General features: G+C 40.7%; 10 protein-coding genes and 1 non-coding gene across 18 annotated transcripts; 8 read left to right on the forward strand and 3 right to left on the reverse strand.

The window, feature by feature from the left end:
- Positions 1-3,756: 3,756 nt before the first annotated feature.
- Positions 3,757-53,848, forward strand: fam20cb (FAM20C golgi associated secretory pathway kinase b). Of its 3 annotated transcripts, none has more exons than XM_019258759.2 (12): positions 3,757-4,015; positions 4,125-5,198; positions 5,389-5,564; positions 9,484-9,562; positions 44,800-44,892; positions 48,856-48,971; positions 49,523-49,703; positions 50,494-50,603; positions 50,725-50,806; positions 51,249-51,308; positions 51,438-51,588; positions 51,964-52,101. In XM_019258759.2, the coding sequence occupies exons 2-12, from the start codon at positions 4,687-4,689 to the stop codon at positions 52,078-52,080; spliced, it is 1,677 nt and encodes a 558-aa protein (XP_019114304.1). In that variant the 5' UTR covers positions 3,757-4,015; positions 4,125-4,686; the 3' UTR covers positions 52,081-52,101. The 3 variants fall into 3 exon arrangements, with proteins under 3 accessions (XP_019114304.1, XP_019114305.1, XP_027145221.1); XM_019258760.2 differs by having other exon boundaries at positions 4,159-5,198; XM_027289420.1 differs by having other exon boundaries at positions 3,758-5,198; positions 51,964-53,848.
- Positions 47,633-47,705, forward strand: trnar-ccu (transfer RNA arginine (anticodon CCU)). Its single transcript has one exon. It is a non-coding gene; the product is annotated as a tRNA-Arg (tRNA).
- Positions 53,849-60,641: 6,793 nt separating the features above from the next.
- On the forward strand, positions 60,642-63,697 carry foxl3 (forkhead box L3). Its single transcript, XM_019258752.2, has 3 exons — positions 60,642-61,239; positions 62,315-62,483; positions 62,749-63,697. The coding sequence occupies exons 1-3, from the start codon at positions 61,133-61,135 to the stop codon at positions 63,220-63,222; spliced, it is 750 nt and encodes a 249-aa protein (XP_019114297.1). The 5' UTR covers positions 60,642-61,132; the 3' UTR covers positions 63,223-63,697.
- A 5,190-nt stretch (positions 63,698-68,887) lies between these two features.
- On the reverse strand, positions 68,888-81,204 carry tom1l2b (target of myb1 like 2 membrane trafficking protein b). Of its 3 annotated transcripts, XM_019258762.2 has the most exons (16): positions 81,081-81,204; positions 80,574-80,658; positions 79,763-79,841; positions 79,347-79,496; positions 78,096-78,230; positions 77,862-78,011; positions 77,150-77,266; positions 76,796-76,929; positions 76,599-76,650; positions 75,606-75,614; positions 74,585-74,753; positions 73,699-73,828; positions 73,511-73,586; positions 72,617-72,676; positions 71,722-71,758; positions 68,888-71,613 (listed from the first exon to the last, which is right to left on the reverse strand). In XM_019258762.2, exons 1-16 carry the CDS (start codon positions 81,130-81,132, stop codon positions 71,465-71,467), a joined length of 1,584 nt encoding a protein of 527 aa, XP_019114307.1. In that variant the 5' UTR covers positions 81,133-81,204; the 3' UTR covers positions 68,888-71,464. The 3 variants fall into 3 exon arrangements, with proteins under 3 accessions (XP_019114307.1, XP_010729112.2, XP_019114308.1); XM_010730810.3 differs by lacking the exon at positions 75,606-75,614; XM_019258763.2 differs by lacking the exon at positions 72,617-72,676.
- Positions 81,205-81,498: 294 nt separating this feature from the next.
- On the reverse strand, positions 81,499-85,420 carry atpaf2 (ATP synthase mitochondrial F1 complex assembly factor 2). Its single transcript, XM_019258748.2, has 8 exons — positions 85,020-85,420; positions 84,895-84,939; positions 84,604-84,752; positions 84,113-84,210; positions 83,177-83,257; positions 82,944-83,056; positions 82,719-82,834; positions 81,499-82,159 (listed from the first exon to the last, which is right to left on the reverse strand). Exons 1-8 carry the CDS (start codon positions 85,135-85,137, stop codon positions 82,022-82,024), a joined length of 858 nt encoding a protein of 285 aa, XP_019114293.1. The 5' UTR covers positions 85,138-85,420; the 3' UTR covers positions 81,499-82,021.
- Positions 85,421-85,529: 109 nt separating this feature from the next.
- On the forward strand, positions 85,530-91,177 carry LOC104918923 (glucose-induced degradation protein 4 homolog). Its single transcript, XM_010730809.3, has 6 exons — positions 85,530-85,984; positions 86,344-86,403; positions 87,010-87,117; positions 87,205-87,306; positions 87,407-87,537; positions 89,737-91,177. Exons 1-6 carry the CDS (start codon positions 85,793-85,795, stop codon positions 89,798-89,800), a joined length of 657 nt encoding a protein of 218 aa, XP_010729111.1. The 5' UTR covers positions 85,530-85,792; the 3' UTR covers positions 89,801-91,177.
- Positions 91,178-97,074: 5,897 nt separating this feature from the next.
- On the forward strand, positions 97,075-99,359 carry LOC109138503 (SUN domain-containing protein 1-like). Its single transcript, XM_027289184.1, has 7 exons — positions 97,075-97,205; positions 97,312-97,505; positions 97,616-97,726; positions 97,849-97,973; positions 98,111-98,284; positions 98,401-98,490; positions 98,625-99,359. The coding sequence occupies exons 1-7, from the start codon at positions 97,129-97,131 to the stop codon at positions 98,739-98,741; spliced, it is 888 nt and encodes a 295-aa protein (XP_027144985.1). The 5' UTR covers positions 97,075-97,128; the 3' UTR covers positions 98,742-99,359.
- A 5,406-nt stretch (positions 99,360-104,765) lies between these two features.
- On the forward strand, positions 104,766-108,128 carry noxo1b (NADPH oxidase organizer 1b). Its single transcript, XM_027289178.1, has 8 exons — positions 104,766-104,991; positions 105,121-105,201; positions 105,344-105,416; positions 105,542-105,725; positions 105,827-106,035; positions 106,141-106,248; positions 106,495-106,612; positions 106,746-108,128. The coding sequence occupies exons 1-8, from the start codon at positions 104,917-104,919 to the stop codon at positions 107,407-107,409; spliced, it is 1,512 nt and encodes a 503-aa protein (XP_027144979.1). The 5' UTR covers positions 104,766-104,916; the 3' UTR covers positions 107,410-108,128.
- Positions 108,129-116,143: 8,015 nt separating this feature from the next.
- Positions 116,144-130,128, reverse strand: tex2l (testis expressed 2, like). Of its 3 annotated transcripts, none has more exons than XM_019252862.2 (12): positions 130,027-130,128; positions 124,520-125,963; positions 122,908-123,108; positions 121,700-122,015; positions 120,188-120,456; positions 119,849-119,998; positions 119,665-119,764; positions 119,030-119,162; positions 117,880-118,017; positions 117,368-117,577; positions 116,973-117,093; positions 116,144-116,894 (listed from the first exon to the last, which is right to left on the reverse strand). In XM_019252862.2, exons 2-12 carry the CDS (start codon positions 125,930-125,932, stop codon positions 116,736-116,738), a joined length of 3,210 nt encoding a protein of 1,069 aa, XP_019108407.2. In that variant the 5' UTR covers positions 125,933-125,963; positions 130,027-130,128; the 3' UTR covers positions 116,144-116,735. The 3 variants fall into 3 exon arrangements, with proteins under 3 accessions (XP_019108407.2, XP_027144962.1, XP_019108408.2); XM_027289161.1 differs by lacking the exon at positions 130,027-130,128 and adding an exon at positions 127,032-127,139; XM_019252863.2 differs by lacking the exon at positions 130,027-130,128 and adding an exon at positions 126,641-126,660.
- Positions 130,129-133,939: 3,811 nt separating this feature from the next.
- On the forward strand, positions 133,940-135,656 carry neurl2 (neuralized E3 ubiquitin protein ligase 2). 2 transcript variants are annotated; one of them, XM_010730826.3, is made up of 2 exons: positions 133,940-134,973; positions 135,340-135,656. In XM_010730826.3, exons 1-2 carry the CDS (start codon positions 134,196-134,198, stop codon positions 135,453-135,455), a joined length of 894 nt encoding a protein of 297 aa, XP_010729128.1. In that variant the 5' UTR covers positions 133,940-134,195; the 3' UTR covers positions 135,456-135,656. The 2 variants fall into 2 exon arrangements, with proteins under 2 accessions (XP_010729128.1, XP_019108427.1); XM_019252882.2 differs by having other exon boundaries at positions 133,940-134,859.
- A 725-nt stretch (positions 135,657-136,381) lies between these two features.
- Positions 136,382-139,520, forward strand: msrb1b (methionine sulfoxide reductase B1b). The gene is made up of 4 exons (XM_010730807.3): positions 136,382-136,606; positions 137,568-137,710; positions 137,828-137,942; positions 138,659-139,520. The coding sequence occupies exons 1-4, from the start codon at positions 136,552-136,554 to the stop codon at positions 138,673-138,675; spliced, it is 330 nt and encodes a 109-aa protein (XP_010729109.3). The 5' UTR covers positions 136,382-136,551; the 3' UTR covers positions 138,676-139,520.
- The last annotated feature ends 2,499 nt before the right edge of the window (positions 139,521-142,019 follow it).

Here is a 142,019-nt window from a genome sequence, read left to right on the forward strand (position 1 = left end):
AAAGCGTGATAACAAATCACACTAAGATTCATGTTGTTATTAAATTACATCTGCATTAAAGGTGCAGTGTTGAGGTTTTATTGGCATCTCGCACTGGTGTATTGCAACCCCCTCGCCTCACTCTCTCCTTCCTAGTGTGAAGAAGAAACTACGGTGGCCACGAAACACACGATTCACTAGCTAGGACCACAACGACGAAAGATTGTGAGTGAAGCGTGAACTCATGTATTTCTTCGGTCTGTTGCTGCATTGTAGGGACGCTTCTGTGTGGAATCCACCGTAGCACCCGAGCATGACAGACCTCCCTCAGAATCCTATGGAGGGTAGGAAGAGAGGGAGAAATAGGGGAAAGAAATGGGGTGAGCGGGAAATGTGCAGAATATGACAGCGAAAAAAGACAAGAGGGTTTGGATGGTATTTTGGAATGTCCGAAGCGGCACTGTTGAGGTGTAGTTATGCTCCTAAAACTCAGCTAAAAAGCCTCAAAAGCTTGAAGAGGTCCTAACTAGAGCCGGTGTTTGGTCCATTCAGGGCAACTGTAGAAAAATGGCAGCTCAACATGGCAGGCTCTATGGAAGAGGACCCATGGTGTCTGTGAAACAGAGCATCTAGAACAGTGGTTCTTAACCTTGTTGGAGGTACCGAACCCCACCAGTTTCATATGCTCATTCACCGAACCCTTCTTTAGTAAAAAATAAAATATCATTTTTTTTACTGGTGCACAAAATGAACCGTGCATTAACATCACCTTGTTCAAATAACAAAACCAACACAGTGCATGAACTCACAACAACTTACCTCAGTGTGACTTCTGCTGTTGCCTTTGAGAGACCAGTTCAGATATGCGTGCCTTCACCTTGGCAAGTGCCAGTCTCATGTCATTTTCACAGCAAAGTCTGTTCCTTTTCTTAGTTTTTATGTCCAGCATCCCCAAAAACGATTACTCACAAAGATATGTTGTAACAAATGGTATAAAAAAATTCCAGGGCGGAGGCTCCACTGAACCCCTGAGACAGACTCACCGAACCCCTAGGGTTCGATCGAACCCAGGTTAAGAACCACTGATCTAGAACATTCGAAAGTAAAAAACAAAACAAAAAAAAACAGAATAAAATAATTATTATTTTCAGGTGATTATACAGGAATGATAATACAGTCTATTTCTGCCATATTCTTTAAATAGACCCCCCCCCCCTATATCTGACACACTGGACCTTTAAAACAAACGTGTGAGTTGCTGGTCCACTCCTGCTTGAAACCAAAAATTAAAATGAATCATAATCCACAGGGAGTCTTTCAAAAGTAAAAAAAAAAAAAGAAAAGATGCATTGTACTGTCACAATGACTTAATTCTTGTAAATGAATAAGCCCACACCACCATGATGCAACCAAACCTGTTTGTCATTCTTCTTTTCTTTTGTTGCACTAAACAGTGAAATGTCATGATAGGGAGTATCAGCTCACAAATATAAAAATGTCATTTTTCATTCTGACTCGAATCACCTCTTGCCTGAATCTATTTGGCAGACTTTGTACAGTGGCAAACCTCACCCTTCACTTTGATAGGGCAGATAGGAACACGGATAGTGCTATCTTGCTATCCCCCTGTGCTATCTCACTGAGAGACACTATGAGGTGTAGAGGACATAAATCTTGGGTATTTACGACCTGTGCTGTAGTCAGCTATCTGTTAGGATGCCTTACCCTCCTCCTCCTCCATCCACCCTACGCCTCCTCCTCCTGATCTTGTCTGTGCAAGGTCTGGCTGCTTTTAATACTGTTGTCACATGGGATATCGCAAGATGGTGTTTCTCAATCAGGCCTGTTATGTCACAGATTGTGATCAAAAGGAGCTCTGTTAAAAAAAAAAAACAGCTTGGTCATCGAAAATATACACGCTGTGGACAAAAAAAGGGAAAGGTGACACTGGAAATCCTAAAGTTGGATCCTTGTGCCCGTGGGTTTGTTGTTTTCTTGCACTGTCACGATAGCTTGCATTTCTGCCCAGTAATAGAGTGAGATTATTAATTTGGAGTTTGCAAATTGTCATCTCACAACAGCCCACTTCTATTACAAGATCTGAGGCGCTAATGTCATTTGACAGCACATAAAATGAGAGTTTAAAAAAAGAAGAAAGTGTGCTGATGTACCGGCACAACAACGAAAGAGAGGGACCAGGAGAGAGAGAGAGATAATCAAGCAGCCTGTCTGTTGATTCCTCGTGAAGAAGCTCGGCAACAATTACACAAGACAGGAGCCTTGTGAGGAACCATTGACCCATTGACTGCTGTGATCCATGTCTGACTGACATCAATACACATTCATCTGGGCTTGTTTCACCTCAGGCTAGTGGGCCACAGGCTACAGTGACTGGCGTGAGATTTGGACAGGCAACAGGCATCACTTTGTCTTCCACACTCGCACTATCACTGACATCAAACACCAGAGGAGGCGATCCGATGGTCCTTTTTTTGTTTTGTTGGGTATTAGTCTCTGTTAAAGGGCCTCAAATGTCAGTGGTCAGTTAATCTTATGAATAAACACCTGCTATTAGCTGGTAATTTAGAGTCATAGGGGAATACTTCCTGTATTGGAAATACAGCAATCTTTCCTTTTATGTCCAACACAACAGACAGTTGTGGTGGTTGCCAGAATTCATCGGTAGTCACCTGAAATCTGATGTTTCCTTCTGCAATAAACCAATCTGTTCCTGCTTGTTGTTGCAACACACACACACACACACACACACACACACACACACACACACACACACACACACTATTTACAGTTTCAGATTAGTTTAAAAAAAAACACGATGCTGCTGTTTTGATTTTGCCTCTACATCGTCTTCATTAACATTCACAATTAATGTTTTGTTCCACTGGGTAAATCCCCCCATAGATCCTATCTTAAGCCATCTCTACTCCTCTCTCTTATGAATCTATTCTGTGTTGGTGCAAGCGCCATCTCCCTCCCTCCTTCCCTTCTCTTCCCATCCCTTCCACTCTCTCTCTCTCTCTGGGCTCTTTTTAATTATAAACTAATCTAGGGAGGTAATCACAGACAGCATGATCAGTTACTCATGCATATATGCCATAGTATGAAATGCAAGCGGTTTATTACCCTGTCTCTCCTGCCTATTTACATCCACTAGGAAGCATGGATGCAGCCATAATGCTGTGCCAATTAGCCATAAAAAAAAAGGAAACATTAGTGCAGTGGACTGTTGTTTGGAGATTTGGTGTATTTGTGTTTGTGGTCATTGCTGCAGAAAAGTATCAAATCAGTTTATTTCTCTACTGCATAAGTCTTATTTTCTTCTTCTTCTTTAAAAATAGTGCAGCGCTGAAAGGTGCTTTGTGGTTTTCATTTCATGCAGCTTTTCAACATTATTGAAGATGTGATTGCGGCTGAGTGGCAGCAGTGCAGGATGGAAGTGGATCCTCAGACTGATGAGCGGTCTAATAGGCCTGTCTAATGTATCATCGATGGATTGACTGCCGTCTCGGAGGAGACATTTCTAAGGGATTCCAGCAGATGAATTTCAGAAGGGAGAAAAAAAAAAAAAACCTGAATGCTGCTGCTGAATGTTTGCCAGTGGAAAGACGCCCTCTTCTTGCGCAGCCGGGATGTGCAGGGAGGATTTATTCCAAGTGGAATACAGACGAGCAGTTATATGCTTCACATGGTTGCAGTGTCTCTCGCACTACCCCTCTCTCTCTCTCTTTCTCTCTCTCTCTCTCGCTCTCTCTCTCCGTTCAGCCAATCTGCGCACGGTGACGCTGCGCAAAGGCTGGATCTAGTCTTGGCTTCATCATCATATTTAACACACCCACCCAGATTCACACATGCTACAAGAAGTGCATTCTCTTATCCGGCTGTACTCTTAGTGGTTACCTGGCCCTGCGGGAGGATTCCTGTCTCCTGTTACCTGTGCAATTTATTCCGCTGGTTCGCCTCGGGTGATTACTCGAGGACTCAATGTGACAGAATTACGCACCGTGGATCGCTGAATGTGAGAACACGCTTCGACTACTTTTCGGGGACTTTCCCCCTAAAAAGAAAAAACACAAACATTTAAATGTGAAGAGCTCCACTTCTCGTGTGTTTTTTTTTTATTCCAGCTGATCCGCAGCAGCTCTTTCTCTCGCCGCACAGGATCGAGGCTGGCTGGCTGGATGGTGAGACCGATGCGCGCCGTCGAACCACTTGGACACGCACTTTTTACGGATCATTCTCCCCGCGTGTCACGGCAGCTTTTGGATCCTACTCACTCGTCTGTTGCTCTGTATTCTCTCTGAAATATTCTGTCGACAGGAGGAAAAAAGGGGGAGAGCGGCGGCGGCGGTGGCGGCAGCAGTGAGGAGGATGTGGCTTGCGCAAATCGACCGCTGGTCTGAGCCGACTCGACCTGCTTTACCTGGACGCTTGCGGATGATTTTGCGCTTCTGAAATCTCGCTTGGACACCGGCGCGAATAAAGCAGGACTCTGATGCTGAAAATACAAAAGGCTGAACACTGAATCCTTTACTCAAGACGGCAAGTGAAGATGGCTCTTATGTGTTTAATGTATATTTCATTAGATTGGCGTCCAGTCTAATAAACATCATCAGCGATGTAGTCAGCTTGTTCATCTGCGTGCTCATCATTTGCAGTAAATACTCACATCTGCTCAAAAGGGAGACCATGAAGATGATCCTCCTGCGCAAATTCCGTTTTTTGATCCTCATGGTGTTCCTTATTGCATGCTCCATGCACATAATGATAGACTTGTTACCGAAGCTGGAGAGGCACGGCAACAGCGGCTGTTCCTGCTCCCACACGCCGAGCGAGGAGCCTCAGAGCTGGGGGAAACAGGGCTGGCCTAACAAGCACACCCTGCGGATCCTCCAGGACTTCAGCAACGAGCCCAGCTCAAACGTGTCCTCCCACTCCCTGGAGAGGATCCCGGTTACAGGCGACAAAACGCAGGCGTTCAGGAGGCTTGAGCATCACGGACAACGTGGTGACAGGAAGAGGCAGTTCATCCAGGACGCCACGGTGACCAAGAACATGCCGGTTAAGGGTTCAAGGTTGTCGGCTCTCTATGAGCATCCTCTGTACAAAAGATCCGTGCCACCTCTGACAGATGAGGACACGCTGTTCAACGTCAACACGGACATCAGATTTGACCCCAAAGCAGCAGAGGATCAGGCATGGTAAAGTGTTCTGAAGCTATAAATAAACATATTATCATTTGTTAAAACGCATTAAAGGGCTCATAGTTTTAGTCCTGTGAAATCACATTATTGTAAGTCTGCAGGGGCTGCTGCTGTCACTCTTTACATTAAAACCTGACAATCCTGTCCCCTCTTCCCATTCACCCCCTCTCATCCTCCCCTCACCCAGGAATACTGAAGGCAACCTGGATGAGTTCAGCCCAACAGGGGAGCTGACAGCCGATTCCTACCCCAACTGGCTCCGCTTCCACATTGGGATTAATCGATACGAGCTGTACTCCAGACATAACCCGGTCATCGATGCTCTCCTGAAGGACCTGGTCACCCAGAGGATCACCAGCGTCGGTGAGTCATAACAAAGCAAAGGGATGGTAGCAGGAGGGCTTCAGTCAGAATTACACTTTACTCTGATGACACCAAGGCACCATCATGGCATGCATTTTGGGGTGTGTTGAGGTTTAGGGATGATAACACTTGTCATCATATTGCCATATGACACTAGTTAGATGTTTAATTGTTGACCCAGCTTTTTGGTATCAACACCACATGATTGGTGACCTATAATAAACTAGCAGGGAGTCCAGGGTCTTGATCAAGGACGCTGGGACAGGCCACTTGTCTGCTTGATTAAACATGTTCCATTTTGTCTCTGTGTGCTGTGCAGAGGGTCAAAGTTCAGCTTAAAAAGTCTCCCATGTGAAAAACAGTGACAAGCAGAGTTGCCAGATTTGACTGACACCAAGCAGCCCAATGATATTTCTTTAAATACATTTTAACATAAAGTAAACAACTGAATCAGGACAACAGTAAACCAGTGTACCTTGGTGAAAATGAACATTATAGGCGTTGTGCTGTGGTCAGATTCTGCCCGGTATGTTTTGTCTTCAGCAGCTGAATACAAGTAAAAAATACAAAAGTAAAGTGATGAGAAGAAGCAGAAGAATTTGGTGAACCCAAAGCCATTCTTACAATAATTCAAAACCATCACGGCGAGGTGGATAATGTTATATTATTAAATGTAAAAAGTCATCGCATATTTGAACAGACACAAGCGTTCACAAGTCTTCTATCACAGAATTATGCATTTGCAACAGAAAATGGTAATCACTACATGTTGAGCCCTGTCAGTCTCAATAACATGATCTTCTGACATCATAAGAAGCAGCTGATTGGACTGGATCTAGTTTTCTTGGTTACAAAAAGTAACCTAATCTCCCCAAAACAGGTTTTCTCACACATTCGTACAAGAGATAGGCAAATTATGTAGAAACAGACGTGTAAGTCTGTGGGGACTTTGCCTCTAATATAACTGGGTCTACTGGTTCAGAGTGAGGAGGATTTGCTGCTAAGTGATGGACAATGGCTTTCGCTGCCACAGGCACTGAACATGTGAACACGCACACACACACACAAGTTTGCACAGAGATGGAAGTCAGCTGTAGGCTATCGTGCGACTTTACAAGACCGAAGGAATAATAAAACAGCACAATCTCCTCTCATGTGTCCCCCACATGGCGTCACAGTAGAATACATTAAAGCCTGAGAGAACACTCGGGTCTCTGTGCTGCTGCACATCCAGAGTTTGATTCAAATCAAACGCTGTGGCTTTTTTATTTGATTGACAAGTGCACCGTAAAACTAGCTTTGCACAGAAAGCCATCGCTGCAAGTGCAAGCAGATACCTGAGAGAGGCGATAATCCATGCCGGGGCTGTTATATGGAATCTATTTCTGTTTTTTTTGTTTTTTTTCACCCCCTTTTTTGGGGAGATTGTCTTTCTTTTTGGCTCAGTCCAGCTCCCACATTCCAAGAGTGCTTGTCGGCTCAAGGTCGCCCATCTTGCACATGCTGTAAAAAGTGATTGCAGATTTCAGTGGCAAAACTGTAACTGGCACGACAGCAAAGATTAAATACTTATCTGAGAGTCGGATTAGCTGTTTATAAAACTAGCATCTCTGCCTGGTCACTAAAGGAAGGAATTTCCTTTCCTTCTTTCTTTCGTTTCTGCCTTTCTACTCCAGATGTTCTCTAATTTTCTCCGATTTTCTCCCTCATGCTTTCTGTCTCTCAGGCTGGGTGGATAGAGGAAGCAGTTCTCAGCGTCTCTAGCCAGCTAAATACATGGTGGCTCAGTAATTACAGAGCCTTAACACAGGCCTGGGGCAGAATACCAATAGAAGCCAATAGCAGTCGGTTATTATCTAAACTTAAGGATAGGAGTGTGTGGACGTATTATACACTATAGCCTCTTTTGAGCAGCATTCATCAATGAAGATACGGCTACAAAAGCAGCAGATACTGTATGATCATTGTTATTACAGATCATAGTGAAAGTATATCATTTTCATGGTTGAGGTGCACAGCTCAGAAAGAGACAGAAGTAAACAGTTTGACAACATGAAGTCTCAACAAATACAGTTTGCTCACTGTGAGTGAAAGCTGAAATGATATATTCATGGTCTCTGTATACAGTTGCTCCGCATGCATGAGTTCCTAGTAATTACAGTTAGATTTACCCTTACTGAAAATGTCTCCAGCATACGCTACCTCGCACAGCAGCAGGTGAGGTCAGGCAGACATTGATCTTTCACTTGTAATTCTTTTCTCTGTAAACATTAGCTTGTCCCTGTGATTCCCATATGTAAAAATAAATGAGAGCATTGATTGAGAAAGTTGGTCTCTGGCAAAAGGCCACCAAAACACAGTTTTCAATCGATCAGGAAAAAAAGAGACAGACACAGCAGCTGCTCTGCTCTTTTTTTTTTTTTTTGCTGTTGCTAATTTTGTTGCATTTTGGCCCTGTATACTCCTTGCACAAGCACCGAGCACAGTCCCATGAGTGCCTTTAGACGGCATTACCGCGTACAAAAAGGGAGAAAAACATGAAGGAGAGGAGGATGAATAGAAACACAAAGAGACAGCAAGAGAGAGAGAGATGGACCCTCCAGAGAATACACAGAGAGAGTAAACAGTGGAGGAACAGAGAGTGTCGGGCAAGCACTGGCTGTCCTTCAACCCCTCACTCTCCCATCTCATCAAACAAACACTGTGACATCAGCACTCAAAGCACAAACACACACATAAAAAAAGACTCACAAACACAGATCTACACACATTATGCAAGCTTACAATGGTGCATCTCACCAACCTGGCAGAGGAAATTGATGGTTCGGGCTTCAGGTGAACAAAGACACGTCTCTAAAATGTAAAATCAAATCAGTGTCAGTCAATATTACATTGACTGAGTATAGTCTTAATGTATCATGTCTATAGTGTCTTATCTATCACTGATTTGTACTTCTCCTTATGGGACTCACAGCCAAACAGTCGATATATAATGTGTTCGGTGCAAGTGAAATGATTGGTCACTTAATGAATTGATCAAAAGTCTTTATTGCAGTAGAGACATATTGGTAACTAACTGATAATTGGCCTCATTTAATTTAACTAATTTAGTTTAATTGTAGAATAATGGCTAATAACAGCCTACTCAGCACTTTCTTCTGGTTGGTCAACATGCTAAATATGATGATGCAAGTTGTGCAATAAAATGCACCGCTGTTTTTTATTTGTTCTCTGGACAAAGAAAGAAGAAATTATCCTAATTTTGTTTTTAAGTTCCAAAACACATGTGACCAAATGTGCTGTAGATCCACAGTGATCTGATCTAAGCACATGTAGCGAGAGCAGACTGGCTGAATGTGGAAAAATACTTATTTTTCTGAATACATCTCAGGCTGTTGGTCATCTGTTTTGCAAATGGATGGTTCATTTATCGTGAATGCTTTACTTGTACTTAATATCTCCATTTTCATTAGTTTCCAACTAATGTGTGTATCACCTCGTCAATTGGTTGCAGGCTAGAATTTTTCACATTTAAAAAAAAAATAAGTTATGAGCTATAGTACAGTTAAATGCTAATTGAGTTTGTTTTAAACTTAGTGGAGAAAAGTGTGGAGAAAAACAACAAGGATAATGACTAATATTATTCTCTTATTCAATGTGATGTTGGACAGTCAGCAGCAGACTTAATTGGCTTACCTGAAAATGGCTAGTCTGAATTTTGAAGTGGTAGGTAGGTAACATCACTAAACAATATCTAACTGGTCAAGTTGGGTATTTTTTGTGTAAGTAAAACTAAACTCTGGTGGTGCTGAATTTCTTGTGAACACAAAAGACTGTAAGTCAATTATTTCAGCTCATTTCAGTGTTCAAATATAGTTGCCTTAAGTTAATTGTATTGTTGTCTGTTTAATTTCAACAGCAATGAAGTCTGGAGGCACTCAGCTCAAGCTCATCATGACCTTCCAAAACTACGGCCAGGCTCTTTTTAAACCCATGAAGTAAGTTATTCCGTGTTTTTTCTGTGTTGTATGTGTTTAAAAAATAGTTCCCGCTCGCCCTCTTGTTCCTGTGGCTAAACTGCCCTTTCATTTCCCTTTGACTGTTCAGTGTCGGGTCCACTCTCTTTAAGAAAAAGCACTCTCTTTCATATCACGTTAAAGCTTGAGTGCCATTTCCACATAAAACACCAACTATGCAGCTTTTCTACTTCGACTGACTTCCTTTTCGCATCCAGCCACCTACTCATTCTCCTCACAACATCAATCTCATTTTCTCATTCTCCTCTCTGGCTATATCAAATTGCTTTCATTTCAGCACAACCTTGATATTCGATTGAAGGCCGACATCATTCTGCTGTGTCAGAGCCAAATGTTGAGTAGGCATTTCACCTCACAGGGCTGTCAGGTGACACAGCACATCCTTTAGTGGCCATGTTGGAGGTCCTAAGCCCTCAGGCAACACTGCTTCTGTCTTTTTATGACTGCTCTGATCAGTTTTCTGTTTTTTTAAATAATCTAGTCAGACTAAACCATCTAATCAGCTGAATTATCACTGCCTTGTTGTTAGCATGCGATTTGTGTACAGTGAAACTGTTTACTGTGGAACTTTTTAGCAGTATACTGGTGGTGTGGCTCAAGGGATATCAATGCTTTGGGAGGTTTTTAGGTTCTTGATCCACCATTTTGCTATATCCGCAACTATTGGATGTAAGAGGATGAATCCTAATGTTTTTGGTGACCCCTGCCTTGTAATGTAGCGTCACCATGAGGTTGACATTTGTGCTTTGAGTCTGGCATACAGTACACATTCATGTATCATCATAACTTCATAACTTTTCTGATCCACTGACTTTTTATGCAAAGCTAATTTCATTCCCAGCAGCCACAGCTGCAGACATTTGCATGCAAACACACGAAACTAAGATGGTGCACATGATAAATATACAGGTCTGCTAAACATTAGAATGTTAGCATTGTTTTTATTAACATCCACGAGCTGCCGTGCCTGAGTACGGCCTCACGGAGACTCTAGCATGACTACCTACTCTAGTCTTTTGATGTGAAACAGGCATTGTAGAGCTGAATTTGTCCTGTAATGGTTCCTGAAATATTGCAATAATGCATCAGTTTGTTTCTGTGTTATCATGCGGTTTGATGTGATTTAACAGTTTGTGGTATGTAAAGTCTTTTTGAATTGGTGCCCTGCCCTGCTGTGGTTTAAGGTAGCAGCCACTCAGGTGTTACTCTAGCTCACCTGGAGGCTACATATTGTGTCATTATTTTTCTTAGCCGACTCTCTATAATGGTGCCAGACATAATTGCTAGGAGCTTTGTGATCCAACCACCAAGGCTCTGTTCCTCGCTTCATCTCCTTCAGAATCCTCTTCCAGTGATATGAGAACATCCAAGCTATGAACTACAGCATATTATTAACGTCTCACATAAAGAGGTAAAGACGAGTGAAAGCAACACTTTCCTTTCCTTTTGAACCTAAGCTTACCTCTGCACGCCCCGTAGAACACGTTGGCTTAACTTGTAGACATGCTAAGTCTAACTGCAACTGCCCCCACTGATAGATACTGTGCAGTATTTAATTAATTCACATTTCCTTTATCCACGCTGTCATATTTAGACGATAAAGCATCCCAAGAGAAGTGCTCTTTGCTCCTAATCCCTCCTCGATTGGTGGATTTAAATGTCACCCGTCCTTTGTTATGGTGATTGTAATTTAATTGTGGGTTAATGGTTTTCTTCACAAAAAAAAAAAGAAAAAAAACTGTTGTCTGGCCCCTACATGTCAGCACAGAGAGCGGGGTTAAGCCTGCGGATGATAGGTAGCGAGGTTTTCTGTGGGAGGAAAAGCTATTCAGAGACTGTTGTAATTACTGCTTCAATCGTACCACACTAAGTCAGGCCAGACGCAACAAGCCTGAAATCATCCTGACAGGCCAGGAAGACGAGAGATGAGAAGGAGGTGAGAGGAGGGAAGGGATGAGAGATGAGAGGTGTAGAGTGCAAGATAGGAAAGGAAGAGAGGGGAAAAGGGGCAAGGACTAGAGGATACAGGGGGTGTATGGAGGAGACAGTTGAGGGCAGAGAGTGTTGTCAATACACGCACAGAGTCAAAATCCACAGATTATTTCGGTGCACTGCCTCGAATTTTAACCCAGACGGGAATGTGAAATGACATTTTTTGAAAAAAAGCATGGGCTGATGGGGTTGGATGTAAATCTGTTGCTTGACAGTTGTGGTTGTCGGAGCCGCAGTGATGTTTGATAATCCTTAAGAGTGAAGGGGGGGCTTTTTCATTCCCTCCTGCTTGAATGCACTTGACTTTAACAAAATAGGGCAACCCATGCTGGCATGTGTGCATGTTCTCATTTGGACTGCAATCAAGGTCTTGACAGATTTGCACAGTCATTCTTGCGATATACATCTTCTCCCTCGCAGAGATCACACATGCACACACGCCAGTATTCATAAACACACACACGCACACACACACACACACTCACACACAGATGCCGCACATCCATTTAACACCCAACATCATTTCCTAGTTCCCAAATCTGCTGGTGTGTTTCCACATGGTGCATCAAAGAGACAGAGGCTGAGAGATCAAAGACTTCTCCGGCTGTGCTCCTCTGCTCGGCTCCTCTCAACTCTAATGCAAATGTGTGCCAGGCAATCAGGCAGCGAAGGCAGGCAGGCATGCATGTGGTGTCTGGGTAACGATCGACCCTCCAACCATCCATATCTGTAGAAACCTGCTCTGCTCTCTGTGTTTATCAGCTCCTGTGTCTCTTTCACTCCTAGTATTCGCCATCGTTCTTTCCACCATCTCTGCAACTCTGCATACTGTTTGTTTTTTTTCTCTTGCTCGTTCCTTAATGAACGGCACAGATGAAGAAATCCATTAACAGGCTTGCCGTATTGATCCTGTAGGTATTCTCTTTTCTTTTTTTCCTCAGAGAGAAAGAGAGAGAGAGATCAGATGCTATGGTCAGCGCCTCTACTTTGTGGTGGCAGGGTTCCTCTTTATGTGTAGCTCAAGTAAAACACACTGTAGCATGATTTCACACATGACAGAGATTTAATGAGTGCGTTGAGACACAGTACCTCACAGTACCTGTCCACTATGATGTAACATAGATGAATCAGCCCACTGAACTGCTGTCTGCGGCACAGTTTTCCAGACATGGAATAAATCATCTCTTAACTAGTCTAATCTAACTTGAGGCCTGTTTTGCAATATTTGTTAAGACTACAGGTCTTGTGAGATCAGAGAGGCTTCATGGGATGACTCTAAAACCTCACAGCTGATCTCAGCCCTGTGTTTCTTAAGTAGACCGATGAAATCATCAAAGTTGTGCTCTCTGTCACAACTGCATAATAACCTGAACAAAGCTGAGGTTGATGACTAAGCTCAATCACCATCTTCGTCATCCTCTTTTATCCCCTATGGCCAGGACTGAAATAACCTTGATTTGCAGAATTTTGATAATTTCTGCTTTTGTTCACTTTATGCCGTCAGCTTGGGAGTGTCTGCCTAACATATGTGGGTAAAAACATGTCGATTTGTCATATAGCCCTCAAAATAAAAAAAATAAACAGCATATAGGCCCAGTTCTTCCAGTAGGTTTATCCTGTGGTGCAGCTGTACTGTAGGTTGTAGGCCCAGAAAGTGTTTTTTTCAAGTTAAATATGCAAGAATACTTCAAGAATTTTTGTATTTGTTAGTAAGCTGTCTACATTAGTATAAAGAAAGAGTACACTGATATCCCTCACTCGGAGCCAAAAGCAAAAATTGCAAAGCAATCTCAAAACATATGCAAAAACCTCACAAAGCACATGGTAACATAACTCAGGTCTGAGGTACAATGTTAACAACATATTGTAATGAAACTACTTACACAAGTCTAGCAAAACAAACAGAAATATGGCCCTAATTCCTGTATTATTAACACCACAGATGATGACAGAAAACTGAGAATCGCACCTGAATATTTGACATGTGGAATACTTTGCACCCTTGCTTCAAGCATGAGCATGAGAACAACAAATCTGCTAGCTAATGATGCAAGTGTGCACAAGTTGTTATAAATATGTCAGCTTGTACATAAATGACTGTGTCATCTGCATACATTGAGATATTAACTTCTGGACAGATAGGTGGTCATTTATATAAATGTTAAATCAAACAAGGACCTAAATTATAGCCTAAAGAGAGCACATAGAAAATGGTAATGTGTGCTGTGTAGTTCCCAGCTTTTCCTGTCAGCCTGTATATACCTCAAATTACCTCTAAGGTTAGGACAACTGATGTGTTGGCTGACAGGTGAAAATGGGCATTAATATTGCTGTGAGTACATTATTATTCTTTTCTCTTAGCTTTTTTTGATTGAAGTACTATTCAGTCACGACTCACATGATGCCAAAAGCGCCACCAATTGTGCCTGATTTTGGCCAGCCAAGAAAATAACTACAGCCGAAGACTGGCCTGCTAGCCAATGGCGGAGAAAAACAAAACAAAACATACTCTTTGAAAAGGTACTGTACAGTCCCTTTGGGAGGACAACGTAACATTTTGTACCTTCAAAAGCTTACCTTCAAGTTCAAATAATACTAATACATATAATGTGCCTTTTGCTGTCAGGAATGTCCATGTACCTTTTAGTGGAATAAAAAGGTATGCATGTAATACCTTAAGGAGCACCAGGGACCTTTGTTACAAGCACCTACAAAAAAGATCTGTGCCACTGGTGTGTTTGAGTCCCAGCTGTAGCATGGGACTCTACAGTACTTTCGAATCTTGGTGTAAGGGTAGAGAACGATTTGAGTGATTTTCTTTGTCTTTCTTTTTGTCTTTCTGTCTTTGGTTATCACTTTGTCATGAAATCAGGAGACATGATTGTAATATTTACAATGAAATCTCTCTCAGAGCACACAAAGCTCATTAGATCATGAGCGCAGATGATCGACAAAGGAAGGTGGGGGAAGGACTGATGATTGATATAATGATGGTCTTCCGTTCCTTCTCATTTCCACTTAATTGTATCACTTGTCAATCAGCTGAATGTTGGCTCAGTCACACACAAATCAATCCGAGTATTCCTAGAAGAGATATCTGCTCTTTTCCGCCGCTCCTCCCCACTGAGCGATCTATATCTGTGCTAAGTCGGGTCCATGAGTAATTTTTGATTGACACGTCGGGGAGACAAGAGACGGAAGCCACATAATGTCACCTCATTTGTGTCAATAAAGTATTGACAGGAGCACAAATAACAGCCTGGAGGAAATGTCTGTGTTAAATGTGAAATATTAGTAGGAAATTGGCTGCATATAAGAGTTGATGTTGCATAATCAAGCTGCATCAGCCGTGGGAGGTGAAAGAATAAGATTGAGGGAGCTTTGTCTGGAGATGGGGAGGGCATGTCTCAACAAAAGCCCTTATTATCCTCGCCTAAAGCTGCCCAGATTTGTCCTCAAACAAGGCAAAGACTGAACACTGAAAGGCTGATAAAACACAGCACAATTCAACGATTGTTCCTGTATGTTGCTGAACAAAAGCATGTCAAACAAACTTAGTTCTCCGTGGACCAGCCTTCAGTTTTTGCCTCTCGTTTTTTCCTATATATTTTGCCGGTTTGGTTGTTTGTTTGTCAGCGTGTGTGCATGTGCGCTTATTTACTGGGTGATATTGTATTCACAAGGTCTTCTGTGCCTGTGCTCTGACTTTGAGTCGGGAAATAAAGGGATGAACTGCCTCAGGACAAGTCATTCAGAACACAGATGATGAGCTCTGTTTGGAAATGGAGGAAATACGCCGTGGCATAGTGGCGACGCTCGGGCTGGAAGTTGAACGTTAACTCTCAGATTGCTGGCACACATATTTGGAAATGATGAAGCATACACTTCAGCAGCGCCATTGATCCATGACATAAAACCTAAAAAAATAAAGAAATAATACTCTACCAGCTCATGGCTGGTACAATAGGTAGAACATCAATGAAATCCACTGTGAATATATTTGCATCAATTACATGCTTTAGGTTAGGTTATATCTGATATAAGCAGTTTTTATGCATGCTCAAATTATAGCCACAATTACCCCCGCATGCACAAATAAACATCATATTCAGAATATAATGAAAAAGAATTAGCTGCTCTTGTATGTCTTTGTATCTCCCAGCTATCACATTCGAGTTTCTCATAATCAGAATACGAGTCTAGCTGGACTGCAAATGTAATACAGCCTGCACATGCTCCTCATCTTAAACAGAACACTCAGGGATCATGAATAATAGTCGAGTATTATAATGGCTTGTAAACGCACTGGCTGACCTCAGGAAATATAACCATTCTATTCATTTCTGCTGTATCACCGGTCCTGTTGCTAGAGAAAACAGTTGAATAATTAATCTAAAATTACAGTCACTGTGAGATGTGTGATTTTGCAGCACTTAAGGCTTTTGCACTGCTCCCTGCTTAATGTTTTGACTGTTCCCCCTATGTTATAATTGTTTCACCAGGGTATTATTGTGCGTTGTGCAGTTTGTGCTGAAGTAGAAATTTTAAGTGTTTATGGAGTAAGTGAAAAAACTGTGTGTTCAAGCGCTCGGTTTAAAAGAAATAAGTACAGTACACCCACACAAACACACACCCACACACCAGTCATCATATACAGTATACTAGATGAAATTTGCAGTACCTGAAGATATTTTTCAGCAGCCGAATGGTACACATGATCAAATGAAGCCCTCAGGCTTAGTAATATGACCCCCTTACTGTCTTCTCTGCAGAGACTGTGACACACTGCAGGCCATTGGTGCACAAGGTTCATGTGGCCGCACTGTGTTTTCCCCCATATGTGTGTGTTCTTAGCACATGTAGAGAGATAGCAGACCATCTTCTCCTTATGCAACAGATCATTAGAGATGTGATACTCATGCCACCTAAAAAACTTTTTATTTATTTGAGGACAGAATTAGATGAAGCTGCCATTTTAATTCACGTGTTTCAAAATGTGCTGAAAAAAAAATGAACCTGCTCATTTTTATTCTGTTCATTTTTGATAGAAATGATCAATATTGGACAAGGTAGTGCCATAGGGCATTGATGCATACTGTTTTATTCAGGGGTCTGGTTCCAATAAATCACTGCTTTTCATTCAACCAGATGGTTAAGACACAAAACAGGGTTGTGCATGTTCTCTATAAAAATATAAAGGGTGTTTTATGGATAGACTGTATGTATTCCAGTGCACTGAGATTGAACCCATAAATCTGACACTTAAATAATACGAAATTAACCACTTTTCCTGTTTCCTGTACGTGGTGAACCTATTTTTCAGGACAGAAATAACTCCCTCTAGCCTGATGTGTGAAGTGAATTGTATGTTCTGATGTAAAAGTGGTTGAGGATGTATTTGCCAAGCAGATCCAGCTATAAAACACCCTGTAATTTGTACCCTGTAAGATAAATGGTAAACTTGCTCACTCTAAGTTATTAATATGAAGCTGAAGTTGTCATGGTAATGCACAACAGGCAGTGCAGACCTATGACCCACTATATAGTAAAAAAAAAATACATGCCATGTGCTCAGGAACAGAAGCTTATGCAACTCATCTATGGTCTAGTGGGGATGAGGAAAAAGCTGCACATGAGCGAGTAGCCCTCTGTAATAATCTGTTAATGTACTGCTGGCGTTCTGCCATCTACAGTAATCAGCCATCATGATTTATGTAGAATGTAGATATTATTAAAGCAGCAATGTTTTCCCCAGTAATGTATTCCAACACACAGTGCCAGTTTTAATCACTGTCGTTGATTAGTATAATCTCTAACTTTGACATATCTGTTAGATGCACAAACGTACACTTCCTTTTACCCGAGTTTGCACCTTTTTGTCTGCGTCTTCTAAAAACACAACATCAGCATCCAGTCTTTGCACGGATTCCCCACTCTGTACAGTTGATATATCAGTGTGTGTGTGTGTGTGTGTGTGTTTGTATTTCACAGTCTAACTGCCACCTCTGATGCTTTTGAACAAACAACATTCCTAGAAGATCAAAAGTCACGGTGTCTTTATGTCTTTGTGTGCTGAACTGTGCCTCCATGTGTATGTATGTGTCTATATTCTTGTACGTGCCTGTGCATATGAGTGCCGCTCTGCTGCGATATTGTTACGGCAAATTCCATGCAGCCCTTGCTCAGGCTTTCCAGGAGCACAAATGTCTTGACGATATTATCAGTCACAACTGCCCCCTTCAGGTAAATGTTATCAGCTCTAATGTTGTGCTGAAGGAACGATAACACAGTGTTGGAGCCAGCAGAAATGACAAGCCAGCATCCAATCTGCATATCAAAGCCTCGGCTAAATTCCTCTGCCATCTGTGTGTGTGCGCGTGTGTGCACATTTGGTGTGTGCGCAACTATGGCACACACACACACACACACACACACACAAATGCATGCATTTGAAATGCTGTGCTGCCATTTCTCTGCAGTCTCAGAGGCAAGTTGTTCCCTGGCCCTGCCACAGCCGCAGTTCATCTTCCATAAACACGCATTGTTTCTTAGAAATAATAAAAAGAAGCGTAATTACTCATCCATAAACATTTCAGACAACCTGATCCAGGCCCGTGTTTCTGCGGGAATGCAGGCTTTGATACCATCTGTCATCTTGTCTCTTTGCTTTGAAGGGGCTGTCACTCAAAGGCAGGCTTTACTCTCTGTCTGGACACAGTACACCTCAACAGCTGATGTGACAATCGCAGCAGACATTGATTCATCTGGCCTGGACCCGACCCTCCGCGCCACCGCTCTTTATTGAGCACCAGATGCTGAAAGCAGAGGCTGTTTCATGACTGGAAATGAGCCTTTTATGTCCTCCCATGAATCACATGAACAAAGAGCGAAAAGGACAGTGTCGTGTGCCCCGTATTCGGTATCACATACTTGAGTTTAATTGCACAGATTACAAACTGAATATTCACAAGCCTCATTAAAACAATATGTAACATCTAAAATGGTGTTTTTACACTTTTAATGGTGTGATCACACTTTTATTTTGCATTTTTGTATTCGGTTTATTTAGTCTCAGGCTGCATGAAAAAAACAGGTCTTATAAACAAAGCACATATAAACACAAACTCGCTGGATTACTGGACTGAGTTTTGGAAACCTGTCATCCGTCGAGGTTAGAGATTTTGGCAGCAGAGGGGATCTAAATAAATCTAACTTGAGTCCCTTTAACTTTAGCCAAGAGTCATGGACTCATTTACTTTCTGTGCTGTTTATACCACTTAAGACCATGTGAAGAAATAACTGAGCATGAGCAGTTTGTTTTGCTCGGCTGGCGGCTATCGAATGTCAGCATCTGTCTTTGTGTACCATTCAAACCTTGCATTTTTGGGTTGTTTCCTGCGGTTGGCCTCGATACACTACGAAGAAAAAAAACATCACGCTTTTCTTGGAAGAAGCATTTCCACCTGTCTTGGTTCGATTGTTGGTGCCTGAATGTTCTGGCTAAATAGAACGCTCCCAGAGTTTGGTGAAACTGCTCCAAATGTGCTTTTGGGCGAAAGTGCTGTAAGTCTCATTAATTATAGAGGGAGAATCTGCTTTGATTTATCCGTTAGAAGAGATGTAGTGAATGGGGCAAACATACCTACAAAAAAGTGAATCAAAAGCTTGATGCTTTAACCTTTTATTTTTTTGATCTGAGAGCTGTGTGCTCTGTGGTTCATATAAAACTCACAGTATCTGTTATTCCACCACGGGGCGAGACAGCTCTACTTTTACAGAAACATTCAGAGTTTTATAGTTTAGTGGAGCTTCATTCTGGTCTGAAAAACTCAAGGTTTCTCTTGTGATCTTCCTCTTTTCTTTCTGTCCTCACCTTCACTGGCCATTAAAGCTTCCCATCTCCTCACACTGTCCCGGCGGCAGAAACTGATCCCTTTTATAAGCTGTAGTTAGTGTCAGGGAAAACACCTTAGGGGGATCATTAGACTGTAATGAAGCAGGAGGTAAAATACCATGTTCACCCGTCGCTCTCCAACATTCCTGATTGTCAGGTTTAATTATAGCCCCGCAAGGTCTTTTGGACGTCACGTTTTTTTTACTGCATTTATCTCATTTCTCCAACTCACCCTCCACCTCTTCTTTTCAGCAGATGGACACTTGGTCTAATTAGGCTTTCTCTTCTCCCTGAAGAGTGTCCCTCTGAGGGAGGCGTTCAGGAGCGTGGCATATGAGGGCATGTTGTGATACGTAATTAGCAAACAGCAGAGTGGCGACTAAGGTTACGGTGGGAAAGAGGTTGCGTGAACCACAGCTGTCAGCGCTCTGGCTATGGTAAAGATGCGGATTAAACAACATCTGTTTCACACTGCTGCATACTGCATCAGCTTGATTAAAGTAGTCTTCCCTTACAGTTCAATATCTGCATACAGCAACCGCCTAAAGCTCAATCACTGACGTCTTCTGCAGAGAAATAAAGGAAGGAGGTTGGTTAGTCAAAACAAGTGATGCAACCGGCCTCAGATGAAAGATTACAGAGACATCCATAACATCCAAGTCCCAACATGACTCGCTTGCCTCACTTGAAACAGTTGCCTGTACTGTACCGTAGCAGTCAGTCTCTCTGAAATGCAAACAACTCCGGTTGTCTCAGAAATGAGCAGAATTTAAAAACTGATAGCAGCATGTAATTTGTTTCACTTGGGATGTGCTGCTTAAGTAAGTAATATACTCAGACTGATGTGCCTGTTTTATTTATTGGCACGCTTTAATTTAAACTCTGTGCAACAATTCGGTTTCATTACAGCTTATAAGTGCTTTATTGGCACAAAATGCAAATGTACCCATTGATGAAACAAAAACACTGAATATCAGATTATATATTGACTCAGATGGTAACTAATTATGCAAACAAGCAAGCAATTATGCAATGCGGTACAAATGGTAAAAAAAATAAATAAATAAATTGGCATTGTCTTTTCAACTACTGCTACTGAAGAAGGTAGAATATGCATATTTCTGTCAATGCCAATGTATTTTATTGATTATTGCTTTAATATCATGTCTTCAGATGTTTATTATTACAGTTTGATTTTTTTGTTGGTCACTGTCGTGCAACAAGATGTAGAACTGGTCCATGACAGGCCACTATGAAAACTCCTAAAGGCGAAGTAGCTAGCCTATAGTGTAGTATGACCAGATTACAGCCTTCAGCATGGCCAGCGGCTAAAGCCAATTAAAATTACCTCAAACCTACAATAACTGTGGTTTTCTTAACCACACAGCAGCATAAACAATCTCTAAACACAATATATATGATCATTTTTTAAGTAAATATTGCAAACTGTTGGCAACTTTAGCATTCATTTGGAGTAATGTTTGTGTTTGCTACCTGATCAATTAAGATTTCTTCTACCTCTGTTTTGGTCTCCACCAACTCTTGTGGAAAAATCTGCGGCTGCTATGCTTCACTGTCTTCTCTAGCGTCTGCCATTTGGTACCGTGTAGTTCATGTACCATTACCACGGGTTATCGGTGAGAGCTTCAGCTAAAAGAAGTACAAAAACGACAGCAGGATTATTTGAATGTTGGGAGTGTTTTTGGCCCTATACCATCTCCCCTAGCCCTCCAGATTATTAATGTCAGTGGGGTGTGGATAAAGAAAGGATAAAGAAAAGACCATATGGTCGAGCTCACCAAAGGATTATGATTTGTTGTTGTTCGCAAAAAATGAGAGAGAGAGAGAGAGAGAGCGGGAGGAAAAGTGACTTCAGCATTGTTAGACCCAGTGAGGAGAAAGCAGCTTGGCAAAATGGCAAGGATTATCGTGCTGCGAGAGGGAGCGCTTCCCTACCAACTGTGATGCTGTTCTGTGTGTTCAGTTAACTCAGTGCAGCGAAGGGGTGGGTGTTCGGGGAGGGGAGGGCGGGCGTTTATGATGTTTGTCCAGCGCTTATTCAAATATGAGCTTTGGAGTCTCGGTTCTCGTCCAAGCACGAGCTAAATTCAGAGGGGGGCGTAGCTGTCTCGTCATTCAACGTAATGATCTGATAAAGTCAAAGCTCTGCGTCACGTCACGTCCTGTAATTCAATGTTCATGAATAACTCAGACAAGCAGACCACTTAAGCATGCAGAGGGCACTATCTAAAACACTCCTTCTCTTAAATATAAAAGTACAACTCATAATTAGTGAGTCTGAAGAGGGGCTTTCACATCCGTCATACCGTGTAAGGAAACATTAAAAGCAGTTTGTTTGAGCTCTCAGCCAATATTCACTGCTTTATTCTGCACTGCAGTAATGGAAGATCTGTAGTTAAGTGCAACAGGCTTAAGAAAAGACTGCATATAAAATGAAAATGTACTTTTCCAATGTTTTTTAGAAAAAAAATTATTTCCTAAATTAAATGTGCATGCATCATCATTAGTAACTGTCACGAGCTGCATTTCAAGCCAGTTTTTGTCAGGGCAGAAGAGAAACTGGCATGTTACACAAGGATTTACTGCTTGCTTCTCTTGATGGAAAATGCGTGACAGCACACAAGAAACTCGGCACTAGTTTGTGTCTCTATGGCCAGTTGGCTGCTGCATTTTTCTGCCTCTTTGCTCGCGCCGTTTCTTCACTAATGTAGTAGATGCACAGAACTGCATGCTACTGATCTGCGTCACTTAACTTCCTGTTCATAGATGTGAAACAACTTGAAACATTCTCGCGAATGTTTCAGATTGTTCATCCCTCTCTTGTTTAAAGGGTCGGCTCGGGATTTTTCAGTTCAGTTTTGTCTGCTGGAGCCTCGTATCAGCTTCAGCTGAAGGGAATCTTTACACAAAATGAGGATTGCATTTCACCCTCCTTATCTCCATGTTAGTAAGGCATATCTTCATGGTTGGTATGGACAGGATTAATCTTTATATCGACTAAAAACTGTCTTAATTTCCAAATTAGCATTGGGGCATTGTTATAAAACAGACTTGAAGAAAATGTGAATCCATCCTTTAATTATTTTGGTATGGCAAACCTGTCTTCCATGGTCACACCGCTCATTTTTTTAGGCACCTTCTCCTTCGTCCTCCTTCTCCTCATCCTCATAGTTATTCTGTTTTTTTCCCCTCATTCACCTCTCTGCTTCTTTTGTAACCCCCCTTCAGCCACACTTTTCTCTGTCACTTTTTTTTCTCCCCCCGTCGCTCCTTTTCACCATCACTCCTTTCACCTCCGGCCACACCTCTCAATCTCTGGTCTTCGGAGAATAGAAAGCGAGAGGGAAAACGCTGCTGTCACTGCCTCCAACAACACCTTCGTCCTTTCATTTTCCTCCTGATATACGAGTAATTCAGCTGGGAGAAACACACTCACTTTGCTCTGTCCCTTCCCCACCTCTCATGTCGGTAGTTTCTCTCTTTTTTTTTTTTTACTCTTGCAGCCCTCACACCCCTGGAAAATCTGAATCTGTCCTTTATTGCTCCTCCTCTCGCAAAACTTGTTTTTCCCTGCTCATAAAGCCTCCCAGACAGTCCTTATAAATGCTTAACAAGGTCAGTTTTGGATTGTATTTTCCAGCAGCGTCCATCCATTCAGCTTCCTCTTGTATTCGTGGGGTTATTATGGTGGTAAAATCAAAAAGAATTGGAGATCGGAGGAGTGAGATGCGCCCTTTTCCTTTTGTTTACAGCTCTTGCGTAACAGAAGAACTGACTCATGGTGTTAGTGAGATCTGATGAAGTTTGTTGCTTGTATATTTTGAAGTGAAATCTCCAGGATACCTTCCTCATTCCAGCTGATTTATTCACCCAGTGTTTTTGTTTCTCCATTCACTCCACTCCCTCTCCTTTCATCCTGCTTCCAGCTCCATCTCTCTCTGTTTTCCTCTGAATATTTTTGCAGCAGGACTCACCAGCTCCAGCTTGGAGCCTCCCCTTCTTCCCCTATGTGCCCTTGCCATGCTTGTCCCATGGCTCCAGGGTTTCCCTATGTGTATTTATAGTGTATTTATAGGCGCTGAGCCCTGTTTTCTATCTGCTTATCAACAGCCACCATGTACCCCACCCACCAATTTACCAGACACAGCCCTGGGATTTCAGGACACCACAGGCCCCGGCTGCAGTCACTCACAGCTCACCCGACCTTGATGCCTGTCCTCCCCCTCTCTTATTTGCTGCTTTTCACTAAAGTGTTCCCAAATCCCTTGATTTGTGTCCTGCTGATTCTTTTTTTTTTCTTTCACCACCCAGCTTTTATTATTCCTGTCTTTTTACCGCCTCTCTCTCCACTATTTCCATTTTTTGGGGTTTCTCTCTCTCATCAGTCCGTGCTCTCTCTCTCTCCCAAGACATCTGTAGATCTCAGACTCCCTCCGAGTCCCTCACTGCCCCTCAGTGGTTTTCACCAGAAGCGCCACGAAAACGCCAGCTTGAGCTCCTCTGTTCTCGTCATGTGTGTATTACTTTAGCTATCAGGTGTGAACTGTGATCCGCTGAGATTTGTGTGTCATAAACCAGACGTGGTAGTCGCCGAGCAGAGCGCGTTGCCAAATCACGTCAGTGGCACATTTTTACACAATCTCTGTGTTTGTTCTTTTGCAATAACACGTGAGTCAAGAGTGGAGATACACAGAAGCTCACATGTTGGGTCCTGTCACAGTGGCATGCCTTTTTAGCCAGGCAGCAAAACAGTATAATTAGACTAATTGTCCCTGCAATAAATTTCCACCCAGACATGAAAGAATTTGGTGGGGTTTACATTGCTAATTACTCACACAGTTTTCAGTGTTCCTGGGACCAGACATGGATTTTATGCCAGAGGCTGGCACTGGTGGGTAATTTTAAGCCATACATGATTAAAGCAAATATACCAAGTTGAGACATAGTTAAATGAAATTGTGCACAGCAGCCACAAGATTAAGAATAATAATAAAAAATAAAAAAATCTTTGTATTTTGTAGTGTGCTGTATGACTCAGAGATAGAGAGAGAGAGGAGGTTAGAGAGGTAGCGACAACGTGGGAGGCAGACGGGATGAAGCGCTGCCTGGCAGAATGGGCCACTTCAACTGGATTTAATGGGACGTTGCTAACGGATGTATGAATGGTTTATCTTCTCATGTCTAATTCAGCTCCAGTCGGTCCTCATTGTCAGCCAGTCTGAATGAGGCCAAGCGCTACAGGCAGATATGGGAAGTAAGTCCTTTCAACATGTCCTAATGACATTTATATATAGGTTAAACACAGTCTTGTATTTGACGTATTGTACTTCCCATATTAAGGATAGTGTTGCGTTATAGTTACGCACAACATAAAGAGTCTCTGTAGAAAATAAGTCAATATAAATAAACCAAAACTGTAAAGGAAGAGTTTGACATTTTGGGAAATTAGCATGAGAAGAGTGAAGCCATTTTCATGACTTTATGAGGAATATAAAACTATGAGTAAGGAGGTGATTAGCTAAGCTCAGCTTAAAGCAGAGGGGAGCGGCTGGACTAGCTCTGTCCAAAGGTTAAAAAAAGTTCACTAATTAGCAATGCAGTGGTTCCTCGTTTATCGCGGGGGATACGTTCTAAAAATAACCCGCAAATAAACGAAATCCGCGAAGTAAGTTTTACAATTGTTATACATGTTTTAAGGCCGTAAAACCCCTAACCACACACTTTTATACAGCTTTTTACACGCATTTTGTACAGTTCTCCCTTAGCCAATTTAGGACGCAGAACACAATCCGCGAAACAGCGAGTCCGCGAAAAGTGAACCGCGTTATAGCGAGGGACGACTACAAACAAAAATACAGGAAGTTTTACACTGGGTTACATGGTGAATTATTAAGCATTAAAGGTGTTGGTAGGAGTTTTTTTTTTTTTTTTATCTTTGGACGTAGCCCAGCTAGCTGTTTTCCTCTGTTTCCATTATTTCTGATAAGCTAAGCTAACCGTATCCCGCCTGTAGCTTTATAGTTCGCACACAGACATGAGAGCGACAATCTTCTTATCTAGCTCTCAGCAACAACACATAAAAGCATATGCAGTACTTTTTTTTTTTAACACAGAAGAAGCAGTCTGTTTTTCCCCCCCTGTGTTGCCTTGTATCAATCTTTTATGATAGAAACTTGTTAAGAGAAGGTTTGGCTATGCTGCCCATTAAAAACAGCCAGTCATGGTCTAAGATGGGCTTCTGCATTAAACATTTCTGACTTGAGTTTATGGTGATTAAAAGATAGCCCCTTTCGTCTCTAAATTAGCACTCTTAACAAATCACTACTCTTTCCATCAACAACATCTCTGTGATTTTTTCCCCCCTTTCCTTTCAAGTCCAAAGCCACAGGAAATGAGGAAAATCCATTAGCTGGGTGGTTTTAGCCATCTTTCCCTCTGCACACACACACACACACCACATTCTGTACTTCATTCCAGTGGCAGCGTAGTCCTGCCCTGTGGGCCTGCAGGGCAAGGGTAGAGGAAATGGCCAGGCATTAATGGCAGCTTTGATTACTCTCCTGTCACTAATGTAGCCAACATGAAAGACAAGAAGAGTAGAGGGATGACTTCAGCCCCAATCAGAGGCAATCTGATGGCATCTACATGTAGCTAGGCCATTTGGAGCACACAGGAAACTCTCCGGAGATGAGGAGGGGGGGGCCACACTTACATTATTCAATCACCACATACAGTACCTCCAAGCGCACACTTCTCATCTGTATATCTGGATAATGATTAGTTACTGAGGAGGTTGCAGGATCTCTGCCCTTCTCCTGCCCTCTATACTCAGTGGGGATGCTGTGCTCCTGTTTGAGATATTTCAGATTTCATTGCAAGAAGCTGCATTATGCTTGTGGACACATGGGGTGTGGCGGCTAGTCATACAACCTGCTGTAAGACACGGTGTAACGTTACAAAGCTGGAGAAAGAACGGGTGGATTGTGATAAAAGCCTGGGTATGCTTGAGTCTGAGTGTGTGTTTCACTTCTGAAACAGTTTCCATGGTGCATGTGCATGCATCATGTCGAGAAGACAGGAAGTTGAAGTATCTATTCAGAGGATTAGCGACCTTTTTAGTTATTGACGTTTAATGCATCGAAAAGGGAGATCCATGTAGAAAATATTTGAAAGGTATCAATGAATCAAAGGGAATTTGTTTGCCAAACAAATATACAGGTAAGCAGGAATTATGTTTCACATGGGTGGCGTAAAGAAGCACACTTCTTCCTTTGTGTTCCTTTGTGCTCCTGGCAATTGGCTACAAAATTGTAGATTAAAAGGATTTGGATATGTAATGAATTATGATTCTGAAAGTAGCAAAGAAGATTAGTAGTGTAATGCAAATATACCCACCCAAAATGACCAAATTACAGTAACGTGAGTCACTGTAATTTGTTAATTCCACCCAGGACAGAAGTTGCTATGTTTTGTTTAGAACTGTATTAAATATGAGCATTTTTTTTTCCCACAGGCCATATTGACCATATTTCCCAACACCCTCTGCTTAATGCAAATTAGTCATATCAAACTGGTTCTCCAAGGCTAGCCTTGGTAAACCAAACTAGCAAACTAACATTACCCTCTATCTGAACCTACACTATTGATGCAGGTCGTAATTGTAGAGCTGCACAGTCAGTTGATCAAGTGAAATAAGCAATATAATCAACTTATTTAATAATCAGTTAATAATTCCAGTGATATTTTAAGCAAAAAAAGCCAAACATCAAGTTTAAATGTGAGAATGTTTTGCTTTTTCTGCTCTCATTGTACTACATTTAATGTTTATGTGTTGACTGTTGGACATCGCCCTGGGCTCTGTAATATTGTAATGGACATTTATCAAAATAAAAGAAGATAATCATGAGTTGCAGGCCTGCATGAAGAAAAAGTCAATACCACTTACAAATTTCATTTTCTTTTTTTGATGAGATTTCTTTCTTTGCTGCAATTTGCAATGTAATTTATCAACTCAACAACCGTGGTACTTTGGCTCTGCCCACTGAAGTTACTTTCAGCCAATGAGATTAGCTCTACCTCCAGAGAAGCTCTGGCTCCATTAAATGTTTGGATAACCAAATTTCCAATTTGCTATTCATGTCCCTAAGGACAATGATGTGTCATATAAAACCTGATCATGCATCCATAGTGCAGACATGTTGTTATCCATCCAGCTCACAATGAGAGTCTGTGCCCACTGGAGCCGTTTGCATGTCAACCTGAGTAATATAATGGCAGCCTGTGCAGCCTCTCCTGCCATAGACACCATAGAGGTGCTTTTTTTTTTTAGCAGAAAGTGTCAAAGGAAATGAATTTAAATTAAAATAGTTTCGCCCATATAATATCATATTTTGAAATTGCACCAGACTTAATTTGTGTGAAAATATTCCCATCTTACTCGGTCACAAAGAGCTGCGATTGGAGGAGAACACGCTCTCCCCTTTTAATTTAAGATGCCATAATTTAGCCTTATTTGCCCAAATGACTGATGCCAGGTCCTGAGTGCTGAGAAGCGAGAGCAAAACACAAAGCTGTTTTCTAAATACCAGCGAGTGAGCACTTTGTAGAAAGGAAGCTGAACTCAGCAAAGATGTCTGAAGCTGCTGTGAAGAGAGTTTTTTCCTCTGAGCTTGAGTCTAATTTTCATGATGAGCGATATTTGTGAATACTCATTTTATACCCACACTCGGACTTTAATAACACATAAGTGATTATTTTGCACCCATAATCCCTTTCTTAATTTGACATTTCTGTGATGGGATTTCTTTATCAATGTTTTGAATCCAAATCCATTTAAGAAACGGACATTTTGAAGCCATGTACGTTGTGTAAATGCATTTTAAATGACCTTTAAGGATTTTATGACAAAGTTAATAATGTGCAACAAGACCCAGGAGCATTATAAACTATTAAACCACATTGTGTCATGCTGCTGAGCTGATTGACCCCGGTGTGAGGTTCTGTGCCGTGTACCGGCGTTCATCGACCATGTCCAGCTGTTTCCAGATAGTCAGACTGCTCTGGCTTCAGCCTCTCTCCTGGGGATACACACACTCTTCACAAGCATCACTGTACAAAGACGTGTGTGTGTCTGTGTATGTGTGTGTGTGTGTGTCTGTGTGGAAGACAGCTGGTAGACTGTGTGTGTGTGCGTACGATTTGAAATTCTACTTTTCCACCTGCTCACTCAGCATCTAAACCTCACTGGAAATAGCATTGCCTGCACTTCACACGTCTCTGCTTCTCTTTCTCTCTCGCCTGCTTTCCAGTCACAGATGTGGATTGTGGATTCCCCTGGGTACTCTTACTCTGTGCCTGGGAATTCATTTAATGTCAGACCCGGCCTTATTGACTTGGAGTCTGCACAATGGCTACAACATATGTCCACGAGACCGTCTCGCCTCGTCTGAATGAAATGAATCCGCTCTGTACAGAAACATCGCTGCCATTCTCCTCTCCTTTCACTCCCTCCTCATAATTCTATTAGCGCGTCCTATTCAGGAATGGCCTGATAACTCCGCCGCACAATGAGTGGCGCGATGGAGGGCTTCTTCTGGGGTTTGGATGCCACTGGCCTGTATGATGTTTTAGAGAGCCGTGGCTTTGTTCTGGGTAGTGTAGCCTCTAGCTGCTACTGCTGCTGGTACAGTAAGCTGCAGTCTATCAGCTCTGAGAGGGGCTTGATGGGCTTAGGAAAGGCCCTGTGTCTTTGCCGGGGCTTTCATGCTCTGTTTCTGATGCCACAAATGGCACGGTATATCATCTGACGTGTGCGTGTATGTGTGTGTGTGTGTGTGTGCATCACTAAAATACACTTGTGCACACATAAACATATATAGACATATACAAAGAGCAAATGCTCTACCATATAACTGTTTCTGCTGCCTTAGGGAATATGTGTATGTGTGTGTGTGTGTGTGTTTGTGTGTGTTTGTGTGACTGGGCCACTCTCTCAAAGGAAGATTAATATTGCCCGTGGCCGTCTGCAGTGTGTGTTTGTGCCATTAAGCTGTGTCAAACAGAGAGCCATAATCTGGATTGAGCAGTCTTTGGGATGGAGATATTCTGACGTGGTCATCGTTAATGTTCTGCCTGTGTATCGTGAAAGCATGTTGAGACACACACATAGGGAAGGTTTGATTGAAAGAGAAGGCCAATACTCGTGCTAATACAAAGCACAGCTTTGGTGGAGCCTTGCAGCATCATTAAAACATCACTGTGTCTTGTTGCAGGCGCAGATTATAAAAAATGGATTTTAAAGAACACACTCCTCTTTTTTCCCCCCTGCTCTCGCGAGTGCCGCTGTTGTGTTACCCCTTATGTCTCTCCCTCCCTGATCCACCTCCTCTCCATGCGTTTTTTCCCTCTCCCTCCTCCTGCATCCTTCCCTCTCCTCTTCTTTTGTGCATTTTGTCCATCAGGATGTAAGCACGGTAACACCGGGCCTTCTTGGTAATACCGTCTAATAAATCCATTGCACGCTGCGAGAGCAAAAGGGCGGATGAGGGGATTGAGGGAAGGAAGAAGAGAGAGTGTGGTGAGGAGGAGGGCGGGTATGAATAATGAAAAAAGCGCCAGAACTCACGCTGGCCCATCAGGCCCGGCGACACCCAGACATCCTCCTGTGCTGTTTTGGTTACAGGCAGATGAAGGCGGAGTGTGCAGAGGGAGAGGGAGATAGGAGCGGAGAAGAATGGCCTGAGAAGTGAGCGGATGGATGTGTGCTACGTGCTTCGAGTGCTAAGAGAAGGAGCTGAGGAGGACAGAGCAGCTGATAATTAGCAGTAAATGTTGTTCAGGAAGTGGGGAGGGGGGGAAAAAAGGCAATTGGTTTGGGTTTCATCTCAGGCGCTTCTCTGTTTATGTCGGAGAGTTTCTCCTATTCTCTGCCGTGTTTGTTTAAAAACGATATTATATTGTGTTTCATGTGAACCTGGCACCATAGAGAAAGTCAATGAAGATTTTATTAGGATTGCAACCACCTGATCACCTAATGTGATGATTGTCAATTAATATGACACAATAATTTTTAAAGGTCCAGTGTGTAGAATTTAGTTGCAGCTAGTGGTGTAATCACTGTATTGCAATCTCCTCACCTCACTCTCGCCATTTCCTAGTGTAAAGGAGAAACAACACTCGAGTCAGTATTTAGTTTGTCTTTTTGGGGAAAGACATGGACCTACAAGAGGACTGTAGATATAAGATGCTCTTTTTTAAATAACAAACATAAAAGATTCTTATACATGCAGGAAAACTATATTTTATATTCCATGTCTGCTGTATTCTGAAAATAAAGGCCCCAAATCTTACACGCTGGACCTTTAAACGTCAGAAGTAGTTAGCTATCCCTCTCATGTTCATAGACCAAAAGATGTTCAGTTTACTATAATATAAGACCAACAAAGACAACAAATTGTCACATTTAAGAAGCTGAACAAGACCAAACTAATCGTTTCAGCTTTATATTATATTAGCTGTTATATAACCTTTAATTTATGATATGCTAGCCTCTCGGGTACAGTAGATGAGACACTATACTGGTTTTATACTAATACTGGTTTGTATTTCTATCATGTAGAGACTGCACAAATGTGTTTTTTCATCTATACTGTGACAGGCAGCTTTAAAGGCCTTTAAAGCCTGTTCATCAGGCCAATTAATTAAATCCTTGATCCCCGGTGATTTAAATCAAGTCCTGAGGATTTGATCGGATTGCTCAAAATACAGAGCAAATGCAGAGTCGTAGTAAGATACGAGGTAATAAAAGACCGTTTTACTCACCCCTTCCTTATTTGCATTATTCCATCCGCAAAAGGACGAATGAGGAGTAAATAAATTCTCTGGTAATAAAAAGCTCTCATCCTGCCATGATGCTGCTCCGCTAGCTGCTCCGACCCACGAGAAACGGTTTAATAAGATTGCCTGGTTGCCAAAATCATTTTTAATTGGATAAAGTTATGCACACGTCCCAGGGTTCATGAGTCATGAAAGTATTTTAATGTTTTACTTTCTTTTTTTACAAGAAACAAGAGGGAATTTGGCACTTAGCGAGTGATAACTGAACAAATAACACACAAAGACACAAGGTTACAAAAGTGTCATTTTTATTTATACCTGTCTGGCCGTGAAAGACTCCTGAGATATCATTTTACAGGCAGGCTGAGGCAGCTTTTCTCTTGGGCAAAGTACAACATGACGTCCAAACTGCCTGCAATGAACTTTGACATTTTTTCTTTTTACAGCAGCCAGCTAAAAGATTATGGTCTCGGGGAGATTTGATGATTAATTTTTATTTCTTAGCAGCATAGCAGCCTTACAAAACAAACATCACACATCTGATTAGAAGAAAAAAACAAAACATATCCAATATGGAAATAATGTGACCTGAATGAGAAACTATGCAATGAGGACCTGTGGTCCTGACACGTGTGCACTGTAAATACAGAGCTGTAAAAGCATGCTTCTCCTTTACGCACAGTTGACTGCCCTGCGGGGGACGAGAGAGAAAAAGAGCGAGTGAAAGTCAGACATAAAGCGAGACAAAGAACGGCCATGACAGAGCTGTAAAGGAGCAGCCTTGTATGTAGTTACATCGAGGCCGGGGCCGTAAGCTTTTGTTGCTGCACGGTGGAGAGGAAAACTCAGAGAGGTGGAGGTGACTGAGCCCAGAGATGATGGAGAAAATTGAAGTTGAGTGCCGAATGGAGAAGGCACATTGTTTTTGTGTGTGTGTGTGTTTTTCTCCTCGAAGTATGGGAGGTCCAGTGTGTGTGGCTTCTTGACCTCTGCTGACACACAGGATTTTATGCAGCCATATGTGTGTGTGTGTGCAAAACAACAACAACAACAACAACAAAAGTCAGACCCTGAGGCGTCAACCTGCATCTCATTATACCAGACAATCGTTTTCCAAACCCTACCTACAGTTACATGGATGAGCTGCTCAATTCCAATTACACTGCGGTGATTGCAATGCTGTCACAAAGCCTACAAAGGCTGTTCAATGGTGCACGACCACACACACACACAAACTCACATTGGAGACACTCTCGCGGCTGGCTATTGTTGACGCAGGGAGAATTCAGAGAGGCTGCATCAATCTTGTCATCAAAAATCAACATGCTTGTTAGTCTGTGTCTGTGTGTGTATGCACGGGCTCGGTTGTGGTCGTGTGTGTGGCTTTGTTGTGTGTTTGTGTGTGTGTGTGTTTAGAAATGAGATTCACCTTTTGGTCTCGGCGAGGTTTTACTGGACTGTGGGTCGATAGATCAATGTTGAGTGGAAGGCACACACTCAGCAGAGCCAGAATAGCTCTGGAAAGGCCACAGCAATCAGTCTTAGCCGAGCCTGTCCCCTAATCATCCAGTGGAGATTCTCATTCTGAATGGAGGCTATTTTTACAAACTGGCACTTGAAGCACTTCCAATGAAGTCAAATATGCAGCAATTACAGATATAGATAATTGAATGTGATGACGCATCCGCCGTCTTTCTTTGTGCGCTGCCGCTGTTTGATACTCCTATTATTTAGCACAGAAAAAGCATGATGCGTTTGAAGGTTTAGCAGCAGGTTGGACTTCAAGTTAATCTAGCAAGACTCAAAGGCATAGGGCATCAGATATAACCCCAGTGCTTGAGTTAAACCGAAATGGCCAGAGCTAAAAACCACAGATTGCTAACTGCTATGGTTGATTGGCAAAAAAAACAACCTTGATCAAAAATGGCTAGCATTCATCAAGAGAGTGGGACTTCGTAATAATACTGTAGCTGCTTTCTCCACCATTGAGGTTGAACTCAACCAATGAAATCGGTTCTGCCTCAGAGAAAAGCTTGTTCAACCCTGCACTACAGAAAAAGTCATGCTTACTCTACTTCCTTTTCAGCTGTAATAAAAATCAGTCATCTGTAATTGTTATTATTACAGCTGTAACTGTAGTGTAATTGAATTTAGGAACATTTAAATTTGGGGTTGGTGGTTATAAATTACAGGAAAAAAAGCCAAACACAAGACGGTGAACAGATGAAACATTATACCTCCCTAACGTCAGTATGTTAGCATGCTAGTGTTAGCATTTAGCTCAGAGAGCTGCTAGCATGGCTGTAAAGTGGTGTTTAAATCCACTTTAGATAGATGCTAGGGCTAACAACGCCTTATTTAATCATTCAGAATAGTAAAAATGCTTTTTTTATTTAATGACAGTGGTTTCTTTCAAAGGACAGAATATTTTTAGCTAGCAGTTCGCCTGCCTTTCATGATTCAAAATCTCGGATTTATTCAAACTGTCCAAACCACGAAGTCCTGAAAGTTGCACCCATGAATCACAATACAGTGGTCCCTCGTTTATCGCGGGGGATACGTTCTAAAAATAATCCGCAACAAATGAAATCCGCAAAGTAAGTTTTACAATTATTATACATGTTTTAAGGCCGTAAAACCTCTAACCACACACTTTTATACACCTTTTTACACGCATTTTGTACAGTACTCCCTTAGCCAATCAGGACGCAGAACACAATGCGCGTTTATACAGTACACTGTAAAAAAAGCATGCAAAATTACACTAAAAAAATCTGCGAAACAGCGAGTCCGCGAAAAGTGAACCGCGATATAGCGAGGGACGACTGTATATAATTCAACTCATTATAAGTTCATGGTTCAAACAGTTGCATGATGTGATTATTTGGTCGGTATGCAGCCCTGTGTGCTGCGTTCCTGCGGAGCTCTATGCAAGCCGACTGATGGTGGCACCGCTTCATTGACGACGTTTGTTTGAAAACTGAATGAATGTCCAAAATCTTGGGGTAACATTTGATAATAGGCTCAAATTTGACAAACAGATTAGCTCTGTTGTCAGCACGAGCTTTTTTCATCTCCGTCTCTTGGCCAAAGTGAAGTCTTTTCTCAGTCGGCAGGATCTCAAGAGGGCAATCCACGCTTTCATCAGTTCCAGACTGGACTACTGCAATGCCCTTTACGTTGGCCTCAGTCAGTCCTCAATTTCTCGTCTCTCGTCTCTTAAATAGCACGTCCTGACGCGAACACATTACCCCTGTGCTGTCGCCACTCCACTCCGTTCCGGCCTCCAGTCCGTTTTAGAATTGATCTTAAACTTCTGTTGTTTGTTTTTAACACCATTAATGGCTTGGCCCCCTCTTACTTGTCAGAGATTTTAACTTTTCGACATTGTGGCAGAGCCCTGCGCTCTTCTGGTCAGCTTCTGTTAGAGGTTCCTAGGTCGAGATTTAAACAGTGGGGCAGTCGTTCTTTTGCCGTCGCTGCTCCCAGACTGTGGAACAAACTGCCCCTTGACATTTGCACCACTACTGATCTCAGCCTTTTTAAATCGAAGCTTAAGACCCACTTTTTTAGACTGGCGTTTGAATTCTGACTAAGGCGGTACTGATTCTTAGGTGTACTCATTCTGTCTGCTCCTTTCTATGTATTTCAGCGCTGCAGCACTACAGCACTTTTAATTGTTATGTATCTGTTATGTATTGTTTTACGGCTTTGTTGTAAAGCACTTTGGGTACCGTTCGGCTATTGTAAAGGGCTATACAAATAAACTTGATTTGATTTTGATTTGAATGGTGCAGATTAAGGATCATCTTCTATGACATTCGGGGGAAATTCATCATCTTCCCTTCCCACTCACTGAGACACGTGCATGTGTAATCCACCTCTGCTTTAGAAATGAAGATTAGAAAAAACGCTTCAGATGTCCTCTTATATGGTTTATGTGGGAATTCAATGATGCATGTTTACATTTCTGTTATGAGATTCGCTTTAAATCTTCAACGTGTTTTTATCAAGCCTTCATGTTTCATTTCTTGGTTTGCTGCATGGAAAATGGGATTTCTTCTCCCTATGGGAAACTCAGAAATATTCTATCTATCTATCTATCTATCTATCTATCTATCTATCTATCTATACTCCTTACATAACTCTTTGGCATCCATCTCATTCTGTCCATCCCACTCCACCTTTCAGGGCACTTTTTCGGGTGCTTAATTGCATTCCCAAGCTGAATTTTTAATCCAAGGCAATTTAATTAACTTGGAGCTCTTCCTGATGTCCTGCTGGCTTTGATGCATTTGAAACGAAATAAAAAGTGATTGGATATTCCAGCACTGGAAGGACGACTCCCGGGAAGCGTCCCTGTCACGTCATGTCTTCTGTCCTGTAGAAGAGCTGAGCTGAGCTCCGCCGCGTGTGCTTGTTCGCTACAGTCAAACCACAAAAACATATCCTTAAAAAAAGAAAAAAGAAAAAAAAAAGTCAAAAGCATCAGGTCTGATGATTTCATTTTCTCTGAGCTGTGAATCCAGATGGAGAGAGAAGCTGACAGTCAGAGGCAGTAGCTGCTGATGGGGTTTTTTTCTTATAAAGGAAGACTTACAGAGGCAGTAAGGAAGATAGAGGTGCGGAGATGAGAGGCGGTGCTGTATTAGGAGGTGTACAGTTGGGAGGTACGCCTCCTGCTGTCAGAGGCGGTGGTATATCTGTCTCAGATCATGTTGAGATGATGGCTTCATCTTTATGGCCTGTTTATCTGCTCGGGATATCTACAGGATGACGTGACAAAACAGCTCAGGCAGCGGGAGAGGAAGAGGAGAGCTGTACTGTAGCTCGTGGGATATTACAGTGTGTCGCTCATATCATATGTACTCCTCTCTGTGAAGGATTAGAGCAAAGAGAATGCAAATCCATCTAGACTTAAACTAATGGCGCACACACGTTTCACCTTTCTTTTGCCTTGTCTCTTGCCGTCATCTAAAAAGCCTCTCAATTACAATCTAGTTGAACATCCTTCTTCCAGGGTCCCTCTCCTCCTTCTCCTCCCTCTCACAGCTTACACTCTTCATGGTGTCTTGCCACGCGTTAAACCCTTAATAGCTGTGTTTTGCTCAGTGATTTTCATTTAGCACTATTCTTTGCTAAAGCACAGGCCTCTTTGAAGTGTCTCCAGATTTTAAAAAAAAATTAATAAATAAATAAACAGTCTGTTGTGTTATGAAGGAGTTGGCTATTTATTCTGGATGCTCATCATTTACATGGTGCCGCATGGCCCCTCGAGGACTCGGGTGGGGGGGGGCTAAACTTGAAACAGGATGTAGTTTCTTTTAAAATAATCTCTGTTGCATAATTCATTAAATTGACACTATCTTTATGCATACACATTGTGATGTATGTGAATCATGGTTATGTCTATGAATTGGTCCCGGAAGGAGGGTGCATTTAACATGAATACAGAGCTGTTTTTTTTTTTTTTTACAGAGAATAGCTCATTTCTAGATAGGAGACAGGCTGTGACGGTGTGCAATGAGAATGTGCGTGTGTTATCCTAGTTGTCAGCATGCTGGCTTCATTTTCAACAATTGCTAGTGTGTGTGTGTGTGTGTGAGTGTCTTTTTTTCCTCTGTTATATGCCTATTTGTGGCTCTTCCCTGTGTGTCTATCCTAATCTGTCTCTCCCAAATATGTGTGTACATGCACCTATGTGTGCACCTATGGGACCTGTGCACCTATATATATATATATATATATATATATATATATATATATATATATATATAATATATATTATATTATATATATATATAGGTGTGTGTGTGTGTCAATGTGTCAAAGAGAGAGGTAGAAAGAGAGCGAGTGAGCTTTGCTTGGAGGAAACAGCTGTCTCTCTGTATGTCAGGCCTGGGATCTGAAGGGGTGAGGAAGGGGGGAGGCGGTGAAGAGCACCGCAGTGCCTGGGGGAGCTATGACAGCCATCACACATAGAAAAGTGCGACACACAGAACCCAAACCACACACAAAGACACACACACACACCTGGATGACGATGTGAAGGTTGTTTGGAGAGCCCTTGGGTGTTTGTGGTGTGCTAGTTAAAAATCCTCGATTGAAATTTTTACTAGCCGACTCATTACGTCTGTGAGCTTTTGAAGGCCGATATATTTAAGATTGAAATCAGCCGGTGTTGTTACACCGGACTGTTTTATCTTTGTGTCAGTGTGAACAGCGTTCAGCCATCTTAGGCCCCTTGAACTCTCTATTGTGTTCAGTGGAGACTATTAGTGAACAATGACTTTGTAACCAATCATTTAAACAAGCAAATAAAATAATTCAGTTATATGACAGCAGATAACAGATAATGTCCAACTTGTTGATATGAAATGTAATTCTTCACTTTTATTTCTCTTTCTTTCCTTTCTTCTTTCATCTTTCTTTCTTTACCTTCTTTATTCTCTTTCTGTCTGTCTTTACTTCTTTACATCTTTTTTTCTTTCCTTATTTCTTTACTTCTTTATTTCCTTTCTTTCTCCCTTCCTTCTTTTTGCTTCTGTATTTCCTTCCTCCTTTTATCTTTTTATTTCTTCCTTCGTTCACTTTGTTTGTTTGTTGTTTCTTTCTTTTCCTTTTCTTTCGTCCTTTTTTAATTGTTTCCTTCTTTTATTCCTTGTTTTTCTTATCACCTCTTTCCTTTCTTCTCTCTTTTATTTTTCCATCTTTATTTTCTTATTTCCTGCTTTGGTCTTTCCTGCTCTGTTCCTCTTCCCTTCAATCCGTCCTTCTTTCTTTCTGTCTTTCCTTCCTTCTGTATTTCCCTCTTTCTTTCCTTCATTTTTTCCTTTCCATTTTATTTGCAGTCCTACCTTCTTTCCATTCCCTTTTCCTTTCTTTCTTTCCTTTACTCCTGCCTGTCTTTCTCTCTTCCTCTGTATGTCCTACTACACAGCACTCACTCATACAAAATAACCTGCCACAGGTTCCCATTTGTGCACCATACCCTTACATAAGATTACAGCGGCGTGTTACAGCAGCAGCACCAGTAAACAGGAACACATATCGTCAGATGCAAACATGCAGGTACGCCTGTCTCATCTGCTGGTGAAAGGCTGTTTTGTCAATTTATGAAATGTCATTGCTCAAAAGGTCAGCCTTCACATGCGTTATGCTAAGATAAAACAACGTACCGCCTCTGCTCATCTTCAGTCTCCCTGTGGTGATGATGCTGTTTTTTATTTTTTTCTAGCCTTAGATAGAATTCGCTATCTTACCCTCTCATGCATTTAAAGCTTACCTGTCACCTCGCAGCTCAACACCCCCCTCTTGAGGTTTAAAAATCTCTTTCTCTATATGTGCGTGTGCATGTACAGTACAGTGCAATCCAATGTTTGTGTATGTGGAATGCGTACGTTTTGTGTGTGTGTGTGTGTGTGTGTGTGCGTGTGCGTGAGCGTGTGCCATGCCCGTGGGTTTGACGGATGATGTGTGACAAGTGTGTGGAGTCAGCCCTTTGGTGGGAACCCAGTGAGGCTGGAAGATGCCCTTGTCCTTTTATATTTTACAGCATATCTTTTTACTCCTCTGCTCTGCTTCCCCTCTCGGCTGTGGCCTACGACCGTTGCTACAGGCTTATTGTGATCGATTGGCAGTTTGACTTTGAAACTACATAAAACATCCTCTCTGCGCTACGCCCAATTTCACTGTGACACGGTGGTACTTTGGGTATTATATATTGCTTTGGATAAAACATTCACTCGTATTTTAAAATTCTGATGATGGTTTGTTTCCATAATTCAGCTGTGTTTTAGATAAAACAGAATACTGGGGCACGAGGGATGGTTGTTTAAAAGGAAGCCGGTTGGACCATGAAAAACTTGAAAAGAGAAAAGAAGCGCAGTGTGCGTTCAGTCGTGTGGAAGGAATTCACAGTGAAATGCTTAATACAAAACGCTGAGCTGTCACAACTTTTGGATTCTTCATAATGAATAACTTTGTAGCTGCTGGGACGCAACACTCGTGTCTTAAAAATAGAAACACGGATCTTGGGATGTGCTCAACTAAAAGAACAGTTTGTACATTTTTGTCAAACATAGGTAATATGACATGGCTGCATTATGGGAAATGTAGGATCCAGCTGTTTCAGAGCTCGCTCTAAATGAGAGACAAGGTCGGGATATCTTTTATTCTACTGCTTCAGTTTTGACCATTCTTGTAGAAAGCCTCACAGCTTTGTGGAAAAACCAATACTCAATCGTGAATGAGCCAGCTACACACAGCAGACTCATGCTACACATGTGCCGTCCTGGTCGCTCTGTGATGGTTGTATACCAAAGGGACAAGACGGCTACTGTTCAGCTTTGCTCTGTAGGAGTATGCCTTTCATTTTCAATTGAACGCCGATGGCAAAAGGGAAAGTGACGAACACCAGAAGTTTATTTGAGCAGAGTGAATCTGATGAGTGTATTTTTATTTGCAGCTCGAGGCAAAATGCCTTTTTTTTTTTCTTCTTTGACTTGATGTCACTAGCAGGGCAAAAGGAAATTCCTCTTCCTTTACTTCCCCTCCTTCCTCTCTCTTTCTTTTTCCTACTGGTGCTCCAGGGGTCAGCTATGTCCTGTATGCACAGGTAATTTTTCCAGATGCAGTCCTCTCGTTTACCTTTATGTTCTCACACACTGCTGTGTGTTTGCTGTTAGACCTTCCTGGAGCAGGGAGCCGAGCCAAGAAACTGTCTGGCCACCCAGTGTAAACTATGTGTTTACAGCAAAGCCAGGGTCACACTGGGCATGCTCGGCTCAGTACGTCTCACCTGCCCGCCGATGATAAAGGATCTGATGTCCGCGTAGACAGGCGGCTATAGTGGCGCCACCAAATCTTATTTCAAAAATATAGTGTTTTCTTCTGCCCTTACAGAGCAGCGTTTGGCAGTTCAACTATACCTCATTGTGGAGAAAAAGGAAATTCATGCTTCTTTTGGCAGCTCGGTGCAAGATATCTACTTATCATTCAGCATAAATCCGCCGTGGATTTGTAAATATTTTAAAGGTTAAACTAACTAGGCAGTCCAAAGTGAAAGGGACGAGCAGCTCTTCAGCAGCATTTCTGCCCTCCTCTCTGTTTTCTCTGCTCTCAGTGCACACTGTGTACTCAAACATTTATAGACTTTATTATGTGGTCATGCATTTATGTATGTTTCCTCTGCCTTACGTCGACGCCACAGTTTCTTGGAGACGACATGCCCCTAATGGTTTGCTTGATCAGAACATGCACAGATTTGCCTGAACACAGGTGCTGCTGTTAGAGGATTCAGACATGATGTTGTGTAACGTGTAACAGCTGCATATTTGTTAGTTCAAAGAACACAAAGAGACATTCACTGTAGTGTGTCCTCTACGCCACGCCTGGTTAATCTCCCTGTTTAAGCATTACTACCTTTGTCACAGTTCTTCTTCCTCCTTCTTAAGTCGTCCTCTCTCCCGGTCAACGGGAAGAAGAAGGTGGGGGCGCGGAGGGAAAAAGGGAGGGCATCATGCCATGCTCTAAATAACTTTATTGACATTTGAATTGGATGTGGATCACGGTAATTATCCAGCCTTCCTGCTTCCTGGCTGGCATTCAGTGAGAGGAGAGCATCAGTGCAGTCACATCTAAAGCCGGGCCACAGGCAATGAAAGTCTCGAACGCAAACACATGCTTGTATTCACATGCTGTTCGCTCATATTTGCATTCACATCCTCACGGAAAAAAAAAAAAAAAGCAGTGGCACAAAGCATGCGCACCTCGACGAGCACACTGGAGCTTACGGATGGGAGCATGAATAAAGCAGCTTATTGTGGTATCTTCCCCTATAGAGACAGCAATGTAGTAGGTCTGTGTGAAGAATGCTTTTGGATTTCTTTAAGGCTGTATGACCATGAATCATTTCACTAGACTGTTTGCTCATGCACATTCTCCAGGAGAGACTCCTATATGGTCAGCACAGTCATGAAATAGTGGCAGGTTACTGCAGAATCACACGTTTTTATCTGTGGTATTTAAATGCAAGTGCACTTCTTCTTTTTTTTTTCTATCTTGTGAATGTGAATAATCATCTCCAGCAGAGCTGAAGAGAGCAACCTCTCTTGCTCAGATACCGAGGCATGGTTTACAAAAGCTTGTCCTTACCGTCATCATATTGTTGTAAAAACACAGTATCCCTTTTTCAGAGACTAAAATACAGACTAAACTTTTTCAACATGCAATTATAGAGTATTCACTTACACTAATTTAAAGGAATACGGTAATTTGACATCTTGGGAAAACAGTTATCACTTTCTTGTTAGATCTGTCAGTTAAATATGAAGCTACAGCCAGCAGTTAGATTAGAATAAAGAGTGGAAACCACGGACTGTGTAAACAATGGACAGAGCATGTGTGACGTGACCCGTACATTCCTGAAGAGCTGTTTTGAAGCTCGAAATATGCTGCGCTGGCTGCCGCCATGTTGGCTTTCCTACTTCTTCTGCCTCCTATTACTAATGATAATAAAAATAATGATAAAAATCAGCAAAGACGTGGATCACTGGCAAACCTGAGGCAGGTCGATTGACTCCTGGATGCTCAAACAAGCCCAAGTGTAATGACAACCACTTTATTTCTGCTGTGAAACTTTGCTGAAAAAACAAACAAACTTATAAATATTCATGCTTTTTGGGATATTCTAGTAAATGCAGGGTGTCACTAAAGGCTTGCTGAAAAAATGCTTTAGTCACCAATTTGACTGCATTAGTGTTGCCGTTTTTTCTGCAGTAAATGGCAGATCATGGACAAAAAAAACTTTATGGTTTGCAAAGCTGTCACTTTGACACTTTTTTGTACTAAATAAACAAACAAAATATAAAATGTTATGTTAATAATTGAGCTTTAGAGGTGCTGGTTGGTGCATCTGCTGCCTCTGGACAGAGCCAGGGTAGATGTTTCTCCTTGTTTCTGGGATAACCTGTTGCTTCATGTGAGACTGTGTCTTCTCTTCTCATTCCTGACAAGAAAGCGTATTATAATGTGTTTCCCAAAAATGTCCACCAGTTCCTTTAAAGTTGCCATCGACCAGCCATTGTCAATTGGCCCAAAAAAAAAAGAACAAATCAATATTTCTCAATGGAGAGTGGAGAGCTTCTTGTTTTTAGCCTTGTATGCTCTTCTGTCAAATTATTAAATTGGATATCAGTTTTCTCAGTTCCACTTCACACTCACTTTACTTCCAAAACACAAGTTTATCCCAAACTTGATGTATTATAGCATCCAAAAAAAAACTGATTTATTCTCCCAAGACTAATTTTCCTGACATCTGGCGGGAAATAACTCCTGGACCTGACTTAGCACAACTGTCCCCATCGATAAAACAGTTGTAGCCTCCTCATATGCTGAACTGAATGATATTGTCCTGTTGTGGGGCTGAGCAGCACTGGTGTAAATAGACACCGCTCTCTGCTTTCAAAGTCAGGATCATTTTTCCTTGATGTAGAGCGAGAGCTGTGTCCCTGAAGCAAGGCTGTACAGAAGAAGAGAGAGATGCAATCAACAGACAGCGCTCGGCCTTTACTGGCAGAGAAAGTGAGGGATGAGGAGGAGAGAGGAGACGAGAGTGAGGACACCGGGATTGAGAAATGTAAAAAGGAGGAATGGGTTATCATGACATACTGCTTATGTTCTAGTTTAATGCTCATTATACTAGTCTACTCTTGAATTGGGAGTTAACTTCTTCGCTGATAAGCTCAGCACTCAAAGGTATTTGAAAAGAAATGTGAAACACAGTATGATTTTCTGTTTACTTTGGTCAAACTCCACTCGCCCGCATGTGGCTGTCTGTTGAGCGCTCGCAGGAGAGATAGAGGATGGCGAAAGACCCGAACGAGAGCGATTAAGAGAGAAGGAAATTGAGGAATTTTTAGTGGATGAGTGTGTTTCTGGGCTCCATGTTGGGTTAGTTAATGACTGGTGCATATGTCAGCCACGCAGCTGTGGAGTTACAATCAGCCAGCCAGCTGAGGAAAGGAGCAACGGATGGAAACGAAGAGAGAAAGAGAAAGCGAGGCAGATAGATATAATAAAGTATTAAGCCGTGGACGTGGAGAAAAGGAAGAAAGAGAAAAAAAAAGCAGAGAAAACAGTTCTGCGTGAGGGAGAGCGGAGGAGCGGAGGAGGTGAAATAGAGGATTTTGAGAGAAATAAACACAGAGAGGCATCCGGAGGGAATAGAGAGAGAGAGAGAGAGAAGGAGAGAATGAGAAGTTGCCAAGATAGTTTCCATTCTTCTCATCCTCCCTCAGCTAGCTGCTGAAGCAGAAATGGCAGAGGCTGCAGTCCAAATCATTACACTCAGCTGCCTTCCTGGAAAGTATTTACTGTTGTCAATAAAAAAGCAAAGAGAAGGCTGCGTGTATAAAAGGAAAAATAAGTAAAATATGCAGCTCCTCTGTAGAAAGATTCCAATTTGATGATGGACTGCTCTGCTCTCCTTGTATTTCTTTTTCAAAGCCATTAACATATTTTCAATACCTAGCACCTTCTCTGGGAGTCTTTTCACCTCCACTTCCTTTGACTTCGCCTTTTTACCCCGACCGTCCTGTCTGTCCTGCCCCATCCTGGCCCATGTTTCATCAGCATTGGGATTTAAGCCTTTAAGAGCCTCTTTTCCTTCCAGTAAGAGCTTTAAGGCAGAATGTGTGTGGAAAGCAGTTTTTTTGGGGGGGTGGGATCAGAGCTGGACAGAAATAGGTACAGATCGAGAACAGAAGTGGATGCTACAGGAGGATGTCTCTGACCTTCAATTGTTCCCGCTTCTTGTTGCCCCACAAAAAAACACCCACAGTAACTCCTGACGAGGGCCTTTTTGTGAGGCAAGGACACAAGTTTATTGTGCCTTGGTTATTGCTCACAAACGCTGTTCGCAGTATTAGGTACACAGGTGTAAAGCTAAGAGTGTTTTATCACTGGGCTCCACTGGAGTGAGACATCTTTAGAAATGTGAAGTTGTGTTGAAGACATCTTACACATGGACTCATTTTAAACCAACGCACCCAACATCGTTGGGTACATGCAGTGAATACCGTCTTGCATACCTGCTACCTGCATTGTTTTGTGACAACCCCATATATCAAATCATATCAGTTTACAATAAAACACGAAATGTGAGCATTTTCTGGTGTTCTCATATGAAAGTAAATTGAAAGTTTTTGTCTTTTGGACTGTTGGCCAGACAAAACAAGCCATTCTAGGACCTCTGGGATCTCGTGATTGGCATTTTCTGCCACTGATTCTACGGACCGAAACATTCAATCGAGGAAATAATGATTAGTCGCCGCTCTAGTTTCAATATGCAGCATTTTCAGCTTATAATGCATTTGCATATTGCTGACTGTCAAAATCCTGACTTTGCGTGACAGTTATACCTGACCTCTAATCCCTTTTCCTTGTGTCTCTGCAGGCAGACTCGGGAGCAGGAGACCCCACCGGATTTCTTCTATTTCTCTGACTTTGAAAGACACAATGCAGAGATCGCTGCCTTTCATCTGGACAGGTAAGTCAACATTAGCCGGTCTCGGAGGGTGGTGTGGTTGTGTACATTTTACGAATGAAACTCAAACCTAGAGAGTTGCTGTATGTTAAAACTTCAGTATTTTACTATCCACCGATTTAGCATTGTCTCATATAGATCTGTCAGCCTCATGAGGAAGAGTTTTAAAAAAAAAAGATCAAAATCAATGCAGTACAAGCTGATTTTTTATTCCATACATTCTTCCTCCTCAAAGCCAGTTCCTACATTACCCTCAGGCATCAGTGGATGTTTGGTCCAGAAACGGCCCCGATGTTATGAACATTTTCTACTCAATAAACTTAAAAAGTCAATGTTCTTGAATCTGCTCAAAACTCCTTCAAGCCCAAGTACTTCTTTCCATCCTTGAGGGCCAACTTCCTGCAGGTTTTGTTCCTCCCTGATTGCTAATTTGTCTCTCCTCGTGTCAGCTCATTAACCACCTGGGGGAGTGTAAGGAGGTGCAAAAACCTGCAGAACACCATACCTGAAGGGCCAGAAGGAAGAGAATACTTCTGTTTTAACAGTGGAGCTTTAAGCTACAAGTATGTGTTTGCAAGGTCCTTCCCCAGGTGTAACAAAACCGATCTGTATGCAGATGATGAACGCCTTTCACATACTCCAGATCTGTGTTTATTTGCTTCTCCTTTTCACCATCTCATTCTCACAGAAACACATTTTCTTGTCTTGTTTTTTTCTTTTCCAAACACAGCAAGCCGGGTTTGTACAGTAGTGGCAGTGAGCTCCTAGAGGCCATGAGTCATAGAAAATGAATGCCGCCCTCCCGCAGCTAACATCTGACTGAACAATGACTGCAGCCTCCTTGCTTAGCTAACCACCACGCTCTCTGACTTCACCGCCTTTACAAGGTTAACACTTTATGGCCGGCCTGCTGGAGAGACTTTAATGAAAAGAGAAAACCTCCAGAGTCTCTGATGGGCCTGAGAAAACGATGAGTTTTAGCCTCTGCATTGCTATTAAAGCCCAGCTGACGTCACTGTGGCTGTGTGTTATTACGAGCGGAGGGATTGTGTTGTAGTGTGTGGATGCTGGTGATACAAGATGATACTGAGGTCACACGTCCACACACACACATGCACACACACACACACACACACACACTATGGGGCCACAGAGGGTGAGGGTGATGTTGAATCTGCTTTTCCTTCAGGCACGATGACACAGTTCAGCAGCATTTGCATTAGTGGCAGCTTTCTCCACCAGTCTGCTACACATCTGGCCCTCAATACAGACACACACACACACAAAAAAAATACACTCACACACTCCCGGCATATGTGTGGGTTAAGGGGAAGAGGAGGAAACCAAAGGCATGAAAAGGCCCCGTGCCCGTTCTAAATATAAGCCAGGCTGGGTTTGCCAAAAGCAGCGCTTTATTTTTTTTTTTCCTTATTTTGTCTGTTCTAAATTAGAGCCTGGCTACAGAGCCGCCTCGGTGCTGGGGCTGCTGCTGCTGCTGCTGCTGCAGAGACTTAGGCTACACTGCCTCCCAGGGGGCCCACAGACACACACAGACTCTTTTAAAAGCAGCATTCGCCGTGACGCGTGCACACACACACACACACTAGGCCACTTCACCGTCTTTTCTTATATAGGCTACACTGCTATAAGCATCATTAATTATGTGATTGGATTTAAATGGGTAGTGCTCTTACTATTGCTGTGCTAGGTGGGAAAAAGAAGAGAAGCAGCCAGCAGATCTAAAGGCGTAAAGGACGGATATGACCTTAAAATATTAAACCGTATATCTCCAAATTCATGAGGCCCAGTGGCGTCTTATACATGTTTCAGCTGGGAATATGTGAAATGATGATTCCCACTCTGTTGTTCATGCATAGCTCCTGGTGGGTCCCTCAATCCCACCACGAATATAACACAAGTTTAAAATGGCCACCGTGGGGGATGAGGTTTATCAAAGGGACAAGGATGGAAGAACAAAAGCGTGAATCATGAGCAGAACTGAAGTCAGTTCTGGTCGTTCCCTTTAACGTGGCAGAAGGCCCGGGCCCAGCAGGCCAGACGGTGCTGTGCGGTGCCTCATCCTGTGTCCCAGGAAGGAGACGTGACTGTGTGCGTCTGTCCCACTCCACCCTCCACAACACCACTTGATGGCATCATTTATGTGACGAGCTCTCGGTTAACAGCTCTTTTTTTAAATAACTTTTTCTCCACCAAGGTTTCCCCATAACTGTCTCTCTCTCTTCCTCTCAGCCCTCAGGCACTGGCCATTACGTGTTGTCAGGGGTATCAATTTTTAAAGAGCCCGGCCTGATGTTGTTGCCCGGGTGGTATTGACGACAGGGGCTACACATGCGTAAAAAATAGGCATGTGGCACGCACACACAGGAAGGCAGGCAGCCATCTTTCAGTGCAAGACAGCTTTATTAAACCTGTCTCTCTCTCTCCATCTGACACAGATACACACAGACAGTAATGCTAGTTTCCTGGTAAATGAAGCAAAGACACAAAATCACGTCGGCCTCACATGATGGAATAGAGATATAAGTTCCCTATATCTGGAAATATATCACACCAGAAAGGCGTGTGGAAGTTAAAAATGTGTTATGTGGAATGATAGCCATATAAAATCCACAGGAAGGTTTACCACCATGTGGTGTCACTGTCAGGTCATTACTTATGCCACAGTGCCCCCTGTCGGCGCTGATGTTACATTACATGAGTATGCGCTATGGCCTGTATGTCTGCCCCAGTGGCCTAATGGATAAGGCACTGGCCTCCTAAGCCAGGGATTGTGGGTTCGAGTCCCATCTGGGGTGGGATTCCTCTTATGTGTGATTTTACGAACAATTCATCCATTGTAGTACTCATCGTTATATCCTCATAACCCATGTAATATAACTCTATATAATATAAATAAATTTATCTCTGTAACATTCTCCCAATGTGTGAAACAAAGCAATATTTTGAGGGTTGTACTTAATAATTATGATGATAATAATAATAATAATAATAATAATAATAATAATAATAAGATATTTACTTTATTAATCCCTCAATGGGGAAATTCTTTTTTCACTCTATTTTATTTTGACATGCATTTTAACCCAGACACACACATGCAGTACAAGGTACAAGGGCTCATAGACATGCAAATGTAACAACAACAACAAACAACAATAATAATAATGATAATAATAATGATAATAATAATTAGATTAGATTAGATTAGATGAGATTAGATTATACTTTATTTATCTCACAACAGGGAAATTCTTTTGTTTCAGCAGCAAGGGTGAAATATACACTACAGAAGTACAATATAGGATAAAAAGAAAAAAAAGAAGATAATAATAATAAACAAAAGATGACTCTATTACTGTTTGTTTTTTTTGGTTGGGGGGCTCCTGTGTTTTATACCTGTCACGATGTCTTGTCTTAAATTGGTACAGTTTGTCTCATTATGAAATAATCGCGTTCATGACTTTGTGTGACCATGAACCTACAGACTACTTTTACTGGATCACTTTGTCGCTAACTAAAATTTAAAAATGTCACAATTCTCAGGCAAGTTCTGGAGTTATAAGAAGTGTGTTTTTTTCTATGGTATTCTGTTCTTCTAATTGGATGTACAGACATTTGACATCGGCCATTCTGGGAAACTGTAGGTCACACTGAATCTAAAAATATGTGTGTCATGTCTGTGGGTTCAATTTCAACTGAATTATGACTGTGAGAAGAGGAGCGTTTTTGACACAAATTATGGCAGTTGGGTTAAAGTACGTTAATTGCTTCCTTGTGTCACAGCCACTCTGTGTTGGCTGCAGTAACTATATTCCTGTTGTTTTTAGGACATACACAGTGGCCTTCATTTATGTTTCTTCACTTCTCTGCAGTGCACAGTTTGAAAACATGTGCTGTATTATTAAGGCAGATTGTAACCCCTCAGTATGTGCCTCCATCCTGCAGGGTCCTGGACTTTCGTCGTGTCCCTCCCGTGGCTGGCAGGCTTGTCAACATGACGAAGGAAATCCGAGATGTCACACGAGACAAAAAGCTCTGGAGGACCTTCTTCATTTCACCAGGTACGCGCAGAAAAAGGGCAGAATTCTTGGTTTTCAGAGACATATTTAGAAGGAAGAAAATACCATGAGATTGATTTTCGTACATCCACAGAATTATTAAAAACTGCTGCGCAAAAAAAGAAATTCAATGCCGTCAGTGCGGTTTTCAACATTTTCTTCAAAAGAAGAGAAGAGAGGAAAAATGAACAGTTTCTTGCATAATTTAGAGCAAAGCTAGTTCTGGGATATTCATTTGCTTGGGATTAGTATTATCAGGGGACTTTAGCTTGCGCCAAAGTACAACAGTTAATTAGCGATGCAACCCTTACTTTACATATTATACACATGGAAAATTTTTACTGGATTAAAATTACTGACAGCCTCAGCAATTAATACAACTCAGTGAATGTCCCCAGGCCATTTAAATCTTGTGGAAATTATTCTTTAAATATATGTGGTGTGCATTTCAAAAGGGACTACCGTAATAGAATATACAGCCACCTTTTAGCTGTTGTAATGAACGGTTTAACATAGCAGCCAACAACAAATGTGTGTTTTTGTCCTCTTCTCAGCCAACAACGTGTGTTTCTACGGAGAGTGTTCGTACTACTGCTCCACTGAGCACGCTCTGTGTGGTAAGCCAGACCAGATAGAAGGATCCCTGGCTGCCTTCCTCCCAGACTTGGCCCTCGCTAAACGCAAGACCTGGAGGAACCCGTGGAGACGCTCCTACCACAAACGCAAGAAGGCAGAGTAAGAGATTTATTGTGCGCTCACTTGGGCAATATTATGTTAACCATGTGTTAAAGCTGACTGACATCCAAACAGAACAGATCAAACTGCACAGGCCATGAAAAAACACGAAAAAAAACAATATCTTTTATGGATGATCTGTTCGATAGCTCCTTCAGTCCAGCCCCAATAAACTGCAAATTATGGTGCTGATTGGCCTCGTTAGTAGGATGCAGAATTATCCTAAGACAGTAGAAAAGTTCACACCCTCATCATTTGAGCAGTGGATTAAATTAACGTCCAACATAGCTGGCTATGAACCAACCATATCCAAAATGTATTCCTAGTTCGCATCCTCAACAACAGACATTGTCCAAGAACTGACCTCACATTACGCACAGCAACTGTCAACTGATAGACCCCACTGTCAATATCAGTTTTGTATTTTCATTATTAATATTATATTATTCTTTTTTTTTCATCATTTTCAAATATTCTGATAAATATTATTTCTGCTTATTATTATCAAAATTCTTTCTATCATTTATTTATTGATATAAATAAATAATATAGGGTGGTTTGGGGGGAAGTTCACAATCTGGAAATATCCCAAAGAATGTCTTATAACAAATTTATTTTTATTTTTTTTTAAAAAGGAAGAAAACACAAGCACACACACAAAAACCTACATCCCAAAATCATTTAAAGAGCCAACAAACATGTTAAAAAGGGATTTTGAAAAGCAGGCAACATACATTCTAGTAAAAATAATAAACGAGATGTTGCCTGTGTGATGTTTGAAACTCTTCAGGTGGGAGGTGGACCCAGATTACTGCGAGGAAGTCAAACAGACTCCACCTTACGACAGCGGGACACGACTGCTGGACATCATGGACATGACGATCTTTGACTTCCTCATGGGTGAGTTGACATGCCCGACACGAGACACAGACAACAACAGGTTTTCTGCTCTCTTAAGCGGATTGGATATTTTACCTCCGTTTCACACTTGCCTGAATTATTTTTTTGTATTCCAACACAGGAAACATGGATCGTCACCATTATGAGACATTTGAAAAGTTTGGAAATGAGACTTTTATCATCCATCTGGATAATGGCAGAGGGTAAGTCACTGTATTATATTAAAAGGGGTTGAAGCATAAAGATTGTCAAACTGTTTGTCAGTCATAATTTTCATAATTCCACTTGTTGTTTATGAGTTGGTGTGCACAGAGGCTGAGATATAAAGTATTCAGTGGATGTCTATGGGGATTGCCTTTAAATAATAAAAATTCCTCGAGTATAAGAGCTAAGATGAAAAATTTAAAATCATGCATTTGAGCTCATTAAATATGCAAATGCATGCAATGTGTTATGAGAGTACATGAAACTGCATAAAATTATGCATAGGAAGAAGTATGCAGGACAACAGAAGTCTATAATCTGCAGCACACTAATTAAAAACCTGACACAGTCAAAGTTGCACACAAACAGCAAATTGCCCAAAAACATTTAAATAGCAGTCATCACTTTAAAAACCATTCACGCTTTTATCTTTCACGCTAGCTTCGGAAAGCACTCCCATGACGAGATGTCCATCCTGGTGCCGCTGACCCAGTGCTGCAGGTGAGACTTCTTTGCTGTTGCAGGATTTTTCACATGCGATTAGCTATCAGTATTACCCGAGCATATGGGTCTGTGAATGCACCAAGCTACACTGACTCTTTTCCCCCCACGGCTGCTCTCTTTCTGCAGGGTAAGGAAGTCGACCCACTTGCGTCTGCAGCTGCTGGCTAAGGAAGAATACAAGCTGTCCATGCTCATGGCAGAATCCCTGGTGAGGGACCGACTCAGTCCCATCCTCATTCAGCCACACCTGGATGCAATGGACAGGCGATTACGCCAGGTCAGTGCTACCTACACTGCCACTAGTATATGTATTTTTAGGACTTGGATGAAGATTTGCGACCACCTTTTTCTGTTTTTTTATTAGAATCTTTAAAGGAAAGATCCCAACATTTTGAGACTATGTGTATTCACTTTCTCCCTGAGAGTTAGGTGAGAAAATCGATGCCACTCTTGTGTGTAGCTGTCAGACAAAAAGTTATGTTAAGTTATGTCAGAGAGGTATCAACTGAACTCTTGGCAAGAAAGTGATTTAGTGCATTACCCAAAATGTTGAACTACTTGTTTAAACATCCATCGTTTATTGTGTCTTCCTTACATTACTACAACGAATAACTCTCTCCTTCAACAATTTGTGGTGTTTCTTTGTCACCAGGTATTGAATGTGTTGTCAGAATGCATTGAAAAGGAGGGCTACAGTTACGTTGTAGAGGAAGACCTCCAGGGACACCAAGGAACAGACCACGCCCACACCAGCGCACGACAGAGGTAGCTGTCTAGGGGCACTGGCAGCTGGATAGGACTCAATCCCTGGACGTTTGGACATCCAGTCTTTCTCCCAAACTGAACTCAGATGAGCTCCATCTGTGCTGAATTTCTCAGAGGGCTCGATTTTCTTTTTTGCCGAACTCACAGGAAAGCCCACCTGCCTGAGATTAAAATAAGCTGTGTGGAAGTGGAGACCTGCTGGATAGGACTGGACTTTGAAAAAAAAAAAAAAAAAGTGCAATGACTGGACCTTACTGGGCCGTACTGATGCTCGAGACGCAGGTGATGTCGAAGACTTCTGGATGGATCTGGGGGCCCGGGTCACAAACGGAATTGAACCACCCCGCCTCCATATCACCCAGACTCCTTAAAATATCCAACCCTGACTCTAGTGTAGGCTAGTCTCACCGCAGCTGACCCAAACACCCACCGACCCACCGCAGCACTACCAAACCATGAAAGTCTTGCAAGAGACGCCTTCTCTTTGTCTTGTTCAGGACCCTTTTTTGAATTCAGTGAATTCTGAGGGACTTAAAGAAGCTCCTGACCCCCCCTCCCCCACCCCGCCCTGCCCTCCCTTCACAAGCTGAATTATGTGTTTATACGTATTGTTGGTATTGCAAGTGTTTGGAGTGAACATTCATGGTGGAGGAGGAGGTGGAGGTTGATTTCCTGTTGTCTTAATTATCAAAATGATGTTTTATTGATTTGCGGAAAAAATGTTTTATTGCATAGTGTCTTTTGCTTATTTGATTTTTCTGCTGAGCTGATTCAGCTTCTGTCATCGGTATTCACGATGGAGATATTTGATTGGAGTGCAGGTTTACTCCTGGATTTTATCCATTAATCTTGCCCATAAATGTTACTTGTACTTGAGAGAGTATTTATTATTAAGATTCATATTTATTGTTTGAAATGAACAACACACTTCACTTTTGTGTTCAAATGAACCATTTCATTTACATCACAGTGGTGTACTTCCTCATTTGCCCATAAGAGGGCAAACTGAGCATGTGCAAGTAGCTCCTGGTAAAGTCTTCGCTTTTCACCCCATTACAAGCATCCGGCTCGCTTTAGAATTTGGTTTCTAGCTTCCACAAGTATTGGTTAGATCAAATGAGCAAGTCTCCGCCTGTGTTTACAACATTTAATCCAACTACTGTTTTTATTTCTTTCAATGCAACAAATATGAGGTTAGATTTATGTTACCTAAAGCCAAATGTGACACTAATAGTTTTTATATTATTGTTTTCTTTGTAATATATTTGATGTCCAGATGTTGCTGTTGTGGAGAGATTATTTTTCAGGATGTATATTTCATTCAAATCCAACAGCTGATAGATGAACTGTTGGTGTCAACGATTCAGTCATTGGCTGAAAGTTAATATATACCGTAGGAAAATCTAGTGCCTGTGCAATGATAGAAATACTTGAATGTCTGGTTTCATAGCGGAAAGGTTTCAAATCCTCCCAGGTACGAGTTATAGATAAGATACAGAGGTCTATCAACATAAATGTGTGTGCTGACTCCAACTGTTCCATAAAGGTTTTATTATCTAAGTTTCCATAGTCCTGTGTCAGATCAGTACAGTGTGTATGGACGTATGGGTGGATCCATGGAGAACCTTAAAATGATGTGTTCTTAAAGTGAAAATGCTTCTTTTTTTTCTTTTTCTTTTTTGTTTTTAAATCAAACTCATTGTTTCTGTGGATTTGTTCCAGTTTTCATTTCTTTGCATCATGGTAAAAGTGCAATAAAACAAAATAAGCAGAGTATTATAGAGAGTCTCTGTTTTCTTCAACAGCTTTTGTCTTTGATTATTTAAGAGGTGATTCATATCTGCGTGATCACTGAGGGTTTTAAAACATAACTTTCTGTTTTTCCAGAACATGTTTGACCGCTTTGAGCTTACAAGATCTGAAAAAGTTCCCTTCACTATTTTCACCTGGTAAATTGACACATAAAACCAGTGAAGTATTCCTTAAAAGGACACGACAGTCCTTATTTTACCTAAACTAAACCCAACAGCTTCCTCCTTCGCTAAAATCAGCTGCTACTCCTGTTCCAAAAGTTATTTCAAGTGCATAATAATAATAATGATAATAATAATAATAAAAATAATAATAATAATAATAATAATGATAATAATATGCATAAGTCAGCAGTGGAAAAAGTACTCATATATTTCAATTGAATTTAATTCAATTCATTTGTCACATATTCATTTAAGTAAAAGTTTTTCCATTAGATCTGTTCTTAATTTAACTAAATAAGTAATAATAATGATAATAGCTAATAAGTAATAATAATAGTATAATAACAATGACAACAGCAATAATAATAAAAACAACCACAAAAACAATAGCAATGAAGAATAGATGAATAGTCTGAGGCAGTCTCCTCATTTAGGAGGCTGTGAGAGCAGACGCTCTTCTTTAGCTACTCAGTGCTGGTCTGGTGCTTCTGGAACTTTCTTCCTGATCGTAGCAGGGAGAAAAAGCTGTTATCTGGGTGGTTGACATGCTTAACGATTTTGCAGCATCTGGTACACGTCTTTAAGGAAGGATAGAGCACCACCTACACATTCAGCTGAACAAACTACTCTTTGCTGGGCCATGCGGTCTCCTGATAGTGACGTTCCCAGTCAGGATCCTCTCAATGGTGCAGGAGTAGAAGTTCATCAGTATTCAAGGTGACACCTGGAGTTTCCTCGAGCCGCCACACTTTGAAACAGTGTATACTTTGCCTCGGGTTATATTATCTATCATATTATTGGAATATTAATACTGATGCTATAACAAATGAGCAACATTTTAATGCCAATGAATAACATGCTTTGTTTGTAAAATCTTTATCTACAAAGTAATTGGACCTATAGTTGTCAGATGAAATAGTGGAGTAGAAGTATAAAGTAGCATCTAGTTGTCAGATGAAATAGTGGAGTAGAAGTATAAAGTAGCATCAAATTTAAATATTCAATCAAAGTAAACACCTCGAAATAGAAAAATTGCAAATAAATAAATAAAGTAAATAAACTTAGTAGGATACTTTCTAGTACTGCATACAAGTTAAAGCAGACAACATACAAAAGACATACTGCCACAACAACATGAAAAACATTCCAAGAGGGCTAAGAGTTGCCTGGCAAGTCATGAAATGTTAATAATTATAATAAAAACATTTAAAAACTATTTATATGCACAACAACAACAACAACAAATTACACAGAAGGTGCATATTCCAGATATTTTAAAACTTGAACAGGACAGGTGCATCCTAAATTAGCATAAAAACTAGAAACAGGTCCACACCATCTTTAAAAATCTCTTATACTAAAAATACTACTAATAAAAACATTTCCTCAAAATGTTAAACTATTCCTTTAGTAATCTTAATCTTATTAATGTTTAAAGGGTTGTTAGATGTCAAGCAGCAGCTGATATTCTTAAATGAAATGTTTAAGATTATAGCCATAGTTCATGTCATCAATAATGATGAGAAATCAGGTTTTGGAGTTGTACTAAAGATGTAACTTTATTTTGTAAAAACTTGTCCAATCAAGCCAGCTGGACCAACTTTTTCGATTCTTTGTAAGTCGATTTTTGGTTACTTTATTTGTTTTTAAAATCCACTGATGAATCCACTTTGAATAAATAAGTTCCTCTGTTGTGGAAAAAACGCCGCACAACTGCAGCTCTTTGTTCCAATCAAGATAAACACAGCAGACCCAACGAGTCAGACTTGTTGGTACAAATGAATACCCAGGTGAACACGGGCCTGCTCTGGAGGTCTTATCTGTGTAACCCGGTGTAATTTGACAGTGAATGGTGGCAGTGAGGATGGCTGCACAGCACAGTGGAAAGGAAAATGGCCCTCAGCCCCAGCTCTGTGCATAAGCATGTTTACAGTTCCCAGTGCACTGTTGTGTTTTGATAACCTTTCCCTTGCAGAACAGCCCCCGGAAAAGCTACTTGGTTGGTTTACATAAATGCATGTACACACACAAACACACACACACACACACATGCAGACAACGCTATGAATGGAGGAAGCAGAGTCTAAGACAACCATCAGGAGGACAGAGAGTGACCAGAGGAGAACTAAGAGCTGTAATCACTGCGGCCGGCTGCAGACAGGACGCCAGAGGAAGCCTTGTCATGGGAGTGAACCATGAGGTGCTTATCAGATCTCAGTTCAAACCAACCTGATACAGTGACCTCCTCCTCTCCTCCTGCCTCTTTCTGTTGGTCTATTTACAGCTTTGTATGAATCAATCTGTTTTTCTAGTCTGGAGTGAATAGGCCCAGACACTTGAGTGAATTTGTATAACGGAGTCAGTTATTGTTGCTTTGAAGTGAAGTGTATAAAGCATAAAATTAAATCGATTAATCTAGTAGGTTAGAACTCTATAGCACTGGAAGTATTTTCATCTTTAAATTAAACCAAAAGTTGGAATTTCATGCTCAAAATAAAAATACTCCATTACAAGTGAAAGTCCCACACTGAAAATGTTACATAAATAAGTATTATTAGAAAGTGTGCTTAAAGTATCAAAAATAAAAGCACTTGGTACATAAAACCAACCAATAAATCTGCCAACTATGAGAGTAATATCATTATATATTATTTCAGATTTTTATTTCTGTTCCATCAATGTGTAAACAGAAGTTTTCTGTAGTGGTTAGAGCTAATTTAAATGGTTTTAATTTATATACTGATAGTTTAATATAAAAATATATGTCATATTTAATAAGATCATTATATCTCTATGTGTAAAATCTGAAATTTAAAAGTGAAAATAAATGTCAAATCAGTAATTTAGCCATGTGAATATCGTGATCAAGCAGTACTATATGAGCAAAAAACATAATAAGAAAACATGAAATTATTTTCAGATGAATAATGTTTTAAAATGGTGTAAAGTTTTACTGAATTAAAAGCCTGCTACATGTAGGTACATGGTGTTGGTGTAGTTTATCTGATACCAAAAACTGATCAAGTTAAAGATTGAAGAATGACAAAACTGAAAACACAGACTCTCAAAAAAATAAAACATATAAAAACATTTTACAAACTAGAAAGGGAGAGTAGAAACTTTCTTCAATTTTTAATTCTAATTGGAAGTCCCTGTCAAACAGCCTTTACTTGACCAGACATTAAAAATAATTATTTTTATTTATATTGTTTAAAAAGCAGAGAGAAGCATATGATGATGATAATCTTAAGAGTAGTAGAATTTACACAAAGAGAGAATAAAAACAATACTGGAATCAGTTTATATTGTGTTGTAAACTCCTCCTCAGTTTCTTAAACTCTTAAACTCACATGTGATTTATTTCACCTGAACTTCAAACACAATTTCTTTTCTTTTTTTTTAAGATTATTTTTTTGGCCTTTGCTTTATTGATAGACAGCTGAAGAGTGACAGGAAACGTGGGGAGAGAGATGGGGAATGGGCCACACAGGTCAGGATTCGAGCCTGGGCCTCCGCAGCGAACCTTTGCATATGGGGCAGCGGCTCTACTGACTGAGCTAAACGCCACCCCCGAATCCAAAATTTCTTAAAAAGTAGCAGAAGTAAAGACCAGTGATTTCTTTTCATGCTCCAAGATGCTCGACGGGTTTTTTATGAAGCCAGTTTATAAAAATCTGGGGGTACACCTATAATTGAGCACAACATTGACCATTTTGCTGCTTCATTAGTCTATCAGAAATAAAGAGAGAATTGCTTTAATGTCTCAGGGTTGACCGATATAGCGCCTATAGGCCTCTTATGCACCAGCGGGGCCACACACAGAGTCCAGGCTAACCTCAGGCTGTTTTCCCGGCCTCTGTCACCTCATGGGAGACCTTCAATTGCCCCGTTAAGAGCCCTTCAAAATACACATCCCCCTGTTTTATAGAGACGGAAACAATTTATGGCCATTACAGAGCATTATAGATAGCATCTACAAAACTTCCCGTTGTTGACTAAACGTCTGCCAGAGTGGACACACACACACCCCAAAGAGTTAACGGAGAAAAAGAAAACAAAGATGCAAAGAATCTTGTTTGTTAGTTTGGGGTTAGCTGTTTTAAGTACAGTTACAGAGATTAGGCTTTAAAAAGAAGCAAAATAAAACATGAAGGCGGTCTACAGGTTTAGCGGACCACCCAGAATCCATTGGAAGTTGGGGAGAGGAGCTGTTTGTCCAGCACACTCACTATGGGTTCAGACGACCAGACTGCTACTGTTAGACTGGACCTGGACCAGTCCAGCTTAAAGGGTACTCCTCCAGTTTACAGGTGTTGTGGTTTACAACTTACTGTGTATATAAAACAAGTTGTATACAGCTGTTTGTGGCTCCAGAGGACACTGCCTGAAATCTGCTAAACTGCCTCAAGTGATGTCACTTAAGTCAGCATCAGGTGGTGATAATTAGGTGGTGATAATTTTAACAAAATCCGCTGGTGTGGAGTTAGAAAGACGTGAGCTTACCAAACCATGTCATATCTACTTGAGGCTAGTGTCCCCGAGGCTACATTGGCCACTACTAACCCAATCTCGAAGCTCATTGGCTATTGACTGATGATGATTTAGCCTCTGGGGGCAACAGCCAATGTTTTGGTGATTCTGGTGTGGCCAGCAGATATCTGGATAATGGATATCCGGGCCAAGACTTCCTCTTTCAAATGCCTGTCATTGTTTACAAGCTGATTGAGACACAAGAATGGAGTTGAGAGACGATGTCTACAACCAGATCATTTCACATGGTCAGAAAAAGGTAATAATAGCTAAACTGATGGGTTGCAACCAAAGTCTGATCAAATGTGATTGATCAATAGTAATCAGACTTCAAATGGACTATAAACGTAATCCAGAATGTTTCCAGTACCAAAACCTTGTCTCTTGCCTACATTCTGAATTCTGGATTCATATCAAATCAAATCAAATTTTATTTGCATAGCCCAAATTCACAAAAACACATTTGGCCTTTACAATCTGTACAGGGAGTGACACCCTCTGTCCTTAGACCCTCGGTTCGAGTGAGGAAAAACTTGCCCACAAAAAACTTTAACAGAGAAAAAAGGTGGAAGAAACCTCAGGAAGAGCCACAGAGGAGGGATCCCTCTCCCAGGACGGACAGACGTGCAATAGATGTCACGTGTACAGAACAAATCAACACAAACATATTGTACAATTACAATGAATGATAAAATGACAATGAATTACAATGAATGATAAAATGATTACAGTAGCAGTGGAACCTGTGATAGAGATAGAGAGACACAGATGCACAGCAGCAGCAAGTTTAGTTAGTAACATGCATTAATGACATGTATGTTTACAGATGGTGAGAGAGGGAGAGAGAGAGGGAGAGAAGATTTGAGTACAGTGTTCAGTAAAGGGAGATGTGACTGCATCTTCAACCAATACCTCGCCTGACTAGGCACAGACAGACAGACAGAGTCAGTCAGAGAGTTTAGTCAGTTAGCAGTTAGTCCAGCATAACTAAGAGATGACCTGAGCCAGCCTTAACTATAAGCTCTATCAAAAAAAAAAAAGTCTTAAGTCTACTCTTAAAAGTGTTGACTGTGTCTGCCTCCTGAACCCAGAATGGTAGTTTGTTCCACAGAAGAGGAGCCTGATAGCTGAAGGCTCTGGCTCCCAATCTACTTTTGGAAACTATAGGAACCACAAGGAACCCAGCATCCTGAGAGCGCAGTGTTCTAGAGGGGTAGTAAGGTATTATGAGCTCTTTTAGATATGATGGTGCCTGACCATGAAGAGCTTTGTACGTGAGGAGGATAATTCTAGATTCATATGCAGATATTGCAGATAATTACTAGCATGATACACCCAAATCTCAGACCAGAGCATTGGTGGTTGTGTTGCATTGTGGATAATGAAGGTTCCAGGCATTGCCGAGGAAGAAGAAGCCATGGACTAAAACAAATAGTATGACTGGTTCGGTTGCATTGATTTTGATCTTATTTTTTTAACTGTCCATCGAGAGTTTGACAACTTTAATAAAGTGTAATGCTCAATCGGTGCAGTACTCTTTAAAGACTTTCTCTGATTGCGACTGTGATCTATAAACTGGCCAATGATTGCCTCCATGCATTGCTCAACAAGGGCCAAGAGGCCCTGCAGCCCAGGGTTGTTATATGTTGTCACAAATACAAATATACAAACAAGATGCAGCATTCACTTTTTATAAATACCCCTTGTATTTTTGTATAGCATCTATATTTTTAGCATTGCATTTGTATTTATATTGTGTTTTTTTTTACCTTGTCTATATTGACGCTACACTATGCTATTACCTATATTAGGACCAGCACCTCGTTGAAGCCCCCTGTAATTTCATTGTGCTTACAGTATGTCTGTTGTAAATTAACAATAAAAGCTTTCGATTAGTCTCTATTCTAAAAAGGAACAGAGTATCCTGCTTAGTCTAACAGCTGTAGTACGCTGCCGAAAGCAATTTTAGGGAACTGAAGCCTATTGGCTATGCACTAAAGCATTTCCTGTTTGCTAGACTGGTTAGACATTTTTACTCTACACTTGAGAGAGAAAACATCCTTCTACTCCACCTACAGCTGCAGGAGTGTTTAACAGAGTTAAGTTTTAATTTCCAAAACATTTTATTAAGATAAAAAAGAATAAAACATTACCCAAAAATTAATAAATTAGAAAAATGAGACAGAGTAGGTAATAATATCTTGAAAATCTTGATGTCTGTCACCAGACAAAATAAATATGAGATTCATGTGAATTAGATAATGACTTAAGTAGTGCACAAGACTGGAACAAGAGTTCAAAGTCCTCAGAAAGGTGGTCCTGTGTCTTGAGACCTGCAGCCGTTCCTGGAGAGCAGCTGGGACGAGGAGGAGGAGAGGGGGGCTGGAGGCAGCCGTCATCAGAGGAGCTCAGAGTGAGTTGTCAGCTGGCTGAGCAGAGCATGGTGGCAGAGCAGAGCAGAAGGACAGGGTGTTGCTGTTGGGCTTTGGCCAGGAGAGTCAGAGGAGCCAAACACTTTGGATCACACGTCCGACTCCTCAAGGTGTAGATATGTTTGATAACTCTAACTACCCCTTCAACTGTTTTAACTACGATGGAGACGGATACCCTTCCTCAAGCACAGACGAAGAGAAGAAAATGTGTCGGCCCGCTTACAGGTATGGATTTTAAAAAATTCATCTTTGATTAAGTAACTTTTTTAGATGACTTTCTGTATTTTATATATATTTATTTAGAGGCTTTCACAATTTGATATGAAGACACTTTTCTTGTTTTTATCATCATCAAGTTGCCAGTTTGAATGAAACAAAACAAAAATAATTTTTACTGAAACCAAAACACTAATCAAAAAATGAAGCTTGCTTTAGGAGGCATAGTTAGATAAGTAAATTAGTCATACATAGCTGAATCATTTCTCTTCACTGGTGTCTGTAGATCATTTCCTGCTAATATCCAGTTTTTTCACTTTTTTAATAATGTTACTTCATGATTACTTTACAGACTTTTTATCGCAGCTATAAAATGATATAAAAGGAGATGGAAAAAATGTGCATCTGTTTAAACTGTGTGAAATTAAACAGAATATTCAAAACTTCCAATTAATCCCTCACCGAGTTAACAATGATGTTTGGTTCGGTTGTTTCTTATCATGTTGAACTGATGACAAAGATCTGTTATAACACATGACGCGTTACTTCTCTTCTCAGTAAAACTGTAAAACGGATTTTCACAATATCATCACATTTTTACATCTGTGATTGGTGTTGATGGCATTTTTTGTGCAGCACAAAATGTCTATTTAGATTTCAGTTTAGATTTTCTGGCTTGAACATGAGTCTGTTCTTAATTGTTCTTATGTACTGCAACATCACTGTGTAAGATATAGAGAATAAGTAGAAGAGAATATGTAAAAACCTTTAGAACAGAAAAACAATTTTTATTTGCTGTAATAATAATGCATTTTGTCATGCATGTCATTTTTTGATTTTGTCGACATCATCGAATTATTAAGTTGTATGTTGTTGCAAATGGATTACCACTCCCACCACTTTTTAATAAGGCAAAGAAAGCAATGAAAAACAGAAACTCAAACTGGTCAGGTTTGGAGCGATCACTGTTTTCACACATACAGTATTGTGGTCTGAGGGTAGAGTCAGTAAGTGTTAATGTCTTCATCGTTTTCTATTTTTTTTGTGTTTTTTTTTCAACTTGTATTATCTGTTTGTGTGTCAGCTACATAGCCCTGATAGCCATGGCCATCCAGCAGAGCCCCGATCAGCGAGTCACTCTGTCGGGCATCTACGAGTTTATCATGAAGAGATTTCCTTACTACCGCTCCAACCAGAGAGCCTGGCAGAACTCCATCAGGCACAACCTGTCTCTCAACAGCTGCTTCATCAAGGTACACTGCAACACATTACGCCAATTTAACAAGATATTCAATTTGTGTCCTTTAAAGGGAATCTGACTTTAAGATTTGAAACTTTTTACATATTTATTATTGTTTTTGTGCCTTTCTGTCTTCTTAGCAGTAGAGAAAGAGAGATATTTATAGTTAAGTGTTCTTTTTTCTTTCCAGTAGTAGCAATAGTGTGTTTTTTCCTCTTATTTTTAATAGTAGTGTAATATTTTTAATCATTACCAAGTATTTGTCATATTTCCTACAGGTTCCTCGCACAGAGGGTAATGAGAAAGGGAAAGGAAACTACTGGACTTTTGCCACCGGCTGTGAATCCATGCTCGACCTGTTTGAAAATGGAAACTTTCGGCGACGCCGGCGCAGGAGGAACATGAAAATTGGCTTCCGTGATTCAGGTGAACCTCCTTTCCACCCTTTGGAGAGCCACAGCAATCAGCGCATGCCTGCAGCTCGCCGCCCTGAACCCGACTCCACTCTCTGCCCTTTGAACCCTGAGAGGCCGAGGCCGGGCCCCCAGCAAAACCATCTTATCTCAAACCCCACCCAGCAGGGGAAACCAGAGTCAGAGATCAAGTTTAGTATTGACTACATCCTATCCACTCCAGATCCACCTCTGCCTGGGTTCAGATCCTCCCACGGCCCGGTTCACATAGGGCCCACGGGGCCGCCCATACACGTTCTGGAGCCTCAACATCTGAACCTGCACTTCTGGACTCTGTGAGAGGAGAGGAAAGCAGAGACTGAACTTATTCCTTCATCGTCACCTGTGTCCAACACTGGGACGTACTGCGAGGACATCTAAAGACAGAAGAGAAACTCCACAAGAGGAATTTTACTGACTTGAAAATGTAAATGAAGAACAAAGTATAGAGGTACAGTATTATGAGATGGATTCTAGATGGAAAAAAGTCACTGAGCATCATGCTGTCTAAGAATCCATCCAAAAGATAAAATGTGAACAATACAGAACAATACAGCAAAGCATTCATATTGTTATTAAACTGTATGTGCAGTGTCCAGTGCTGACCTAGACTAGGTTTACAGTATACCTATATGTATATACACGAGAGCTGATGTCTTCGAAACTGCTTTAAAAATCATATTAGGAAAAACAAACCGCATTTTTTTAGACTTCTTTGATTCTCATTGCTCATTCGCTTAGCCAGAGGCAGTCTATTAAACCTTAATATGATTTATGTCACTTCTCTTCTTTATTTCTGATTAATGGCAGACTCGTCCTTGTTTTAGTGTCTTGTAAGGACAAATGTCTGTGACACAGAGTTCAGCAATACAAACTGGTCAAAACCTTGTATTGGGTTAAGATCTCTCCAGAAATGCTACAAGATGTATAGAAATGCTCTTTTCACACACAGAAAAACACACACAGAGAAACACAAACACACAAATCAACTGTTACATTCTTAAACTGTGAATTTACACACATATGAATATGGAAATATTTTCATTTCAAAAAAGTTTAACTGCAGGACACAAGATGTTTCCTAAATTCAGGCCATTCTCAGTATATCTGTGCTGGAGGCTTCAAGTTTCCACAAGTTGCATTTAACATGATTGCCTTCCAAACCACTTGTGGTGTCAGATTTTTTATCATATGATCACGTTTGTAACGTAGATGAGGAACTTTCTAGTGATGGTCAGGTCTTTTTCACAAAAGACATTTTGACATACCAAACCACAGAAAACAAAGGTGTAAATAATCAAATGAATTCCATTTATCTGCCTCAGTCTCCGAGTACTGAAAAAAAAAAGAAAATCCAAACTATTTAAACAATTTCATATCAGCAGGAAATAGTAAATTATGCGTAATGTTTTGACCTTTAAATGTGTCACTGCAAATTAGATCGAACAAAGAGAGAGTTCCAAATTCATCCAACATACTAATAATTAAAAAAAACAAAAAACAGTCATTCTTAAAAGCACTTGGTCATTAAGTATACAATTGATAGAATTCTCCCACAATGCAATACACAAAAGAAATGGAGTAAAAAAGATTAAAACTAGTTGCAGCTGGGTGTGAAACACCCTGAAAAACAAAAAAATAACTGCAAAACATTTTGCTGTCTCTATGTTTAAACTTAACCAACACTGTCAGGAAGTCACACTTTGACTTCCCTTGTACAGCGCACATATTGCCTCATTTCCTTTTTTCTTATATTCCAGTGTATACAAACTTCTGCATACATTTGCTGTACATTCAATGTCTTTAAAGATTTAATACTTACTTATTTAGCGTGCTTACTTCGAGCAAATTCCATGTAGTACAAACTGAAGGACAACCTGATCCTGTCATGACTTTCGGGGACACTTGAACCAAATGGGGACGTCTTTAATATTAGCACCTGTGCTTTTCCTACTACCTATTACATGCTGTAGAAGAAAGGCCTTTTCTGACTGCGCTCAGTCATTTCACACCCACCTTCAACCCACATTTTGCTAATTTTTTCATTGACCTTTTGAAATCCTGATTGACTGACACTTAAATTCTAATCCAGTCACTCCTTATTATAACATATTGTATCCAGACACTTAAAAGAGGCCTAACGAAACAGAGGTCTGGCCAACATTTCTTGCCTGTACAAGAGAGATCAATCATGGCGTGTTCCTGTACCGTTGAAGGGACATTTTTCAATTTAACCTTTATATTATGTCTTGACTACATCAGAGGAGGGTTTCAACACACTTAACATGAGTGGCATTTAATATAGCATAACACTTTCAAGGTGAGGCCGAGATGTGACCCTATTTAAATACAGTGGCTCCTGCACCTCCCCCAACAAACACACACACACACACACCACACACCCCATGACGCAATTATAATTAAACACACCTTATGCCTCCTTTGCAAATGCCCCTCATCGATCTGTGCGTTTTTAACATTCATATGTGAACTGCCCCCCAGCAAACGTCTGCGGCGGCACGAGCGTTTATGGATCAGCAAGTTTCCATTAACAAAGTTGTTGATGTTGAATAGCGGGGGCTGCTGCGGCTGCCATGATGCCGCGGATATATTTGGGTAAATTAACTTAGCATAAAGTGCTCCGAGGCTACGGGGGTCTTCTGAGGCAGCTAAAGAGAAAGCAAGGCACCAGTCAGGCCCGAAAAGTCAATGCACATATTATGTTGTCAGTGAATATATGAAACTGTAGCTAGTGGCACGGTGTCCCGATGAATGGCCTCTATTAAATAACTACTCTAAATGCATCTCCTTTGTTTCATTCATGGTTAATCCTTCTAACATCTTGAGCCAGTTGTTTATAATTACCTAGACAATAATATTTCTCATTTATACGTCTGTGTGTGTACATTTGTTTGAGACTTCATTATGCGTATGCTGCCAGGTAAAATGAGCAGCTCAGGGGCAACAAAGAGTGGAATTGCAGGTAGAGAAAATGGGGGAAGCGTTGATCTGCAACGTTAATATAAAGTAAATCATAAACACAAATAGGTCATTTAATCTTGAGTGTTTGTTTAGTGATTGGATTTCACTGAGGCTGTGGTGAGGATTGTGGGGATGAAGATAAATATGAGCGGATTGTTTTCTTCTTACGGCAGCATATCTCTTCAGCGTATGGGTGTGATTTCTCTGCTCTTAACTGTTTCACTGAGCTGTGGCTGGAGGAGTGTGACTGATCTGCACCGGAGAGACACTGATATCAGTATGAGCTACCGGCTAATGAAGATTAGTGAAATAGCCCAAGGACTTTGAGACACACACGTCTGCCCTTTGCCGATTTTATAGCCGCTGCAATATGCTATTATTTTTAAATGGCTTCAAGTGTGTGTGTGTGTGTGTGTGTGTGTGTGTGAGTGTCAGTAATGAGAAAATCAACACAGCATGTCAATCAATGGCAGTTGGGAGACGTGTTTACATTTCGACTGAAGGATGTCCCTGCTAGGAATACAACAGAAGTGGTTGACTGGAGGGTTTTATTTTCCACAAAGAAAATGGAAAACAGGCAATTTAATAAAGGAAAGGGTTTGACATTCAAATGAAAGTGTAACTCAGGAATCTGCCAGATATCCGTTTGAATTTGTCACTTTTTATTTGATAAACACTTCATCTGTGGAACCGTTTCAGGAACTATTTGTTTCACCAGAGGGTCACGATTTGACCCTTTGACTCATTGTTTGATATCAGCTGCAGCCAAAACTCACTAAGAACTCCTCAGTTAAACAAATAACTTGAAATATGTATAATGTTATGTAACACAACAGGCGGAGGTGTTGCCAAACTGAATTACAGTCAAACATTTTAGCCTAAAAGATGTTTATCTTAAAAGTGGCAGTGGTGGAAGAAGTACTTAAGTAGAAATACTTTATTACAAGCCTTGCTTTCCAAATTGTATTTAAATACAAAAGTATTAGCGTCAGAATATATTGCCAATATACTAGAGAGTTAAAGTACTTGTTATGCAGTGTCTCATTTCAAACTAACATATTACATTATTATTATTACAGATTATGTATTATGATTATTTGAATTAATGATGTGTTCATGTGTACATCACAGATGGTAAAGATAGGCTTTTACATACTATCTTGTGAATTTACCCCCCAAAATTAAAAAAATAATAATACAAAAATATGTACAATACAATAACAACAATTGAGTTTTAAATCATTTAATTGAATCGGCAAAGTAACTATAAATGTATCATCAAATGTGATGAAGTAAAAGGCACAATATTTCCATCTGTATTGTAAAGAAGATGAAAGAAAACGGTAAAAAAAAGTAGAAAACTGCAGTTAAGTACAGTGACGAATAGAAAGTTAAGTACAGTGACGAAAAATAAAAAATACTGCACAGTATATCAAATATGATGTATTCTGATTACAGGTGTTTGTGACATATTTACTCTTGACATCTACGAAAAATTAAAATTAAAGTTGAGAAATTCTGAACAGTGATCTCTAGAAAATGTGTCTGGTCCTGTCATCTCTCTACTTTCAACAATCTAATAAAAGCTTATTGTATACATAATCATACTAATATAGTATTTATATGTACAATCTATATGGTAAATAAAAAAATAGTATTCATCTAAAAGTATCAATACATATGTACATTTAAATATGTTCCCTGAAGTCTGTTGAAGGATCGAGTTGTTATATGACCAAGTTCTGTGTTGCAAAGCAGATCCACTGCACGTGTTAGCCTAACATGCAATGCAACTACAATGCACCACAGCTCTGGGCAGCATGTGCTCCCTCATTTGGTACGTTTGGTGAATGGTTGATCCAGGAGTGATTAACCATAACCATCTTGACTTTTTTTTCCCTTTTATTTTTCATTTTTCTGATGTAGGTTACAGCTGTTTATTGAGTTATCAGATGATGATTTTCTCAGTTTGACCTCTGACACGTGTGCCATCAGCGTCTGTAGTCAAACCACCAGGGTGTGCTCACTAGCTGCATGTGGAGAGAGAAATCACAGTAGGTTACCCATCGTGGAAGTAAAAAATGGTTTCTGCTCTTCGGTTAACCAATTCTCCAGAGTCCAACAACTCCACACGGCTTCTGCAACAGACATAATCATAGTAATGTTAGGGTAAATGTGATGCCTGTCAACATATAACCGAGTTTTTAAAGTGAATTTAGAGGGGAGAACACACACACAGTTAAGCAGTGTTGAAATATTTCAAATCACTGTTTTCACTAGCAACACATTATACCTTATAGCAGTTGCTGTGGTAGCATGTGCACCAACAAGTGACACATGGAAAAACATGATTTGTTTCCTGACTTTCTGCCATATTTAAATATATTTTTTTTGCCTCTTGGAATCTAAAACACATCCTTAAATAATAGAAAACATAAAAAACAAACAACAGTTTTCCTCCAGTGATGAACTTGAAAATATAAAAGCTTTTACCTCTTAAAAAAGGAATCCAGCAGCTCTTTTGTTATTTTCTGTAGTATGACTTTACACAGATTATGAGGTAGTCACTCATTTAAAAAAAAAAAAAAAAAAAAAAACCCAGCACATGTTGAGTCAAACAGGGATCCTGTGTACTGGTGCTTTCCAGTCTACCATCCGGACAGACACACCCCTCTTTTCCTTTTTTGACCGGGAAAAACGCTCCAGTGACTGAGGCAGAATGTGAGGGGCCATGTTGTGGGATGAGGCGATTCCTGACGACCAATGGGGAAGCCCCTGGTGTAGGGCCCACGGGCCTCTAGAGAGAGGAGGGGGGGTGGTAAGGTAAATGGAAAGGGTTTACTACAGGTCAGCTATGGCTATTACCATCTGAAGAGGGATCCGGGCCGAGGCTGGTATGCCAAGGAGAGGGCTGGAGTGGTGGCAGTGTGTTGTAGTGCAACGGTAATATTTGATTCTGGACAACATAATAAATGAAACAAGGTTGCGGACACACTGCTAGTGTTTTATTAGAGTTCATGCATAAGTCAAACAACACAAAGAGAAACGAGAGATGAGGCAACTCAGGAAAGTAGCAGTCACACAGCACAGCCTCCCTTATCAGCATCTCTTTTCATATCATCCAGAGAGACGCACAAAGAAACGTATTGTTGCAAAAAAAAAAAAGAAAAAAAAAAACAGGTCTGAGATGACTCTACACTGAGGTTCAGTTACAAATCACTGACAGAGCACACACCGATAAACCAGGCTGACCCTGGGCAGTATCAAACAGGAAAGTAACATGTATTCTTTTAAACATCTTTTTTTGTTGTTTTTTTTCCCCCCCAAATCGACCGAGATCAAATGTTTCTGCGTTACAGAACAGCTGACACACACAAACACACGTCGAACACCAAAACAAGAAAACAAAAAAGGAGAAAGGAGGTTTCCCTTTCAAAATGTGCAATGTTGATGCTTTGTCGGTAGCGTCCAACCTAAGTTAATTATATCCGTTGATGTCATGTGTCAGTCCATAAAACTAGGAGTGAAGCTCTTAAAAAATATGTATCCTTCATGAGATAAATCATTCTCTATGAATCAGTGATGGACTGCTTTTATAAACTGTGTCCATATTTTTCTTTTACTGTACGGGCACGTTCCACAGAATATCCACATGAACGTGACCGTAATGAATTAGCCAGCAGCAATGTATAAAAATGAAATGATGAACTCCATAAACAAAAGCCCAAAAAACTAAAACACAAAAAAAGACAATGACAATTTGTCCCTAAACAGTTAATTTCCCATTTTTCTCCCGTACAATAAAATGTTTTAAAATACTGATTTGAAGAAAAACAAAGACAAACGGTGCTGAATAAATTATTTCTACACTCAAATATTTTTCCCCCCCAACAGTTCTCATTAATTACATCAGGTTAAGTGTTAAGTGATTTACAGTACAAGTCGAAAGGTAATGCGACTGTCAAAGTGCGCGCTTGTTTTAAGCTTGTTGTGATTGTTTAACATGTTGCATTCGGTTATTGTCGAGGGAGTGAAATGTCTCATTTGTAGCGACGCGTCTGCTGGCCGGCTCATTTCTGAAAACAAATGTCACGTTGAAAGGTCAGGCCTTTTAAGATGTCAGCATAAAGAAATAAAAAGGAGAAACGCACGACGGCGATGTTCAAACAGCTTCTGTAGTGCCTTGAATTTTCATCACATCCTTGGATATTAAGCTGCAGATTTTTAAAGGAGGACCGGACTATGTGTGAGCGAGCCAATTATCCAGAATCTTTTTTTCTCCCCACATCCGGAAGAAAGCACAGATTTGGTCCTGTGAAAAGGATTCAGATCAGGAATTATACAGTACAATCGGCTCCAAAAACAGCATCTCTTCAGCTACCAGTGAGACCAACTCTGACTGGGAAATAACACAACAATAACACCCCCTCCCCATACATGACACAAAATATCAGCAAATAAATGATTACATAAACAATAATTAGACAATATTTTTCAGCTGATGGAATCAAAACCAGCTAAACTGCGGAAAAAGTTCAGACAGCAGCTTCAGGCTAATAACATCTCAGCAAAATAATCTCATGTCAACAAACAACCGCGGTCAAGTCTGTCAAAGACAAATCCACAACATGTGACTTAGAGGAAAGTCGAAGAACACGTTGGTTGGTGTGGTGCGCAATTATGCCAATTACAAAAACTAAACTCCCTTCTTCTTCTTTTATCCGTAAATGAACAGATGTATAACGATTCCCTTTTCTTGTGAAAAACCCCGGTGAGGTACATCCCTAATGTCACAGCAGCTGCAAGATAAATCCATTTTTATCCCCCGCCCCCCAAACAAATCTACATTAAATCAACATCTCTTTCATACATATGTAGCTTAAATATACACACGACTAATAAACTTGACATTTGTCATTTACAGATTTTACAACTCAAGACTGACTTGCAAAGGGACTGATACAAAACACCAAAACGATATCCTCGTACGTAGGTATGCTCAGTGCTTCGGCTTGTTAACGGGCGTTCCCGCAATAGCGATGCTAATGTTTTCTGTTGGGGTTTCTTTAATCGTGGAAACTTAAATGAAGTTTGCTGCATGCTTTAAGGGCTCGGGTATGAAATTGATTTCCCACTAATGGCAACAACAGCAGGATGCTGATTTATAAAACTCTACATGATATTCTTTTAGGATTAGCTGCAACATGAAGCTCTGCAGTCCACAACAGGCGGAGGGAGATTCTTCACATGTGAAGAAGAAGAAGGTAAAAGCAGGCTGCCTCACAGTCTCTGACGCCGGTTGTCACATGGGTGAGATCCATCGTCTGGCGGCAATATCAAAACTTTTGTTTTGGTTTCTTCCTTTCTTGTGAGAAATAAACGGAGAAAGTGAATAACTCCCTTGCCTGTAGTGTGAAACTGAACAGTGTTGTGATGAATCGGCACGGAGGTGGGGTGTGTTTTAGTGTCAGGTCAGTCTGTCCTTGGGTGATGCGGCTGCTGCTGATGCTCGGCTGGTCGGCTTTTAGGCTGGGGATCTGACGGGGAAAGGCGAGAGGTTCTACATGGCGAGCAAAGTGTCCTCCGGCCTGTCAGGCTTCTTGCGGCTTGGGGTTCCCTGCGCAGCGCCTGGTTCACCACTGGGTGGTGATGGTAGGCTGGGGACCATCTCTGCAGCTTTGGCTCTCTCCTCGAGGAACTTGTCGAACTCTGGAAGCATTTCATCGAGCAAACACAGAGGAGTGGTGTGAATCTGAGAGGAGGTGGAGTCAAAACGTGGCTGAGAAATGATTGGAAATTAGATTCACGGTGGCCTACCTTCACTTGTCACGCCTTCCTCACCTTCGTCTCCTTTCTGTTGAAAAGCACAGACGACAGGGTCACACCTGAGAGACGGCTCGGCAAAACTAAACACTTCAAACCACCACAAACCAAACAATTCTGATCCTGTGCATGAATATGTATATATTTTTCACCCAGTGACTCACCAATTAGGTTTTATCACACAAATAGCCACTTCCCCGTCATTACCACTCACCAAAAATGTGCAACTAATTTTGGAAATTATAATACATTTTTATTGGTGCCCATTTATAGGAAATACTATGAATGCTAAAACAAAACCCAGCAGTTGTTTCCTGACCAATAATGCAGAACAAATACATAAAAATGAGCATGAACTCTTGTAATGCTTCACCAACAAATCACACGTGCCTTTCTTCTCTTTCGTCACGTTAAAGGATTTGGTTTTGGTTCAGGTTATCCAACAAAAATTTACACGAATGTATGGCTACAACTAAAAATCTCACGCTGTAGAAGAAACTTGATCCCTGCTTTGTCAGAGCAGTCCGATACATTAATTCACAACACACAGAGCGTCCATTGTGAGGTTTCGGTTCCGGGTTACGACCTGATTAGACACTTGATAGTGAGTCCACTGGTGGTGTGAAAGCAGTTTCTTGCACACTATGCTGCAACACGTATCTGCATTCAAAACCTCATGCTCATTTTTGCAAATCTTTGCAATAATTCCAAAATTAGTTTGTCCCCACGACACACTGTGAGTAACTTATAATAGATGAGGATATTAATATATGATTGATCAAAAAAAAGTGAGGAAATGTGAGGGAGATGTGTTACTTTCTGACTTCAAAAGGAAAAAGGAAGAGAGAGAAAGCACTGCAGGCAGAAATAAAAATCATGAGGGGCTCACCACATCAGTACACAGCCACTCCTCTATGTCATCCATGACAGAGGACTGGCCTCCGACACCCTACGGGGGGCAGCATCAAGACCGCCAGAGGTGGCCAGAAGAGTGGGCAGCAATGCCACAAAAGAAAAAGAAAATCCCCCGCCCCAAACACAACAAAAAATATGACTTCAGTGTTAAATAAATAAATCAAATGCAACTTAAAGTTTACTGTGAGGTGGGAAAAAAAACAAAAACACAGAAACGGATGTTTGTGGATGGTATGAAATACACACACACACACTGATGACAATGACTCACTTCAACACTGTGTACAGCTCGAAGCTGGGAAGCAGTGTAAAGCTGAATGTAGCAAGCAGCATCTTCTCTGACAGCTTAGCAGGTCGCTTCAGCCGGTAACCACAGCTGCTAACTCTGACCGCTTTACACATTCAGCAGCCGACAGGGCGCATTCACACCAGGCATGTTAGGGTGGAGCTAATATCGGATTTCATTAGCGTTACACTGATGAACTGGTCACTTATATCATCATCATCATCATTCCCTTTCCTGCTTGAAAGCAGGGCCATGCCCACACAACAGCTAAGACTCTAAGTCAGTCGTGTTAGTGATACGTGAATGGCTCTAAAGCATTTGAAGAGATGTTGCTGTTAAACCTGCAGGCTCAGTTAGAAACTACATCTGAGTTTAAACCTGTTTTTTCTACTTGTTAGCTAATAAAGCGATTAGAAGCATCGAGCAGCACAAGTTAGAAAGAGCGGGAGGAAATGTCGGCTTCGACAGCACGGCGCGCATTCAACCACACACCCCCAAAAATGTCCTTTGAGCGGGTTATGAAACAAGTACTGAAGACGATAGGCCACACAGGACATAAAAGCATGTATCACTGAGACTCACCGCTCCACCAGCTGGCGGTAGGACATCCAGAGTTGGAGGAAGGCCGCCGGTGATGTTGCTGTCTTTTGCTGTCGAGCTGAGACGACAGGTAGGCATGAGCTTTCATGCAGTCGTGCTTGGCCCAATTATTCTTAATTGGAAAGAGGACTGCAACAGTTCTAATAATCAACAAATACATGAGTCCTTACGTCTTGCGTGATGGTTCGGAGAGAGCTCCGGTCCTTGTCTGAGCAAACACGTCAAAGTCATCCTGGGTAGGAGGAGGCTTACAGCTGGGCAGAGAGCTCAAGGTACTGCTGACACTGTCTGCACCCATGTCTGGAGGGCAAAAAACAACAAAAAAACACTGTTTGATGCTATAGGGTTATTCGACATTGCAGACTTCCACTGTGTGAACAGCAACGCTCATGAAACAGGATCTATTTTTCACACGTTTTCTACAGAGCCTTTGCAATTATGTCAAAAAAAAGCAACCACTGCTGGAGCTAAAATAGAGGTCAGAATCAGCTGGGGGCTAAATGAAGTCTACAACACTCTGTGGTTGTGCAGGTGCAGCGGTTAAAGGAACAGTTCAACTTTTCTGGAGTTGATTATTAAGAAGATCAACACAACTCATATATCTGTGCTTTAACTATGGAGCTAGAGCCGAGACTTTATTAGCCTAGCACGAAGACTGGAAGCAGGGGGAAACAGCTAGCCTAGCTCTGTCTGAAGTTAATAAGTACACGTACTAACAGCTCTAAAGCTTAGTAATTACCAGGTTGTTGTCTCTGAAACTACTTCTTTGGCAGCAGCAGTAGTGGCTTTCTGAAACCTCTGCTTGTTGCCTAGCAACCTTATTGTGACAATAGGACGGGGCATATGTTTGAACTTTGGACAGACCGAGGCGAGCTCTTTCATCCTACTTCCAGTCTCAGTTTGGCTTTATTAATGTATAACTAACTAGCCAGCAGTCTAATGCCGATGTTCAGAAACAAAATCAGCTCAACTATTGTTAAGAGGACATTCGTCATGAATTGCAGATAGTTGCAATATGTTGTATCTGATGAAGAACACGTGAACATTTGGGCATACCAAGGCCAGCTAGGCGGGATGCCAAGGTGGCCGGGGAGGAGGGCCTTCCGGCAGGGGCTGTGATGGTGTGGGGCAAACTGGTCGGGGCTACGTTAGGCATGTTGCTGACCACCGCTGGAGAGCCGGGGCCGAGATCTATGAGGTTGTCCTCTGTAGCCTCACTCAGGACCTGGTGAAGAAGAATTGATGAGAGGCGCTGTAGCGCTCGTTTCGTGTAGGATATGAGAGAAGGATTGAGGGTTTCTGGCTCATGAACAGCAAAACAAATCCTTTGGTAGGGAGGCTAAGGAAAGGCAGGATTACAAATCTATACAGTTCCTTGGATGTGTCTGAAAAATATGAAGGAATAAAGAAAGAAAGAAAAAAACAAACTCATGAAGGCATGATGGCAAGTACACACTTGTAAAACATGTTGGTTAGCTTCAGGAGAGCATGAAAATGTTTGTAACTGAGGATAGAAGGAAATTAAGTGACTTTCTGAAAAACTGTTTCTTAAGGGGGTCCAAAGAATATTGCTCCACATTAGAGACACATTTAGATTAAAAAGTGTTTGACTCGAGGAAATGGACCAATAAACTCGCCATCAATTCTTAATAATGTTGTCATTAACTCTAAAAGTGCTGGTTATCCTTACAGACAAAACAATCCCCTTAAGAATGTAGAAATACAGCAGGGAGGGAGCAGGGAGGACTGAATCTTTGGGCTCTGGAGGAGTTCATTTATCAAGACCAGTTTGCAAATCCCAAACCCAGACTCTCTGTCTGAGAGAATGCAAACACAAGATGACAGTGATACTCCTTAGTTCCAGCTTAATCTTGTGTCACTGTCAACTCTACCTCCAGGTTTGTCATATTATTGTCTGCTGGGGGGAGTGGGGCTGCATAGTCAAAACATGCCATATGGGGGGGGTGACAGATACTGGTGGTGGCAGGGGCCCATATTTTTAAGCCATGTTTCAACAGTCGCTATGGGGTGGGGGTGACACCGATCATTTAGGGAGGTTGAATATTTTCATACTTGCCTGTCTCAGCTAGCCACAGAAACAGAAGAACAGAAAAGAACAGAAAGGAAGAGACAGTGAATACCATTAACATGCCTGTGCAGGGACACTATGCAATGGCATGATAACTATGGAAGATATACCATGCCTGATTAAAGGGGAAAACCCAGTGAAGAGGCAAGTATGCGCCAACGGAGTATCCTTGACACATGCAGAGATAAAAACATGTGAAGCGTCTACTGTAAGCTGCTGCATGTGTCTGATGTACGGTAAGGAGTTGTTAATGTGCTGCTGGACATAATCTGCTCTCTGTCTGGATTTGGACATTTTTAGCTCCTGATTTTCTGGTCAGATGCATTTGAAATATTGCAAATAGCTTGACAAAGCATGGCAAACGGAAGCTGATCAGAAAAAACAACCGGTGAGGCACCCTTGTGTATTTATACGAGTATTTAGAAGTAAAGAATGATGATGATTTCTCTGCTGAAACAAAGATTTTCACTCAGCCGGCTGATGAATCCTAAAGTACCTTTTTGGAGTACCCCAAAGCTGTGACTGGACTGCTGATTGCATTTTATTGTGGTACAACAACCAGCTCATTTCCAGTGAATCCCAACATGCACAGACTTTATGCTTTACATTGACTACCGTATTGGCATGGTCAATGTTTCCCCCTGCTGGACAGGACTTGACTGTATTGCAGAGAGAGAATGCAAAACAGAATGTTCTACATGAATGACAAAAATGGAAATAAATGATACTTGCTTTGCATTTTGTGGTGAAAGTAAAATGCACATATATCTTTGTTGGGTTTCCTTTTAATTAGGCATGTACATCTGGTAAATCACTGACAGATAACAGCACTTGAAAGACATCGTAAAGCCTGACTGGTTATGCAACATGCACGTCCACACTACCGATACAGAAAGGTGCCGACATCAGAGGATGAGAAAACATGAGCGGTGATGTAAACACTGGGCGTTTCACCACCTGTGTTACTAACTGCTGACTCACCCCATTGTTAACACTCTGAGCTGTGGACCTCCCAGACCTAAACCGCTCGTACCTGAGGCAAATAAAGAACGACATGAAAGAAACCAAAATCTCTGCAAACAGACACACAATGCCATCAGAGAAAAGAGGAGATAAATGTGCAGACTTTCTTCCTCCCAGAGGACTTTGCAAACTGCGTATGTAGACGTGTTTCTAACCTTTCGTAGCGTAGGAAAATGTTATTGAGGTCATCGTTGACGTGCAGCAGCTCCTCAGTCACCGCCTCATTGGAAACACAGGAGATGAGCTCCACTATCCTCTGCTGCATGGCTCTACAAGTCCTGTTCAACTCCTAACACACACATGCACACGGCACAAACACACATGTACGCACATTTGTCACAGGTTACTTTTTTTTTTATGCTTTGAAAATGTCTTTATTATGAAAAAGTCTTTTATATTTGTTCATTCACACACACAAACACTTTAGGAAGTGGACACACACACACACACACACACTTTAGAAAGTACACACAGACAAAGACACAGACACACACACACTGGTTCCTTGCCTGTAGTAACTCGTAGTCTGAAGTATCCTCCTGTCCCGGGACCATCTCGGTCAACATCTCTGACATCACTTTAGTGTTTCCGCGAACAATGTCCAACTCGCTGCGCAGCCGGCAAATCTGTACGTCATACAGTTGAATTAATATACAATTTATCATTTGTTTAACAGATGTTAAATTAGTTAAATACATAAATAAACATGAATATCAGCTAGTATTACTGTTGCTTAGAACAGTGACTCACAGGTCCTTGCACCCCAGGGCATACTTTGTTACAGAGCACATGGAAAGGTCAACTAATAACTCAACCTAACGAGTTAAGGAGGAAAACAAACAAGCCAAATAGGGTTGCAAATACTGTGATGCTGACTTAAGTAAATTTGCAGAAACCGCCTTAACAACGACAATTCAAATGCATGAAAAAAATACTGTAACAACAACAATGAATAGTGTTAAACAACAAGTGCTTTATGATCCATTCAATAGAGTCTGGAACATGACAGGTGGTGTCTATGAAGGGGAACATGAGTTCACCTGACAGGGCTGTGCCATGACATCTGGCAACAAAAAAAAAAACAGACACTGTGACGCAAAAGCACATTTGCAGCGTCTATTCAAAAGCCATTTTGACCTCTTGTTAGAGGCTGCTATGGACTGAGTGCATATTTAAACCAACTGTTTACTTGTGTGTGTTTATGGGGAAGTGAAGTTGTACCTGTTCAGATGTAGGATTGATGGATCCAGAGGCATGAATGTTGGGGACCTGAGGGGTGGGGTAGGCTGGTGGGACAGCTTGTGGTGTGGGCTGAACAGTAGTGGTGCTGTACTTGTGAAGAGCAGCGTCACCCTCTGGAGCAGATGCCACCTAACAGCAACAAAGTACATGGGAAGACAATCATGCTCTGCTTGGTCTGGACCTACTTAAGCTGCTTAGTATGATGCCTCCTACCCGCTGAGGCGTGTGTATAGGAGACAGGGTCTCCAGGTCTGACATAGGGAACTCGATGCCTTTCCTCTTTAGCTCCTCGTAGATTTGGACCACGCCTGTAAGGTCCGGACTGCTCCTGAATGCATCAGCCCATGCCTGAAGAAGGAAGAGTGAGAAAAGAGTTTAAAGAAAAGAGAGGGAGAGACTGAACTATGACAAAACAACACAATGGGTAAAGGGAGGGCTGACACAGCAACCAAAACAAGGGACGTCAGAATACTAAAAGAGGCCTGTTCTCTGATTATTTCTGTTTGTCTGCCTTGAATACAGTCAGTCAGCAAACCACAAAGCTCTTGGCTTCTCTCTCTCTCAGCAGTAGACAGGCTAAAGCTAAGCTGGGCTATTACAACAGCTCAAACACATGACACACTTTTTGACAAGTGGGAAGACTTTGAGGTAGTTCTCCTCAGTCATTTCGCCAAGTCGTCCAAAATGTTCCCTCAATTTGGCCCAAGTGTGTCTAAAACAGCATAAAGTGGATGCAAAACTAATGAAAAATGAATCAAGGTTGACTTTAATCTTAACTGTAAACACATGCTCGCTGCCATCATCTCCAGAGAACACATATTAACACCTGAGAGATTAGACAGGTGGTTAGGCAGCTGCACAACACAACCGCAGTCTGTTGCCCAAATGGGGATTACTCATCTTGCTAAAAGAAATGTCAACAGTACTCCTGTTGTTGTGTTAAGGGAGTGCTGTTCAATATGCTTTCCCACACTACTTTTTCCCAGCTTGCCGTCCTGTCACAGAATTGTTTGGCTAATGACTACACAAATGACAAGCAATTAGATTCACCCCTCTCCCTCACAGCTACTGTATGCCCCCCTCTCCTCTCTCCTCTCCTCTCCTCTCCTGGCTCCATGCTGTAAAGCTGTGATCACATGATTTCTCCTGTTGGAAATAGGAGCAGCCCACATGAGCCTAGCAGGGTTATCCGAGCTGTGACAGGTAACCGGAGCTGCTCCTGGATGAAGCCCTGGAGATGTTGTGCTTTACCTGAGGCTCTGCCTGGGGATGACGGGGCTTCTGCACAGCCACACGTACTATAACAAACACCTACGCTGCAAATCTCTCACTAAGTGACTCAATCAGAAACACCGGTTTACCCAGTCATTGGGAATAACCTCTCAAACATTATGACATGCGCTCACTATGCTGCTAAGGTAACAAACCCACACTAGGCACAAGCAGTTTTCACTGTTATCTCACCTGAATCAGAGCAAGTACTTTATCTTGAACGATCGTAGGCGGATTGTTTTTAGGGGAGATGATTTTAACAAGGACGCCATCAACAAAGTCCCTGCTGGTGACCAAAGCATGAAAACGATGGCCGCAGTTCTTCACACACGTCTCCAGGACCTGACGGAGGCAAAGAGGAAATTATTGACATTTTTGTGTGGCACAACCATAAATCAGATCCAGTTTAAAGGCATGCTGAAGTTAGACATGGATATAAAATGATATTTTGGATTGCAAATTCCCTGTCAATGCAAATCAAGTGATACGATCAAGTAGTTCCAAATGAATTGCTTCTCATAGGATTACGTGAGAGGGAAAAGGACTATTAGACTATATCAGTAACTTTTTTTTAATACCGTAACAAATGATGAGTGCTTTTAACTCACCGTTAAAGCCAGCATCACTTCCCTATAGTTCCTGTTGCCATTCAGCCTCTTCTTTACTGCTCTGATTGCATCCTTTGGCCTGCACACACCACGCAAAATGGAAATAAAAACATTAAACACACATGGATAGTACGCCACAGCATGCCACAAACAAACACAGTTGCCAAAAATGTAACAGTGGAGGGCTTTTAGGGGCATTTGGACTGTCACTGACAGGATGACGGATCACGTTTGCAAAAATTGGGAAGAATATCAAGCAAGGGGCGTGTGTCAATCATTCTTTGACATGTCACAATCTCTGCATCAGCAATGCGACTGTTCCTCTCTAAAAGGTAGTAATGATTAACTTTTAAATTCTTTGACCACTCCTGACAGATCGGCTCGCAGCAGCGGGCGCACGAAACCCCCTCGAGAGAAGAAAAAAGTAGAGTCAGACCTCTTTTTTTTTTTTTTTTAGGACTGCTGATACACAGCATGCCGCACTAGGCTAGATCCACCTGAGCCAGTTTATAACCCACGAATCAAACAAGACCTGGACCTTCGGGCACCAGCTTAAACATACAGTACAAGGTTAATGGAGGGATGAGATAAGAAAAGAGGCCTTGCATAACTCCACCTTGCTTGGGCTCCTTCTCTTGGTGTGACAGAGATAAAGAAAATGGGAGGAAAAAAAAGATCTGACTCTTAACAATGTGTTTTGCTGCAGCAATGCAATGTGCAAACACATGAACAAGGAAGTCAGGATCAAACTCATACATATGAGTTAATCAATAACCGACATGGAAACTGATTGATTTTTCTGGGTACTCACCCATCCTCTGTTTCATTGATGATGTCACATATTTCCATGTTGAGGGTCCAGTCTTCACTCTGCAGAGAGCCATCAGTGGCTCTCTCTGAAAGACACAAGTAGTTAGTTTAGGTAAATAACGCAGAGAGACATTATGTGACGATGACTGGTCGCTAGCTGACTGTTAGCCCACTTAGCTCTTAGTAATCATTTAAAATACAGGTAAATGTACTCGTTTGTGTTTTTAACAGCGAGCTGAGGGCGGACAATGACAGAAAACAGACCTCTGCTGTGTTAACGACACTGCCAGCGCAATGACAGCAGATGTTACCGTTACTACCAGTTAGCTCGGCGGCTAACGGCTGCTTTCCAGCTGGGGAGAACTCATTCAGGGACGTTAGCATGCTAAAAGGCGGCGAGCCCGTAAAAAACCACTATCGCACCAAACGGATACATTTCCTATTAGACATGTATGTCTACCTTCCCGCGGTTTAGTCACCCCCTCCAAAAAAACATCTGGTTACATACCAATGCAATGCCCCACAGGGGTACTATAAGGATTTCCCAGAAGGAACTCCATCTTGCTCGACAACAAACAAGTCAGTCCATGGGATGATGATGATGATACATGAGGATACGTCCACCGAGTCCCGCCCACAGAGCGACCTAATTGGTTAAGAAATCCTGACCTTTAGCGTGATTGGATAGACCGAACATCAGTCATAAGAGTTGGGCGATTGTAAATAAAAGGCACCAAAGGTTGCATCGATAAAAGTCAAATGGCTGTTTTATGACTGTGACACCCATTCTGATACGAGCAGAGAGAGAATACACATTAAATACTTTAAATGCATTGTGCAGGTTTTCATTTGCGACGAACTTTGCTGACATTTTGATTAAAAGGAGGTGGAAAGAGAACAGACAGACATGAATTGTAACGTTTTAATTATTTTCAACTTTAATTTAAACTTTAGACATGAAAAGGACTACCAACAATGATACTGATGAATAGGCTATCAGTGTACAGCAGTGTTCAGTCCACCACATACAGCACAATTAGTATGAATCATGTGCTGTTAGACTAGCCGATGCACTTTGTAGTATTCAAATGTAGCGCACATAGAAAGCAGGCATGGTATTAACAGTCCACCTTCAAACAGGCAACAACATCAGTCACTGTTCTCTTGCAGTATCCAAACTGTCATGGATGACTGAGAACTGACTGGAAACTTAGGGAAGGGTGCCACGCTTGGCAGCTGCCACAAGTAAACACTGCACAAATGCAACCGCTGTTTTACTAGAGTGAGATCACTCTGTAACAGATCACAGATGCAGCAGTTGTCATTGCTAAACAGAACAACCAGGATGTTTTGTGTTGGTCTGCGCACATGTTGAAATGTGAATAAACAGAGGGATGAGATTTGTTGTGTGCTCGCCGAGAGTTTTATGATCGTATGAGCGTATCCGTTTCAGTCCTGCAGAAGTTTGCGTTTGACGGTTGAACTCTCAGATGAGAGGTGAACAAAAAGGGCTCCGGCAGCAGTTCGTGCCCTCAGCTCATACATGTCGTAGTCGTGGGCCCACTCCACGTTACCCCAGCGCCGAATCTGTGCAGGAAACAAAATCCAACATGTTAGTAAAATAAATAAAACTCAATTGTTGTTACACTACATTCAGCCGTGCAAGATCAAAAAGTTGTTACTATTAGCAGAAATATTTGTACAATTTCTGGGAACAATTAAAGCCAGGACACAGAAGTGTAAAGACAGCATTTTCACTGTATTGTACATTGTGTGCTAGGTTAGATTTCATGAAAAATATGATGAAAACAGAAGATGGTGTTTTTTTTCCTCAGAGACGATAAAGCAAATCTTTTGAGTTTCTGGAAATTACAGATAATAGAAACACTGGAAACACCAACATACTTTTGTTCTGCTCTATAATAATCTAATAATAATGATGAGGCAAAGATCCGCTCGCAGGAGAATTACTGGGATTTCTGGAAAATCTGCTTACAAGAAACTCTCCTGCTTGTGTCCCAACATAGAGGCTGCCAAGTTCCGTGACCGGGTCTGATTTGTTTATGGTTATCATAAAAAATAAATACACTAACTGACAGCAATAAATACTGAGTTGAGAGGAAAATCCATTCTCCTACTCTCCTACCTGATATTCCTCCTCCAGTCTAGACAGCAGAACAGCCTGTTCCACACTCAGATGTCTGTCAATCATCCCCATCGACAGCACAACAGACTTCAGCTGGGTGATCACGTACTCAAGCCCTGCACAGGACAAAAGCACATTACGGTCTAGCTCTGCCCTACTATTTTTAAAGCTTAGTACAATGCAGTTTGTTAATAATACTGTTTGACCAGTTTGAAGATGTTTTACCTGTCAGTGACCAGAAGTTGTAAGATTTCAGGTGTTGCCGGAACGTGTCTTTGGTTGCCTCTGGGATCTCAGGACCCATAATACTACATGAAGACCCAATAGTGACATTATATCTGAAAGAGTTGAGAGAGATAAAGAGAATTAGGAATAAGGTTAATACACTGGTTTAATTTACAAGGGTTGTATTGCCTTTTGGGGAGCTTAGCTATGACAAAAGCTAATGCTGCTGTTACCTGTTTTCGATCCAGTGCAGAACAGGGTCCCACTCATTGTTCTGTAGCTCAACCAAACCATGAGGGTCCTCTACTCTGTAACTAAAAAAATAAATAAAGAAAGAAAATAAAAAATCAACCAAACAAAAAAATAAAAAATACCTAAACATTTTTTTTTGCAAATAACAAACAACATGTAAATGGTTGTCCAAATGCAGAACAGTCAGAGCTCCTTCACTTCACTCACTTTTAAACATCAAATTCAAGAACTTTCTGGGTAGTTCTGTCAAATCCAAGGACCCAACATGGCATAGTTTGAGACATAGATAAAAAATGATTTGCTGTTATAACACTGAGACTTTTTATCATGAGCATTAGCAGGCTTCAGAGAAGCTCACAACAATTACAGAGATAGAGAGGCTTGAATGTAAACATGTTAAGCTGAAGGTTCAAGCTGAAGGTTCACAGTGGCAAGCAAATGAGAAAGCTAAAATAGCTTTCTCATTTGCTTGCCACTGTTTAAGACAAGAGAGAAAAAAACATATATCAAAGAACTTCAGTTTCAATACTACGTGCAACTTTACAACTTTACTTTCTTTTTTTAATTAAGGTTTTGTTTCCCCCCCTCAAAATCACATAGCCACAGCAGCAGTCAAGTCCAGGATAAAATTATGTGACAAATAATCAGTTCATCTTGTGGTTGTCAGTGTGTTGATTTTCTTATGTCTTCCACAAAGTGTGGAAGTGTGTGTTTAATCGAAAAGGTGTCACTTTATTGAGAATCGGAACATTTGTTAATCTGTTTTTAGCTTTCATTAAATACACTGATGTAAACAATATTTAAATAAAAGGTATATGGACATACAGAACACTGAATGAGTTATCATTATTATTAGTATTGTTAAACATTATTAGTTTGATAAACTGTTAAAGTCAATAATTAAATAAGTATTATACCAGACTGTATCAGTCTCCAGGAACTTCAGGGCAGCACTGATCATTTGGTCCTTGGTACGTTCGGTGGGATTGTCCAGAGCTGTGTTGCACAGAGTAGTCTGCAGGGAGAGTGCACCAACATTACTCTTTCAGTGCACGTGTCAGTTACATTTGAACATATTTACTAGTGGCATAAAAAAAAAAAAGTTTCATGAAAAGAGTTTCGTGGTAAAAATGACTACTAGCAATACACTACTTATATATACATGTACTTCTAGTTTTTCTGTATCAAATTAAACCACAGGGAGGAAGTGTATTTTCAATAGCACGGAAGAAAATCTACATTGTGTACATCACTGAAAACTTAATACAGCTATTCACTGAGGACACAGATAGATAGATAGATCGATAGATAGATAGATAGATAGATAGATGCACATTTCAAGCAACCATAAATTCTCCAAATGATAAGACGATGTGAAGCCCCATTGCGTGCAGGTCAAAGGCCGTACCAGGTGCATAGTGTAGAACTTGAGCGTGTCCCTTTGGGCATCCCACTCGGTTGCCACGGCGATGGCCAGGGCTTCATTTGGTACTGTGAACAGCTTCCCCCCAGGAGTTTTCAGTTTCCTTCTGTCGAGGTTTATCTCATATAAACCACCTACATGGAAATTGGAAATATTCATTAAGAAGAATATACTATTATATTAAAAACATAAAATGGGCTCTTATAATCAACAATAAGAGATCCTCAATCACAGAGCTGCCATACTGACCTTTCACTAGTAACATCTGACACTTACCTTCACCTTGGGATATGCTGACATCTTGGTAAAATCTTTTTCTTTCTGGAAACAGCAGATAACATGACATCAGTCACTACTCACACAATGTTTTGCAGCAGCGGAAAGACTTGTGTTTATCTCACCTGCTGCGGCTGTGGAGTATTTCTGAGCAGAGCCACAGTGCTGACTTCGTTGGCACACTTTACTAAATAAAAGAGTATTTCCAAACTGAGTCTGGAGTCTAAGAAGGCTCCTGAACATAGCGGCAGTTATGTGAAGATGTAATGTTTGGAAGAAAAGCGAGCTGAAATCTAGCTACCTGCTTTTTCTAGGCTGTTTCTCAACGCAGTTCGTTAGTTAATTAAATTTACCATTTCTTTATGAATGAGTGTTTTCCGTATTAGCATCAATTCTCATTTATACTCTAACTGTATACAGTCGCTAAGTTTCTAATTCCTGCTACACATTTCTACCTCAGCTTTCCTCCTGTGTTCAAAAGCATGCGTTTGACCTTCCGTGCTTGTCAAACAGTGTCGCAAATATTTTTTTTTAACGGCTGGGAAATGTAGTTCTTTACGTGCTTCTGCGTACCGTTACACAACAGGAACAAACTACACCAAAATATTCCCATAAAGCCTTCCGCAAGTCCAACCAATGGACGTTAGGGATCTTAGCACGGTGAATTCAGTTGACCAATGAGAAGGGCGGATTCTGCTGCCTACAGCGCCGCGTCGAAGTCCACTTACTTTTCTGGGAGCTTGGTGCCCGGTAAACTAAACCGTGGAGGATTTAGGGGGGGAATTGAATGTTGGTGGACCTCTTTAGTCCTCCCCCACCCCCTTCGTAGACGCCGACAGAGTCCATAGTCCAGACGGCAATTTCCCGCGGTCGGTGCCCAGCCAGCGAAGCGGGAGCCATGCCTGTCCCCGCTGGATACCTCAGCGACTCCCCTGCCGCGGCCTTCGCAGCCTCGGCCTCGCTTATCCCGCCGCCGCCGATAAACACCCAGCAGCCCGGTGTTGTCACCTCGCTGCTGTACAGCGGCTCCAAGTTCAGGGGCCACCAGAAGAGCAAGGGGAACTCTTACGACGTGGAGGTTGTTTTACAGGTGGGGACTGTGAACGCGGATATTTCACTATTCAGGCGACCTGTCAGGGACATTTGGTGATCTGTCAAACGGGCGGTGTGATGATTGACAGCTGGAAAATCAATGAGCCCTGGCCTGTCGTTGAGTAACTCGCCCAGCTAGCTGTGGACGCCTGCGACTGCTTTCTAGCAAAATATTTCAAGTACAGACACGTTTTATTCAATGTTATTGTCAAAAACAATACCTAATAGAGGTTTAATCATGTTGGCTTCTGCATTTGTAGAGACACCTTTTACAAACCTGCATGTTTGTGTGAGAGGATATTAGATATAAGACACAGTATATGAAGTAATGGTTGTTTACTGTGTTTTCTTTTAAAGCATGTCACCATGGAGGATTCCTACTTGTGTGGCTACCTGAAGATAAAAGGACTGACTGAGGTGAGCGGATTCATTCCCTTTATTAAGCCACAAACATAAATAATTTAAGCTGGATCTGGTCAAAGCTCATTGTGTTTGTTTCCTTTTTTAGATACCAGTACAGTCTAACTCCAGGCGTTTGCCATTCTAGAGGATGTCATGTTATACTACTACAGATCAAAGCACAGCAAAGCTACCTAACAAAACACACAGCACATGACGGAAAACCTCTGAATCACAGGCGCTTTTATTACCCATGAGTTTGACAGTCTGATGCGGTAACGTCACCTTTTAAAGCTGCAGTAAGACTTGAGTATAATATTATGTGTAAAATCACATGGAACTGCCAGGTAGATGATGGTATATTGCCCTGTTGACTATTTGTATACGCTGTACAAAACTGTATCCCACAATGTGGCTGCAGTTATTAATAATAATCAGTGAATATCAGCACATGTACGTCACTTTCTACCCTGTAATTTGTTCTGTCGTGGAAACATTGAGCTGACAGACTTGTTGTTAGCACTGGGTGTGACATTCCTTCACTTACAAAGAGAAGAAATAACAAAGGTTGGCTACAACAGCAAACAAAACGTCACTCAAACGTGTTGCGTTCACTCTTTGCAGGAATACCCAACTCTGACCACGTTTTTCGCCGGAGAGATCATCAGCAGGAAGCGACCGTTCCTCACTCGGAAATGGGATGCAGATGAGGATGTGGATCGAAAGCACTGGGTAAGCTCATTCATTCATAATCTACACGAGTGCTCTGCAGCAGGCTGCTTTATCGTGACATAATCCTTTTTAACTCTTTGTGTCAAGGGCAAGTTCCAGGCCTTCTACCAGTACGCAAAGACATTCAACTCTGACGATTTTGACTATGAAGATCTCAAGAACTCTGACTATATTTTCATGAGGTGGAAGGTAAGGTGCTGCCTAAATTGAGCCTGACCATATGTTGGAGCAAGTCACCACTGAACTGCAGCTGCTGCTGTTTCTCACACCATCCGTCCCCCCCACACAGGAGCAGTTTCTGGTCCCTGACCACACAATAAAAGACATCAGCGGCGCTTCCTTTGCTGGTTTCTACTACATCTGCTTCCAGAAATCTACAGCAACAATCGAGGGCTACTACTACCACAGGAGCTCTGAATGGTAAAGCAGCACAACACAAGTTACTGTGAGGGGAAAATGAGTCTTTTGAGATGAGTTTTTTTTTTTTTTTTAAATCAGAAGACTTGTGAGCCAAAGGTTGCTGGATCAAATCCCAGACAGGGTGGAAGATCTGCGTGGGGAAAGTCATTAACAGACTAAAAAAAATTCCGTCAAGGTGCCCTTAACTCCTAATTTCTCCATGGGAGCTGCTCAGATGCTTAGTAAATGAATGTGGCTCTTCCAAATAGGTCCAGCTCAGACCATGTGTAACCTTATATGGATGACGCACTGCAATCTAACCAGCAGTTTGTTTCATTTGATTTGTATGGACGTACTGACTGGTTATAAGCAAAACAAGGTCTGTACTCGAGTGTTTTCATTTTTATTTGACATTCTCTGGCATTTCTTTCAACTTGCTTTGCACGTAATGGTTTTGCTTTTGTTACAAACGCCCTGTGATTTCATTCCTTTCAGTTATTTTTCATCCCCTTTTCTGGCCATAGACTTGGAAACAAGTTTTGTTTTGCTCTCTGATCACAGAATATTTCTACTTTATGCTAATTTCCAAAAAGTGTTCAAGGATTAACAGCCAGCGCTTCTGTCATGTTTACTTTAACGTTGGCGTTTAGTGTCATTTTGAGGACAGAAATCAGTAACAACTGCAACGTGGATGTTGTTATGCACTTATAAGTAGTTTATTGACAGGAATAGCTCAGCTCTTTGCTGGCTTTTACCACCTCTGGTGTGAACGCTTCAAACCACACATGAAGAAAAAGCAGAATAAGAGCATCAGTCCAGACTGGTGGTTTGCCCTCAGTTCCCTCAATAACTTTTGGCTTTCAAAATGTCAACATCCATTTTTTTTTTTACTCTAGCAAACCCTGTCATTTTGGGGTTGTTTTTGACTTCACACAATTCAGCTGAAACCACACATCTTCTGTTTTTTCATATAAAGTTTTCCCTTTTTATTGTTTGGAATATAAATTCTACTTCTTGACGTAGAAGAATTTGGGCGTTATCTTAAGCTGTTATGACACAGGACCAAAATCTTTGGGTGCAGTGACTACAGCAAAAGCTCATTCAGCCACAGAAATACAACAGAAGAGTAGCCGGTGTGTCTGTTTACTGTACAGCCAAACAAACAAGCATAGTTTTAATAGATATGTCAGTCAGTAGTCTGTTTTTCCCATCATGCTATGAGAAACCGCAATCTGATTTGATTAAATCTTTGATGGATGATGGTGGTCAGACCTCTGTGATAAATTAATTGTGCCCCGTGGCTGCTTCACTATAAAAGCCACCCATTTTACACCCATTGAGTGCTTTTAATGTGAAGGAGCAGCGGTGGGAGGTTCTGTTTTCATTAGTAGTAACTTAATTCAGCTCTAACGGCAGGGGCACACTGCCTGCGTGAGTGAGAGCCACACATCCCGTGAGGGAAGCGGGTTTCATGCAGCTGCAGCGTAGCTTCCCTGGGGAGATCTTTGCCTATTTTTTTACATAAGACACGAGAAGCTCTCAGCAAAAAACATCATACAAGCAAAATATACAAATTCACAGACGAAAAGAAAAATATCTTTTTTTTTTTCTTTTTTTTTTACTCCACGTCCTCTGTTTACATTTCAGAATATAAAAGCTCTGCAGCGTTTCTCATTTGTTAACAAGGTTTTTATTGTATTAAGCAAAGACAAACTCAATGTAGACAGATGGAGCTGTCAGTAGCAGTAACACTATGGACACCACGTGCATGCGAGCCTCAGCAGTTCAATGAAGTAGTCGCCGTGCACGGCTCGTGCAAGCAGTGAAGCTGATATCAATGAAATGGTGTTATGATAAATGTGTGTGTGTGTGAAGGCATTTTGAATGGGCTGGCGGACTCTGCCACTAACAATGAAATCTGATATGTAAAGAGGTCATTGCACTAATGGTTATTGCATTAAAAAAATCTTTATGGCTATGTCTTTAAATGTAATAAACCACTTAACCATTTCGATGGTTTGAAAACAGGTTTAATTCAGCTCATGAAATGTTGATGTTTGGGAGATGCATGCACATCACGTACATGTTTTCTCAGATTCATATTTCATAAGCTCGGGAGCTTGTGATTATACGTAATGAGTTCATGCCAAGGTCATTTTTCTAACATGTGCCATGTACTTCTTACATAATCATGTAAACATATTCTGTGTCACACTGCAGGTACCAGTCTCTAAACCTCACCCATGTTCCCGAGCACAGTGCAGCCATCTATGAGTTCCGGTGACATCGGCCAGCATCGTGGATCTTTTTTTGTTGATGGACAGAGACTTAAAGCAAAGCAGAGGTCTGCAGATGCTACTGAGGAGGACAAGAACGATTAGGGATGATGAGAATTTGGGCTTTGGAGAAGTGCAAACTCTTTCCCAATAAACGGACAGACAGCTGATTGACCAGTGCACGGGATATAGGACAAATGAATGTATGTATGGCCGAGATAAGGAGAAAGAAAGGAAACAAGTGCAGCTCTGCTCCCTGGCTGGAGTTTGTAAAGTTAGAACCAGCAGCAGAGACTGGCTGTGGCTCATATAGTGTATCCCTTTCTTCATTTGTTTTTAAAAAAAACGCTTGGCGCAACATCTCAAGACACTTTACAAGCTGAGTTGGGAATTCCCCCTTTCTGTCTTGCAACTAGTTTCCAGCTCTCATCCAGGCCGATGCGGAGCGAGCGACATAAACACATTTGACTGCGAGTCGGACAAGGATCGCTCTGAGGCGTCTGCTCTTACAAACACAATCTCTAAAGAAGTAAATCACCAAGTCTGTGTGGAAGAAAAGCAAGAGAGATGGGTTCATAATTGATTGGAGCTTTAATCAGCCCATAAGCTAGAACAACAGTATTTTTTTTTAAAGCTAAGCTAGTTTGTTGTTATTTTACTCTAAATGATGGACTCAGAGTGGCACTTTTAAAGGCCGCCATGTAAGTGACACACAAAACGAGCTTTTCCCCCCATGTGTTCATACAACTGCTTGGGAGATTATCACTTGTGATTGCTGTGGATCTTGTTCTATTGAGTTACATTTGCACAAAAACTTTATGTTACTAATGCTTGCAGTCAGGATTTTACACTCCCGTGCCCTAGTACACAAGCATGAAGGTGGCGGATCAAGTTTTTTTTGACTAGTTTTTAAGGGTTTGACTGTGTGGGCGCGGTTTAGAGCCAAAACAATCACGTAAGTATTCATAAAGAGAGTATTTTTAGCCTGGACTCTGCATTAAACAGAGAGCTTTTTACTTCCTCATGTCATTTTAAATTAATACCCCCACTACCCCTGTACATTTATGTCTCCTCGACTATGCAACGCTTTCAACATAGCACTCTCCAAACTTAAAACCTTCAGTTTTCAGACAGAATTTTATTCTATCCTTATAGTATATATATAAAAAAAAATCTATCTTCACTAAATAAAAATATTTTTGTTAAATTGCCTATGAAAACACTCCCTAATCATGTCCCTTTCCCATGTGACGGTGCCATGTTTCTAAAGCTTATCAGAGTTGTATTATAACAGATCAGAAGTGTGTTTGTTTAAGCCTGGATTTGATTGATGGTGTGACTGTAAAGAATGAATTATGGATTTTAAAAAAATCATATCAAAACACCCTTCACTGTGTGTCTTGCTTGTTTGACCAGTATTGTGTTTTTGTTTTTTAATCCCACACCTCATTAATTATGAAGTCATTTACTGATTTTTAAAAGACTAAAAAAACTGTGAATTGTATTTGTCGACAAAAACCTTTTCTTTAAATAATAAACTTGATAGTGAATATGCACGCTATAAGGAGAGTCATGCTGCTCCTGGCTGAACGTTTCAATAGAAACGAAACACTGGTTGTCATTTTTTACCCTGCACTGCCCTCTGGTGTGTTGTAATGTTTCACTTCAGGTGTTTTTAGCAAGAGCAAGAGTCAACATAAAAACACGACAGAGAGTTGATGTGAAACAGCTGGAGAACATCAGAGTAAAGACCAGAACACATTTTCTCCATAAAATATGATCCAGTTTCACCAAAATCAATGAAACAACAAAACAGTCAGCAGACGTGAGGGACTTCAGTTCATGACTGTTTCACCCTCGAATCATCTCAGTGAATCCGATGATTTTCTCAGTGACACTGGCATGGACTTGAAGATGACACCTTCCAGCCATGGAAAATCAAACCCTCCAGCTATCTATGCTGACTTAGAAATACAGACATCTTCTGCCAGTCGCATTGAAAGATTAACTGAGAATTCCATTGCTCAAGATGCCAACATTTTCGCAATATCTATGATGAAGATTTCAAAGTTGAAGATTGCACTAGTGAAAATGGAGGCAGATTTTCTGACACAGAGCTGCAGCTGTATAGATTCACACCCTGACAGTTGGAGCTGTTACAATGCAGACATCAAGAACAAAATCAAAAAGTCATTTGACATCGAGAGCGGTATTGATGGAGACCCACACACCTGTGGTAACTATTCAGATGTTGAGTGCTCTGTTGATGACGGCCATATACAACTAGCCAGAATGAAATGCTTTGACAACCTATGTTTCACTGAGGAAGATGATATCGAGACAGTCTCCATTTACCCAGACGGACGATCTACTCCTGGTTCCTGTGGAGAAGATTTCCCCTCTGAGATTTCTAGTAATGGATACTCAGAGGGTGAGATTTTCATCCTTGATATGTCACCAGGATCATCAGCCGTCAGTGACTGTGATGATGGAGTCAGTGGGTGTACTAGTCTCACTAAAGACGAGTCTGGTGCTGCTCCTGCTCCAGCTAATAGCAATCCAGTTACTGACTGTGGGCCAATTGCCAGTGAAGACAAAGTCTCAGCTGCAGTTGGCCCAACAGATGGAGCTGCAGCCAACCTTTCTGCTGGTGTGGAGAAGAAGACTCTGTTTCAGAGGATCAAAAAATTATTCTCCAGACTTAAAGCGTGAGTGGTTTGCCTCTTTAAAAAGAACAAAGCCACATATTCTCACTTTCTACTTGGCATGACCTGCTCCATTTACACTCACACAGACTTGACTTTAACTTTACCCAATCCCTTCTTCTTCTACTTCTCTCTCTCTGCCTCCTTCTCTCTAACTTTCTCCATCTACCACCACTTCCCTTTCTAAACCCACCCTAGCCTTCCTTCTGTCTTTCTCTTTATATATTAATTGATTTGAAAACAGACATATTGAATATAATGGAATGTTTATTTTTTACATATTGTCAATGATTTTTAAAAGACATCTTGCAAAAGGGTAGCCATGTTCATAAGTTGATTCCTTTTTGGGGGTTTCTTAGGTTTGGAAATGTTTGCAACCCTTGTCCGACAGGGATGTATCATATTTTATAAGATCATCATCATATATTCATGATGTCGCTGTTCTGAGAGAACCACTGTCTCTTAAAAGCACTAGAATACTAGAGTAAATGTATCTAGTTATAGCTCATCACTTGTTTCTTGCTTTAAGTGCTGTTCATTAAGAAAGAAAGAGACACTTTGTTTCCAATTCACAGAACATCATCTCATTTCTATCAGGGCGCACACAGAGAGTTGCTGAATTTGAAAAAGTGTATTGGACCTAGAATCAATTACATTACCTTTAGATCAACATGTTCAATGTGTAGAGATCAGGCGGTACATAAGATTTACTGTATGTGTGTGCATGTATGTCACCTGTAACTGTCTACTCAGGAATGTGGAGTTTCCAGAGTGAGAGACGTCAAAAACAAACCTTTAAACGAGCATGACAAGACTTTAGGATGGGCAAGACCTAACCCTTCTAAATATTTTCACATAGTTAAGCAGTGATGCAGTCAGTGTGGTTACACTTGGCTTAACTTTTCAAGGCTCAGTCAGACTCAATACAATAAAATATCTATGGTATGGTATCAGTGACATCTGCCAGTATTAATACACAGAACAGAAGATGTAACTTTGCCCTGTGTACAGGAGCTCATTCTACCATTGAAGGATAAGCAGGTCAGGTAACAGGTTAAATCATCTGTGATGACACTTCACGTACACTAACCAAAACCTGCACGCTTGTGTCTTAAGGAATGCTACGATACCGCCCACCAGTGCTTCTAAACCCCTAATTATTGTTGTTATATTTCTGTCTTCAAAACGTGACACTGTGTTCTGCACATCTGCACGTACAACTCGTGGTTACAGTGCAGGGCATGATCCTTTGTTTTATTTGGCACAGCTACAGCCCTGTCAGGTAATACACCAGTTTTATGGTGTTACTATTGGCACAGACACTGCTGATTCCTTGCCAGAAGTGTCAATGACACTAAGAAGAAGATAGTGTGGGCTTTGAGGTTTGTAGGTCACGAAGTACAAAGCTTTAAAAAAAATTGTTAGGACTGGCAGCCATCTATCTGTTGGATACATAGCAATTATAGCTATAGCTATATATTACTCAGGTGACCTGACTATTGCTCTAGTGCAGGGGTGGGCAAATTTTTTCACTTGCGGGCCACATTGGGCTCTAAAATTTGACAGGGGGGCCGGGCCAGGAGCTCATAGCCGACCTCATATTTAAACACATTTTTGTTAAAATAATCTTCACTTTTCAACTTTACACAATTTAACTTTTCAGCTGATTTTTTAAACATGTTCACTCATCAGACGTTTGCAGGCCGAGGAGCCCCAAAAGTTATCACGCCTTATTGGCAGGACCCAAGCCTGGCCCCCTCTGCCAGACTAATAATGAACATGTCTTCACCAGTGTGGCAGAAGAAAGAAGACTTCGAGTTTTAACACGACGCGATGTTTGAAACAAACGGTATTAAAGAATATGAACGAGAGTGTGGATGATTGTCACCTGTCACCTATCACCTGTCGACCAATCAGACCAATCAGAGTCAGGTGAATCGATTAGCACATTGACCTTTGACCCATCAAGGACGATCCAGAATGAAGTAAACCCAAAGGTAGTATATCGCACCAAGAGGTCACACTTCACTGTCAAAGCCTCTTTGTCTTTATGGAAACAACCAGGAGCTTCGTGATTGATTCAAATTAAAGACATACTGTGTCGTTTTGTGGGTTTTGTTGCTACTCTTTGGGGGATAGCTCGCCGAGTTTTCATCGCACAGTGATGAGACACATATCTTTGTAAGATATATTTATATTTTTTGGATGTGGATAAGTTCGGCGGGCCATATCGAAAAGCCTAACGGGCCGTAGTTTGCCTATGTCTGTCCTAATGGCATCAGACAAAGGATCATCTCTGTACTTGTCCTGTTAGATCTTAGTGCCGCATTTGACACCATTGACCATCAAATTCTTTTACAGAGACTGGAACATCAAATTGGCATCAAAGGAACCGCCCTAAGCTGGTTTAAGTCGTATTTCTTAGATCAATCTCTGTTTGTTCACGTCAATGATGAATCCTCCATGCATACCAAAGTTTGTCATGGAGTCCCACAAGGTTCTGTACTAGGACCACTTCTATTTATGTCTCATTAATGCATGTTACTAACCAAACTTCCCCGGAGTTTCTGTGCTCTGTCGTCCAGCAGGTTCTCGTGGATCGTGGCTGCTGCTGTGATCCTGCACGATGTCCAATACACATATTATTACTGTCATTATTGTTACTATATATGCTACTGTGGTCATTTTATCATCCATTGTGATTCATTGTCATTTTACCATTCATTGTAATTGTACAATATGTTTGTGTTGATTTGTCTTGTACACGTGACATCTATTGCACGTCTGTCCGTCCTGGGAGAGGGATCCCTCCTCTGTGGCTCTTCCTGAGGTTTCTTTCACATTTTTTCACGTTACAAAGGTTTTTTGTGGGCAAGTTTTTCCTCACTCGAACCGAGGGTCTAAGGACAGAGGGTGTCACTCCCTGTACAGATTGTAAAGCCCTCCGAGGCAAATGTACTTTGTGACTTTGGGCTGTTCAAATAAAATTGATTTGATTTGATTTTGATTTAGCTTCATTGAATTCAATAATTTTAGTAGGCCCTAATGTTTCTGTCTTTTCAAACACCCAGACGTGCCGAAAACTGCAGCTGAATAAGATTATTGCAAAGCTTTTAATTTGCACTATACACTCATACATATTGTAGAGATTTGTGCATGTATCTGTTTTTATATTTTTGGAGCAGGGTAAAGCTGCAATTGAACCTTCAATTGTTGCATTTCCAATGATATTTATCATATTAAAGTGTAGATTTTCTTATAAATAATCTTATAAATGCTATTAAACTTTTGCAGTCAGAATATAGACTTACAACAGCATCTCAACCAATAAATGACACTTATAATGTTCACATTGAATAGAACAGACGGGATGATCTCCTTTATATACGTTGTTACATACACAATGGAAATGTCAGTGCTTTATGTTCACTGAATTTGTTTGTGCGGTTATATATTTTTACTCAAATGAATAAAAAACTTTTATTTATATTAGAGAATCAATTCCACTTTCCAAAAGTCTGACAAACGGCTTCACAAGAAGAGATTCTATGAACTAATGTTTGGGTCAAAAGTTACCAACATTATTCATATATCATTTGGAAGACAAAGTAAACGTAAGAAACAGTGAAAATATAAAATCAGGTGGTGATTTCAACAGAAGACCGCCCTGTTAGAGGACCACAACCGGAGAAACAACGTTCGGATTACAGGAATCAGCGCGGGAAGAGAGGGCGATCAAGAAATGCTTCCCAGGTGGATACCCTCACTCAGTGACAAAGCTATTGAAATAGAGAGAGCACATCGTATTTACGTATTTGAAAACACTTAATTTGAAAAGTCTGTCATTGCCACACACTGGTTATTATCAGAAAAATGTTTTGTTTGTTGATTTCCAAAGACATCTCTTCAAACAGACCGGCTGTGGTAAACCCAAGTAAATAGTCATTAAATTCTCATTGATTATTAAAACCTGTCGAATTGTATGCTATGCTGTAAAAAGTTATAGTGTTACATATCAGTATATTTTTAGGAAATTATTGGGAACCAGTAGAATAAAGAGATAAAATAAAATATTTTAAAATCTCAATGACATTGTTAATGTTTGTTCTTTCATCATTTGTTAAAGAACATTTTATTTTGTATTACAAAAATGATTAGAATTCGATGACAAAACATGTTGTGATGCTTTGATAAACTTGATTTGTTTTATAGCTTTAATTTTGCTCAATATATGAAGCGATGAGTCCGAAATTAAGATAACATAAAATGTAACTAGCTAAAAAAAAAGATGGAGGCGAGAAAAAGGAACGTAAAACAAATGGAGATGACTCAAAACAAAACAAACAAACAAAAAAACCCAGTTTGGTTCAGATGTTATACTTGCTGTATAATAGTTGACATCACCATAATAATAAGTTATTAAAACATCATTTATCATGTGTCTGTGCAAATAACTCATTTCACTTTAATGTTGTTTCAACCTCATTTGCATATAGAATGTAGAACTGTGAGTGACCTCACTGTAGAACCTCTGTGATCTCTCTCGGAATCATTCAGCAGAGTTTATAAGACTGCAGCCTGCACACAGTTTACATGTTGCAGTAACATTTTCTATTTTCTATTTTCCAGACATGTTGAGAAGAAGTGTTCGACTGCAGGAAGGGAAGGAGGGAACTCCAGCTGTTTCCTACAAAGAAATTTTATACAGGTGAGCTCCTGTAGTGTTTGAGTGCACATGTTGTGTACTGTATGTGTACATGTTGTATAACGTTTGTGCACATGTTGTCTTTACTAACTTCTGCTGCATCTTTTAGGGTCTTTCAGAGGAGGAGAAGACTTGACCAGAACCTGAAGAGGAGGGTAAGTATGGACCACATTCAGACCTGTATCCCTGCAGACAGTCAAACACCATATGAGGAGCAGACTGGGACCAACAGAGGAGGGGCCTCTTTTAAAATGACTGTGCGGACCATGACGAACGTCCTCATCCTGCTCCTTCTGGCTTTTGGTGAGTGACTTCTACGTTCTGCTACAATCATTTCTACTGCTTTTATTTCCACTCCATAGTCCAGGTGTTGATAAAAATCATATTTTATGTTTTATATTTATGTCCCTCAGGAATAGCTCAGATAAGTGAGCTCCAAAAGGAAGTGAAGTCATTGAGAGCGCAGATAATCACGCTGGCTCCTCTGGCAGACACAATGCCAAACTTCGCCTTGAAATCACAAGGTAAGTCATCATCAGCATCCATCTGTCTCATCATCACTCTTACATGTGAATTATTGTATAATTACCTGTTTGGAGGTTGATTTCTAACTTTGTGTGTGTGCGCTTGATTTGTGTGCATGCAGGTGCTGAAGTCTGGCAGAGTTTATCTTCAAATACATATTGGCCCCGAGAACACATCATAGGAATGATGTGGGATAAACTATTATACTGGTGGTATTCTACTAAAGCGCAGCAGGGTGTGATCCAGGTAGGAATTACACAGCCACATTCATAGGTTATTTTACAGAGTTTAATTGCATTTGTGGTGGTTCAGATGGAATAACAAGAAGAAACAGTTGTAGTTTATGAGCTGTGGAGACTGAATTATTGACTTTCTTCCCTCAGGGACACTCAAGATTGCTGACAGGACAATGCTGGCCATTTGCAGGTGAAAGAGGGCATTTATTTGTCTCTCTGTCTCACCCAATCTCCATCACTCGCGTGACACTTGGCCACATTGTGAAAAGCCAGTCTCCTCACGGCAACATAGAAAGCGCACCAAGGGAATTCTCTGTTTATGTAAGTGAGACATTTTTTGTCATTATCCTAGATATATGTGTATACTTGTCATTGTTATTGTGCACAAGAAAACCAATCAACTTCAACTGATCTCTCTGGCTCTGGCTCTTCTCCAGGGAATGACGACCACGGGTGAGGCAGGTACCCATTTAGGAAGATTAGTTTATGATCGAGATGGTGCAGCATTTCAGACCTTTCACCTACCTGTGAGTATAAGTGATACAGTGTCGCTCTCAGGAACAGATTATTGTCCAAAATGTTTCTTTGTACAGGATAAGACATGTTCTCTGCTACAACATCTAACTCTCTGTATTCATCTCTCTCTCTTGTCTCTTACCAGAATCCAGAAAGAAGGATCTTTAGATATGTGAGGCTAGAGATAGAAAATAACTGGGGAAACATAGACTATACCTGCATTTACAGCTTCAGGGTTTATGGTAAACTCCCCACCTATTAGCACTGTTACTTCACTTGGAGAGAAGTCATATTTAATTTTAAATTTTCATTAGTATTTCTAAGTAGCATTTTTAAGTAGTTTCAGGACCCATATTTATCGAGCACTCAACTCTCTCCAAGTAATTGCTATAGGTGGGGCAGGGTGGGGGGGTTTCTGCACTAGTGCAGTGTTTATTTTTGCTCGATAAATATGGGTCCTGGCCCATGAAGATAAATCAATCTTTAAACACTAATTATAATAATTATATTTTAATACATATATAGTAATATTTCCACCTCCATTTAAATGAATGGAGGATGTTTTGAAGTTGATTTATCTTCACTCTTTGGGCAGCATGGAGGCTCAGAGGTTGACACTTCTGTTCTCTCCATGTTTGCGTGGGTTTTCTCCGGGTGCTCCGGTTTCCTCCCACAGCCTAAACATGGCAACTGTTGTGTTTAGTTTGAATTGGCATAAAACATTTGGCTTGTATTCAAATGAAGATAATGAATTTGAATTATTTTGTTCTGGGATATTACTACTCAGTGTTCAACTTCTTGACTTCAACACACAATGTTCATTTCACAATATCTAAATTAAATCTTGAATTGTAACAGAACTTCCCTGTTATATTCAAACTGCAGACTTTTCTACATCAACAATTATTAATAATCAGGAATTATTTTCTGTACGGTTGGTTCTGAGTTTGGTCTACATTAAAGTCAATATTGACTCTTTATTCAAATTGACAAAATGGACGTGACGTGTGTTATGGGAATTTTTTAAGAAAAACCCTTGCTTTATGACCTGCAATCTGTAGAATGCACATTCACAAACAATATGTATATTAAATACAATAAATGCTAAGAATATGGTCATTCAGAAATTAAGTCGGATATAGTCAGGACTATACAACGCACATGCAAATCAGCATTGAAAATAGCTGGTATATAATTAAAAGTAAAACATTTAAATGTCCCAAATGTTAAGCTTGAGGTGGAACACCAAACCCACAATGCAGACCATAGACAGGAACTGCTTAGGGGTTTTTTTTTGTACAAAATGCAACAAGAAAAGACAACATGTGAGGTCCAGGGAGATTTTTCAGAGCACGATGGTGAAGACTGGAGAACAGACAAAGCCAGGCTGAGAACAAAGCAGACAATCTACCACCTTCCTCTGATTGCAAAGATGAGGATGAAGTTGAGGACTTCGTTCACTTTCTTGCAGATCTTGCTGATGATGAGGAAGATAAGGATGAAGTCTTGGTGTCTAGCACAGACACAGACAACCTGGTAAAGGAAAGAGAGCAAACACATGGACTTAATTAATAAAAGAGAAATAATTAAATAATTGAACACTACCTGAGTCAGCTCCTAATGTCTTATGCCTACAGTGACCTCTGCTGACACTTCTATGATCAGCAGGAAATTAATAACCACACAGAAACAGACCTAATAACAGGAAGCAACATGTAATTGACAAAGTAATTAGGTTATCTTTCTGACACCTTAGCAGAGCTGCAGTCTTACACTGCAGTCTTACACGCTTCTCTGCGCCTCCATTAGAGCAGTTGCCCACTCAGTCCTTTAGTATAGTGCCACCATTAAGTTAATATTTGTGGCTCTGAAATGTTTCGACAATTATCAAATGGATTGCCATAAAATTTGATGAAGATGTTCATTTTCCTGTTGGGATAAATAAGATTTCATAACAATAACAATATAATACATATTATAAACATTAATTGCATTAAAGTTCCAGTGTATGAAATTTAGGGGGCTTTATTGACAGAATATGACAGAAATTAACTATAATATGCAGCTCTATGTTTTAATTGAGAATAAGAATAATTGTGTTTTTGTTTTGTTAAGCCTTTCATGTTTTTGAGTCCTTTAGTCCTTTGGCTGGGTAACACAAGCCCTTACCAGCATATCTGGTGTAAACTGTTTGGTCAAATGCAAATATTGGCTCATAACATGAGTGATAACATAACCGAAAATAGCTCGGCATAAGAGTCTTAAGTAAGTTAAGTATCTCAACTCTTATACCAGAGGAAATAAAAGTGCCAAAAAAATTAAGCAAATAAAATAAAACATAGACAAAATATCAGTAAAACATCTCAATATTTGGTCAAGTAACAGTACAGCGTGTACAGAGTACAATACTATTTAGACACTTCAAACATGTTGGACTACTCCATTCCTAAGTTGCCTAACGCTGGCCCAGTTAAATGAATGCAAATGAAATAGCTGAAGCGTTTCACAGCAACAGGTAAATTCCCAGCGGACAAAATCAAGTATTGCGAAGTACACATGTCCATTGTGACTTTAAGGTGACTAATTTTTTAGATATCAATACCTTCCATGTGTCATCGCGCATTTGTTCTACTCTTTAGTACAATAAGAGAATTGCATAATTAAGCATGAGAATTTCCAAACCAGAATTACAGCCTAAAAATTAAATAAGCACCTGCAAAGCCGGAAAGCTACTCCTGATTAGTCTGGAATTTCCAAAAAAAACATAAGGTGTCGTCAGTAATGGATGACTTCAATGTAGTGATTACAAAGGAGCTTATGATTTGAAAGGTTTACAGTGTCACACGCAAAAGAAAGAACATGAGAACGTGAAAGAACGTGAGTGAACATGAGTATTATGTAAATATATCTAATTAAGTACCTCAAGACTCTTATACCAGAGGATATAAAAATGCCGAAAAATAAATAAAATAAAATAAGATAAAATAAAAAGTAGGCAAAACATTGGTAGAACATCTTTATGAATCACATGAGGAATCCCATAACTCAATGTCAGCATTTCCTTTTATATTTCAGGTGACTCATGTACAGTGTATGCACGTACAGTTAAATCCCTTTGGACTGATCTCAAGATTTCCTGGCAGTTAACTGTAGAATTACAGTCACTGGTTTGTTTGTCAAGTCCACAACTTCCTTCTACTCGTGATAACTTATTAAAAACTTCTCAGAAGCTGTCCACTCTTATCCAATGACTCCACCTTGTCCATGCACAGCGGTGAGCAACCAACATTTATTTTTATGGCAGCAATGTAAGTTTATTGTCACGTTCGCCACATCTGCAGCTTTCTTGTAATGAAATCATAGGTGTTAATATAGATATAAGATATAATGTCTCATATAATGGAATAAATCCACGTCCTTTACACACTTATCTATTCAGCGTTTACTTGGTTACTACAACACACAACTACTGAAAAATCTGGCTTTTCCAGACCATTAATTGTTTCCCAAAGGGGCACACGGTGCATTTACATCCTGAAGAATTTGCCAGTGTTTGTGCAGGGGCCGTGCTGAAAGCCATTAATTATGCTTTGTGTCACGTCCTCAGCTGTGTGGTTTCTGGTTAACTGAGTTATCTTTTCCTGCTAACATACATCTTCTATTAAACAAACAACATAAATTCTTTGCTTATTACAAAGAGGGAAATGCTTTTTATTTCCTTCGCCTTATCGTCATTGACAAGGATGCAACGTCAAATCTGAAGAGATTTTTTTTTATCTATTCATGCTCATCGTCGTCGTTTTATGTTTTTCTTTAATATGTTTTTCTTTTCAGTCAATAAATTTTCCGAGATGGTAACATATCATATCCCTTTAAACGTTCAGTAGAGACAGAGGAAAACGAAAGCTACAGTATGAGACATGCACCTGGACAATTTCTCTGACATTTCTATTGTCAGTTTCAAAGCAAACCAAACAAAGAAGCGATTGTGAAGCCAGCCCAAACCAAGCACAATGATGCTGTGTGGTGCTAGGTGGAAAATCCTGGTGATTTTTTAGGACAGGATGGAAGGCATTTTTGATAGAGCTAATAATCCGAGGTTTACCAATAATGGCACATCCAGTTCCACTGCATAGCTAAAGTCTTACTGTCCCTCACAGAAACCTTATTATCTTTGAGCTGATTATACAACAACCCTCGTGCAGGCCTGATTCACAAGCCCTCAAACAAGGAAACGTTATTCCAAAAGACAAAGGACAGTGATGTAAAAAAAAAAAAGAAAAAAGAATGATGAGAAAAGAGAAAGATGTTTCATGTTCTTGTTTCTTTTTGTAAACTGAACTATCGATCACTATTTTGGGGCACTACACCTACACCTAACATACACGTGCATATTGTTTTCTGCGCCTTTGCCTTCTCTCGTGTCGTCAACACATGCCTGAAAAAGTTCAGAGTCATAGTCCCCGTGCTCACTGTGGGAAACCTCACGTGCTTTTACCCTCAGGTGCTGAAATCTTCCCGGGTCGTACACAAAACTGGACAGTCCTGACCTTTTACACCACAACGCTGTGTGTGTTTGTGTGATAAAACGCTGGCTTCACTTCAGACAAGGACTCCACACCCACGTCCATCTGATGAGTGGCTGGGATAACCCCCTCTGACTCTGGCCCTCTCATGCAATCCTCACTTTGAAGAAACACCTGCTCCCCCCCTCCAAACACACACACATGCATGCCCCTTACCTATTTAGTCAGTCTCAATACACACAGCTCTCCACACTCGTTCCTGATAAGGGATATTGCTGCCAGATGACAAGTGTTAAGAACTTGCACGTGCATAAAAGTTTTAATTACGGGAGTTGAGGATGTTGGAAATACCAGGAAGTGCTTAAGGAAGACAGGACTGGCAGATACTGTAATAAATGTAATAAAACAATAACATGTTTGCTTGCACCAAGGGAATAGCTTGGTTTTCAACGGTGAAAATTTGAATTTGAAGTTGAAAAATGCACCTGTATTATGAAAATGGATCAGCTGATAATACAAGAACTGTTAACATTTTGTAATTATATGATGTTTGTTTGTTTGTTTGTAAGTGTACAAGTTTTAGGAAGGATTACTGTAGCAGTTGGTACAATGGCTGCACAACAAAATTTAGTTTCCATCTGACCCCAACAATGTTTTGTAACCTTTGCACAGACTAACTGTTAAAACCCAGTCTTGTTGCTACACTAAGCTAACCATCTCCTGGTTGCATATTAGCTATCAACCCTATAAAGTTTGCTATCACATTTCAAAACTGGGATTGGCGGTCTGATACCGACAGGAGTATCAGTACATAGCCACAAAAGAAACTAAAGTGTGAGACAAACGTAATCTATTAAAGATAAAGAGGTAATCTATTACTCTCATACTGACGCTGGGTGTTCAGCAGGCATTCCTCATTGCTTCTGAATCATATCCTGGATTTTCTTTGACTTTACAGATCTGAACTTGTGAATAGAACAGCTAAGAATACTTTTTGTATATAAATACTACGTTTAGTAGTATTTGTGGTGCTATCTTGGGGTTTAAAGTCTATCCACCAGGATGAGTTGGGCAGAATGTGAGAGCGACTCAGGCACTTCTGATGTACTTTGAGAGTGTCTCTAATTCTCCTTGGACCAAGCATCAATAAATAATACAGCATAAAAGACATCAGAGGCTCCTGAACACTTTCTTCCTTCCTGACCTCACCATTGACTTTTGACTTCAGCAATTTCTCCACAACACAAGGTGTGCAAAGAATGCAGTTCCTCAATCTTTGGCCCATCAAACGGTAACCTCTTGGCAAGAGGTGATTAAGTCTTTATTAGTGTATTTCCCAAATGTCTAAAATGCACATATACTTTGCTGACACTCTGAATTTGTCACAAAATATGTCTTTTGAGTGAAGTTAATCAAGTAATAATGTAGATTGAATATTAACTGGATTATTATGTCACTAGGTGACATATGATCTGATATATTCGGGCCTTGCATATTTTCATCTGATTACATCTGAAATCTGACAGTATTATTAATATGACAAAACAATGTGTATAATAGGTTAATTTTCATTGCATTAATGTTATTTCTTTCTTTTCTTTTTTTTAACTTTGGCACAAAATTGTATTGTTGAGATGTCTTCCATCCTATTTTTCTGGAATTTCCTGCACGATTTTATTCACTGTCAAAGGAGATCCAGCCAAACCTCTTTCACCGCTGCAGGTCACGCCTCTGGATGTCTGCATCTTTTTCACGAGTTCTCCCGTGTGTTTTTTTTTCGGTCCCGCCCCGAGATGTATAAATACCGCGTCTGACCTCCAGAGAGAGAGAGAGAGATAGCGGAGCAGTCGAGGAAACTGAAACTGAACCTGAAGGTGAAGGCAGCTGAGCTGAGACACACAAGACATCACGATGACCGGTGACCACCGCTTTGTGATCAGTGCCCGCATCATTGGAGCTGTCCGCAGGGACACACCAAAACTCAAGGTGAGTTAAGTTTTTTTTTTTTTTTAATTTTTTTTTATTATATTTAATTATTAAAACTTTTATTATTTACTTTTATTATAAAAATATTTAAGATCCATCTCTGATTTCTTTCTCTCTCTCTTTCCACAGATGTTCATGATATCTGTGCTGTGGTCTGACCAGGCTGAGGTGATTATCTACAGGTCCTTCCAGAATTTCAAGAAATTTCATGTAAGTGGGGGAATAAAAACACAATGTGTGGTTTACATAATATTACATTCACATGAGTAATTATCAATAAAAAATACATACTTAATATAATATAATTATAATATAATTAATTTTTTTATTTTTTTATTTTTTTCCCAAACAGAGGCAGCTGAAAAAGAGGTTCCCTCATATGAACCCTTTCCGGAAAAACGACAGAGTGATCCCCAAATTTAGAGGTAATAATTGGTTATATTTATTGATTGCAAAGTCTCTGTTGTACAAGCATCCATGAATAAACCACAACAGTTTAATATCTTGTATTTTATTGTATCTTAAAATGAATTTCCTCTCCTTGTTACAGGGGAGGCCAGGAGGAGCAGCATGAAGCAGAAAGGATCCCAGCGATCTGTTCAACGCATGAAGTTCCTGGAGAGTTACTGCGACAAACTGCTGAAGTGTGAGCAGACTGTGACTCGGAGCTCAGAGGTCACTCAGTTCTTCATACCCCAAGCCCATGACCTGCAGTCAGACTTCACCAAGAACAGGTAGGGTTGCCACGTCAGTGTTTAGTCTGATTTATGTGAGAGGTGTTGATAAGAGCTCTGTCAACAAAGTCTCTCTCGCTCTCTCTCTCTCTCTCATGCAGCATCATGATCCTGCTGTCCGATGATATGTCCGATGGCTCCGGTGGAGGAGGGGGTGACGTGACCCGTCAGCAGGCAGGTCACGTCACCCACCCATTTGTCACCCAGACTTACCGTTGTGTGGCAGCTTACGAGACAAAGGATACCAAGAATCGTCCATTCAAGGTTGACGTGGATGAAAAGCTGGACGTCCTGATCAAAGACCCTGCAGGTCAGTGCTGGAGCTTACATGGAGCATTTGATCTCAACATTTACAAACTGCCTCTGCTCACACTCAGTTCTGTTATGCTCAGAGTGTGTTTTACGTCCTGTGCAGGTTGGTGGCTGGTGGAGAATGAGGCTAAGCATTTGGCTTGGTTTCCTGCTCCTTACCTGGTGTTATGGGAAGGAGAGGAAGATGAGGATGCTGGACTCCAGCTCGGAGGTGAGATATTTCTATAACTGGCAGCTGAAGGTAACAAGCTTAGATTAGATTAGATAAGTCAGACGTTGGTGCACTTCCCATCACCTGTGCCAGATGCACATACTTGACATTTTACTATGAGGCCTAATTAATACAAATGTCCACCACTGGAGAGCGCTGTTTAACCAGTTAACATGCAGTTGTGTGGAACAATTTAATTGCACAGCAGTGCTTGTTGTTTCAAGCTTGTTTTCTTGTGACCTTTAGGTGCCCTGTACTGTGCCGTGAGGAGTTACACGGCTAAGAACAATGATGAGGTATCTGTGCCTATTGGCTCTGTGGTTGAGGTTCTGAGGAAGTCTGACAACGGCTGGTGGCTCATCAGGTATCTCAATCTTTGCTGTCTGCAATGCAAACAATATACATTTTTTTGTTTAGATTTAGTTAATACAGGGTGTCCGCCATGTGATGATTTACAGGTTGAAATAAATATCATTTTCTTGCAACCCTCTCTTCAGATTCAATGGCAAGGGAGGTTATATCCCCTCCATGTACCTGCAACCATACAACAACCCTCGGGCAGGCCTTTTCACCCTGCAAAGAAAGATTCATAGCTCCTCTCTAAACCTGGCAGACAGCAGGGAACCTCAGGCATCCTATACACCCAGAATCAACGAAGAAAACAGCCCACAATTGGATTCTGCAAGTCAGTCCAGAGGTGTGCCAGGGCGTCTCCACAAGACCAGATCTCTGGATGTCCTCTCAGAGACCTGGACGCAAACACCAATGGTGAACGACAGCTCAGTGCCAGACAGCCGTGCACGCAGCATGAGCAACACAAGCACCGACCTCAGCTTCTCCAGCCTCTCCTCAAGCACAGGTAGCGGATCAGACTCTAGTTTAAAAGAAGACGCATGGCAACAGTCTGGAGTCAGCGCTACAGGGAACGGGCAAAGAGGCCCCGATCTGGGCATCTCAGACCGCCGTGGCTCCAAGACAAGTTCAGAGAGCTCCGGATCTGTCACATCCAAAGGCAGTGAGACGGCCTCTAACGCTCCCAGGGTACCACCAAGACCCAAAACCGAGGAGATCCTGACCCGTTGCACCACCTTGACCCGCAAGGCAGCACTGGCCACCAAGAGGAGGCTTCAGATTCAACCAGAGTCCACCCACAGCCGCTAGAGAATGACAAATCATACTCTCTATATTTTAATATATATTCATGTGTAATGTTTAACCTGTTCAGCTCCACAGATCGTCCCATAGATCTCTCAGTCAAAAGATTAAAGTATGCTGAATTCCTTCAGATGATATCTGAAGAAATGTTTGGTCAAATGGAACATGATTTAAGATTGAATATTTCACTCAGTAGAAGAATAATGTAGCTTCAGTGAAGCATTAAACAGAGAAGGTACAAGAAAGAAAATGTAGGTTACATTTTCATACAGTTGTAAAACGAAAAGTTTTTTATATTTCTTAAGCCACTTAAAGGTAAATTTAAGTGGATTGCTGGAGCTGAAGAGGTTAAATATTTTCACTGAGCTCTATTTAACAGTGTATATGTGTTTAATTTGTATATCTGTTGCCTCTTTATCACAGTTTTACCACAATGTTTCATGACAGATGAAAATGTTATATTTTTTACCAGACTATACAGTATACTGTGTGTAAGTAGTTTCTGTCTCCTACAAATGAACATATGGCCCAGAGCAGGTGAATGATACACCACACCGCTATTGATTATTGAATTATTGCTTTCTATTTTTGTTGAATTGTTGCTTATTGTATGGATATGTTGTAGCTAATTTATGTTTAATATGCACTGAGCTATAACCTGTAAGAGTTTACGTATATACAAGTTCATGTATAATTGTCACGTTAACAGGTCAATAAAATCCAATTTGCACAAAAGTAGCAAGTGTTGTGGAGAATTGTATTCATTTATGGTCTGTTCAGTTAGTGGAGAAAGTCCAAGATGTCTTATCCTGAAAGGTTTATTGAAACTTTATCAAGGAGAATGGTTTATCAAAACACTTGTAATTGCATGATGCTGATGAAGCCCTCAAGACAGTTCCATAAATTCTCCATGTATGTCATATTCAATGCATCTACATGAGGTATTCACAAATTCTTTTTCAGTCTTCAAACAAGAAATATGTTTACCCTTTTACTGGTCCGACATTGTTTGATTCTGTAGAGACTCCCACGTTATGTTTCCCTATCTGTTATGTCTAGGCAGTGAGACAGCCTGATCCTCTGACCTCAGTTACCGCAGTAATGATCAGAAGGGCGCCTACTTTTCTAGACACTACTCTATATGGCAAGGAGAGACGCCATTGTCTCCATACCATTCATTACAACACAATGATCTCAAGATGTATGCGTGGCCCTGTGTAAACATGCCATATGTGGCATGCTAAAACCTAAAATCCCTAAAGTCCCTAAAATCCCATAAACCTTATGAAGGTTTGCAGTCATCCGGGTCAACGCTCTTTGAGAAGAGTTCAATCTGGAGAAACTCTGTTTGGTTTTTGATCTGTGAAGACGTTTCCTCTCTCATTCCTCACCTCTTAAGAGGCTTCTTCCTCAGTTCTGTCTGTATGGTAGGGAAACCCAGGTATTTAACCTTTGGGGGATCATTAACCAGGCTATTGTAACCTGGCCTTCTCTGCTGAAGGATGGTTTATCTACTTTCACACATATCCTCCTTCACTCCTCCCTATCCAAAAGGCAAACATTATTGTCACTAAAAGAGTGTCCCTTGTCTTAAGGTGTAGGAAAACTAAGTCCGAGTCAAGTTCTCACTCATTTATGAATTTAGAAGAGAGCATGTATGTATTTTGGTCTAACTTTTCAGGTATTTCTACAGAAAACATGACAAGACACAGTATAATAATCTTGCTTGTACAAATGTCTGAAGTTGCAGATTGCAGCCAAATGAATGCTCTTCCATGCCTGGCCCTGTCCTTCCAAGCACGGAGGAAAAATTCACATAAAAAGCAAAAGGCCATATCTAGACCAGTGTTTGATTTGTCTGTTTTGGGCTACTGTACAAAAATGGTTCAACATGGAGGACTCCACCCACTCTCACTGTAGATATAAAGGTCTCATTCTATGGTAACATAAACATAACAATTCTTAATTTCAGGTGATTTTACACTACACTACTATGAAAACAGAGTTATGAATGTTATGAATTCAATTCCTGCAAGGAAATAATCTTAATCTTACACACTGGACCTTTAAAAGTACAATTGTGAGCAAATAAGAGATTGTTGTGGTAACAGGAAAACTGCTAAACCCTAAAGCATGGTGATCGTCATGATTTCTTTATGAGAACAGCTGGCCAAAAGTAATAAGATAATGTCAATAATACAGTAATGTTCATATATGTAATTATAACTATTAAATAACACATGTCAAGGCAGAGGCCAACTGTAGTTAAATGTAAGCTGATAGATTTTGAGGAGAATGAGAGATGGAAGAGTGAACGTCAAACAGGTTGGAACTGATGAGTAACTGAGCAACATTAGATTCCTGAGAATCCGCAAAACAAACAGTAAAAAAAACAAAAAACTCAGCATTTCACCTTTGAACCAATTTAGTTTATTTGATCTATAACAGGGAAGTTCTGGATTTTTATCTGACTAATTAACTTCATGTGATAGTATAACAATATAAACACACCTCTTTTTTTTTTTAGATAAGGCTGCTAATTCCAACAGTTCACAAAAACTGTCTTCTGTAAACACAGTATTCATTTTCCTCATTAAAGACATGACAAACTGGTATTTGTTATGTTTGTGTATCATCTGACCTGAGAGTTGGTATCAGTTTCAGAATGATGGCTTCTTGTCAGAGCTGCTATCAATCACAAATCTGTCAGACTGGAGTCTCAACATTCTTTTTTCTTTAAAGTAGTATATCTTAACAGTCTGTTACGCTCAAGTCACTGCCACCACAGGTACTATAATCTCAGTTATCGTTAAAGGCACACCTGAATAGAAAAGTTGTTGATGTTGGATAGAATTCTGGGAAATGGAGTAAACAGAAAGCAATGAAAAGAAATGGACAAAGTCTAATTATAGATGATAAAGCAGGAAGTGTGAGACTTCTTGGTTGGGTGTGCACAAGCATGCACAAAGATATAATGTACTGCATGTGAATGAATCATGCATCTGCAAGTGTGTAATGAGAGCAACACAAAGAAGAACTGTTAGAGGGGTGGGGCAGGAAGGCAGAAAGAACAAGCTGCAATTCTAGACAGAATGTGGCATTGTATTTATCATATCAGTTTACCTAAAACCGAAGATCCATGACACCTATCAAAGGTAACTCACCTCTCACTGAGGTGAGTTAAATTGAGGTTGCATAAGCCAACCACAAAGGGATCACTGCTGAGATGAATTTAGCCGTGATCACGTGATCAAACTACACAATGTATTGTCTACATGTTCTTTCAAATGTAAAAATGATTTTCATGACAACAGAGATGTGGATAGACTGTATGGAATTATTAGTGTGGAGACGGGTTATGTACTCTGGCATTTTATGGGGTAAAGCTGGGGAGGGTCTTTATGGAACCTATACGTCTATTTCTTCCCAAGAAAAAACAACCGCATCAATTAGTTTAGTGAGTGCACCAAAGCTACATGTTTTATGTTCCAGCGACACAGTAATTATTAAGAAAGGAGAAAGTGTATGTGTAAGAGGCTGATGTGGATAAACTGGTCTATGAAACATCAGTCTTCAGATGTTTACTGTTTCCAACCTATCAGAGGGTTTTTAACCCTTTAACCTTCACCACATGTTTACTGTTGTAGCCGTGATGCAGATGGTAATTGGAACCTAAATCACAATGTTTTCCTAATCTTTGCTAATAGTGCTAATTTGACTTGAAATCATGATGTTTGATGATGATGTTAACTCCTTGATTTCACTGGGAATGACTCTTTAACGTTGGTTTTGTACCACAACTTCCACTTTATTGTGTGAGTCATTTCTCTTTTATGATTTGTGTGGGTAAGTAGGCTACACAGTCAAATGGTTTCTTTTACTATACTGTATGTTTTCATGATTGGCAGTCTTGGTATTTTATTTTGAAAACTGAACAGATGCTCTACGCCGTTCCTTTGTCCAACTTTCTGTCTTCATCGGCTCCTCATCTGCTCTGTGCATCTTGCTTCTGTCAAAAATAGACTAGGTGAGTATTTTGGGGGGTGCAGAGTAGCGAGCTGCTTCTGTGACACTTCTGCAACGTGTCTAGTAGAACCACAAGCACTATTTATGAACTCTTTCAGTCATTTATAGTGACTATTATACTATTAGACTATTATATCGAGGAAAATGATGTCTTATTTTAAGTCAGTGGGAGAGACAATAAAATAATATTAATTGAAGAGGTTCAGCTCCCCTCCCCATCCTAATAATTTCCATACAGTCCCTAAAAAACTCATTTGTAGGAAGTCTAAAAGAAAATTAATCTTATTTGATAGTAAATCATCGCACAATAGTGGCTGAGACGTTTCCACCACTGTGCCAATGTACAGCCTGGACCTAATGGCGCTTTCACACACAATAAAAACTATGTGCACTGAAACCTATTGTTTTCAATGGCTTAGGTCATGCCTCAGTGTTTGTTTTTTTGCTGTGCCTAACAAAAAATTCACCCACAGAGAGCGCTAAACCAAGAATCGAGCACACGTCAACTCCCGTTGTGTTTGAAAAGGCCATAAGTATAGCCATATCTTGTTTTCTCATTAGTTCAGGTGAAGTCAAAATATCTATCCAGCATCATCACCATCCCTCTAAACTTTTCCCTTTGTTGATTTAAAAAAAAAAGATTTTCAACTTTGTTTAGCATAAAACAAAATTATGCAACATTTCCTACTTTTTCGACATTTCAGTAGTTCAGGATTCATGTGCGGGTTTGCAAACACAGTCCTCTAGGCAAAATTTACAAAGTAGTCAGGCATCAAAGATCAAAGATTTCAAAAGTCAAACAAAGAAATCTCAGGTGAAAGGTGAGTCGTAGTTATCTGTGTTCATAATTTTTTTTAAACTTGTGCAATGATGGAAGATTGAGCTGCAATAGACACATCTGCTGTAGAGTCCATGATTACATAATGAACCATGGAACCTGGGTCATGACTAATCAGTAAGAACAATGCAAATATAGCAAACAACATTAAATTACATTTGACAAAGTTTGAAAATGAAATTGAAAATGTTTCTCATTTATATTTTGACAAGAAAAAATTTAAGCTTCTATGACCATTCATATGTCGGGCAGTAAAACGAAACAGGTCTGGCGTAATTATCAGTAACTCCTCTGTTCTGAGGAACAGCTGTTAAGAACAGATTTGTTATGTTTAGAAACAAGGAAACAAGGAAACGTGGTGAATAATGAGTCAGAAATGTGCCAGTGATGGGAAAGGCTCTCCAGTAGTTTAATATGCACTTTTTATAATCACCAAACAGGTTTTATTATCTCTATCTACAGTATCTGTATGTGTGTGTGTGTGTGTTGTGTGTGTGTCCACTTATTTTATTTACAGTAACCAGGAAACTTAAGTCCAAGAATTTACTTTTGGTGAGTCATCTGTGCAAGTTGACACAGATTGCATTCATCATGTACAATGACATCACTATTCTGAGTAACATTCTTGCCATTTATGTTTGGTGCAAAGCTGATGTTTCTTTTTTTATGTCAAGGAAAAAAAGAAGAAGAGAAGCAGATGGAGAGGAAAGACATGCATACAAAAGAATAATATTGTCCTACTTCTGACTTGACACTTGAGACACTTCTTTCATTAAGTTAAATAGTTATTAATTGAAGTGTTAAGCCTATAATTTGCTGATGATCTGACTGACATATTTACCTGGGACACCATGTGCTTCTTTAAATAGGTTAAGTTGAATGGGCTCACAATTTTTTAAACAGGTAATATGTATACCTAACAAGATTAAGTTTAATTATAGCAGTACAGTGATAAGGCTGAGGTCTGTGAATTTTACTGAGGAGCGATACAGGTGATTTAAAACTTTTGGACTTTTGTTCAATTTGAAGTAATAGACTCTATATATAGATAGAATCCTAAATTCAGATCATCTAACTTTGAATGAGGATTAACAAGAAGGCAGACGTTGAAAAATGAAGACTGAAGAAATAAATCTGAAAATAAATGAATAAATAAAAAATACTATGCAGCTAAAATGACTAAAATGAGATATGCTGACTGTTCATTGTAGGAAGGTTGGTTCTAATAACATTTATAATATTCACGTGTCCTGGAAACACAGGACAGTGTGACTTCAGCCATCATTAATTTTAGAATTTACATGCGTGCTTTCCATGTTATAACAAATCAAAGTGTCTCTTGTTGGAAAAAGTCAGGATGTTAAAAGTATACCTGTTTTGAAAGTATATCTGTTTTGGAAAATCTTGACATGCAGAAAAAGTTCCCTTTTATTACTCTAATAAAATCTGTGCCAAATTGAAAATTAAATAAACACAATTATTCTAAAATTTAAGCGATGTACATAGTTTCTGTCAAATGTTATTTCACAGTCAGTAAATATGCCTTTAGATATGAGGGTAAATGTTTACAGTAGTATTTGCAGTCATTACAAGGGCTCAAATTCAGATAACTTTTAAATCTTTCATCCATTAAAGCTGCTAAACTCACGCAGGAGAAACTTTTTTTTTTAACCATGTGTCATTACTCATTAAAGTGACTACTTGATTAAGACAGACCTGAAATAATTATGAACTTATACTGTTGTCAAGTAGAAGATGTGCTGTAGCAGTGCCAGCTGAATGATGAACAGGTGCTGCCCTCTGATGCTTACCTGTAGATTCTACATGACGCATGATCAGTACACATTTTCAGCATTATGTTAATGTAACTTCATTTTTACATCCCAGCTTGAAGAAGGACCACACAGACCTTTCATGGACTTCAAACAGCATTATGCTGAATCAAAGCCCAATGTTTCGGCTTATGCTTACATCAGTGGCCAACAAGAATCATTGGTTGAAATGCATTTTTAAATGTATCCGACCATACTGAAATAATCTGAAAAAGGGTTGAGGATGGTAGTTTTCTCCTCAGTTTCACATCCAAAAAAGAAAAAGAAAAAAACAAACAAACAAGAAAACAACAACTTGTGTGTCGACTTCAATATCTCTCCATAAATATTGGATAATATTTGATCATCAATATTTAATCAATAATGATTTGGTTGTGGTCCATCTTAGTTTTGTCTTATTTCCAGCTCTTGAAAGACCATACTATACCAGTGTTGAGGAATATGGTTCATAGTTACTTGTTAAATGATCTCATAATGTAGATTATTTCCACTGTGGAATAATTACATTTACTGCAGAGACAAATTTGCATCTCATAACAGCTTCAAACAAAGACTGGAGGCCTGTTTAATGAACCATACCGTAAATAACTCATCTAACAGCATCCCACAGAGTGACATGTGCACACACACACACATACACACACATGCACATGCACACCCTCCCACACGTTATCACACTTTCCCCCCATGTAATTTCATTTTATGCATCAGGACTTTTTCTCTGGTTTTGATTTTTTCCCCCACCATGCTCTGCTGAACACTTTATTTGAATCTCTTTTCTATCTTCACCTCTTTGTCATTGAATTACTTTTGTTATGATCTTTCAACATCATGTTACTGCAATTGCAACTATTTCAATAAATGTAGTCCCATTTCATACATTTTAAACTCAGTGATTTGTGTTTGGATAAATCCTGAGGTAAATGAGTCAAGAAGCATCACAACGGGGGCGGTCGGTAGCGCAGTGGGTTAAGCGGCCGCCCCGTGTGTAAGAGGCTGCAGTCCTTGCCGCAGCTGGCCTTTTCTCTGCCCCCTGGTTCCTGTCTATCTTCAGCTGTACTATCATTAAAGGCATAAAAGGCCAAAAAATTATCTTTAAAAAAAAGAAAGAAAAAAAAAAAAGAAGCATCACAACGTGCAAAAAGTTTATTTCCAAGCACATTTTCCACAATTCACCTGGGGTCTCTCTTGTGAAGTGAAGCTGTGCCTGAGATGATGACATCATATGGTGATTTGATCTCTACACCAAACTTCATACTTTGTACATCAATTTCATAGCAGCTGCAAATAACATTTTTATTATTTAGGAGTTATTTATTATTTCCCAAATAAGCTATAAAAATAACTTTCTGCTCTTCATTGTACTTTTGCAGTGAAAGCAGAAGGTGTGTATGTTACCTCGGCCTGTGCGGGGCAGTTTTCACCATCGTATCTGTAACTCGATGTCTCAACTCATAATCAAACTACTCCCTGTAGTTTGATTGCACTGGTGTTAAAGGTTCAGTGTGTAATATTTAGAAAGATCTATTTACAGAATATGGCAGAAATATAATATGTATACATGTTTTCATTAGAGTAAAATCACCTGAAAATAAATTTGAAAAAAATAATGCTTTTATTACTTTATAATGAGCATTTTAAATCTACAGATCAGAGCATTTCTCTGCCGCCATAGTTTCTCTTTCGTGCTAGAATGGAGAAGGTGAGCTGAAGGGGTTGCAATCAGCAACTTTACCACTAGATGACACTAAATCCCACACACCAGTCCTTTAAGTGGCAGAACTGTTGCATAGCTAGGTGAAATGAACCTAGGAATATAAGCATCACCCTCTGCTTTCCGCACTAATGAAACAAATCAAAATACTCATCAATAAATTAATAAGTATGTAAATAAGGTATTACGGTACGCATCGTCTGCTTTGATTATTGTGATGCCTTGTTTGATGGTTTTTAGTTATCGATAGATATTTATCTTCATCTTAATGATTCATCTTCATCTTAATTGTGGACAAACAATGCATTTCAAACTAATTAACAGATTAAAGATTAAAACGTATTAACTGATTTAATAAACAGCAATCTTATGTTTAATGGATGTTTTTAAAATTGAGGGCGAGGTTCATTGAAGTACTGCACATTAATTAATTCAAGTATGTGCAGGAAAGGATTCATAAATCAGGCAAGTGTTGTTTTTTTTGCTTGTTTGTTTTTTTTGTTTTTATTTATTAACATCCATCATCTTATATCCAAAGTGACAGTGAGATGTAAACATCAAAGCAGCAAATAAATATAATATATATATTTATAATCTCATAGGGATCATTCACATGTAAACATTTGCAAAAGGTATCACTTGTTGTTTGTACAGTAATCTGCTTCGTCTCCACCATATCGTTAAATGCTTCTATTTTAAACCAACCACAGATTCTCCATCACAGTTACACCTACAGCGTTAAAAATCAGACCTTTAGAAACTCCTGCTTCAGACAGAAAGGGTTAGTAAGTCTGCGTAAGAGCTACTAATGTCTATAGAGGCAAAACATAAGTTTATGGACCGTTTGGTGATCCTCATTCTGCTTCCCTTCTCTCACTGTGAATGTATAATGTATGAATCCATTTTTTTCTCCTTCGAGGCACTAGTCAGACTCTGGTGGGATCCTCTCTATGGACTCCGTGGAGGAGCTCTGGGACTGTTGGGACTGAGAGGACAGAGGCTGAGATGCTTGAGGGCCATCCAGCACAGTGTGCATCAGGGGTAAACAGATGTCATCCATGTTTGGCAGCACGAACACTTTCTGGAGAAGAAAAAAATATGACTGTGAGAGAGGGGAGTAAAGCTGAAAAGATGTTGTAGTTTTTGTTTTTGTTTTTACCTGGAACTCATCCTGCAGTTTCTTTTCAATCCACTCAGTCACATGACAGAAAGTCACCTCCCTCTCCCCTAGTTTGGGACGGACATGCAGATCCAACTTTGGAGGCACACAGAAGCTGTACCTACAGAGGAGATCATCAAACCTGTTTGTTTCATTGCCACAGCCATGATTCAGTCTCATGTCGCCTCAGGTAATAATATTCAACTAAAATGGATTTGGTAGAACAAATGAATGTGCTTTTGGCAGGAGATGAAGTGTGAGTCACATAACTGTTGGGCATATGTATTGTAGAAGCATCTAACTCGATACTGGAAGCGTCATCCTTCTTATTCTTTGGTGGACACGCATTAAAAAGGGTTTGAGCCACTGTTGTGCTCTAATGCATCAGTACTTACCAAATCCTGTCTGTGGGGGGTGGTGGGATGTTGATGACTAAAGTCCCTGACAGCTCTTGAACCTCCACTGTGAGCAGCAGGGGCGTGTTGGACATCTCCTCAAACTTCTTCTTAATGAACTCGTTCTCTGTCGCCTTCTGAAAATATTTGGATTTGGCGATTTTGTCCACAAATCTCAAAATCTTCCTTCCAGTCTTTCCACCCCCTGTCCTGTAAGAGAGGATTAGAGGAGAGGAGGAGAGACACATGAGCGGGATGATGAGTAGATTTAGTACTCAGAGGCTAAAGTCAAAATCTGAGCAGAGATGAGATTCTCAAATGTAAATGAAAGCGACAACCATCTGGAGTGTGAAGTCGGCACAGATGATCTTATGCTTTGGGAAAATGAGCGTTCACAACGCAGCAGGGTAGAAGTTACACTTCATGGTGTTGTTTAGTATTATATTTAGTATATAGAAACATAATTTAATACCACAGACAGTATTTCTGTTTGTGTATACATCAAAATTTACCCATCTGTGGCCGGTGTGGATCCCTTCTCCCCGACTGGACCCTGAGGTTCAGACAGAAGCAGCTCTTCCTCATCAGATGAACCAGCACTGGAGGACTCCTCGTCACTGTCTGCCAACACACTTAAGACGGGTCTGCAGCTGGGAGGATGCACAGGCAGACGCGGTAGGAATGGACAGGTGGATGAAAAGAAAAAAAAATGAACAAAGCAAACTTTAATCCATACATTCGTGGACATATCAAGATGCATTTATAAGTAGAGAAGGTTTGCAGAAATTAAACAAACCCAACTACAAGCTTCAGATACACCACGGACAGCTAATGTAAAGCTTTGCCTGCCCTCTAATCCCCACCACTGTGGGTCTATGATAGGCTGGTCTACGCTGATCAATGTGATGTGAAGAGCTCTGCTCTGCGGATCAGAGGCTAGAGGGATCAGGGGATAGAAAGAGAGATGTGTAGGTGTGTATTTCTGTGCACCTGTGTTTTTTGGGGTTTTTTTTTTTTACTCCTGCAATATCACGAATACAACATAATACACATGAAGATGAGAAAATACTTTTTTTTAAAGGGCATTCCACAAATTTCACACATTAAGGGTCAGATTTCTCATCACGAGGAGTGCTACGCAGCATGCAAAAACAGCAGTAACCTATGAGGTCTTGCTTTCTAAGTTTGAAAACAAATCCCTGAATGTTCTAATTAAAGATGAGTTGCATTGTGGGGATTGTAGGCTCCAGCGTCTTTCTTTTAATCTGTCTCACACTTCTGTAGAATCCCACAGCTGTATGGAAGTGCAATACTAGAGCACCCTTTAATATTGCTGGCCATAAACTACAAATCATAAACTGTTTTATGACCATATTGGATTAATATTATCTGCATCAAAGCAACCAAGTATTTCATTGCTTTGCTTAACCTATAATAGATGTCTCATGGTCATTTTGTCTCTTTTAAACCACCTCTAAGTATCACAGTATATATCAGAATAAAATAACATATAATGTAAAAGAAAACTTTATGTCAGTGATACTAAAATAATTATTTTTAGCCAGAAAATGCTGCAAAACTATTCAGAAAAGTGAATAAAAATGTCACGTGTGTGTGGGTGTGTGTGTGTGTGTGTGTGTGTGTGTGTGCGTGTGTACTCACCGTGGGCTGCCGCTTTCTGTCGTACAGTCCATGTCCTGACCCCCCTCTTTACCCAGCTTGGACAGGTTGAACTTGGTCTGCAGGGTCATCTGCAGTGCACCTGTGTAGACCAGCTGCAGCTCCACCCACAGACCTGCAGGGGGCAGCACGAAGAGGTCAACGAACAGACCACCAAAACGTAAAGCCTAATCTGGACACATAACGCTTAGAGGGTAGATTAAGAGACTTTCGCTGTGATTATCGAGCCTTGAAATTAAATTTATAATAAATTACTGTGTTTTATTTATTTTTTTTAAATCCCCCCTGAGGAGCAAAAACAGGATGATTTGTTGACAGCCGGTTGTGTAACAGTGAGATGCGTGAACAAACAGAGAAAATTGTGAGGTCATAGTTCAATTCCACACGTCATTAGGAGTGTTCTGTTCCAGCTTACCTGATTTGAAACACACACACACACAGACACACACGCACAGGCCAATATGTATGCTGGAAATGTTGAAGGCCATGGCGTAATGGCTCTACTGCTCTGTGAGATTACAACAGGATAACAGCGTCTGATCTGATGCTCTGCATTACTCAGCTACTAAGCACGTGTGTGTGTGTTTTGTAGTATTTGAACTCCAGTCTTCACTCACCTCTGTGGTTAACCTCTGGTCTGGAAGTAGCGGTGATTTGGGGCATAGAGCAGCCCATATCCAACTCAGTCAGAGTCAGCTCATTCATAAAGTAAGGCAGCTGTGAAGAACAAACCACATCATGGATTTAAAATGCGTGACACTCAATAATTAACCTCTTCTGTGACAATGAAACTGCTCGCACTCTGATTTTGCTCAGCTTCTTCTGGATCTTGTGGGAAACCGCGTCGGCCCAGTACTTCTCTCGCAGGAAGTCCCAGAAGATTCGACCAATTAGAGCGTTAGCCCATGCAGTCTGGCTCGTCCCGGGGTGCTCTGCTAAATCACATATGCACTGTAAAAAAAAAAAAGGACACCTGAGTCAGAGCTGAGCAAGGACAAGGAAAGCGCAATGCTTAGTACAATTTAGAGCTAAAAATAGAGGAAGAGAGTAGAATCATTTTGTAAATGCTGGAACTCCTGCAGTCCATTTTCCTACAGCATCACTTCATTTGCTTTGCTTAATTTTATCTGCATGGCTCACATTTCCTTTGATAGTGGGGCTTGTCTCTGTGCTGCCGGCTCCAGGACTGGAGATAGGGGTGAACTCCTCTGCGGCAAGGAGACGAGCCATGTAACGTGGATAGTCTAACACAGAGAGGGCCCTGGTGCTGCTGGAAGTCTTATTAACATGAGCTGCAGAGATGCAGGGGGGAGGTGTGGTGGGGCCGTCATCGTCGCTGCTGCCCACTCTGCTGGAGCCTCTGCTGCCCGGTACATTACCCGAGGCACTCTGAGCCAGTGCAGGGTCACCTGGGAGAATAAGGACGGAAACATTAACTTGGTTGGTAACGATAATGATAGAAAAGTTTCCCTTTTTTCCATCCACATCAGTATTTTGGAAACAGTTTTTTGGTTGTTTTTTTCTCTCATAGAAGAATTTACTACTTTGATTTCTGAGAGCAAGAGAGGATGCAAACAGCCATTTTTAATGGTGCAATGAGAGAATAATTCAAACTGGAGTGAGAACTTGCCTAAAGGAAAAAATGTAACATTCTGGGAAATGCACTTATTCGAGAAGATCCACTCTTGTGTCTCTGCATTAACTATGATGTTACAGCCAACAGCCAGTTCATGTTGTTTACCACAAAGACTGGAAATAGGGGTGGAAATCCAAATGTAAAAATATCCACCAATTTTGAAGGTCGCTACATTCTGCAAAGCAAGGGTCACATGACTGACAGCAGCAGTCAAGCTTGCACTGATCATCTCAGCATTGTAGCTAAGATGGCCTTTGTCATAATTATCATTTTTACATTTGCAATGTCTTCCCCCTTCTACAGAGTTTACTCTTTTTCCCATGGACAGCTGAATATATGTATGCTTTGGTGCCTATGACAGTACAAGTAGATAAGGTGACAAGATTATCACAATTTAGCCACCTAGAAGCCTTTGGCTTCATTGCTTATGTGACCCTTGCCTTGCAGGTCCATATTGTTGGACAGAGCTAAGATAGATGTATCCCCTTATTTTCATCATTTATGCTAAGTACAGTAAAACTGTCTCCTGGCTCCAGCTCTGTATGGGACAGGCATGGACAGACATGGGAGTGGTATCAGTCTTCTCATCTCAGTCTGTAAGAAATCAAATACGCATTCCCATGATGTCAACCATTCCTTAAAATCAGTTAACCAAAACATGTTCTCTTTTGTTAGTCACCAGCACTTCCCATGACTGCAATAGAGCAACTGTTTTCATGTAATGCTGTCAGGCGATGAAAAACAGACAGATGGCAGATCAAATGACAGATTTTTCTAAGAAAAGTAAAAAAGAAATGATTGCTCTTGCAGCTCAGTAACTTTCTCCAAAACAAAAGCTGCTGCCTGTCATATGTTTTTCTGATGCTGTCAACTGTGTGTTCCCTCGAAAGGGATTGGCTTTGAAATGCAAAGAATTGGAGCATGTAATCCATAATCCACACACATATATAGCATTTGTATAGATGCCTTATCTGGAAGCCTTCTCTTCTCTAATGCATTATTAACGTTCATCATACCCGATCTGGACACACATCTGCCAGGCCTCTCTTTCTCCCTCTCTGTATCCATGGATGCAAACAATAAGTGTTGAAACCACTCCTCTTTCTCTCGTCCCGTACGACCGAAGAGGTAAAGAGTGGTGGGAAGGTCTTGGACGTGTTTGGAGGAGCTTTGTTGTGGACTTGACGGTTCAGCTCCTGGCACCTCTTCCCAGCTATATTCCAATCCTCGCTCATCCTCCTGGGAGTTTTCTCCCACTGTCAGTTGGATGCAGATGGGATACTTTGGGTTCCACATCCTCTTCCGAGCCAACACAGATGGCAACAGGAATACCTTTGGGGATCAGTGGTAGAGTTTTATTATGTCAAAGCAAAAGACAACTGTTAACTAAACACTTCAGTCAGATGTCCCATTTATGAATTATTCATTAATGCTGAAGAGTTTGAGGTTGATCTATTGGTCAAAAACTTTGGTCCAGACTGAAATGCCTGGTGTGCCGCTCGGGACATTATATTTATTTATATTTTTATTTTCGCACTTGTACTTGATTTTGTCTTTAATGCTAATTAGAAAATGTTACCATGCTGCATGGTAGACATGTTGAGCATTATACCTGCTAAACATCAACATGTTACCATTGTCACTGTGAACATGGGGCATTTAGCTCAAAGCCTAAATACATAGTCGTAGCTGTAGAATATTCATCCATTTCATCCATAAAAACTAAAAAGGAAGCGTTATTTTACATTAAATATCTTACAATAACAGAAATGTTTGATCCTAGACTCTTAGACGACCATAACAGAAGGAATATAATTATTTTTAAATCAATAAAATCCTTTTTTAATCAAAAGTTAAATTATTGTTTTTTTTTTTGTAAGTAAAATGAAATAAATCCATTAATGGTGATTCAAGACCCCTCTGTGATTTATCCTGTCAGGGTTTAATGTACAATAATGATCAGCTCTCTGTACATTATCCGTTACTTAAGAATACAGTGTAGTTCCTGTTTTCTAACCAGATTTTATCTGTTTTTATCTAGCTTCATAAAGTTACTGGACTAAGTTTACAGAAGCTCTGCAGCGACTGCATACAGTATCAGAACATCACCAGAATACTAAATAGGTCTTCACTTTCCGTATTATATTGTAGTGAAAAAAAATACAACAGCTTTAGCTGTACAGCAAAAATCCCCTGAACACAGTTACTTAGGCGGCCATCATACTTTGCTCTTTGCGAGCTGAAAGGAGCGTGACTTGACAAAGGTGGCCTCAAGGACTCTCTCGTCATACGTGGCCCTGCGACTAATGTTGGTACGCGGGTAGTCGAGACGGAGACAGGAGCCCTCCAGGCTGGCAAGCACAGAGTGAGTCAGTGCTGGATGGTAGGTTTCTGGGTCGTAGTCATGTATCTCATTCATCCAGCCCTGACAAGATAGAAAGAAAGAGTTCATTTCAATCAGCACTACGCACAGTTTGAGTCCTCCCTGTTTCCAGTCTTTAGTCTGAAGTGTTCATTAAAACGGTTGTATGTGAACTGAATGCCCCCCACATGAAGAGCTTGAAGCTCCCTCTTACTGCTCCAATTCAGTAATAAACAATGTATTATAGATAGTTTAATTCAGCATCTGCCTCCTCTCGAATATTTGCCCGCAATCAAATACCATAAGTTATGTCATTCTGTCATCTGATTACCCAACACCCCACGTTCACATTGTAACAGCCCTCAGACTGAAACTAAACTGCTAATGACTAAACAAGGGAATTGTCTCAACACTGAGACAGTAAACTCTCCATTTTCAAGCATCGCCATCACTACCAGCACTCTCCTGCTTCGTGTGCTGACAAATTACAGCTTCCTCCTGTCTGTATCCACCACCATCCACTAATTGCCTCTGGAACTGACAGTGTCTGGGTGGTAGCAGTCCTCTCCAGTTGCCCTGTGTCAAGCGCAGCCTGGAGGAGAGCAGTAATTACCACTGCAGCTCAGACACTTTTTATTATTGAAGGTTTTAATTGTATTCTAGGCACCTTATGTAGTTTCATGCCGCTTTCAGAAGCTTTAATCTGTGAAGCAAAACAGTCAGCGAAGGTGCTGAAGTGACTCGAAGTGACTTGACAGTTCTAACTGCCCTATTAGCACTACTGAAAACTAATTACAAGTCCTCTTGTTACTGAATTTGGAGTAGCCTTTAGACATGCATTTTAAAGTTCCCTTAGAAAGCAGTCACTTTCACTGTCTAGGTGTTCTTTCTTTGAAAGGCTGTAAGCCAGAGGAGTCTCAAGCTATGCTATTGTGACACCTTCAGAAAGAAATGAAATTGCAGTTTCTTTAAAACCCTTTTTCACTCCAAAGGCAATTTCTGAAAGAGTCCTCTTGAACCTCCTGGCACCAGTTTCAAGAGCATCACTGACCTGGAGAAGAATAAGCTGCTGAGATGTATTTATTGAATTTGCTATATTCCAAATCCCACACTGACCATTTCACAATTACCATGTAACCATGTAACAATGTCCTCTAACCATAAGATTTTAAAGGGAGTTGTCACAGTTTTGTGCTGTGTTAATCCCTATATTTAATGGACATTAGACTAGTATTGATCTTCTCATATGTCTGCCTATAACCATGATATATTTTCCAAAATACCAACTATTCCTTTAAGAGACAAGGACTTGGTGAAAGTCTGATGATTTCTTTAAGACAGTGCTCTTTCTCAGCTGTTATTTATGGACGACACGTTGAGAAATGTGTGGAGCACTGAAGTGAGACTGAGGTGAATGAAAATAAGGTGTGAATGAAAATGTGGCATTTTCCTCCTGAATGAATCATCCATTTACCTTCAGGGTGTCGGGCTCAGTGCAGACAGCGCCATCTGTCAGAATCCCCTCAGCCAACAGAGTCTGTGGTGGTCTGTATGGAGGATCTGAACTGGGAGATCTGGTAGACGCCATCCTAATGAGTAACAATCCTAACAAGAAGCCCATTGCTAATCCCAGAGCCAGGCCAGAGAAGTATGGACTGAGAGGTAGGATGAAATATCCATAGGATAACACGGCCACGCAGAATAAACTCATGCGTGGCAGAGGATGAGGGGGCTCAGGACCAGAAGGAGTCCTAACTAGAGGTGGTGAAAGAACTCGAGGACCAGCAGCTGATCTTCTTATTGGCTTGTGAGTCTCAATGGCTAACACTTGCATCATGTCACCATCTGTACATATTTCCAGCTCCTCATCCCTGTGATGTTGTCTGCTGTGATGCACAGGGCAGTGGCTACGGTGGTTTCTCCCAGGATGCCTAACAGAAGGCCAGTCAAAGACAGGCAAAACATCAGCATCTGTTCTTCTAGTGTTCCTCACGGGAGAGTCAGAAAGAACCGTGTCTGTGCTACCTTCACGTCCCAAACCTCTGGAGCTGACCTGATGAGCCCCTTGCGTCTTCCCCTGGTGTTTGGGACTACCTACACTCTCCTCTCTCATGATCTTACTGAACATGCTGCTCAGAGGCTCGTGCACAGCCTCCGAGAGCTTCCTCTTGGTGTCCTCTAACTCCATTTTGAAGAAGCCCCCTTTCAGAGCCTCTCCACTAGGGGAGAGGGAGCTAGGAGAAGGGGGTGCAGTGCGAGAGTCTCCGTTGCTGCGGGTTTTTGATTGGGTGAGCTGCTTCCATAGGTGGAGGTTGAGGCGGGAGTCTGATTTTGACTGCGACACCTCAGGCTCTGATCGGGATAACTCCGTGGAGATGGACTTCACAAGGCTGAGAAAGGGTTTAGGTCTGAGAGTGGAGCCTTCTTTGAGCTCCAGCTCTGTGGAGAGAGACTTGACCAGGCTTGCAAAAGGTCGGTGGGTGGGTGAAGAAGGGCCTGGGGAGAGGAAGCTGGGGCCAGTGTTGGAGCAGTTAGCCAGAGAGTCAGGAGACGAGGGAGAAAGAGGGACGTGGAAAGCTTGGGACCGCAACAATCTATCATCCTCAACAGAAAGCTGCCTCTCCTTGGAGAGAGATATAGTTGGGTAGTCTTCATCGTGATCTAGGGAGAATATAAGCTCGCTGTCGTCCAGACTGTCCCATTCTCCCTCTGTCCCAGTCAGCTGGATCACAATCCCTCGAGGGAGATGCCTCTTGGTCCCAACAGAGGGGGCACCGACTGGAGAGAGGCCAAGAGACGGGCTGTGGGCCTCTTGGAAAGGTCTGCCACCTCCTCCTTTATCTTTGTCCTCGCTTCTTCTTTCCCCATTCGTTTCACTTTCCGCCATTTCTTGACTTTACATCGCACAGCCAAGGCACCTAAGAGTCAATGAAAGGGAATAAATAAAGAACATGGTCAGCTACATTACTAAGCCTCAGAGGCAGAACAAATAAAAGCAGTCAGGGAGAGAGAGAGATAGAGGAAGAGCATCTTTTCTATGCCAACTACGTATTAATGTGTGAACGTCACGTAATTTAGATCTGAAGAGTTGTGGAAATCTACATTATTCAGAAGGCTAGTGATCCTGAATCAGATCCAAGTGAGCACCTCTCCCATAGCCGTCGCTCCAGATACTGAATGAATTTCAGACACATGCAAAAATAGACAAGACAGCCTGTCTCCCCCAAATGTTGCACAAACTAGGGCATTTCAGGCTTGGCTCTAATATCATTTGGGGATGATTGGATGTCTATATAGAATTCATTCAATTTATGTGCAGGGTCTTTCTGTGCACACGACATAGAAACAATATAATTTGAGGAAAGATGCAGCCTTTCAGCATAGAACAGAGAGAGAATATTTTTTTGCTTTGTCAAAATTGTAATCTCTCAACAAATACTGGATGCTTTCATGAAACAATAAGCATTACCACACACCACTCACTATCTGAAGTAATATCCAGCATGTCATCTCCTCAAGGAAATAACTACAGGGTCTTCTGATCTCCGTAACAACCCGGAGTCACAACTCTCCCACTGTTTAAAGAGTGACTTACGTAATCCTGAGATGAATAGTGAGATGCTCTCTGTGTCGGTAGCATTGCGTGTTTCCACATAACACATAATACATCCACCATGACTGGGGTGCAAAAATGATACGAGCAAAATCCAGAGAAGAATAGAGAGCGAGCCTAATGTGTATTATCAGCTGTCATTTTATGGTAGGAAAGAACGGTTTTGGATCAGTGGACGCAAGCTGGGAAACAGCACAAAGGCCCAGTGGGAAACCTTTCATTTGCTGTCTCTCTGGGCCAAGTGCCCTGCTCTTTATGCAAGTTAAACCCTACCTCTGACTGGTCGCATTTACGTAACTGTATTACAGCAATGTGTGGCACAATTTCAACCAATTCCACAGCAGCTGGTGGATTCGGACTAATCTGCTCTCACCTAAAATGGATGATGGGGGGGGATAAACCTCACAGACACACGAGCAGCCAGGCAGCATTAGACCTTCTTTATAGCTTTTCACAGGAGAGGGACCACAACCTGTGAGGTGCCAAAAAAAAAACACACACACACACACTCACACACACACATTAAGCACATTAAAGTGCTATTAAGCCAATGTTTTGTCCAAACTAATATCAGGACAGGTGTTGCCATGTTATTATGCTAGTTATGAAACTGCTGCATGTGGGCTCCACATGCTCCTCGTATTTTTCATGAATCCAAATGTTCTTATATGAACAAGACAGTTTGTTTTACAACTGGATAAGAAATACAACTTTTTCTCATAGTGAAAGGACCGAATCAAAAAAAAAAAAAATTTTTGTAATAGTTATACAATATCAGCTGTGGAGAGGACTGGAAACTAAACCATGTTGGTTTGGCTGACCAGTATTATGGAGCAGATAAATCCACACAACCACATTGCTCTTGTAGATACATTTTTATTAGCAAGTGACGTGAGAAGTCTGAGGAAGAGCCTTGTGCTCAAAATGTTACTTGTTAAAAAAGAATCCTCTACAGAAGCTTTGTGGTTATGTGTTATTTTGATCCACCGCCCATCCTAGTGGACTTTAGTGATGTGTGTGTCTTTCTCATCACTTTTATTGGCTACATGGTATCAAAGAACTCGACTCTGCTCTGTGAGGCTGTATTTACAGTACCGGCCACTCAGATTTGGTCTGCTTCATTTTATCATGTTAATCCTGTGAGGAGGACATGCATGTGTATACCAGATTTAGTTGTTGATACATTTCCGTAAAAAGAGGAAAAGTCACAGGATCAACAAACAACAAATTCAGTAGGATTGATCGTCTGGGGACCATGCATGTGTTTCTATCCACAGAGCCAAAAATATGATCCAGTTTATTTTAAAGTAATAATCTAATAATCTACTCTTATACCCTGTATGTGTGTATATATATATTCAAGGTTTCACCCCAAGATATGGAGGGTTTTCATGATCTCTGCTAGTTCTGTCCTTTGGGTTTTTGGTTTAAATGTGTTGTTGGAAGTAAAACCACAGATGCCGCAGAAAGCTGAACCAAAGAAAGAGAAGGAAGAGTGGGGTGAATGTGCTTTGAATATACTACAGGCAAGTATTTTTAAAAATCAATGATTTGAATTTAGGACTCCAAAGGTCCATCACCTTTTCGATTTTTCTATTTGTGGGGTCATTTCAGATTGCTAGAAAGCAGTGTGTGATGCTTAATGATAATCTCCTGCCAAACAAACATAAGAGAGCTGTTAACTGTCCCATAAAGCTGTGTGTGACAGACTGTTGCACGAAAATACTGAAGGCTGCGGCACGAAACACGGCACACATCTGCTCTGAGTGCACTGCAGTGTGTTCAATCAATCTATTACTTTCTCAATCAGTGACAGATGAGCCCAACCACATGTCTGTCACTCTGTTTGTGTGTGTATGGGGTTGTGTGTTTGTGTTTGTGTGCCACCCTCTGATCAGACACGAACAGTAACAATCTCAGATTAACATTAATGCAGGGTTTTTCTGTGAAATCTGACAAATCACACAGCCGGATTATGGGCTAAACCAACATTTGGTGGGGTGTGTTTCCAAGCTAGCTCATCTCCGTGACCCAGTGTTGATCGTTTACTTTATCCTTTACTATCAGCCCTCTTATCTAATGCTAAAAATCACATACAGATGGCTGAATTATCAAAGTGCAAAGAGAAAAAAACAAATGCAGATGCTACAGTACCTCGTCATGTACCTTGCAGGGGGTCACTGAACAAATTTCAACCAATAGGAACACCTATGGGTTACAAAATAAGTATTGGGCATGCAGTCTGTAATATGCAGCATTAGTTATTTCAGTACAGCCTTACTACTAAACAGAAAACAAATCCATCACAATGTTAAAACTGATGTCAAATTGTAACTTGTTTGTTCAATTATTATTGACGGACAAACAGTATAAGTGCCATAGTTTTCTACTTTGAAAGTCAATGTATTATATTATTGTATTAAGTATTTTTTTAAGTTGCACACATTGGCTCCTTTTTTTTATGAAACATTGTACCTGTTGTGTAAAGATATCAGTTAATCCTGTTGGTCCTCTGTCTGAACACTCTGATCACGATTATTTAAATGTATCCTAAGTCATTTTAAGTAGTTACAGTGTCATTTATTTTGGCTCCTGTCTAAATGCAAATTAAAGCATGCACTATGCTTATCTGCTAAAACAAAATTGGCTTCATACTTTTTTTGCCAACAACAAGATAAAGTATTGTTTGCTACCGTGAACTATTTCTCTTCACTCTGTCTGTTGACTGTATGAAGAGACACCACTAAGTTATTTTGTGAATTAAATCAGTCCAGCTTCTCAAATATGAGTATTTGCTGCTTTTATTTGTCAAATACGGCAGTGAGCTGAGTATATTTGAGTTTTGGACTGTTAGTCAAACAAAATATGCAAACATAAATATTTCACTTTGGCCTCTGAAAAGTTATACAGGGCATTTTTGTCTACTTTCTGACATTTTATCAAAAGATTACCTAAACTGGGAGACATAGTCACACAAAAAAAATGGTAATGATAAGCAATGTACATACAGTCTGATCTCTACGCAACTTAAAACACATTTTTGACCCAATCCAAAAAACAATATGGTCATATCATAAAGTAGAACTGTAAACAATAACGTATGCAGTAAAATTCAGGTTACAGAATCCGGTGTAACACCTCCAGTCAGAGCTGAAGTCTTCTCACATCCAGGAGACAAAGTGTGACATGCGGACATGAAGTAAGGAGAAAAGTGCTGCAAAAAGCTGTCACTATGCACTGTCAGGTAAAAAGATAAACCTTTCTATGTGAACCAGTAATTTTCTCGCAGATTCCTAACATATTTGGGATGTCTGCAGGGACGTTGATGTTTTGCAGAAAAAGAATTATGTGTAATGGAGATGACTTACCTGAAAAATAATCCTGTGCATGGAAATGTGGCTATACCAGCCGGAGTGTTGTCTTCTGCTAGTTGCCTCTCCATTTGTGAGCACAAGTGAGGAGTCTCACCACCTCCCCTCTCTCTCTCTCTCTCTCTCTCTCTCTCTCTCTCTCCCCCCCCCTCTCTCTCACGCAGTCACACACACCTCCCCTTAACCGAGTGCCCGCATCCAGATGTGTCATGCGCTGCCGAGAATCACAGCTCAACAAACTGATTATGAAAAGCATAGCCGCGCTGCATGATAATCCAGATTAAGGGTCCTGCAGCCCCAACAGACACACACATAAACTCACCCACACAGCCTGCATGCAGTGTGTAAATGCTGCCTAATTGTACAAAACATGGTGACAGCTGAAGTTTAGCCTGAGGGTTTAAATAGTGTTATTTTCCATTCTAGTGAGCACCCATGCAAAACCGAAGTGAACACTTTATAATATAGTGTAAAAGTATCCAAATTGTAATAGGCACTTTTAAAATGTTGTCTTCATTAATGTGTCCAATGGCAAAGAGGTGGAGCTCGAAATAATCTTGTTACAAGAAGGAAAGAAAGAAAGAAAATAAATAAAGTAATGAATTCCCTCCACTATCTTTCTCTCACCCTCCTTCCCTCCCTCCATCTTGCTTGGCCTACATAAAACTCACTGGAAGCCCTAGAAATGACAACATGAAGAACGGGGCAGAGTGGTGAGCAGGATACAGCTGTGGAGACACACAATAAGCCTCATCCATCACTGACTGAAGGAGGTGTTCCTGAACAGCCTGGCTGATCTGGATCCATGGCTGACAATACTCACTCAAGAAGACCACATTTTAATGTAGTATATTTACAGTTTGGGGATTTCAATCATTTCAGATTCTAGTTTACTCTCTTATCTGTTACTTTCGTATGATCATACTTTGCTGATTTGTTTTTATGACTGCAAAATTGACATTTTTGGTGGTTTAAAGTTCCTTTTTCATCTTCAGTTTTCCCATTTTGAATGATGTTAATGTTCTATATAATGTTCCAAATACTCACTTAATAAAAGAGGGCTGAAATATGCAACAATAACAACTACAGCTATATGTCGTACTTGTTGAATCAAGTGTATCACAAAGGATGTATTAAAGGGGAAGGGGGGCCCACTGATGCTTCATATTTACAGGTTCCCAGATTTTTGTGCTACACCACTGCTTAGAAGTAATGTAAACTAATGCACCATAGTAAGATTATACTTTTCTTTATTATATGCCTATGCCACTTTATAGTGGCATATAATAATAATGAATAATTATTGTCACTTGCGCTTTATAGCATGAGCAGCAGCTTCAGTCCCCCATCAAAATCTAGACGGGAGGTATTCAGACGCAGTACTGAGTGCAGGTAACCCACGTTTTGGCAGCACTCACAGCCCAGAACATAATGTAATGTGGCTCATACTGAAAGTATGAGAAAATGCCCTAGGGATGCTTCTTAAGGCGCAGCAGGGGAGGAAGTGCGACATGAGATGTAACCGACAAAACTGCCAACGGCAGCGGAGACTTTTGAAGGAGTCTGAGAACTTCCATCAGCTCAAAAGTAGAATTAAAACTAAAATAAAATAACTTTGATAATCTAATACTGAAACAATTAACCAGTTAAGGAATGTTACAATTTACATTTACTCAAGCAGTGTACTTTTTAATTACTTGTACTTTAATGTTCTGATCACTTAGCTGACATTAAGTGATATGTGTTATTGAATTATTTGTTGTAATAACACCGGCAGTGTGACAATGCCTGAAAACTCTTGATAATGTGGATGTTGTAGTTGTGTTACTGTGTTGTATTAGAAAAAGGTGGCTTCATGTTGTATTTCGCTGTGCTCTCATTCTCTCAATCTCCATTTTTTGGCAGTTGTCGTAAGGTGAAGGCCCTGCAGTGTCTGGCTCCAGACGCTTGAAATATCTTGAGGTACAATGGCTTTTTCTTCAAAGAGGATCACATCTGTGCCTGGATCAAAGCCTGCACACTCACATGGAGGATGGAAACAACTAGGGTTTTCCCATAACAGAACAGTAGATTATGCATGTGTTGGCCACAGCTCCTGAAGTCCCAGGGAATTGTACATGCTGACCTCAAACATCACTGGGTAAAGAACGCCAGAAGTCATGCTCCAGATTCCAGTTAATGAGGCCATCGATATGTAGTCTCTGGGCCTGGCAGCAACAGAGCTGACTACTGGGTACTTTCTCCAGCTGGAGGGGGGCTATGATGTGCTGAGCTGGGGGCTAGCCAGCAGACTATGTGCTGGTCTGTGGAAATGGAACAGATTATAACACTTCCACAGACAACAGAACAGAGATTTAAGACCCCAGACTCAGGACTCTTGATGAGACATGAGGCAGGTGGTGAAAATGAACTGTGGATGCCAGAAAGACCAGAATCTATTAGTAGTCTGGGCAAGAGGATGCTCCACCTGTATGGTGATGATGCAAACTGAGGACCCAAACTTCACCTAACTTAGGTTTGCATTATTTTTTTTACTAATATATTGTAAATACATTTATTCTCTCTCCCTAAGTTGAGAGTCAGGTTGTGATACAGTACTTTAAACCCAAACAACCACTACAAATGTTTACTTATATTATAATATTTGTATTAAAAGATGAAATTTCTATTGCTATTGCTTCTATTGTGTTATGTAATTACTACTGTGATGGAAGCATGTTATTGTGTAAAAGGATAAGAGAATACTGTACTTGTATCAATAGAGTGTGTAAGATTTAGGAGTATCTATTAGCAGGAATAGAATAGAATATTCATCAATGTGTAATCACCTGAATATAAGAATCCGGGTTTCGTTGTCTTAAAATTAGCCTTTTATATTTACAGTGGCAGTGGAGTCCGCCATGTCGGACCTCCATTTGTGCACAGTAAGTACAAGTAACAGCAAAACTCCTCAATGCATTGAAGTGAATACGGTTGTATTTGGGCAGCATTGCACAGCAAGAAGCTTCATAGTTTAAACTTTGGCCAAAGACATGCAGGTGGACTGGTGACACACTAAATTGTGTGAGCGTGGATGGTTGTTTGTCTCTGTGAGTCAGTCTGTGATGAATGGTAAGTTGTCCAGGGCGCCAACTGTGACCCTGATATGGTTATGCGGTTATGGAAGATGGATAGAAGGTTGTGTTTTATGTTTCGCACGCCTCCCTGTCAGGGAAACAATGTGTTAGAATATTTACATGGTCTCACTTTAAAGCTCTGACCTTGATCAGTGATCTCTGTCCTAAATACTGCAAGAAAACCATTTTTAATAAGGACTGTACCAAGTATGGGATAGCTCCTGGTTAATATTATGTATAATTAATGATGAGATGATGAAAATACCTTTACACTTACTCATATATAATGAATATAATAGTATTGTCTGACAGCTGCCCTTCTTAAATATAATGCCCCGTCGTATTTTTAAACTATAATTCCATTATCATAATAAATCTCCAGAGACCTCTTTATCCTGGTATATTACTTTAATTGCTGCTTTACATAAGAATGAAATGCAGACTGTATTTGCATGGCATGGCTATATTTAGAGTGCAGCTATGAAAGGCCTGCTGTTTAATATATCTCGCTGGCATACAGTGTTATGATAATTACACTGCTATTACTTCAGTACACGAGTTCGTGAAAATCGAATGAGCACCGGTGCCCTGAGGGCTTTGTTGCCCCCACTAACCCCACCTATGTGCACGTCTGGTGCGTGAGTGACTGGGGGCATGTGCATGTTGGCCACCTCCCTCAACTCAACACATACGCGCACACACACACACACACACACACACACACACACACACACACACATACCTTGCCATCTGTTGACATATGCAGCTGTTCAAAAATAGCCCTCTACCAGAAGCTTCTCTGTGTGGCCTACAGATAGGCAGAGCAAGAATCTTATCTGTGCAAGTTGTTGTGTCTCCAGTATGACCACGTGTTGTTTGACAATAGTCTGAACCCACTGCACAACTGTTTGACTGGAAAGTTTTAATAGGTTTGCCTCTGTTTGCTGTGTTTTTTGACAACTATCCAACTGGGGATTTCTCTTCTTCTTGTTGGTTATTTCCGTTCTCTGAACTGAGTGACTGCTCGCATTGGTGCCAACAGAACTGAAAATGGAGCCCTTCTCTGACCAATTTATGGAGTTCCACCCCATCCATGGGACCAATGTCAGACTGGACTACTCGGGAACTCAGGCCACGCGGGTGGAAAGCTTTGCAAATGGAGTGTGTTTCAGCAAACAACCTCTGAAGCCCGGGGAGATTTTTCTCATAGAGATCGAGGATAAGGAGCTGGGCTGGTGTGGCCACCTCCGGGTTGGTCTCACTGCCAGGAACCCCGGGAACTTAGAAGTGGTACCTGAATACTCTATCCCAGATTTGACAGATTTAGGAGACAGCTGGATTTTTGCAATCACTCGCAACCACAACAAGATCATAGAAGGTGCTGGAGTAGAGGTTCAAGAGGCTGGAGATGGAGGGCTAGCTTGGGGCCAGAGACTCGGACGAGGGGGGGTTGAAGATATAGCTGGAGGTGGAAATGAAGGAGGAGGCAACAACAAGCCAAAGACTTTCTTTACTGATACTCACTTGTATATTGACAATGTTCGGATCCCCAGAGATAAGCTGGTTGGTCGCAGCAGGCCTGGACGCTACAGCCACATTTTGGACGACTTGTATAAGACCAATGCCCTGCCACCCACAGCCAGACGGAGCCGGATAGGAGTTCTGTATGTGTCCAAAGGGCGAGACCTGGCTGATATGCACATTGTCATCAATGGTGAGGACATGGGAGCGTCTGCAAAAGGGATCCCTGCCATCGAGCCACTGTATGCTGTGGTGGACATCTTTGCTGCTACTAAGTCTGTCCGCATTGTCCAGGTGGAGTATGGATGTGAGTGTCATCAAGATATTTTAATCATGGGCTGGTTATGAAACAATGGATCTCTGTGCTAAGACATGTTGTTGTGGTGAACCAGAAATCTCAGACGCTCAAAGACATAAAAATGACTGAGAGATGTTTATAGTTGTTAACATCTCTTTGTGGTTGTTTTGTGTCTGTTTTGTGCCTCTTTATAGTTGTTTTGCATCTCACTGTGGCCGCTTTATGTGTCTTTGCGACTGTTTGTGTCTCTTTGTGGTTATTTTGCATCTCTACATGGGACCCAGAGACCCATTTGCTATTTCATACATGCTTTTAATACAGCTCTATCAGTTATAATATGCCAATCCACAGTCTTTTTGTCCTTTTCCTCTTCAGTCTCATCCTTGCAGACATTGTGTAGAAAGGCCATCCAGAAGCACATTGTCCACAGGATGGCCATTGACTGGCTGGAGCTACCCGAGGCACTAAAGCACTACTGCAAGTATGAATGAAGGATACAGATCTGCAATGGACAGAATTATCTTTCATGAGCTCTCTCCCAGTTTCTACCAAAGATCTTTATTTTCACAATGTAGCTTGATGTTTCATCTATAAAATAAAGCTAACAGGGCAATACTCTTGATCCCTGTCAGAAAAACACAATGCTGACAATCATTGGTATGAGATGACAGCTAATAAATAAATTCAAAGTATTGCTCAGGTGTCTGTCTGTGTGATTCTCCTCACAATGTATGTTAGGAATAACTGTGATATGATTCTTTATTACGTTCTCTTTCAGCAGCCAGACAGAGGGCAGACAAACAGAGTACACATTACTCATGCAAAGTTTGATTGATTTTAATATTTTCAACCCCAGTTTACGGGGTAGTGTTAAAAACTTTGGGTCATTTAACAAGTAAATCATGTTGAATCAAGGTTCATGGTATTGAATCACTGTAGACCTCAGTGTTTGCATGCAGCTGTGAGAAGTATCTGCTCGATACTTTTCCTCAGAAAATCAGGTCAAATAAAAAAAAAAAAAATGAAAATCAAGTGCTTAACTTCAGCATGACAGAATCAAAATTCTAATTGTTTTTAGAAGTGTTTGAATTTTTACATCAAATGTCATCTGAGTTTGGGATTGTTGACTATATGTCTGTGTCACTGAGACAGCCACGATGAGCTTACTGGGATATGATCACATGTGCTCATGCTGATTCGTCCTAAATTAAAACATAAGTTTGGGAAATTCCAAAAATGATTTACCCCTAATTGTAAATAGACCAATTTAAGAGGTTTCACCTGATGACAATGCAATTTCAGCAGCAGAGAAGACCTTTTCTGTCCAAAATCTTGGTTTTAGAGTAAACTTTACCTTTCATGGATCAGCGTAGGTCTACCTGGCTTATGTTGTCAGACACTGACATCTAGTGTTAAAGCAGGTAACAGCAGTTGGGCGGAGCTCCTGTTAAATCTCCACAAGGATCACTTCCACACGAGAAGGAAGAAAAACACAGCATCTCCTGTCCTGTCATCTGTCACCGCCGTTTGAAGAGCCAGATTTCAGATCTATTTTTTCCTTCCGCCGATCTGTGCACACACCGCAACATGTCCTTCTGTCAGTTCTTTGGCGGTGAGGTGTACAAGGATCATTTCAAACCAGGTGAGCAGGCGGTGGCTACAGTATGTGTGATGTGATGTAACCTCCATTTAGTCAAAGGGCTTAAAATGCTCATTTTATTTATAGTTTGGGCCTAGGATTGTTTAGAGCGTTGGCTTAAAATGAGAGATCTTTAATGCAAAAAATATTATTCAATTATGGTGCGATATCAGAGAGGTAAGTATAGAGAGGTGTGACAACATTTTAGGATATAGGCCAAACAGTTTACTTATATCTGTTCTATGATATCTCAGATCTGCAGGATGAAAGTGAAGTTTCTAATAGAAATGTATCATAAGAATGAATGTGCTGTCAACAATGTATTAATGTCATTTTGTTTCATATTGAATTCAACTTAAAGATTTGATTGAGTAAAATGACCCTCTTACAGTGTTTCTAACTTTCTTTGGGTGTGTGACCCCTTTAAAATAAAGTATTTGGGACTCATTTTCAACAAAGAAAAGCTAAATTAATTCAACTGAATTTGATTTGTACAGTTTTCAAATAGACCTCGGTGTAAGGGAATTTTCTATTCTAGCATGTCATGCATTATACAGGGTCAAGCCTACGTCTTGAGGTCACTGTAGGGATAGTCTCTTAGATTTTTATGGGGACAATGACTTCTTTTATTACTATGGTAAGGTTAGAGGATAGGGCTGTCTCACTCCCTAGACACAACAGAAAGGTATATAATGTAGAAGCCTCTACAGAATCAGATAACAATGTTGGACCACCAAGGGTAAATATGTTTCCATACTTGTAGACTAATGACTTTTTAGGGACATAGAGTAGTTGAAGCATTATCCTGAGGGCATATAGACAAGCCAAAGAGGCTTCCTCAGAATTGTCCCGGCATCATATCATGATAAGTGTACTGATATTTCATCCATTCTCCTGGGCTAAGCTTCAATAAACCCTTCAGCATAAGACATCTTGGACTTCTGTGTGTTTTCTCCCCCTTCAGGTATTTATGTGTGCTCCCAGTGTAACCATCCGCTGTTCTCCAGTCGGTCCAAATTCGGCCACTCGTCTCCTTGGCCGGCTTTCACTGACACCATCAGAGAGGACAGCGTGACCAAGATGATGGAGACTCTCACCGCCTTCAAGGTCAGGAACACAACTTGAGTTCTTTTATGTTTTACTATTGGTTTCTCTTTGTTTTACTGTAGAACATTTGTTCATCAGGATATGGCACATGAGCTGGATGTGACTGTGTTTATACAGGTTCTCTGTGGCAAGTGTGGCAACGGGCTGGGCCATGAGTTTATAAATGACGGCCCAGAGGAAGGAGTTTCCCGTTTTTGAATATTCAGCCACTCGCTCAAGTTTGTCCCCAAAGGTAAGATGACCTGAGTGAGGTACAGGCAGGTTGAAGTATTAGTTTGTCAAAACCCTGAAAGTCTCACTCTGCTTTCCCAAAAACAATTCCCAAGGTTACTGAGGACAGTTTTTTTATTGGGAAGTATTTTCATCCAGAAGTAGAAAATAATGAGAAGTGGCCACAGAGCAGCATCTGTAGAATGTCTGAAGTAAGTAGGACATTGTTTGAAGAAATACATGTTGGTTTTTGTGGGTGTGTTTTCTCGACAATGCTTTGTGCAACAAGCACTTATTAAATTCCACTTACCTACATTGCTCTGGGGTTGCAGCGGAAAAGTGGTACAAAATGCAGTTTTCACATGGCTAAAAATGAGTGGGAGTGAGTGAGAAAATGTTTTTGTGTGATTTTCGGTAAGGTTGATAAAAGTATTTGTATAACAATATAAAAATACATGACAAGAAAATTGCATTTAAAATCTCACAGAAGTAAAAAAAAATATGGTAGGATTAACAGCAATCTGTGTACTTAAAGTAACAAAATAAAAGCACTCATTATGCCAAATGTATCCCTGGTGGTAACTGTATATTAGAGGATTATTTTGACACCTTTATAACATGTTGAGCTGCATAACCTGCAAAATATTCTGGGAACGAGAATGTGAATCATTTTTTTTCTGACCTAATGCGCTCACAGAGTTATACAGTGAGTGTGTTTCTCTTTTGTCTCCATCCCAGGAAAAGACAAGCAGTAAAGAGCGAGGTCTGACTTTTCACTCCAGCTGCTGTGTCTGCTGCTCAGTCCAGAACCGGTGAACAGGTCGGGTCAGCGAGTGACGTGGGCAGGAGAAATACCTGAGAGGGACTTCCTGTCCACTGAAGAGTCTTTGACCAGTCTGTGACACAGTGACAGGACCAACACCTCTGTAAATGTTCCTTTACAAAACAAACGTTACATTTTTTTCAATACCTCATCTGAATTATTATGTCGCTCTTAATAAAATGTGTCAGTAGATGCATGTGATTTTAGTTAGAAGGTTGTTGAGATATAGAAAGACACAGCAACTGTTTAGAAAGTTCATCAGCAGGTGATTGCCTGTTATTGCTATGTTTTGCACGAATTGAATTGTTTCAGTTTACATGATATTGCCTGAAACAGTTACTCTCATTTACTTTCCTTTTAAATTTAACCATTCAATCTATGCACTTAAGAAAGTCTGCACTTCCTGCCAGGCTGCTCTTTGCTGTCTACTGTCTATTTCACAATTATACAAAAGCAATCTCTAGTCAGCTATATTTTTATCGCTGTATGTCATGTACTGTAAGCAGGTTTACTTGAAGAGACAGACTTTTTGCCTGTGCAAAAAATGCAAAATAATCCAGATTCATTCTTTTTGTTTCATTTGCATTTTACTTAGTTTAGTAAGAAAATAGGATTGTTTGATTTATCCTTCGTTGTCGGTGTATGCATATGAAGGAACAAACAAATAACACAAATAAAGTATAGTTTGATAGATTTTTGTCTTTTCTGTGACGATTTCTTTGCAGGTGGAATGTGAGTACATTAATTAAAAGTACTGTACAGTTCAGTTTTGAGGTTTTCTTCTCAGAGGGAAAAGTACATTTTTGTTAAAGCTTAATCTTAAGACTTCTCCCATAATTGTTCATTTATCTTTAACTCTCAGCAGAGGAGCTGATGTTCCCTAGATCGACCTCTAGATGGAGGTCTCATCCTGCTTACACCACGTTTTCACCAGTTTTGCCAGTTAACTTTAGAGTCTGCACTACCTGCATGTTTCACTGCTGCACATTTAAAAACTTTCTATGAACGCAGACTGTGTTTGTTGTCTTGCATTAATTATGAATGCTTCAGTAGCTAACAGGGGCTCAGGCTCTCTCTGTGGACCAGCTACAGGATGTATTCTCTAGGCTCCGGGGGTTGGCAAACACCCTGAGGTTTCGAGGAGTAGCCTGGCCGCCTGGCAAGAGACTGAGGGCTATCATTACAAAGGAAGTACACACACACACACACACACACACACACACATACACACGCAATCCCAGAAAAACGTGTGTGCCAATCAACACACTGCCATACACTCTCACGTCTCTTTTCACTTTAAGTTACCGCATGCACTGATATATTGATGGCTTGCATACAGTATTCACACACATATACACGCGCGTAAAGACCCAATCTTTCGTCTACATTATTGGTCTCACCACAGACAAGTAAAGTTTGAAGCATATTTTCTTTCAAAACATCACTTCTTGTAGTGTGCAATTACGAGAGGTCATCATAACATTCGTAGATGTCGTTGAACTCTCAGCATCAACAATATGAATATTCTGGAGCGCCACTCGACATCCATCCAGCTTGACTTCAACACGCTGCCAAAGGTATTCAAATGACTTTCAGCCCTCAGTGTGGTGGAGAAGCCTGACCTTGCATTGAGGTTGTTATGGCTGAGTAAATTTCCTCTTGTGTTGTTTTGGCAGGCAAATGCTCAGCAGTATATTCTTTTAACATAGCATTCTACATTTGGTGGATGTTTTTTACCCAAGTCGCCTTACTGTACTGCATGCATTTTTAGTATAGGTGGTCCTGCTAGTGATCAAACCCACAACCTTGGCAGCGGTTCTGTTATACTCTGCCCGTCGATCTCTACACGAGCGGCTGTTTGAGATAAGCATTAAGCAAATACAGGGAGATGAGAATGCGATTGCTCCATCAGATAACTGAGGTGAACTCTGTAATTAAAGACAAAAAAACAACCCTTGGATCATCTTGCTCTGTTATTCCATCGGTCTGTGAAGTTCGGTGCATTCCAGCCATAATTTACCTTTTTGATGTGCTCACTGTACTTGAACCTGTCATTTATTTTAGGTTACTTTACTCTTGTTTCCCACAACAGCTTTCCTCTGGATTTTCAGAGACCGACTCTTTCCAGTGTGTAAGATTTACGGGGCTCTATTTACAGCATACGGCAGAAACGTAATATAATATGCAGAACTCTGTTTTTTATTAGTGTATAATCAACTAAAAATAACAATCATTATGTTTTTGTTACCAAAGAATGAGAGTTTTATATCTACAGAAGTTGCAGGTCCTCTACAGGTTCCACAGTCTGCCACGTTGAACAGATACGATAAATAAATGGAGATAAATGGACTGTGCTTGTATAGAGCCTTTCTAGTCTTCTGAACGCTCAAGGTGCTTTACACCCATTCATACACTGATGGCGTTGGCTACCATGCAAGGTCCCAACTGCTCATCAGTTTTTGGGAACTTAACCATTCATACAGATTTCACAACCTTCAGGGGCAGGAGGGGGTTCAGTATCTTGGAAAAGCAAGGCAATCAAATCACTGATCACTGATCATCAGTCCATGGCTATGGGCAACTGTGGCCCAGAACAGACAAACAAAACACTTACTCTAGTAAGGCCCCTTCATGTGTTGTAGGTGCTGTTTCATGCTTCATGCTTTGAAAAGGAGAGGGTGAGGCAATGGGGTTGTAATCAGCAACTGCACTACCAGGTGCCACAAAATTCTACACACTGGTCCTTTAAAAAAATACTATATAGCCATGTTAGCAGCTGTACACAGTGGTGCTTTGAGCGAAAAGCTGAAGTCAAATGTTAAAGCTAAAGTCTGACATGCTCACAATAACTATACAAATATGCTTATATATGCTTTGGTCAAAGTATTATACGAGTTAAACAATGAACAGTGAAAGGATGACTACAGTAATTGAGCAAACTTAACTTTCACCATGTGTTATTTGCACACATTTGTTTGCTGGAAGGTTTGTGTATTTGCATACAAGCATCCAATGTAACAACCTGCAGGACATTAGCTGTAGGCTAACATATGCACCAACCGTTGTGCTCCTGTGTGTGTGTTTTTCCCTTTCAACTCTGCTTTCATGAAGTATATTAGATGGTTAAAACCTGTTGCAGTACTTTTCATTTTCAACTGATGCCTTAATCAAACCTTTCTTCTGATGGTTTCCTTTTATTTTACTCCCATATATTTTTCTTCTATCATTCTTTCTCTGCCTGACTAGACACATGACTATGTTTTAATGTCATGAATG

The sequence above is a fragment of the Larimichthys crocea genome, chromosome XVI (assembly GCF_000972845.2).
Source record: "Larimichthys crocea isolate SSNF chromosome XVI, L_crocea_2.0, whole genome shotgun sequence".
In the NCBI taxonomy this organism is placed as follows: domain Eukaryota; kingdom Metazoa; phylum Chordata; class Actinopteri; family Sciaenidae; genus Larimichthys; species Larimichthys crocea.

Bases quoted from the DNA above. Each gene is read 5' to 3' on its own strand.
- fam20cb (XM_019258759.2), top strand. From the start codon at position 4,687: ATGAAGATGATCCTCCTGCGCAAATTCCGTTTTTTGATCCTCATGGTG. The intron at 51,309-51,437 runs GTGAGACTTCTT...CTCTTTCTGCAG, and splicing joins CCGCTGACCCAGTGCTGCAG to GGTAAGGAAGTCGACCCACT. The intron at 51,589-51,963 runs GTCAGTGCTACC...CTTTGTCACCAG, and splicing joins TGGACAGGCGATTACGCCAG to GTATTGAATGTGTTGTCAGA.
- foxl3 (XM_019258752.2), top strand. From the start codon at position 61,133: ATGTTTGATAACTCTAACTACCCCTTCAACTGTTTTAACTACGATGGA. The intron at 61,240-62,314 runs GTATGGATTTTA...TTTGTGTGTCAG, and splicing joins ATGTGTCGGCCCGCTTACAG to CTACATAGCCCTGATAGCCA. The intron at 62,484-62,748 runs GTACACTGCAAC...TATTTCCTACAG, and splicing joins TCAACAGCTGCTTCATCAAG to GTTCCTCGCACAGAGGGTAA.
- tom1l2b (XM_019258762.2), bottom strand. From the start codon at position 81,132: ATGGAGTTCCTTCTGGGAAATCCTTATAGTACCCCTGTGGGGCATTGC. The intron at 80,659-81,080 runs GTATGTAACCAG...TGTGTCTTTCAG, and splicing joins CCCTGTGGGGCATTGCATTG to AGAGAGCCACTGATGGCTCT. The intron at 78,231-79,346 runs GTGAGATAACAG...TTCCTTCTTCAG, and splicing joins AAGTACTTGCTCTGATTCAG to GCATGGGCTGATGCATTCAG.
- atpaf2 (XM_019258748.2), bottom strand. From the start codon at position 85,137: ATGTTCAGGAGCCTTCTTAGACTCCAGACTCAGTTTGGAAATACTCTT. The intron at 83,258-84,112 runs GTATAATACTTA...TTATTTTTTTAG, and splicing joins CTGGAGACTGATACAGTCTG to TTACAGAGTAGAGGACCCTC. The intron at 83,057-83,176 runs GTAACAGCAGCA...CAACTCTTTCAG, and splicing joins CTGCACTGGATCGAAAACAG to ATATAATGTCACTATTGGGT.
- LOC104918923 (XM_010730809.3), top strand. From the start codon at position 85,793: ATGCCTGTCCCCGCTGGATACCTCAGCGACTCCCCTGCCGCGGCCTTC. The intron at 86,404-87,009 runs GTGAGCGGATTC...CACTCTTTGCAG, and splicing joins AGATAAAAGGACTGACTGAG to GAATACCCAACTCTGACCAC. The intron at 87,118-87,204 runs GTAAGCTCATTC...CTTTGTGTCAAG, and splicing joins ATGTGGATCGAAAGCACTGG to GGCAAGTTCCAGGCCTTCTA.
- LOC109138503 (XM_027289184.1), top strand. From the start codon at position 97,129: ATGTTGAGAAGAAGTGTTCGACTGCAGGAAGGGAAGGAGGGAACTCCA. The intron at 97,506-97,615 runs GTGAGTGACTTC...TATGTCCCTCAG, and splicing joins CCTGCTCCTTCTGGCTTTTG to GAATAGCTCAGATAAGTGAG. The intron at 98,491-98,624 runs GTGAGTATAAGT...GTCTCTTACCAG, and splicing joins TTCAGACCTTTCACCTACCT to AATCCAGAAAGAAGGATCTT.
- noxo1b (XM_027289178.1), top strand. From the start codon at position 104,917: ATGACCGGTGACCACCGCTTTGTGATCAGTGCCCGCATCATTGGAGCT. The intron at 104,992-105,120 runs GTGAGTTAAGTT...CTCTTTCCACAG, and splicing joins GGGACACACCAAAACTCAAG to ATGTTCATGATATCTGTGCT. The intron at 105,202-105,343 runs GTAAGTGGGGGA...TTTCCCAAACAG, and splicing joins AGAATTTCAAGAAATTTCAT to AGGCAGCTGAAAAAGAGGTT.
- tex2l (XM_019252862.2), bottom strand. From the start codon at position 125,932: ATGGCGGAAAGTGAAACGAATGGGGAAAGAAGAAGCGAGGACAAAGAT. The intron at 119,163-119,664 runs GTGAGTGAAGAC...TGCCCCCTGCAG, and splicing joins ACCAGAGGTTAACCACAGAG to GTCTGTGGGTGGAGCTGCAG. The intron at 116,895-116,972 runs GTAAAAACAAAA...TTTCTTCTCCAG, and splicing joins AACTGCAGGATGAGTTCCAG to AAAGTGTTCGTGCTGCCAAA.
- neurl2 (XM_010730826.3), top strand. From the start codon at position 134,196: ATGGAGCCCTTCTCTGACCAATTTATGGAGTTCCACCCCATCCATGGG. The intron at 134,974-135,339 runs GTGAGTGTCATC...TTTCCTCTTCAG, and splicing joins TGTCCAGGTGGAGTATGGAT to TCTCATCCTTGCAGACATTG.